The sequence below is a fragment of the Pseudopodoces humilis genome, chromosome 28, assembly GCF_049639895.1.
Source record: "Pseudopodoces humilis isolate 2021_Gansu_Grassland_sample_001 chromosome 28, ASM4963989v1, whole genome shotgun sequence".
Classification (NCBI taxonomy): domain Eukaryota; kingdom Metazoa; phylum Chordata; class Aves; order Passeriformes; family Paridae; genus Pseudopodoces; species Pseudopodoces humilis.
In genome coordinates this window covers 4,365,008-4,478,711 of record NC_142227.1, presented here as the reverse complement: position 1 = coordinate 4,478,711, position 113,704 = coordinate 4,365,008, and the positions used below count along the sequence as shown (strand labels likewise).

At 55.2% G+C, this 113,704-nt stretch overlaps 4 protein-coding genes across 6 annotated transcripts; all 4 read right to left on the bottom strand.

Annotated features, from left to right (window-relative positions):
* Positions 1–4,178: 4,178 nt before the first annotated feature.
* ATP8B3 (ATPase phospholipid transporting 8B3) lies at positions 4,179–25,183 on the bottom strand. Its single transcript, XM_088067649.1, has 28 exons — positions 25,120–25,183; positions 21,264–21,338; positions 20,673–20,764; positions 19,965–20,078; positions 18,931–19,029; positions 18,454–18,515; positions 17,846–17,918; positions 17,685–17,755; positions 17,021–17,103; positions 15,930–16,088; positions 15,167–15,255; positions 14,405–14,598; positions 13,525–13,733; positions 11,996–12,030; positions 11,519–11,666; positions 10,660–10,848; positions 10,120–10,232; positions 9,573–9,737; positions 9,173–9,284; positions 8,837–8,912; positions 8,332–8,470; positions 7,639–7,906; positions 6,944–7,167; positions 6,502–6,585; positions 5,993–6,232; positions 5,648–5,786; positions 5,280–5,410; positions 4,179–4,483 (listed from the first exon to the last, which is right to left on the bottom strand). The coding sequence occupies exons 2-28, from the start codon at positions 21,316–21,318 to the stop codon at positions 4,247–4,249; spliced, it is 3,600 nt and encodes a 1,199-aa protein (XP_087923775.1). The 5' UTR covers positions 21,319–21,338; positions 25,120–25,183; the 3' UTR covers positions 4,179–4,246.
* A 6,294-nt stretch (positions 25,184–31,477) lies between these two features.
* REXO1 (RNA exonuclease 1 homolog) lies at positions 31,478–76,540 on the bottom strand. Of its 3 annotated transcripts, none has more exons than XM_005531337.3 (16): positions 76,271–76,540; positions 58,950–60,703; positions 55,509–55,610; positions 53,021–53,222; positions 52,203–52,366; positions 49,967–50,104; positions 48,460–48,583; positions 47,273–47,386; positions 45,294–45,431; positions 43,165–43,278; positions 42,509–42,582; positions 38,998–39,108; positions 38,566–38,681; positions 38,242–38,380; positions 34,915–35,035; positions 31,478–33,923 (listed from the first exon to the last, which is right to left on the bottom strand). In XM_005531337.3, the coding sequence occupies exons 1-16, from the start codon at positions 76,458–76,460 to the stop codon at positions 33,835–33,837; spliced, it is 3,690 nt and encodes a 1,229-aa protein (XP_005531394.2). In that variant the 5' UTR covers positions 76,461–76,540; the 3' UTR covers positions 31,478–33,834. The 3 variants fall into 3 exon arrangements, with proteins under 3 accessions (XP_005531394.2, XP_014115571.2, XP_087923864.1); XM_014260096.2 differs by lacking the exon at positions 76,271–76,540 and adding an exon at positions 69,685–69,762; XM_088067738.1 differs by lacking the exon at positions 76,271–76,540 and adding an exon at positions 65,436–65,514.
* A 9,868-nt stretch (positions 76,541–86,408) lies between these two features.
* ABHD17A (abhydrolase domain containing 17A, depalmitoylase) lies at positions 86,409–93,090 on the bottom strand. The gene is made up of 5 exons (XM_014260058.2): positions 93,006–93,090; positions 90,613–91,096; positions 88,974–89,168; positions 88,180–88,359; positions 86,409–87,331 (listed from the first exon to the last, which is right to left on the bottom strand). Exons 2-5 carry the CDS (start codon positions 90,915–90,917, stop codon positions 87,106–87,108), a joined length of 906 nt encoding a protein of 301 aa, XP_014115533.1. The 5' UTR covers positions 90,918–91,096; positions 93,006–93,090; the 3' UTR covers positions 86,409–87,105.
* Positions 93,091–96,189: 3,099 nt separating this feature from the next.
* On the bottom strand, positions 96,190–105,793 carry LOC102109374 (AN1-type zinc finger protein 5-like). The gene is made up of 7 exons (XM_005531336.3): positions 105,678–105,793; positions 105,094–105,374; positions 103,858–104,032; positions 102,751–102,844; positions 101,848–101,966; positions 100,312–100,422; positions 96,190–98,596 (listed from the first exon to the last, which is right to left on the bottom strand). The coding sequence occupies exons 3-7, from the start codon at positions 104,006–104,008 to the stop codon at positions 98,448–98,450; spliced, it is 624 nt and encodes a 207-aa protein (XP_005531393.2). The 5' UTR covers positions 104,009–104,032; positions 105,094–105,374; positions 105,678–105,793; the 3' UTR covers positions 96,190–98,447.
* Between the last annotated feature and the right edge of the window lie 7,911 nt (positions 105,794–113,704).

Here is a 113,704-nt window from a genome sequence, read left to right as displayed (position 1 = left end):
AAAACTGCCCTCAGGGCTGAGACCTCTCCAGGTGATGTTCCCAAATCCCCATCCTTGGGATGACCTCACAGCCCTGCCTGGCGCAGAAAGAGGTGCTGAGGATGGTGCTGCATCAAGGCCCAGCTGGAACCAGGGATGGGCTGGAGTGACCCATTTCTGGGGTCCTCAAGAATGTGGTTTGGGTCAGAGGCACACTCAGCACTCTGTCCCTGTCAGACTTTCCTGTGCCACCAGCCTGGCTCTCACTCTGTGCCTGCCCTGGCTGAAGAAGAGACTCCAGGCAGTGGAAGAGCCCCTGGAGGATCCCAACCCACCAGATGGTCTCGGGCCACTTTGGAAGGGCTTTGGAGCTTTCTGCAAATGCCCAGAGTCCACCCCCTGAGTGGCTCTGTCCTTCCCCTGCTCCTTCCTCCCCCTGCTCCTCCCTCCCCCTGCTCCTCCTCCTCGAGGAGCACCTTTGGAGGCCAGGAAGGTGATGGGGACCTGGAGGAGGCAGTGGTGCCATTCCCAGAGCATTTCCCTGGAACTGCTGCTTCCTCAGCCCTTTCCAACCTCTTTACCACCTGAGGTGGACCCAAAGCTCAGCTCACCATGAGGAAAGAGATCTCAGCTCCTTTCAGGCCCCATCAAAGTGGCCCCCAAAAGCCAAGGAAGGTGTTTTTCAATCTGCAGCTTCTGTCTGCTGCCATGATCCTGCAGCCTTTGCCACCAGCACCGAGATGCTCAGCAGCAGGTGGTGGTGGAAGACCCACAGACCAAGGACCTGGCTTTTAGGAGGAGATGTTGTTGGTTCCAGCAACACCACTCATCTGCTGACCAACCCGTCTGTCTTCTGGGGAGCTCAGCATCCCCCTCATGCCTCATTTCCTCCTCAAGGACCTTTTCCACCATGAGAAGCTTGAAGGACAAGACTGGAATTACAACTGCAAGAAGGTCAACCATGTTTGGATACAACCCCAGTCACAAGTCCTTGGACCTTACAGAGACCAGCTGGACTCCGTCCTGGGGATTGATGGCTTGGGAGACCCTGGAGAAGCCAAGACCTGAGCCCTCCTCCCCATCCTTTGGCCCATCAGGACTCTCTGGCTCAGCTGAGCCCTGCCCACACTGGATCTGGCCGTGCCTGCTGCCCACACCAACCAAAATGCCTTCAGGAGCAACTTGCCACGATACCAAAGATTTTTTTTTCCCTGCAGGTAATGACAATCCGAGCTCTGTCCTAAAGACAATTCTCTTGACCAGGGTTGCACCCAAAGGGCATTTTTGTGCTGTGGGGAGCAGAAGCAGAAATGGGGCCCTGGGAACACCTCCAGGGGTGATGGAGGGCAGTGAGGAAGAGGAGAAGACCTGAGATCTCCCAGTAAAACCTACCAGTTCATCCTGGCCACTGTCTCCTGATTGAATTGTGGAAGTTTTCAGGGATTTGGGTCATTTCATGACCTGTGATGCCCCCACCCACTCCAGTTCTTCCTGGAGTGGAAGTTTTCCAACGATGGCTTTTATACTTTGAAACATCTCTGCCAGCAGTGGGCCAGCACCACCCCCATCCCACCAGGAAAGCAGAAGGCTCTTGGGGTCGGTTTTAAACATTTTTATCCCACTCTGGCACAACCAGGGCCAAGCTTTCCCTGCTCTAACATCAGCCGGGCCAGCAGGACATTGGCACAGAGTGAGAGAAATGGCTTTGCCAAAAATTCACCCTTTTCTCCTGAACATCCCAAGTCTGGGTGGGGAAGACGATCAGCTCCTCTTTACCTCTCTCCCCAACCGATGTTGGGCACTTTTAGTCAGTGCCCTGTCTGCCTGTCCCTGTCACCACCACATGTCCCCAGCATGGAGCTGGCTCCTTTCCCTTGTCTCAGAGGACACGCAGCCACGGGGCCTGCAGGAGCCGCCACAAGGAACATCTCTCACATCTTTGTTTGGCGTTTTTAAAGACAGGAACTTAAAAACGCAAAGAACAAAACTTGGGTTTGGTTTGGGTTTTTTTTTTTTATTTTTCCCCTTCGATTTCTGAAGAAAACAAAGGAGTCAGACAGAATCCAGCCTGGCCAGGGAGAACCCACAGCCTCGGCTCTGCCAGCCCAGCCTCCTCCAGAAAACACTGTTCATTTTTCTGTATAGCAATAGGTGACGCTCGTCCTCATCCCACGCACTCCGAGGGCCACATCTCTGAGTTTTTAAATTACTTTTTCCTTCTAATTAAATTAATTTAATTTTTTTTGCTGCTGCTTCATTGTTACTCTCATGGGATAAGTTTTATTCTACAGCGAAATGCAATTGTTACTCCTCTGTGTCTTGCAACTATATTTGTTTAAGCTATTTACAAACGTTAAAAAAGAAAAAAAAATAAAATAAAAAAGAGTCTTATGTGTCAGGCACTTTATCCAAAATGTGCTGTGTGCTCTGGAGTTTGTTCCTTGTTCTTTGCAATGACTCATGCAGGGGAAGTTATCAGGAAACTTAACTCCAGCCTGTCAACAGGTTTTAAAAGAGAGAAAAAAATTAATCTCTATTTGTTCATCCTCTACTGGTCATGACTGTGTTGTATTTCTGCAGCTTTCTGTTTCTTCAATAAATTATTTTCTAGTCATTCACCCCGGCGTGTGTGGTGTCCTGTGGTGGTGAGGGGGTCACGTTCCTCTCCATGCCCCTTTCACCACCTCACTCCTCCCACAAACCCAGCCTGGGAGATTCAGGGATCATGCCCAGGATGTTGTTTTCCACCCCCTGTTTTCCACCCCGTTTTCCACCCCGTTTCCCACTCCATTTTCCACCCCCTGTTCTCCACCCCCTGTTTTCCACCCCCTGTTTTCCACCTGGCAGTTGCAGCAGTGAGAGCTTTCCCAGAGGAAAGACTTTTATTTCTTGGCACCATCCAGGCCCTTCTGGCCAGAGCCCAAGGGAAACACTTTAATTCTCTCAAACCCGGTGCAGATGAGGCCAAAGCACTTGTAAAACAAACCCATCAACTCACATGTGCTGCAGGCAGGGCCAAGCCCCCGTGGATGATTTAATTGTGCATCTTTTACCCAAATTTCTTCTCCTGCTGTGCCTTTTGCCACGGCACAAGCACTGCTGGCACAGACCGAGACACCTTCCAGTGCCACTTTCACCCTTTGTGGCACAGCAGAGACTCCCAGGAGAGGAGATAAAAGCTAAACCATCATTTTAATTAAAACCAAAACCCTAATAAGGGTGATCCAGTTCACACACAACTTCTCCAGCGGCCAATGCTGGTGGCCCTGGCTCTGTGGGACATGTCCCCTGTGTCCACCAGGCAGAACTTATCCACATCCCCCCCAGAAGTGCTTTTTGGGACTTTGCAAAGCCTGTGGCTGTAAGCTGTCCCCAAAGGTGGGGACACCAGACCTGGGGGAGTGGTGTGGAGATGGGGCAAGGCACATAGAGAGCACTGCCCCTTGTGCAGGGACAGCAAAGGCAGGGGCTGAGAGTAGTGGGGAGTGACAAGGAGGGCTGCAGGAGCCAGGCTGGTCTGGCTGGAGAAGAAAAACCTGCAGGTGATCAATCAATCAATCAATCAATCAATCAAACCTGGCTGCTTCTCCCGAAATTAGGGGATATTTTAAAATTACACTGCTCGAGTCTGAGCCACCTGGGCTGGTGGAGGTGACCCTGCCCATGGCAGAGGGTGGAATGAGATGAGCTTTAAGGTCCCACCCAAACCTCTGCAGGATTCTGTGACCTGATTGATGACAGAAAAGCCACAGGATTGTCACCAGCCCTTGGTGGAGAACACAAAAGGTTCTTCGTGCAGCCACTGCAGCTCAGTCCCCTGAGGGTGGGAATGAGCAGGGCTGAGGGGCTGCACCCCCACCCAGCCCACACTGCTCTCCATTGGGACATTTAATTAATTCCGAGGTGCGTTAATGAGTCTGGGTCAGCAGCGCTGCTTTTGTGGGTCCAGCCTGGGGTGGGATGAGCCTCACACAAGAGGAAGCCCTGGTTCCAAGGACTCAGCAGAGGGAAGGGGCTGTGCTGCCAGCCAGGGGTTCCAGGGCGAGGGGCCGAGCCCAGTGGCAGCGGTCAGCGGCTTCCAGAGCTTTCCAGCACCGTGTGCAGCAGTGTGGGGCCATGGGGCCACTGCAGGGCCTGGCCCAGGGCTCAGCACCCGCAGCAGGAGCCCCCCAGGCTGGGCCAGCCCCTCTGCAACCGCAGGGGCTGCAAAACCCCCAAGTAAGATTAAAGGTGGAGGGAAGAGCCAGGTGTGTGCCCTGCTGCAGGGCTACACCGAGGGGCAGAGCAGGGAGGACACGGCCGGGGTGCCCTGGGGTGGCAGGGAACCCGGGGAGGTGCCGTGGGTGGCCCTGGCACGCAGACTGTCCCCGCGGGTGATGAGGCCGGCGTAGCCCTCCTGATGAGAGAAGGCGTAGCTGGAGCGGCGGTGGAAGGAGCCACGGGGAACGTGGGATCGCAGCTCCACCGAGGGCTCTGGATCCCGCTTGGCCTTCAGGTGGATCTTCTGCAAGGACAGAGGAGATCAGAGCTGGGGACATCTCCCAGGAGAGCCCTCATCCCAATGGGGACATGAAGGGAGAGCAGGGGCACCTCCACCAGGGCACGGTTTGGCTCCCAGCTCTATGATGACCTGATTTTCCATGGGGATGAGGATTCTGGGGATTCTCCTGGGGATCTGCAAAGCTGATGGAGCTCTGGAGCACAGTGTCAACCCCTGCTCCCACAGGGGCTGTGGACACCTCTCAGGCAAGCCCTCAGCCCAAGGTGGGACACGCGGTAGTCACAGTGTCTCCTCCAGGACAGGGTTTGGATCCCAGCTCCACCATGACCTCCTTTTCCATGATGGGATGTGGGGACTCTCCTGGGGGCTGCAAAGCTCACAAAACTCTAGAGCACAATCTCAACCCCTGCTTCCACCTGGGGCCCTTTTGAAGGTATAACCCACAGCCCCGGTGGGGGTGAGCTCCAAGGCTGGGGTGGCACCAGGACCTGCAGCAGACCCCAGACCCTCCTGGGGGGTCCTTGAGGACAATTCCTTACTGCAGCCAAAAGCAGACCCTCTGCAAGAGCTGGGTCAGGTCTCCTGGCCCAGCCCCCCTGTTGGGCCATGGAACAATTTTGGGAGAGAGCCCTGGAGTGAGAGTTGGTGCCAGTGTCATGAAGGACGAGTGGCACCACCAGGGATTCCCAGCACCACAGCCCAGGCTTCCCTGGGGAACCTGCCCCTGCCATCAGCAATCCCAGACCCCAACACTGGTGGGAAGCAGGACCTGTCCCTGCCTGTCCCCCCCAGCCCTCACCTGCTGGGGGGTGGCTCTGCCCAGGACGGCACGGAAGGCACGGACAGCGAGCGAGGGGATGGTGTTGGCCACCAGGGACAGCAGGACCACGAGCAGGACATAGGGGTCGGTCAGGGCATTCCAGCAGGCATCTGTCAACACAGATGTGATGTTTGGGTAGGGAAGGTGTAAACGGCAGAGGGAACAAGTGCTGGGGGACAGGCCAACACGTGCTGAGGGTTCTGAAGAGGAGATGGCACCTAAACTGGTAAAAGTCAAGACAGCAGTTGAAGAAGTGGCAATGAGGAGATGATCTACAGGCTGGGAAACAGCTCCTAGCACCAGGGCCAGGGAAGGGAAGGGCCATGGGGATCCCCAGGGTACCTCACCTGGGAAGCGGAAGATGGCAGGGGCGATCCTGAAGGCATCAATGCTTTGGGTCAGGAAGGAGAAGAGGCAGAAGAAAAGCAGGCTGGCTGTGACCATCAGGAAGGACAACACTGTCCAGTACTGAGTGTCCAGGACAATCTGTGGGAACAAGGGCAGAGCGGGAAGAGCACACGGTCTCATGAGGGCCATGGTGACCCTCTTCCATCCAGCTACTTCATCCAAATTCCTCCTCCATCCCAGGGAGATCGTCCCCCAGCCATAAAGCCACTGCAGACAGTGCCAGAGCCCAGAGACCCTAAAGAGCTGCTGTGGGGCAGGATGAGGAAGAGCAGATCAGTGCTCACCTCCACAAGGACCGACAGCAACGCTGACAGGGCCACTGTGACAGAGAAGGACTCATAGTCACCCACAGCCTTGGTGCCCACGTGGTCCTCAAAGGCCCAGAGCGCAATGTAGAAGCTGATGAGGGAGGTGCCCACCCCGTGCAGGAGGGTGACACCAAAAACGCGGTAATTGAAGAGCTCGTCCTGCTGCCCGACCACGTAGAGCTCAGGGAACTCCAGGCTCTTCTTGGCACTCACATCCTGCTGGGAGAGCATCCCAGAGGGGATGCAGAGACTGGGGGAGCTGGATGGGGCTGCCCCACCCCACACACCCTCTGGAAGAGCTGCAGTGGGTCCCTCTGCCCAGTGGCTCTGGGGGGAATGGGGACAGGCACCCCAGGACCGGGGGTGAGCTCCACATGCCCACCGAGCTGCCAATGCCATGTCCTGGCACAAAGGGCTGTGGAGATGGGTGCAGTGACTGCCAGGGTGATTCCCAGGGTGGCACAGCGAGCCCAGGAAAGCTGTACCTGCTCCAAAAGGCCCACGGAGAGCACGGGGTAGGCAGTGTAGAAAATGTTGTAGAGCGCAAGGAACCAGCCCTCGTACAGAGGCTAGAAGGGAACAGGGAGAAGCTGTGAGCTTGGAGGTGCTTTGGAAAGACTCACAAAGGATGTCCAGGCCCCAGGACACTCAGATCCAAACATGGAAATCCCCTTGGACAAGGAGATCCCAAGTTTCCCCAGGGTGCTTTCCCAATCCAGCCAGGTGAAAAGCAGATAACCAGTGGTGTCTCAGGCAACCACAAGAAATTGGGCATGGTGAGGGAGAACAGGGGACCAAGGTGGTGATGTGGACACGTGTCCTCCAGACAGCCCCAGGCACGATCCCTGCAGGGGATCCTGAGCAGGGGGAGTTGTAACTCTGGTATAGAGACTTCCACAGGATGGATGTGACCCCTGCATCCCTCACCTGGGCCGTGAATCCGCTGTGGAAAGCAAACCACACCTGGGCCAGGAGGCCAGCAAAGGTCTTGTAGAAGAAGTACCGGAGGAACTTGCAGATGCGCAGGTAATTCCAGCGGCCATGGATGAGCAGCAGGCGCTGCAGGAAGGAGAACTGGGCCAGGGCGTAGTCACTGCACTGCACGGCCTGCAGCCCCTCCAGCCCGCTGATGCCCACCCCGATGTCCGCGGCTGTGGGTGGCAAACGCACACGGGGAGGTTTGGGGGGAGCTGGGGGCTTGATTTCCCCATGGGCTGTCCCGAGGAATGTGAATCCAGGAGTGACAGAAAAGGGAAGAAGCCCCTGCTATCCCATGTCCTGGATATTCCAGGTGTGGTGTGCCAAGAGCACGGCCCCGTGTCAGGGCTGCTGGGAGGGGCAGGGATGGCTCTGCCAGCTGCCCACGTTGGGGTTTGAAGGTTCATCAAGGTTCATCCCAGATGCCAAAAGCACATGGGCCACCTTGCACTTGTCTCGGGCTGTCCCTGTCCTGTGCCTCTCGCTCCCCTCCCAGCACAGCAATGTGGGGAACAGGTTTGGGCTTCCCCTCCCAGTTCCTCACCCCAAAGAGGAGGGTGAGGCGGTGGAGATGACAAATGGGGCAGCACCATCACCAGTGGGACACACCAATGGAAGCCCGACCTCCCCTGCCCGAGCCTCACTTTTGATCATGTTGACATCGTTGGCGCCATCCCCGATGGCCAAGGTGACGGCCTTCTTGTGCTTCTTCACCAGCTGCACTATCAGGGCTTTCTGCTTGGGGGTCACCCTGCAGCAGATGACGGCCTGGCAGCTGGTGGCCAGGTCCACAAAGGCCTTCTCCACCAGACCTCCCTGGTCCTGCAAGGCCTTGGCCCCATCACAGCACAGCCACCGCCACGGCCACCCCTTCTTCTCCTTCAGCACCTCTCCCGTGTGGAGGATTTTGTCCTTGGGGAAGAGCACACGTGGCTGGGACCTCTCCTGTAGCCCTCAGAGCCCTCAGCTCCTAACCAATGTTCTTAAATGCCCCAAAAGAGTGACTCTGGTTTTCTCCAGGTTCATCACAGAGCAGGTGCTGTGACCATGAGCCCAGTATGTCCCAGTATGACCACGAGAGTTTGTGGTCACCACCCGGCCTGTCACCCCAGAACACTGAGCAGCTTTGGTCAAAGCCTCCCAGCACCAAATGCTCGGTGCAAGGTTGTTCTCCTCTCCACCCTTCACTCCCCAGCCCCAAACGGGCTTTTCCCACCTTTTGGGGAGGAGGAGCACCATGTCCTGCATGTTCTGGTGCCACCCAGGACTCTGATACCACCAGGGTAGGAACAACCATCAGGCAGGGAGCAGAGAACAGCATCCAGGTGCCACCTTACCAGGAAGTCCCCGCTGATGATGATGGCTCTCTTGTGGCACAGAGCCTCTGGGCGCTCCTGGGAGGGGCGGTGGCTGCACGGGGTGTCCCCACTGCCACTGAGGTTGTTGTTGCTCTCCCAGTAAGCCTGGAGGATCTCGCTGTGGGAGGGAGTTGGACATGAGCTGGGGACACTGGGAATGCTGGTGAGACCTACAGTGGGCCTTGGTCATCTCAAAGCTAGGGAGATGGGACTGTGGTGGGAACAAAGAGGAGATACCAGATCACTGATACCAGAAATCAGCCTGGTTTAGAGAAGCTTTAACCGTTTCTGGTCAAAGCCTGCAAGGAAGAACATGGGGTGGGAGAGGAAACAGGGGGGGAGGCCTGGACATCCAGGCTGGCACAGGGAAGGAGAAGCACCTCTGGCTGAGCTGAGCTCTGCCCACTCTGCCCCAGTTCCTCTGCCCTAGAGTGTCCTCAGCAGGGACAGCAACATCCTGAGCCAGGAGGTGACCATTCCTCACCTGACCTCCTTCTCCTCCAGGATCTCCATGTCGTCCGTCAGCAGCCTGCAGGCGTAGCCGATGTTCATTGCGGTCTCTGCAACAGCCAGCTGTCAATGGTCCATGGTGCTGCCCCCCAGCCCAGGGCAGCCCCCAGCCCTTGGCTCCAAGAGCCCTTGGTGGGCAGCAGCTCCTTTCCCTGCCTCAGTTTCCCCTGGCAGGTGGGATGTGCTGCTACTGGAGAGTAAAGGGAGCAGCAGGACCCGTTCCTGCCCACTCCCAGTGGCTCTTCTCTCTGGTCCTGGTTAGGGGAGAAGCTGAAATGTGTTGGGAGGGTCTGGGGGTGCCTCCACTGACCTTGTTTGTCTCCTGTCAGCACCCACACTTTGATGTTGCCCAGTTTCAGCAGCTGGATGGTCTCGGGGACTCCGTCTTGCAGCTTGTCCTCGATGGCCGTGGCCCCGAGCAGCTGGAGGGGGGTGACTGGGTGTCATGGCACAGGGCAGGGCAGGACACGGAGGTGGGAATCACCCCTGGACCCAACCAGCAGCCTTTGCTGGGGGTAGACACAACTTGACAGCTACAACTTGACGCTCTGGTGTCCACTGGTGTCACAAAGTCACCCCTCGGGGAAATCCTCCCACCCAGGGAATGGGTGTTGGGTTGGGCACTTCACCTCCTCATTCTGGAGAGCCAAACCCCACATGCCTGCCCTATGGGGCACAGACAGCTCCTCCTGACCCCGGCCCCATCCCACCTGCAGGTTCTGCTCCATCTCCTCGTAGAGCCTGTCCAGCTCCTGGGCACGGTCCTGCAGCAGCACCGCGGCCTCGCGGTGCCTCCGGCTCCAGGCGCGGAACTCGGCCTCGCTCACCTCCCTGCTGGCCACGCACAGCGTCCTCAGCGTCTCCTCTGCAAAGCGCTGCGGGGAGGAGACATCAGGACTCTCCTCCCTCCCCAGGATCACTCTCACAGGACCAGGGCATCACCCCAGGCCAGCCATGGCAGAGCCAGAGATGCTGCAGGATCTGGGAGTCTCTCTCAGGGCTCTGACTCCCTTCCCCCATCCTACAGCATCCCCACGAGCATCCTTGGATGCAGCTGGTCCATGCAGAACACCCAAGGTGGATTCCATGCCCTCTTACCCCCTGTCCCACATGCAGGTGAGGCTCCTAGAGCAGAAGGCAGAACCAAAATCCCTAAGGCAGAGGGAGGAAGAGCAGTAGGGCACTGACTGCAGGACACCCAGCCCAAAGCCAGCAGGAGGGAGAGCAGTCCTGTCACCCTGGCTGGGTGGGACTCACATCCAGCGCCGTCTCGGTCAGGGTCTCGCTGGGCCCTCGGCTCCGCAGCCTCTCCAGGATGACGGTGTCGGCACCCTTGGTGTAGAGCCGGATGGTGCCCTGGGGGTCTCGCACTGGCAGGGAGGGGAAGGACACCTTAGGTCCCCTCAGAGATGGCTCCCAGTCATCGCTGTCCCTGCAGGGCGGCTGCACTGGCCTGTGCTGGCCCCCAGAAAGCACCACAGGGCTCGCTGGTGCTTTTCCATGTGTGGCCATGGGAAGCACAGGAATATCCCCAGATTGGCACCACCACGGGGCAGAATCAGGCCTCAGGGACTGTCAGCTCCTCACACAACTCCTCTGTGCCCTGGATTTACTTCCTCCCTCCTGGCTGCTCAAACTCTTCTCAGCTGGTGAGCAAATCCACAGGGATGACCAGGATGACCCTTAGGAGCCCGCTGCCAGCTGTGGCCACCTGCAGCCATCCCAGTGCCATCCCTCGTGGGGCTGAGCACAGAAAGGAGCCTGGAGGAGCCCCCTGGGACAGCCCACCCCACTCACCCAGGACAGACATCCTCTTGCGGTCGCTGTTGAAGTCCAGCATGGCCAGCACCTCGTACGTCCTGGTCCTGCCCAGCTCCCTGATGGTGATGCTGTCCTCTGTCCGGGCCAGGAAGACGTAGCCCAAGCTCCTGGCTGCCAACACCAGCGCTTCCTCATCTGGGGAAGCTGCCTGGTAAACCAGCTGGTCTGCAGGAGAGGAGCAGGGATTGATCACCCACAGACCCCAGCCAAACCACACTGGGACAGCTGCAATGCTCTGTTCCTGCCCAGCAGCATCTGGGACACATCCAGCCTGAGCTACCAGGCTGGGCAAACTGAGTCCTGCTTGTCTCATCTGGAGAGGGACTGGGGACAAGGCCTGGAGGGACAGGACACAGGGAATGGCTCCCACTGCCAGAGGGCAGGGCTGGATGGGATTTTGGGCAGGAATTGTTGGCTGGGAGGGTGGGCAGGCCCTGGCACAGGGTGCCCAGAGCAGCTGTGGCTGCCCCTGGATCCCTGGCAGTGCCCAAGGCCAGGCTGGATGGAGCCTGGAGCAACCTGGGAGAGCTGGACACCTTAACCTAAAGGCATCCCTGCCATGGCAGGGATGGAGCTGGATGAGTTTTGAGGTCCCTCCCAACCCCAACCATTCTGGGATTCTGTGATCCTTTTTGCTCCAGCCAGGATTATCCCCCTTGTGTTTCTATTCCCACCCACGAGCTTTTAAACACCCCAAAACACAAATCCATGGCCCAGGGACAGTGTCACGAGCCACCCCTGGGCTCTCACACCCGCTGCTCCCCACAGCTGAGCTTTGCTGGGCGCTGCCAAACCCCAGCACGGCCCCAGAGCCCCGAGGGGCAGCTGAACCCACCGCCCCTGTCCTCCACCATGACGGTGTGGCAGAGCGCCAGCAGCCTCAGGAACTCCCTCAGCACCGGGTCACTGTCCCTCTGAGCGGCTTCCAGCAGCGTCACATCGCAAACATCCACCTTGTGCTCGCCCCCCGCCAGCCACGGGCCCTGCCAGAGGCACAGGAAGGATTCAGGAGCCCGGTGGCACTGGGCACAGGGCTCTGTGTCCCCAGGAGCACCGGGGATGTGACACCGTGGCACTCTGCTGGCTGAGCCTCAGCCCAGCTCTGCACTGCCCACACCAAGGGCTGAGTGTAAAACAGCTGGCAGTGAAAAACCCTAAAAACCAGAACTGCATCGTTTTATAACCCCAGTTCCTGTCCTGAGTGGCAGCTGAGGAGCTGCAAACTCTCCAGGCCCCTCTGAGAGCCTGGACCCTGCTGGTGTCACCGGTGTCACCAGGGGCACGTGGCACGTGGGAGGGGGGACTCACGCACCGGTGGCTGTTTGTTCTCCTGGCCTGTGCCTGCACCTGCCAAAATAAAAATAATCCAGTCAACAGAGGGCTGGCAGGGGGCTGGGAGCAGCTTCTCTGGAGGGACTCCTGCTGGCCAAAACCCCAGCTAAACCAGCAAAAAGGCACCAGGTCTGCATCTGCTCAGTGTCAGACTCCACCGGGATATCCAGGCCTCGCTTTTTTGGCTTTTTGTTCAGATTTTCACCATGATTTTAATGTTAAAAATTCAGGTCTACTTTCCTGGGAGATTCTGCATTTGGCCAAAGACTGCTGGGATTAGGGTGATGCTGCTCCACAGAAGTGGAATGTGCTACACCTGGCAGGGAAAATTTGGCTTATTCCTGCCTAAAAGCTTTGTTTTAGGTGTTTTTGGCCCTCCTTTTTGCTTTTATCACTGTCCATTTGTCTCAAGCACATGATATTTATCTCAGGAAAACAGGGCTTCATGCTAAAGCTTGAGCCTGACCTGCTCATTAAATTTCACTTATTAAGCATCATGACGGTTCCCAAAGTGAGCCAAGAGCTGGAGTAAGTGCAGCAATGAGAAGAGGAAGGACTTGGTGATTTCCAAGGTTTTATTGGGAAAACCAAGCAGAATCATTAAAAATAATAAAATTTTAAATGTAAAAAAAAAATGGTTATAAAACCCAAAAAAACCCAAAAAGACAATTTTTTTTTTAAAAAAGGAAAGAGCAATTGCATATGTTCACTCTAATTAAACAGCTTAAGGACAATGATCATTTCCTCGCCTCCTCCAAAGGTCCCCTGAAAGCCTCAAAGTGCCCAGATTTGGCAGCCAAGCTGGAGATTCCCCAGAAAATGATACAAAGAAGAAAAGCAACAGCTCCCTTTTCTCTACAAGACCTTGAAAGAAAACAAAAATGCCTGGGCTCTCCTGGCCCCTCTCCTATTTCTCCTCTGCCTGGCCCAGCATCAGCTCACGATTCCAGGTGGGATCCACCTCACCCACACCGTGCTCGGTGTAGCTGCCCCAGGGTCCTACCCCAGGCTCCCTTTTTTATCAGAGAGAACTTTGCTGGTCTGCACTGCCCACACCAAGGGCTGAGTGTAAAACAGCTGGCAGTGAAAAACCCTAAAAATCAGAACTGCATCATTTTATAACCCCAGTTCCTGTCCTGAGTGGCAGCTGAGGAGCTGCAAACTCTCCAGGCCCCTCTGAGAGCCTGGACCCTGCTGGTGTCACCGGTGTCACCAGGGGCACGTGGCACGTGGGAGGGGGGACTCACGCACCAGCTGAGTTTGGGCCATGAAACCTCTCCTGGTTGGAGGCCAGAACTGTGCCCTGACTCCGTGTGCTGGGAACACCAGACCAGTGGGACCTCAGGCTGTGGTGGCCCCAAAACCATGGGGGATGAGGACAAGGAGAATTCCTACAGCACCACCTGCACCACCACCACCAATCCCCCTGTCCCAAGCCCTCAGGAGGGGTGGGAAGGACCAGCTCCAGGTTCATCTGAGCCCCTACAAACTTATCCCAGCCCGGGTTACCGTAGATGGTCCCGTTGACGCAGCATTTCTTGAAGCTCATGATGTTCTGTGTCAGGGTGCCCGTCTTGTCCGAGAAGATGTACTCGATCTGCCCCAGCTGGTCATTGAGGCTGGTGCTCCTGGCTTCAGCTGGCATGTCCTTGGCACCATAATACATCTCCAGGTCCCAGTTAATAAAACAACTGTTCACCAGGTAGATGAATTCAAACCTAGGGAGTCCAGGAGGAGAAAACAGGGAGAAGGAGATGGTGTTCCTCACAACCCAGGGGCACTGACACAGGAAGGAGAGGCAGGGGGAGGTCCCCACCTTGATCCTACTGCTCTGGGCTTGGGGGACACCAGAGGGTTTTCATTGCTCGTGGCCAGGTTTCCAAAAATCTCCTCACCCACTGGGTCCCCTCTGGAATTCTGGTGAATCTGGTGGCCAAATTCACAGATCTGGAGGTCCAGTGAGGGGCCCAAAAGTTTGGAAACAGCTTTTTCCAACATAAATGGTGATTGTTGCCTGCACAGAGAAGCTGTGCCCTCCTCCCCCACCCTGCTGCTGTCCACAGGAAGCCCAGGAATATCTCAGATCCTGCTCCCAGGGAGCTGCACCTTCCTCAGAGCCGTCCTCAGCCTGGCCACGGTTCCCAAACAGCCCAGGGCTTGGATCCCTGTTCTGCTTTTCCCCTGGGAAGATCTCCAAGCAATCCTTGCTGTTTGTAGGATACAAACCCATCCACCCTTCCCCTGTCCCAGCTAAGGGAGCACCTGGGAATCACCTTGGCCACACCTTGACCTTCAGTGCGGCCTCATTTTGGGGCCATGACCCGAGTTCCAGGTGAGGGCAGGGGGTGGGTGCTGAGCCCTGATCCCTGCCAAGCTCCACGGTCCTTACGTGATGTACATGGACATGGGGATGATGACGCTCAGCAGGATGGTGAAGCCCCAGAAGTTGAGGAAGGCCTGCTGGACAGGGCTCGTGTGCTTGTAGAGGGCAGCCAGGTAGCTGTGCTTCTCCTGGAACGTCCTGGCCCAGAAACCAGAGGCGACGGCGAGGCCCAGGGACGTCACCAAAAGCAGCAGGAAGATCTGGGGTGGGAAGCCAACATGAGAAGGTCCCAAGATGAGAAAGTCCCAGGATCACAGAGCCCACCAGACTCTTCTCTAGAAGGCTCCAGGGAGAGCTCAGAGCCCCTTGCAGGGCCTAAAGGGGCTCCAGGAGAGCTGGAGAGGGACTGGGGACAAGGCCTGGAGGGACAGGACACAGGGAATGGCTCCCACTGCCAGAGGGCAGGGCTGGATGGGATATTGGGAAGGAATTGTTGGCTGGGAGGGTGGGCAGGCCCTGGCACAGGGTGCCCAGAGCAGCTGTGGCTGCCCCTGGATCCCTGGCAGTGCCCAAGGCCAGGCTGGAGGGGGCTTGGAGCAGCCTGGGATGGTGGGAGGTGTCCCTGCCATGGCAGGGGTGGGAATGAGCTTTAAGGTCCTTCCAACCCAAACCATTCTGGGATTCTCTGATTCTCTGAACACGTTAAACCCAAGATATTTCAGGCCAAATATTGCAAGATGAAGGAAAGCAGCACCACCCGAGCAAGAGGTCTCTCCTGAAGAGCCCTGTGAGCCACTCCAGGAGCAGAGCAGAGGTGTTTGCACCCACCACGATCACCAGCCGGTCCATCAGGTGGTCCAGCTTGGTTTTCTTCTGCTTGATCTTTCCAGAGTTCATCATAATTTTGGAATCAAACCCTGGATAAGAAACACATCTGAAGTAAAAATGCAAGTCCCCAGAAGGTTTCCCTGTCAGTGAGGCTGCTTCCCTCCATGGTGACACCTCCCCTCCCCTGAAGAGCCCAGAGGAGACCCTCCCTCCAGCAGTGTCCACCAAGCCGTGGCTGCACGATGCGATGCTCACAGCAGCTCTCACCCCTCCCTCTCCCCACAGCCCCGCATGGCCCAGCCCTGTGCTGGGTCCGGGGTGAGGAGAGCTTCAGCCCCACCTCACCTCCCACCACCCATCCCATCCCATCCCATCCCATCCCATCCCATGGATCCCATCCCATCCTATCCCATGGATCCCATCCCATCAATCCCATCCCATCCCATCCCATCAATCCCATCCCATCCCATCCCATCCCATCCCATCCCATCCCATCCCATCCCATCCCATCCCATCCCATCCCATCCCATCCCATCCCATCCCATCCCATCCCATCCCATCCCATCCCATCCCATCCCATCCCATCCCATCCCATCAATCCCATCCCATCCCATGGATCCCATCCCATCCCATCCCCACCAGGACACTCCGCTGCGCTCCTCCACCTTGTGCCAGCCGGGAGCGGCACCTGTGGCAGCGCTCGGGGAGCTGAAAAGCCGGCTGGTGTTCATTCCTGCCCCCCGGGCCGGGCAGGGACACTCACCCGCGTACAGCACCAGCCCGTGGCACAGCGCGGTGTTCCGGACGCGGCAGCCCCGCAGGAGGATCCGGCTGCTGTCCAGCCCGTGGATGCGGCCCCGCCAGCGCAGCGCGCCCGAGAAGGAGAGCATGCGGCTGCTGGGCTCCTCGCACATCACCCGCCCTGCCACACGGAATGTCAGGGGCCACAGGGAGCCTTCCTCCCCTCGTGTCCCTGTGCCTGGAGGTTTTTTTGGATTTTCCAGGTTCTGCGCTGCGTTAGTGACTCTGAACTTCACACGAAGCGTTAGTGGGTTCTCCTCACAGCTCAGGCACACACACAGATCCTTTTCCAGCCCCACAACCAAGGACACCGCTGCAGCTTTGGGCCCGAAAAGTGTAACCAGCAGGGAACTGAGGAGAGCAGTCTGGGAGGACGGGACTGCATCACCTGACACTGTAATTGGACAATTAACCCCAATATGGAAATGGACCAAAACTTATCAAAGTGTGAAACCTCGTGACTCAGAGTCCATCCTGAGTCCATCTTGGGTGGAGCCAAAGTTCCACAGCTTTTTAATAAATACCTCCTTTATTCCTTTACTCTGTCTAGCCTCTGTTCAGGGAGCCTCTCTAGGCATCATTCCCACCAAAGAGGGGTGCCTGGGGCCTCCTGGGGAGCTTCAGGGTTTGTCAGGGCATCTCTAGGCAGGATTTGGATGGCTCAGGTTAAGGCTAAGGGAGGTGCTGGGAGGTTGGTCAGTGCAGGAACCTCAGTGGGCTGTGAACTGGAGAAGGTACAAACACAACCCCCTTCATCCCCAAGGCCTTGGAGAGGTGAGTTCTGCACCCTGTGGAGGAGCAGCAGGGGCTGAGCTCAGATTTGGGAACCAAGAGCTTGGTTCCAGTGGGAAAATCAAGATCCAGGGCAGGGGAAAGGTGCACAGCCCTGATGGATCCACCACAGAAGTGATGGGAAGTGCCTCCCCACCAGGCCTTTGGCTGCCAGCCTCTTGTTGGACCGATGGAGATGAGATCAGAGAATTCCCAGGGCTGAATTCATCCCATCCCATCCCAGTGGGATTGGCCACATCCTCCCCCACCCAGCAGACTCACCATCGAAGGCAGCCATGCTCTCCTCGCTCCCCAGCTCCTGGTGGGTCACCAGAAGGGCCTGTCTGAACTTCAGGTTTGTTTCCCTGGGAGCAGGAGCCAGAGAAAGGAAAATAAAGCAACCCTGTGGAGTGACAGAGCTGTTCATCCTCCTGTCAGCCCGTGGGACAGAGACAGCCATTAATTAGCAGGTAATTACACAAGTGGTGGCAGTGAAATGCCAGAGAGGGACCTGTCATGGCACACCTGGAGCACTCGTGCAGGAAGAGCCCTGGCCCAGAGACCCCGCCATGAAATCATCCTGCACAGGGAGGGGGGAGAATGGGCTGGGAAGGAGCTGGGAGATGGAGACACTGGCCTGAGGTCACCAGGTGCTCTGTAGAACCCTCACCAGGGCTTTTGGACTCCCATTCTCAAAATCTGTGGGTCAAATCCACTTTTTTGGGGTGTCTGTAGGTTTGGGTTTTGGAGGATCTCCCACATCCTGCAGTTCCACTGAACCCTCCCAGCTTGGGGGGTCCCCAAGACCAGGGTCTTCAGACTCTGTCCATGTCCCTGTCCCCATCCCTGTCCCCATCCCTGTCCCCATCCCTGTCCCCATCCCTGTCCCTGTCCCTGTCCCCATCCCTGTCCCCATCCCTGTCCCCATCCCTGTCCCTGTCCTCACCCATCAATGTCAGCGGTCTCCACGTAGCACAGGCTGCTGGGCTCGGAGCTGCACAGCAGGAGCAGGTCAGCCTTGAGGAGCAGAAAAGGAAGCGAGAGCAGCTGGATGAGCCCGCGGGCAGCGATTCCCCCAGGGCACAGCCAGCTCCTGCCACCCCTCACCGGCACGACGCTGTCCTTGCGCAGCCGGACGATGTCCCCGACGCAGATGTCGCGCCACTTCTGCCAGCGGAAGCTGTGGGAGGATTCACGGGACAGATTTTTGTCCCTGCAGAGCGGTGGGACTGGGGGCTGGGGGTGTTTCAGCCCGTGCCTGTCCCCAGTTCCTGGAGGATTTGGGTCTCTGGGTTCTGGTGCCACCTCTGGGGGCTGAGCACCGAGGGTGGCACAGGACCCGTGTCACATCCGTGTCCCTGGGGGGTGACAGGGACTCTCAGCACCACAGGTGGGGACAGCTCATCTTTCCCTGGAGCAGTGCTGAGCGGGGACACGGCTGGGCTGGAAACGACGACTGGAGGAATTCTGTGGCCAAGGAAAGCCTCCCCCAGCACAACACAGCAAATTGGGGCTTTGTTAAACCTGCTGCCCTGACTGGAACACGATCCATCCCACAGGAGGACCTGTAGCACATCCTGGGGGTGATGGGAGCTTGCAGAGCCCGGGACAGTCCCACCAAAACCCTTCTCAGCTGCTGGAGGATCCTCAGCACTTCAGGTCCTTGGTTCCAGGGGGGTGTGGAAAACACAGGCAGAGCTCCCAGAGCCCCTCACCTCTTCCCATCCAGGATTTCACAGGGCCTGCTGTTGATTTTCCTGTCACTGCGGTGACGGCCCTGCACACAGGAGAGACAGAGAGCCCAGGGAAAGGTGTGGGCCATGCCAGCCTGTCCTGTCCCACAAAAACAACCCCCCCGATGCCACCACCTCCCTCCTCAGCCCCAGAGCTGCGTTCTGAGCCATGGGAAGATGTGTCCTGATGAATAAAGAGGCTGAATTCCCCCACCCCCCAGTCCATTTCTAGGGACCAAACTGTCACTACAAGGCAATAAAGATGACAGAAATGGGGGTTGGGACCCCAAGGAAAGCAGCCAGGACATCACATCTTTCCTGAGGGAAAATAAAAATGTGGATGTGGTGGAGTAGATGATTCCTCAGGACTGATGGGTGGCAGCAACCCCGAGCTCCTCAGTTCAGCTGATAGCAAAGGGCCCCTCCCTGGCAGCGTCCCCAGGGCCACCCCCCACTCACAATGTCATCAATGAGGTCCCGAAGCCCCCGGATGATGAGAAGGCAGCTCAGGGGGAACAGCAGAGTGTACCAGGGCAGCGTGGAGATCTCAGGGAAAGTCTGGAGAAGGAGAATTTTACACCATTGACTCAACTCCTGTCCCACCCTGGGACACTTGAGGTGACTGAGTGACTCCCTCGTTCCCAAGCCAGCGCCCGGGGGTGGCAGGAACCCAGCTCAGAACCATCAAATCAACACCTCTGTTACAGACACCTCTTCTGGTTGGTTTCCACCTCTTGCTGAAGTGTGAAATGCTCCTGGGTCTCTGACTTTGGAGGGATTAATTTCTGATTTGTGGTCAATGTGAACTTAGCCTACATGAAAACCAAACCCATTTTCTAGAATCAAGAAAAGATTTGGGTTGAAGGGATCTTAAACTCATCCCATCCCACCCCTGCCATGGCAGGGACACCTCCCACCATCCCAGGCTGCTCCAAGCCCCGTCCAGCCTGGCCTTGGGCACTGCCAGGGATCCAGGGGCAGCCACAGCTGCTCTGGGCACCCTGTGCCAGGGCCTGCCCACCCTCCCAGCCAACAATTCCTTCCCAATATCCCATCCAGCCCTGCCCTCTGGCACTGGAAGCCATTCCCTGTGTCCTGTCCCTCCAGGCCTTGTCCCCAGTCCCTCTCCAGCTCTCCTGGAGCCCCTTTAGGCCCTGCAAGGGGCTCTGAGCTCTCCCTGGAGCCTTCTCTTCTCCAGGTGAGCACCCCCAGCTCTCCCAGCCTGGCTCCAGAGCAGAGGGGCTCCAGCCCTTGGAGCAGCTCCGTGGCCTCCTCTGGACTGGCTCCAGCAGCTCCACGTCCTCCTGATGTTGGGAGGTTTCAATTTAAGGTAACCACACTTCACACACGTTAAACCCCAGAGTTCCCAAAAGGCACCGAACCCCACGGCAGAGCCACGTCCTGGGACACCTTTTATCCTGCTCTGAACCCCAGAGATCCCCCTTGGGCAGAGGCCTGGCTGGAACTCGCTGTTCCCGAGGTGCCCACCCCACCTGGAGGAGGATGACAAAGACGAAGTAGACGTTGGCCATGCGGTGGAACTGCTCGTAGAGGTTGAGGGGCAGGAAGGTGAGCAGGTTGTACTTGGCTGTCCTGATGGCATTGCCCTGGGGGAGAGAGGGGTCACAGCACTGCCAGGGTCAGCTGTGGGACACCAGGGACCTGCTCTGCAAATGCCAAAATGTTCTGGTGTTCTTAGGATTTGTCACAGCACAGGAGATGCCTTAAAAAATTATCAAAGCCAAAAAGGAAAACAGGGATTTACCAGATCCAAGGGCAGCATAAAATTGAGAACAAAATCATTTTCTTGTGGGTTTGTTCCCCATGTGGGCCATTCAACAAGAGTTGGACTCTTGGATTCCTGTGGTTCCCTTGCAGCTCAGAATATTCTGTTATTCTGACTGTGATCTAAAGCCCAGCTCACTGACCTCAATGTTATTTAGCTGAAAAAAAAATTAAAATCTGGTTTTGCTCGCTCCACATGTTTTGAAAAATCTTTCTCTTGATTAGACCTAAAAAGTTTCCTTCACCCAGCCCTGCTCCTCTGACAGCTCTGGGGGCACCAGGCAGGGAGGGAGCAGCACTTTTCCTCCCTGGGGATTGTGAGTGACTCTCCACCCCTCTGGAGCATCTCTGCCGTGTCCCCCAGCCAGCCACCGGCTCAGGGACGAGGGGCTGGGGAGGGGGAGCCCAGGGCTCACCGAGTATTTCCTCTTGCTCAGGCAGAAGACAGATTTCTTCTTGCACTGCCTGTGGTAGCCGCGGTCGTTGGCCCTGACCTCCCAGGTGAAAGCTGGAAAAGCAAGAGGAAATCCAGCAGTGCCCGTGGGAGCCAGGCCAGGCTCCGGCTGCAGCCTCCAGGGCACAAGGAGCAGCCATGGGCACTGCTGGGCTGGGGCTCAGGGTCAGGGACAGAGAGAGCAGGAGACCAGAACATTCCAGAGCTGCAGGAGTGCTGCCCACACCTCCCCCCGAGCCTCAGGGTCGCTCCTGGGCTGGGGGTTTGGTTCAGGGTGCTCAGGCTGTGTGCAGGATGAGCTCCCTGTGCTGTTCCAGTCACGGGCATTCCTCTCCCGGTTCCATTTCTGCCATCCCAGCGCAGACCCTGCCCAGCAGGGAACATCCCAGCCCTGTTCCCAACACCTGCCCCAGCTGACAGTCCCTCTTCACCCCCTCCCTCTTCACCCCAAATCTTCTTCTTCCCCATTTCACAGCCGTGCCCCACATTCAACTTCCTCACAAACCGCGTGAAAGCAGAGAAAATCCCCAAACCACCCCCACTGCACACTGACCTGGCTGCTGCTGCTTCCCACCTGGGCAGCCTGTGGCTGTGTCCTGCTCAGCCATGCTGCCACCTCTGCCAGCACCTGGGGACAAGGACAACCACAGAGGTTTGGAACACTGAGCAGTGACAGCGGGACCCCACGGGGATGCTCCAGCTTCCCAAGGCTCCAGGGCAGGACACCCTGCAGGAAGAACATTCTGCCAAGCAGCCTTTACCCATCCCAGCTGCCCGTGACAACTCAAAGACATTTTTGCCCTCTGGGGGGGGGAAGTTACTGGAAATCATTTGAAGTCATTGGTGAGGAACTGGGGCTGTCCCTGCCCTGCCATCCCCATCGTGCTGGGAGAGCAGCCACCTCCATCAATGACAATGTTTCCCTCATGCTCCATGGCTCTGTGACCTTCCTGCAGGGATGCTAGGGAAGATTAATTAATGTTTGTGAAGCGCTTTGTGATCCTCACATGAAAGGAGCCAGTGAGGGATAAAGCATTAATTACCTTATTATTAAATAATCCCACCAGAAGTCAGTCCCTGCCGTTATTTCTTATCTCATTCCTTTTATCACTTTTTCTGTTCTTTCACCCAAAGTATCAACTTCTCTCTTGCTCCTCATGGGTATTGGTTTCTCCCAACACACCTCACAGATGCCACTGCCTGGGCATCCATCCTCATTCCAGGTCATCTCATTCCAGGTCAAAGAGACCCAAACACCTCGGGCCCTGCAGCCAAGAGCTTGTCCAGAAAATCTTTGATCCACAAAATCCTTCTGTACCACCCAGAACTTGGTGCTGCCATGGATCCTAAATGACCCCTGAGCTCAGCACACACAGTCCCAGAATGGTTTGGGTTGGGAGGCAGTCCCACCCCTGCCATGGCAGGGACACCTTCCACCATCCCAGGCTGCTCCAAGCCCCGTCCAGCCTGGCCTTGGGCACTGCCAGGGATCCAGGGGCAGCCACAGCTGCTCTGGGAAATCTGGACCCCAAATGTTTCTTTTTGTTTTCACAGCACTGCTGAGGAGGAAGGAAGGGGTTCAGGGAGCTGCTGGGGGTGGTGGGACACTCCTGCTACATCCCAAAGCTCCTACTCCCATTTGTCCCACAGATAAGGGGGAGCAGGAGGAGCAGGTGGATACCTGGAGGGGTGAGATCTCTTCCACACAAAAAGCCCAGAGAAGCCCCTGGGTGCCCAGGCTGGCTGTCACCACTCAGTTTAGGCAAAATAGAATTTGACACAAATCTCCCACCTTGCTCCCTGCTGTGACCCCACTCGTGTCCCTGTCCCAGGGGTGCTGCCAGCTGGGGACACCTTCCCCTGCAGACCAACGGGGCTGGGTCTGATTGCAGAGGGACAAAGGAGGGGACAAGGGAGGGACACCAAAGCCCTCCATGTCCTGCTCGTGGCAAGCACACTGGCCTCTCTCCTACCAGAGGGATGGGCTCCCCTGGAATAGGGGAATGGGGGATCTCCCCAGAGACCACAAACAGCCCAAGGGATACGGGCCCACTGGAGGCAGCTGCTCTGGAGGAAAATCCAACAGGACACAAGAGGAACCTCAGGGTATCCAGGATGGAGGAAACTGACTCATCTGTTCACAACCCCTGATCCCATCCCTGGAAGTGTCCCAGACCAGGCTGGACAGGTCTTGGAGCAGCCTGGGACAGTGGAAGGTGTCCCTGGTCCTGGCAGGGGTGGAATGGGATGAGCTTTAAGGTCCAACCCAACCCATTCTAAGGTCCCAACCACGGGCAACCATGACAGGGGCAGGAGTGTCAGCTGGGATGGGCCCTGAGCCTCAGCCAAGCTCCTGATGGAGAGGCCCAGATTCAGGCTTGGAAGTCCAGAGTCAGGACTGCAAAGGGGACAAAGGCCAAGGTGACACAGCCCCAGCACTGAGACAGCTCCAAGGTCCAGGGCTCACAGCAAGGCCCAGGAGTGTGGCCAAGCTGGAGCCAGACCCCCCTTGGGGACTTGGTCTAGAACTGAGCCTGGGCTGAGCTTCCAGAGCCCAGGGCTATGGGGGGGCCCAGGGGGCTGCTCAGGGCCAGTAACCCTGGTTGTGCCCTCGGGGCTCCGATCAGGGGCTCAAAGCCCTCACTCCTCACTCCAGGCTTTATTTGAGGCTGACAGTGAGAAATGCCAAGGTGTTTTCCTGGGCTCTCTGCTCCAGACCAGCGAGGCCAGGGCTGGACCCTGCCGAGTCTCACCAGGACACTCTGGAATTCCTGGGTTTATTTGTGGTTATCCTGGTCCCCTCATGCTCAGGCTCAGGCCTGAAGCTGCTGATCCATCATGTCCCCACCGTGCCTGGCATCTCTGAGCCCCATTGTGCCCGGCCAGGATCACCATTACACCCAGCCAGGCTCTGCTCAGCACCCCCATTCCCAAACGGTGCCAAACAAAAGCACAGCTTGTTCAGCACCTGCAGCTGGCACGGGCAGGACACTCCATGGGGCTGAGAGCCCTGCACAGGCAGCCGGGAGTGCTCCCTCTTGCCAGGGCCTGGGGCAGGGGGAAAGGGGGAAAAAAAAAGTGATTCAAAGCACTGGAAAAATATTTTCGAGGAGGTATCAGAGAAACCTCAGTTCCAAGAGAGCTCTTGACAAACCTCACTCATCACCTGAGTAATCAGAGTAAAAACTGCACTCCGGGGAGGCGGGAGCAGGCTGGAGGTTGGTGCCAGGGCTCCGTGCCAGCCCCAGCCACACGGGTGGACACACTGGGCACAAACCCTGCTCCGGCCCCAGCCCGGAGCTCCCGGGGGGGGCAGGGAGGGTTAGCGACGGCCAGAGGCACGGGACATCCTGGGACCACTGCTCCACACCTCAGCCAGCCCAGCAGGGAGTTCTTAACCCACGGGCTGCTCCCCCAAATCGTCCCCCGGGATGAACCGGCCGGTCCCGCAGGGAATGTCCCATCCCGGAGGTCTCCGGCTCTAAAACATCCCCGCGGTGCTGCCGGGCGCTAAGAAGCCCCAAAGCGGAACTTTCTCACCCCAAAAATTCCCTTCTGGGCTACTGGAGGTTTGCAGGGCTGAACAGAAGTCAGGTTTAAGGAGGACCGGGCACGGCGCCACGAGGGTTTGGCCCAGGGTGGTGAAACACGCGGAGATTTATGTCCCTGGCTGATCCGAGCTCTGCCACGGGAATTCTGTGGAGGTTTTGTTCCTGAAACCACCGGCTCAGCGCCGAGCTCTCCCTCCCTCCGTGCCCGAATTGGTGTGAGAATCCCTGGGAGCGCCGGGCAGTGCCCACAGCCGGGGGTTCCTGCTCCCCTCTGTGCCCTTCCCACGCAGGAACCGGCGGGGACAGGAGCAGCCCGAGCCTTGTCCCGTTCCCGGGGCTGCCACACGCTCCCGTGACCCCTCCCGTGGGTGCTGCTGCTCTTTCCCTGATCCCAATGGCCCGGTGGGACTCCAGCCCCCACCGCCAACCCCGCATGGCCCCCGGGCCAGCCCGTGTCACGACAGGGGACAGTGACAGCGGCCGGGCTGAGCGGGTGGGCGCTGTCACCTCCCGTCCCCGGCACGCAGGAAACGCCCCCGCGCTCCGGCCGGGCGGGTCATTAAACCTCTCCAGGGTTATTTCCCCGGCTCCCAGGACGTGCCCGAGCCATGAGTTTCCCTCCTGTTTTCCAGCAGCCTGGATGTGGTTTCAGGTGAAAAGGCGGCCCCGCCATCCCCGAGCGCTGCTCCGTGCCCGGCATCCCCGGCAGCATCGGCCGAGGGGCGGCCCCGGCCCCCCGCTCCTGCCGGGGGCAGATGCAGCTCCCCGGAGCCCCCAAGGACCTGCCAGCCGTGTCCCCCCCCTGTCACCGTGCCACGCTCAGGGGCTGTCACCGTGCTCCCCTCGGGGTCCCCGTACCTGCACCGACAGCCCCGGGCAGCGCCGCGCTCCTGTCGCCTCCGCCGGACTGCTGCCACCCGGCTGTGCCACGCGGGCCCGTGGGGACAGCCCCTGCCACTCCCCCGGGGTGTGCCAGCTGCCGTCCCCTCCTGCCCGCACTCGCTGCCTCCGCTCACACCGAGCCGGCTGCCGCGGGATCCCGTGGGACCGGCCCGGGCTCCGGGACACGGCCAGGGTGGCCCTGTCACCGTCCCAGGGTGGCTCCAGACTGGACCCCACGGCAGGGGGGGCGCGGGGCAGATTTGGGCAGCTCCTGGGGAGCACCGGGGACCCCCAGAGCCCCTCGGGGTGTGGCGGCAGCTCGGGGGGTTTGAGCCGAGCTTTGGGGACCGAGGCAGGCGGGAGAAGGGGACAGCGAGGAAGAGGAGGCCGAAGGCACAAAGGAGTCCCCGCAGCTCCGGGCGGTGCCAGCCCCGGGACTGCGAGCCCAGCTGGGGACAGAGGCCACCTCGTTAGTGACGGCAGCTAATGAGGCCAGAGCCTGGTGTCCACCCCGCACTCATCCTGCACACCCGCAGTGGTCCCGCGATCGCCGTCATTACGTTAATTACTGCCTGCAATTAACCGCAGAGACCCGGAGGCGATCACCCAGCGCCAGCCCCACAGCCCATAAAGCATTTACTGCACAGCCGGGAGCGGTGCCTGCTCTGTCCCTGTGTCCCCATGTCCCCCACACGTGTCCCCGTGTCCCTCACACGTGTCTTTGTGCTCTCCTGAGTGTACCCAGGTCCCCGTACACGTCCCCGTGTCCCTTTATGTGTCCCCACACATCCCCCCGTTCCCCTGTTCCCGCACATGTCCCCATGTCCCATGTCCCCATGTCCCCACACATCCCCATGTCCCCACACGTGTCCCCGTGCCCCCGTACGTATCTCCACCTTCCCCTGTGTGTCCCTATATTCCCGCTGTGAAAAACGAGCTTCACTCTCTTAATAAATTATAAAAAGTTTAATATAAACCAAAAGACAATTAGAAGACAAAGGAAATAAAGCAAAGGGTTAAAACGGCCGGGTGCCCTGGCGCGTTGCCAGGAACACCCCCGACATCTTTGGGACACCCTTTTTATCCCATCCTGCTGTGAGGGTTTAATGCATATTCAAACTTTTCCAAGAAGCATTTTGCATGGTCACTCCTTGGTTCCACCTTTTTAGAACTTTTCTCTACAAGTGGTCAGTGCTGGTAACAGTCTGGCCTCAATCGTCCCTCTGACAACAGTTTGGGCCCCGTTGTCTTTGCCCTCTGGGGTTATCTTGCTTTTTACACAGGGACATCGCTCTAACGTTTGGAATTCTTCTACACCTAAAACTTGTTAGCAAAAGTACAGCCATAGCCAAAAAGCATTTAACATAAAATATTCATCCTAATACTTGCGAAAGCCAATGTCACAATATGGATTTACAACAGCACTCAGGGTGACACCGGCAGCATCTGACCGGCAGTGGGGACAGATTTGGGCACATCCCATCCTGAGGTCGCACCTCAGCTCCCGAAGAAGAGGGAGAAGCCTCCCCCAGGCTTTGTCCCAGGGGCTGGTGCTGAGCCGAGCTGCTGCTCCTTGCCCCGCAGGGCTGGTGCCGGTGGCTCGGGTTTGAAATGAAGCTCGGGGGCTGCTGAGGGGGGTCCAGCCCCAGGGGAGAGCTCCGGGCACTGCGGGCAGGGCAGGTTTGCATTTGAGGGTCTGGGCAGGGGCCACAGCGGGGCCGGGCTCGGCAGTGACGGAACCGGGACTGGTCGGGGTCGGAAGGGATTTAAAGCCCAATTCACCCCCGGCCTTGGGCACTAAACCAGGGTGTCCCAGCCCTGAGCCCATCCCCTGCCTGTCGCTTCTGCGGAGATCCCGCAGGGCTGGAGCGGCACCCACGGGGAATTTCGGTGTCTCTGCCTTCACCAGCCGCTGTCCCCTCCCCTCCTGTCCCCCCCGCAGCGAAGGTGGCCCGGGCACCGCAGGAAGGGCCACTGGCCATTCCCAAACCCCGGCGTGCCCCGGCTGTCGCTGCCTCTCGCCGTTTCGGGAGCTCCGGGGCTGGGTTGGAGGAAGGAAAGGGACTTCAACACCCGAGCCCTGTGTCCCCCCCGCAGGCCACACAGCGGGCGGCTCTGGGCGCCCGGAACGAGAACGGCCGAGGTCACCCTGGCAACAGAGGCCGGTGAAGATGACATTTTCCCAATCAATCGCCCTCTGCAATTAGCTGACACCCCCCCTCCGTTGCCGTGTAATTAAGTGAGCGCCGGGAGGCCGGGGCAGAGGGTGTCCCTGGGGCGCCGCCGTGGCTGTCCTGGCGTGTCCCCTCTCCGGGAGCTCCCCTTGCAGCCCCTGCGCTCACAGGGAAGAGTTAAAAACCTCTGAGCCAGGTTCTTCCCTCTCCTCGAGATCCCAGCGGCTCCAGGTGCCCCGTTCCGAGCGGCCGAGCAGCTACAAAGAGCCGTTTGTTGGGAGAAAATTAATAGTAATATTAACAATATTGATATTAATAGTAATAGTAATATTATTGGTAGTAGTGATAGTGATAGTGATAGTGATAGTGATAGTAGTAGTAATAATAATAATAATAATAATAATAATAATAATAATAATAAATATTAGCATTTCCCTGCGGGACAGGGGTTGTTTCCCAGCCTGGGAGCAGCCCCATGAGCATTCCCCTGACTCCAGCCGACACCTCTTGGGCTCCCACTGGTGTCCCACACTTTGGTCTGAAGGTGGTCCCCAGAGTGAGTGATGCCCTCAGCACCCAGAACCTGCCTCCAACACCCAAAATCCCCTCCCAAAATCCGCACCACCGGTGGCTGCTGCCCTTCCTGCTCCTTCCACCCTCCTCTTCCTCTGTCCCCAGCCACCACGGGCCAGGGGACAGCTCTGGGGAGGGGACAGGGCTGCTCACTGGTGCTGACCCTGTTTCTTGCCCACCACCAGCCCCTGCTCCCCAGTCTGGCCAGTTCTCCTCTCACTGGAGGCTGGAGGGTGCAGAAGGACCCGGTGCCTGCGGTGACACAGGTGTCACTTGCCCTGCAGCAACAGGGACTCAATGTGTGGGGAGCATCACAGCCCCCCTGCTCTTTGGGGCACAGGATCATCCCTGGTGGGAGCACAGGCTTCCCGTGCCGCCACCCAGGAGAATCCAAGGCACAGAGCAGTGACCGAGGCTCAGCCAAGGACCGTCCCTGGCTCCAGCCAAGCCAAAATCCGGAGTGAGGAGAGTGGAGGCAGCAGCGGCTGCTGTGAGGTCCTTGTCCCCACCGGCTGTGGCAGAGCAGCCTCTCCGATGTCACCACATGAGGAGCTCTCCTGCCCGCACACACGGGACGGACACAGCCCCTGTCCCGGCCCCAGCACTCCCCGTCCTGGAGGGGCTGCGCAAAAGGTGATAAAAAACTCTTTAACGAGAGGATGGATGCCCGCGGTCACCTGTGACCTGTGCCAGGCGGCTCAGGGGCAGGAGTGACACAGACACCCGTGGATGTCCCTCCCTTGCTGGGGGGAGATGCTGCAGGACAAGGCGGATCCTGTTGCAATCCTGGAGCTCCTGCAAACGCGGGCTGGGTGTGCCCGGTGTCCGTCGGGGACGTGCTCAGGTGTCAGCTCAGTGACCCTGAGCACCCGACGGGCTGCCCAAAACCTCCCTCCCCCTGTGAGGCGGCAGCTGTGGGGCCGAGGCTGCTTTGATCCAGGTTTGGAACATCCCTCCATCCTTGGGAAGGAAAGGGTGGGGTCAGGGGCAGGGAAAGCCAGGCAGGGCCTTCCTGCAGGGTTGGGACACTCTGCCAGCGCTGCCAGGGACCCTGGGGGACACTGGAGCCCTGACAGCTCCCAGGACCAGACCAGCAGCACCAGTTCACTGCTAGAGCTCAGACTGGGACAGGCTGGAGGTGGCTTCTATGGATATGGACATAGAGTGGAATCAGGGGCTGCACCCCAGTGAGGGGCAGCAAAGTGGGAGGATTCGTGACCCACCAGCCCCTCCGAGCTCCTCCCTCTCCTCTTGCTGGGGTGAAAATGGAGCCTTTTCCCCAGCAACTGCTTCCTTTCATCCTCCAGGTTCCAGCTCAGGGGTTTTTGGAATGGAGTTCTGGGATTCTCTCCGCTCCTTTGCTTCCCCCGATTCAGCTGCAGCATCTGACCAAGGTGGGGACGGGCAGTGCCAAGGCCTGGAGCCACGCTCAGAGCCAGAGGCAAAGCCACCCAAAAGGGACAAAGGTTTGAGAGAGCAAGAAAACCCCTCCTGGGGGGTTTGATGATGCCCCAGCTCTGGCAGTGCCCTGGGAGACAAGATCTTCCAGGGGAAAACAGGAAGGACAGACCTCTGAGGCAGATCCTGAACAGGCTTTGATGTCATTGAATCTTAGATTGGTTTGGGTTGGGAAGGACCTTAAAGCCCATCCAGTTCCACCCCTGCCATGGGCAGGGACCCCTTCCACTGTCCCAGGCTGCTCCAAGCCCTGTCCAAGCTGCCTCTGTGTCCTCCTGTCCCTCCACATGCCTGGGGCTGGGCTCTTACACTCCTGAAAATCCCACCTGCCTCCACCCTCGACCTGAAAGCGATTCAAAGGCACCGAAAGAGCAACAAAGCGAAATGTTTTTGTCACCACAGGGGTTCCCTGCTGTCACCTCGGGCCGCCGGGTGACCTGCAGGGTCCCACACGGTGGGAGAAGAGAAACCCTCGGGGATGGGTGGGACTGGAGGCCACCGGAGTTCCCAGTGCCACAAAGGCCGGGGAGGTGGCTGAGAACACGGGCCAGGCGTGACTTTTCCAGCCTCCGGAGCAGCCGCTGCCATCGCCGAGCGTTAAATAAAACACATTGCCAGTGAGGTCATCTAATGGCCCATTATTTTTTTATTTGAACTTTTTACCTTCACCTCTTCCTCCGTGCTGAATCAGCTCCTTGGCTCGGCGCTTTAATTCCTGCCCCATTTGGGAGATTGATACGGGCTCCGGGGGGAGCCTGGCCAGGGCTGGGGGGATGCCGAGGCTCCATCGCGGCTCCGGGCAGAGGCAGGAGGAGCCGGGATGTGCCCGGTGCTGGGGGGGTTTGCACAGAGCGAGGGTCCGGCCACGGCCCCCGCTCCTCCTTCAGCCCAGGGGTTGGATCGGGGCTCTCTCCAGAAGGAGCGGCACCGCTTTCATCCCTTTTCCTTTTCCTCGGGCTCATCCCGGCGGAGGGAGGGTCCTGGAGGGGCTGGGAGCGCTGCTGGGGGAGGCTGGGCTGGGCTGCAGCGTGAGGGGGGCCACAGGAGCTGAAGGGATCCAGGAATCCTGGGATGGTTTGGGTTGGGCAGCAGCCGCGTTCCGAGAGGGGCCGGGCTGGGACCCCTCGGGGCTGGGACCCCACTCACCCCCAGCCCGTGCCCGGGAGGTGCCGGTGTCACCCTGTGCCAGAGGGTGGGGACACACCTGAGGGGCCACCCCCAGCCCCAAGCAGCAGAACGGGGTCTTGTCCCCACTGCTGTCACAGAATCATGGAATGGTTTGGGTGGGAAGGGACCTTAAATTCATCCCATCCCACCCCTGCCATGGCAGGGACACCTTCCACCATCCCAGGCTGCTCCAAGCCCCCTCCAGCCTGGCCTTGGGCACTGCCAGGGATCCAGGGGCAGCCCCAGCTGCTCTGGGCACCCTGTGCCAGGGCCTGCCCACCCTCCCAGCCAACAATTCCTTCCCAATATCCCATCCAGCCCTGCCCTCTGGCAGTGGGAGCCATTCCCTGTGTCCTGTCCCTCCAGGCCTTGTCCCCAGTCCCTCTCCAGCTCTCCTGGAGCCCCTTTAGGCCCTGCAAGGGGCTCTGAGCTCTCCCTGGAGCCTTCTCTTCTCCAGGTGAGCACCCCCAGCTCTCCCAGCCTGGCTCCAGAGCAGAGGGGCTCCAGCCCTTGGAGCAGCTCCGTGGCCTCCTCTGGACTGGCTCCAGCAGCTCCACGTCCTCCTGATGTTGTTCCCCAGGGCTGGGGCAGCTCTGCAGGTGGGGTCTCACCTGAGCACAGGGGCAGAGGGGCAGAATCCCCCCTCCCCTGCTGCCCACGCTGGGGGCTCAGCCCAGCACAGGGGGGTTCCTGGGCTCAGTGCCCGTGGCCGGGGCAGGTTGAGCCTCTCACCCACCAACAGCCCAAGTCCTTCTCCCCAGGGCTGCTCTCCATGAGTTTATCTCCCAGTCTGTGCTCAGGGCTGGGATTGCCCAGGTGCAGGACCTTGGACATGTTGAACTCACTTCTCCAGCTTGGGAAGGATCTCCTGAGAAGCCTGCCCAGCTCCCCCAGCTCCAGGATGGCTCCAGCATCTCCCCTCCACAACTCTTCTGTAGGCAGAGCAGTCCCAGACTCAGAAATGCGCATCTAGTCAACACTCTTTTATTAAAAACAATTACAAAAAGTTACAGGTTACAATCGTTCTGTACAACCCAACCAAAGCTCTGGTGCCTGGGGAGGCGATGGCAGCCCCGGGCCAGGACTGGCTGTGACCACACCGATGGCGTGGCTGGATATGGTTCCACCTTCCCAGGGACATCCCTTGACACAGGCAACACATCCCCACCCCAAAAGCCTCAGCTTAGGCTGGAGCACGGGAAAAGGGGAAATGATGCCAGGGGATTCCTGCCTGGAGGAACCATCTGCCTGCCCCAGTCCCAGGAGATGGGATCGAGCCAAGCAGCTCCACAAGCAGGACACCAGCACATCGTGTCCATGTTGGAATGCCCTGGCTCTGACAGGGAAGGAGCTGCTGTGGGAAGCAGGGGCTGCCTGTCGAGGAACAGGCAGGAGGCAAGAGCCAGATCTAAGACCTGACGTGGCAGCTCCAGGGACATTCCATCGCTGCAGCCAGGGGTGAAGATAAATGGGGGATAAACATGGGAAAGAGGCAGAAGCAGAACAAACCTTCCCTCCCCAGCTGGGAAGCACTGAACTCTGTCTCTCCCACAGTCTGGGCAGGAACAGCACTGTTCCCTACAGGCCAAGGTGTCCCAAGGCTGCTTGGGGTGCAAGCCCCAAGGCAGGGAAGGAGCAGAGCTGGGTGTGGAGCATTGGGGGAGCGGCAGGGAGCTGCATCCCCAAAACCTGGGGTAAGGAACGGGCTGCCAGGAGAAACACAGATGGGCTCAGCAGTAACAGGAGTCTTTACAGCCCCATTTCTCCTGGTGGCTCCCACAGAGCCTGGCAGAGAAGCTGCCTCCCTGCCTCCGAGGGCAGCAGTGGCAAGGGGAGAGTTCACCAGGCCCAGCATGGGGCTGGAGCAGGACATCCCTGTCCTGGAACACAGCCCAGCCCACACTCCTGCCCACAGGCTGGGACAGCTCAGCAGGACATGCAGGGGACACACAGCTGTCCCCAAACCCTGAGCCCAGCAGGGGCTACAAGGGAGTGAGCAGGAAACAAACCCCAGCAGCTCCTGTGCCCCACTGCCCCCAGACTGACGCAGCCAGCCCAGGCCAGGGACACAGCAGCCACCAAGGGACACAATTCCAGTGCTGCCAGGGAGGGCGAGGTGTCACTGCTCTGGGAACGGGGTGAAGGTGCTCCCTGACCCCAGCTGAGAGATCCCAGCCATGGGGATTGTCCCCTCAGCTCTGCTGTCCCCAGGCAGCAGCAGGGTCTGGGCACAGGGGCCCATCAGGACCATCCAGTCTGCCTGGGCTCTGCCCCAGTCACCCCAGTGACAGTCACAGCCAGCAGCTGCTTTTGTCCAGGTGCCAGACACACAGCTGGCTCCTTCGCTCTCTACACAATTCCCAGCACGTAAACAAGCAGAAATGAAGGATTTTTTCCCATTGCTTTTGCCTGTACCAAGTCCCAGCACCAGGGGCAGGCTGGTGGGGAGTCCTGCCTTACCTGCACACCCCAAAAAACCTTGTTCCCTGAACACAAGCTCACTGGGGCCCTGCTGGAAGCTGAGGGTCAGGGAAGGACCCTTGTCCTACCCTGCAGTGATGGGATGCAGGTTCTCCCTGGCTCTGGGAGCTATTTGTCCCTGTCCTGCCACGTGGCTCCCTGAGGTCTGGGCAAGGTGTGACACTCGTGGTTTCCTCCTTAGCACTGACTGCAGAGCCAGGTGCCAGCCAGCCCTCAGCAAGGAGCTCACCTGGGGCACAGCAGGTGGCGATTCCCAGATCCCACCTCATTCCTCTCCCTCCAGCTGCTCAGAGCCAGCCTTCCTCTTTGCAGCTCTGCAGTGGGATGGCACCAGGATCTCTTGCCAAGTGCTTGATCCTCAGATCTTGCTTCCCACACCAGCTACACAATCCACTCACAGCTGCCTGCCCAACCTTCTTCCATCTCCCCCCTCTCCAAACGCTGCTTTGGAGTACAGAGGCAATTTAACTTACATTTGGGGAAAAAGAAAAAAGTAAACACTCTACCTTTAACTGAACCAGAAAGATCCTTCTGCACATCTCCAACCTACCTCTAACAAGCTTCTCCTAGGAACCAAGAAGTTCTGGTTGTGCTACTCAGAACCACCTTACCAGGCCCACAAGGCAGTGCTTGGACCACAGAGAATCCCTCAGGGGAGTCTGAGGATCTGAGAGCCACCAGCTGGACAGGGGGACTGCAGGTGTGAGTCCAGGAGTCCTGCTGGGATGGCTGGGGAGCAGGAACATGCTGCTGGCACGGGGGACAGAGTGGCTGTGGGCATTTATTGCACTGCTTTTTCACAGAGGTGCAGGAGAACAGCAGAGAGACAACGCGCAGGTCATCGCTTCACTTTCGCATCCTCTTTGATCTTCCACACCATCAGCTCCATGCAGGCTCGGGCATCCTCACTGGAGTCGTGTCCTTCCACTGGGGACACAAACACAGGCAGTGACCCCCTGCTGCCTGTTCAGCACAGCACAGGGAGCTCCCCAGGCAGAGCCAGCTGCTCCATCCCCTGCAGCCACAGCCACACCTGGGAGCACCCTGAGCCACAGCCAGGGATTTAAAGAATTCCACAGAATCATGGAATGGTTTGTGTTTTATGGTTTGTTCAAGATCATCCAGTGCCACCCCTGCCATGGCAGGGACACCTCCCACTACTCCAGGTTCCTCCCATCCAGCCTGGCCTTGGACACTGCCAGGGATCCACAGCTGCTCTGGGCACCCCGTGCCAGGGCCTCCCCACCCTCAACAATTCCTTCAGAACAGAAGGCACAGAACAATTCCTTCCCAATATCCCATCCAGCCCTGCCCTCTGGCACTGGGAGCCATTCCCTGTGTCCTGTCCCTCCAGGCCTTGTCCCCAGTCCCTCTCCAGCTCTCCTGGAGCCCCTTTAGGCCCTGCAAGACTTAAAGAGTCCCCAAAGCCTTCCCTTCTCTAGGCTGAACACTCCCAACTTTGAACACTTTTTTTTCCACTAAACCCACACTTTTTTCTGGGCTTCATCCTGACACCATCAGCTATGGAACAGTTGGGAGCTTCCCCAGCAGTGTTTACAATGTGCTCAGGGAAGACGGGAGGGACCAGGCTCCACTTCCAACAGGAGGACCCATCTCAGCTGGCCAGGGTGGGAAGGGAGGGCAGGACATGGCCTTGGCAGAGCCACCCTCAGCCTTCCCACACCATTTCCTTTGTCCCACTCAGCACAGGGAGGGAAGCAGAGAGCTCTGCCCTCAGAGCAGGGCTCACGCTGAAACCAGCTGTGGCTGAGGCTCCTTATGTCAGCACATTCCCAGCTACCACACACATGCAGGGGAGAAAACAGCAGGAGCAAGAGGATGGGCTTGGGGAGAGCAGAGGAAGGCAGGGCTGAGGAGAGCACACCCAGGAGGAAGTGGGGTCCCTCAGAGGTCTCACCATTGTCCTGGATGATGCGTTTGAGGTAGTCGGCCATCAGCGTGCGCAGGGCCCGCTTGTAGGGCAGCCCCAGGCGGTGGGGGAACACGATGGCTGTGTCCACTACAGTGCCGTGGATCAGCTGAGGGAGGGAGCAGAAGAACAGGGTTATTTCCCCCCTCCCACAGGGACAGGCACTCCTTGGGATCAACCACGCTGCAGCAACCAACCTTCCGGTCACCTCTGGGGCTCTGTGCAATGCTCTCGGCAGCTTCCGACCCAACCAGTCTGGCAGGAGGCTCTGGGATCCAGGATGAGTCCCCTGGCAGGGTGTGTGCACACAGGATTCCCATTGCTGTGCCAGCCTGCTCCCAGAGCCCTGAGACCTCACATGCAAGCCAGCAGAGATTCGGGGCTCATCCAGTTCGGGTAACTCAAGCAGGACAGGCCAATCCTTAATGCCCAAAGCCTGGAGGAGCTGGAACAGCTCCTGAGTCCTTCACAACTGAAAACTAAACTGAAGAACCAGCTGACTGCACAACAGCCTCTATGGGAGTTGTAGCAACCTTTCAACTGCTTCTCAAGATGAAGCAGCTCAGTCTGTGGCATCCCTGAGGACTGGAACTGGGTAATCTTCATGGTGCCTCCAACCAAACCATTCTGGGATTCTGAGATGGGGACAGAAGTGAGCAGGATGTGCACGCCAAAGCAGGATGTACATCACACTGCTGCTACAGAGCAGGCCTGGCCTTCGGGGTGCAAACCAACCCTAAACCCTCCCATCCACCAGCAGTGACTCAACAGGAAGTTTTTAACCAGCACCAGCTCAGCAAGGATGGAATGGGACAAGGAAATTCTATCACTGAATCATATCAGAGAATGTTTTGAGTTAGGACTTTTTAAAGGGCTTCTACTCCATCCCCTGCCATGGCAGGTTCATTTTCCACCATCCCAGCCTATTCCAAGCCCCATCCAGCCTGGCCTTGGACACTGCCAGGGATCCAGGGGCAGCCACAGCTGCTCTGGGCACCCTGTGCCAGGGCCTGCCCACCCTCCCAGCCAACAATTCCTTCCCAATATCCCATCCAGCCCTGCCCTCTGGCAGTGGGAGCCATTCCCTGTGTCCTGTCCCTCCAGGCCTTGTCCCCAGTCCCTCTCCAGCTCTCCTGGAGCCCCTTTAGGCCCTGCAAGGGGCTCTGAGCTCTCCCTGGAGCCTTCTCTTCTCCAGGTGAGCACCCCCAGCTCTCCCAGCCTGGCTCCAGAGCAGAGGGGCTCCAGCCCTCTAATCCAACACCTCAGCTATGAATTGTCACCACGCTGGAGGAACTGAGGATGCTGAACAGGTCAAAGTGCTCCCCACCCTGCACCAAGGGGCTTGGGGACAGTCAAAGGCCCCACCTGACAAAGTCCATAACCATAGAGCAGGCTGGCTTTTTTTAACACTGATTTCTTCCTCTCAGGCTAAGACAAGATTAATCCTTTGCTGCATCCAGTGGGGGCTAAAGGAATGTGGATGAAGGCAATCCCATATCCTGAGTACAGGAGTGAAGTGCAGGGCTTAAGAGATAAACCTGTGTCCTGTCCCAACACAGATGACTCCAACCTGGTAATCCCTCTCCACTCTGCCTCCAGGCACCAGCTCATGTTGCAGGACAAGCCATAACCCCATCAGTAACAGCTCCAGAACTGCCCCAGAACAGCTGCACTGTGACAGAAACAACCTGCTCCCCTCCCTGGAGTATAAAACTGCCAACGTTATGGATAATCTCCCCTGGACTGCACTCAGCTCTGGCACCCTCCCAGACACAGTGGTAATTACTTATGTAGATCAGGAAGACTGAGGAAACAGGATGATAAAGCTTTAAATAAAACTTGAAATGCCATCAGCACTTGGAACTTGCCACAGCCATTAGTGAGATATGGTTTTACTGCCACAGCCCTCGGCCATTCTGCTGTGACACCCCTGGCTCTGCTGGATTGCTCTGGGCTCCTCTTGGCAGAAGCTGTGGTGCTGAGAGAAAATCAAGCCTCTGTGAGGCCAGGGCAGTCATCTCGAGCTGATCTAACTGGAAATAATGTTTTTCTGATTATGATGAAGCCTCTCCAAGGCTGGGATAAAGGGTGCCACGGAGAGGTGAAGTGTTTTACAGGCATTAAAAGCTCCTGCTTCCAGCCCAGCACTGAGGGCTGGCAGCCACAGAGGCTTCAGCAGGAGAGCTGTGGGACAAAGAATGGCTGAGGGAAGTTGTGGCATGTGAACACAAAGACTTGGCTCCTGCCTGCCACACGCTCTCCTGGTGACCCAGGACAAACCCCTGTCAGGGCAGGACACACTCCCTGGCAGAGGTGGCTGAGGGATGGACACACCAGGCTGATGAGGGCCAGGCAGGAAACAGGACAGGTAAAAATGTCAAAATAACTTCATCAAAGTAACACCACAATTCCTAGAAAAGCTGGCACAGAACAGAGAACAGCTCTGGCAGGGGTGAGAGGCACATGATTTGGGATCAGTCATAAATCATGGAATGGTTTGGGTTGGAAGAGACCTTAGAGACCATCTTGTTCCACCTTCCATTAGATGAGGCTGCTCAGACCCCTGGCCAGGCCTGTCACCCTGGGCAGCAGCAGCCACTAAAAGTTCAGGTGACACCATGAATGACACACTTGACCCCACTCCCTTGCACTTCCACCACAACCAGCTTCACACAGGCTCAGAGACTGGACAAGGAATCCTGGAGTATCCTGAGTGGGAAGAGACCCTCAGGGATGATCAGTGCAGCCCCTGGCCCTGCCCAGACCCCCCAACAAGCCCACCCTGAGCATCCCTGAGAGCGCTGTCCAAAGGCTCCTGGAGCTCTGGCAGCCTTGGGGCTGGGCCCATTCCCTGGGGAGCCTGGGCAGTGCCAGCAGCCTCGGGGGGAAGAACCTTGCCCTGAGATCCACCCCAAGCCCTGGCACAGCTCCAGCCCTTCCTGGGCTCCTGTCCCTGGTCACAAGAGTGAAAGGATACCTGTCCCTCCTCTTCCTCCATGAGGATGTTGAAGACCACAATGAGTCTCCCCTCAGTCTCCTCAAGGCTGAACAAACCAAGTACCTCAGCTGCTCCTCATGAGGCCCCTCCAGACCCTTCCTCATCCTCACAGCTCCTCTGGACACTCTCCAATGGTTGCATGGCTTTTTTATACTGTGGTGTCCAAAACTGCACGCAGGACCTGAGGTGAGGCCACCCCACTACTGTGAACTCCTGGTCCTTGGAAATAAGCAGTTCCTAAATTTGAAGGAGACACCTCACACCCCCCAGGGTGGGAAAGGACCACAGGGAGATGTGAAGGCAAGAGCCCAAGTTACCTTTAGTGCAAATAAATCGCTTTCCAAGCTGTGCCCTATCAATATGGTGTCTGCACTGAACATGTTCAGTAGGACGGCTTGGACATCCCGCAGGGTGATGCTCGTGTTCTCCAGGTCCTCTTCTGTCACACCTGAGAATCTGCAACAGGACACAGGAGGGGGTCCTTCACTTGAACTAACACCTCAAGGCCCAAATCCCCTCAGCCCTTAGAGAGTGGTGGGCAGTGGAATTTCAACAAGTGCTCCCAGCCACGCCGAGCTCCTGGGAGAGCACAAAGCTCTGTCCCAAGGAGAACCATCCTCACCTGGTGTTACAGCCCTTACCTGGTGTTGTAATCCACCACCTTGGAGTCTGGCTTCACAAAGGTGTCATACACCACTTTCAGCTCCGAGTTGATCACAGTTACTCTTGTCAGCTCCAGTCCTTGTTTAGTGTAGCACTGCAAGGAGCAGGGCAGATTGATGAGAGGCACAGGCCAACCAGTGTGGAGCCCCTCACCCAAGGGCTGCAGCCTCCAAAATGCAGCACATCTGGTGCAGCAAGGCCAGGCAGCAGCACGGCCCAGCGTGGGCCAGTCAGAGCCTGCCAGGGCTGCACAGCCTTCAAGTCAAACACACCAGTCAATAAGAGCTCATTTACACCTCCAGCACCAATATTCAGAACAGAGAGAATGAGGTCAGGAAACAGCTTCCCTTCAGCCACTTGTGTCACACCTCAGCCAGTCCCAAAAAGCTTTGCTTTGGCTTTGGACCCACCATTTCACAGTCTAAGGCATAGATCCCAGGGTAGCCATCAGTCGTGGGCAGCTTCTCAAAAGTCTTCACAAAGCCATCCAGGCTCTCCTTGCGCCCATCATGCACGTGTTGCTGAAAGGAAAAGACAGGGACAGCTGGTGATGATAAGAACAAGAAGCCAAAAATCCCACTCCAACAAACCTTCACTTCAACAAAAGTGGGTTTTTAATAATTTCTTAATGAGGAATAAGTTTTGCCCTCAGTGAGCCTAAGGAGTTCACAGCCACAGCAAACACAGCCATGGGCAGCCCTAATTCCAGTGGCAGATCCAGGCTGGTGGCATCGTACTGACAGCACGTGGAGGAGCAGGACATCACATGTCTGGGGAGAAAGAGCTTTCAATCTGGAGTAAAATTAGGCAGAAAGGGTCACATTGAGGCCTGACACTTATGTAACTCCAGCTCCTGGTTCCTGTGGCCAAGACAAGCCCAGGACAGGATGCAAGTGCAGGATCCTAACCCCAGACATCCCTGTGTGAGCACCAGGGGCAGGTGGCAGCAGACACCCAGCTCCAGAGTGTGTCTCACAGCCACTGCATCCCACAGCCAGCCCACACCACCAGCAGCTCCAGCCCAGCAGCACTTGAGGCAATACAGGGAATTTCCAAGCACTCTGCATTGTTCCCAGCTAAAGCTCCAGGGTCAACAAGATCCAGCAGGAAAACTCAGGGAGTGATTTCACAAGTGGCTTAAGCCAGTGAATGACTGAGCTGCTGTTACAACACAGGTACTCCCACACTCCTCCACAGCACAGATCCTACTGGTTATCCTGAAACCTTCCTGGCACCAGGGGCTCTAAGCTGGATGAAGTTTAATGGGGAAGCAGGAACAGGTAACCAAGGGCAAGGCAGAGCTGTGCCCTTTTGCCTGCTGACATGGTTTTAGGTAAAACCAACCTGCACCACAGCCAGAGGTGATGCTCTCCCTCCCTCATTCCCCAGTGGGATTTTTTGTTGTGTTTAAGTTTTGTCTGTCCCTAAATCTCCATGTATTTGTGCACAATCACAGCAGCCTCCTTCACCATGCTCAAAACCATGGAATCACGGAATCCTTAAGGTTGGAAAGGACTCCCAAGATCATCAAGTCAACCCAGCAGTCCCACCATGGTCACCACTAAACCACATCCCCAAGTGCCACATCCATGTGTTTTTGGAACACTTCCAGGGGTGGTGACTCCAGCATTGCCCTGGAAATCCCCTTCCAATGCTTTTCACCTCTTTCTGCGAAGAAATTCCCCCAATATCCAACCTAAGCCTCCCCTGGCCCAGCCTGAGGCCGTTCCCTCTCCTCCTGTCCCTGTTCCCTGGGAGCACAGCCCGACCCCTCCGGCTGTCCCCTCCTGGCAGGGAGTTGTGCAGAGCCAGAAGGGCCCCCTGAGCCTCCTTTGCTCCAGGTTGAGCCCCTTTCCCAGCTCCTCCAGCTCTGTTCCCCTCTCTGGACACACTCTAGCCCTTCAAGGTCCTTCTTGTCATGAGGGGCCCAAAACTGACCCCTGGATTTGAGGTGGGGCCTCAGCAGTGCCCAGCATGGTACAGGGCTTCCCATAGGTCTCACCCTACAAGGAATGAAATTGTTCTGGGTTGTCTCAGGATTAAAGGCTGGAGAGATGAGGAACTGAGGCCCTTGTAAAGCTGACATGTGTGGGCAGAGAGGAAACCAAAGCAGGATTTGCATATTTTCTTGCACAGGTCACTACTGCAGGTCCAGCCAGAGCACAGGAACTGCATCATTTGAAGTTAATGAGGCAGCTGGGCCAATACAGAGGCCAATCTCTCCCTGTATCCACTGCCAGCACTGCTCCAAGGCCTCGTGGATCACTGCTGCCCAGGGGCAAGGGGACACATTTGTCCACTCTGCACCCACAGCATGGATCCCCTGCTGAGGGAATGGGGAGAGCAGCTCAGCAGCCAGGAGACAGCAAACTTCTCTCCCTCAGCCCTTCCTTCCCTGTGTAACACAACAGAACTGAGCAGTGAAGTGAAAACAAAAACAAACTCTATTTGGTATTTTTCTCTATCAGCTGCTGTTCTGAAACTGCCCAATTCTTCCTGGCTGGGAGGAGGGCAGGGAAGTTGCTCCTGTTTTTGAGAGCTGAGGAAGCAGTAGCCTCGGATATCACAAAGAGCAGCCACTCCAGGCTCCCTGCAGCAGCACAGCTCCCTCCTGCCATCTCCTGCCTCCCTGCCTAACTGCAGCAAACCCAGGCAGGGACACCCTGTGCTTGGACACACAAACGGGCTTTTCTAACCAGCTCTGCATCCAGACACTGAGAATGGTGTCTTATTACAGATATTTTCTGCGTTCAAAGCCCTTCTTTAAAAGTGAAGGATTCTGTGCTCCCCAATATCCCAACATCCCAAAATTTCACTGTGTGGAAACTGAGCAGGCTGTGGATCCAAGTCTCCCAAAGGGTGCTGTGAAAACTGGGGGCTTAAAAAAAGAGGGAGAGGGACTCTTTATACTGGTATGGAGTGACAGGACACAGGGAATGGCTTCCCACTTCCAGAGAGCAGGGTTAGATGGGATATTGGGAAGGAATTGTTGGCTGTGAGGGTGAGGAGGCCCTGGCACAGGTTACTCAGAGGAGCTGATTTTAAAAAATCCTGAATTCATGTGGAAAAGAAAGAGAACCTGATCCCATCCAATCCAACTGTACAGGGCAGGCTTTCATGGTGCCCAGAAAACTCTTCCAATTGTAACAAACCTTGAATTTTGCCCAGAATTCACCTTCTACCTCGAGTTTTTTGTTTTCTCTTGTGTGGCAGGTGCCAAATATAAAAATGTCACTAAAACAAGGAGCATGCCCAGAGAGCTGAGGGAAAAGCACAAGACAGTCTGGGGATGTCAGGCTGGGACACCAACTCTCCTGAGGGAAAGAAAAAGCAAAGGCACCCTAAACAGTGCTCTGCTCTATCAAAATCCACATCTGAGCAGGTTTTTCATTATTTTTTCTAGGGCTGGGCTCCCTCAAAAGAAGTTTTGTGATGTTTTGGAGGTACAACAAGCTCCTTGGGAAGGCTCGTTCCCTCATTACAACCAAGGACAGGAAACTTGTCAGAAAAGACTTGTCCACCAGGAGAAAGTTACCTCAGCATGGGAATCTGGAAAGGAAAAGATGGGAAAAAGGGTTTGGCACACTGGTGCCAAGGCTCTGGGACTGCTCCTTGAAAGGAAATCCCTTATTTCTCATTTCTTCTGCAATTCACTAAAGAACATCAGCTGTTCTATGTCCCTCAAGTACATGAGCTGGGCAGCTCAGGATAAATGAACCCAGCTCACTCCAGACTGCTGAGTGTCAAATACTGGATTTTCCTACCACTTCAGAGCAAAAAAAAATTAAGCTGCACTTGTTTTATCCCCTTAAGGGAAGCCACTGCTCTTCTAAAGGCTTAAGCAAGGATTTCCCAGCCACTGCCACTGTGAGCAGAGCACAAATGTCACTGAGAATAAAAAGGTGTTGTTCCATCACTTACTTTAGCAACCTGGCAGCCTGGTGACCCCACAGCTCCAGAGCAGCAGCTGTAGTGAGTTTCCCACCCACCTGGCACTGAAAGAGCAAGAGATGAAGGGTCAAGGAGAACAGTCTTGTTAACAAGAGACCTGAATTTCAGCTTTCACGTGCAGATCCCCTGGATCCCCACAATAATGTGTCAAACACAGGGGGGAAATTACTGTGGATTCACAGGCAGCAATCTGAAGAGTTTAAGCCTCTGGTACTCAGCCAGACAAACTCCAGAAGCCACTCAGATGCTCTGATGGAAAACCAGAGCAGAGCTCAAACTAGGTTAGTGCCTCACTGCAAATGAATTCAACCAAGATCAGTGAATCCTCCTGGGACTGACAGACCTTTAGTGCTCACAGTCAGCCTTTTAAAAGGCTGATTTTTTTTCAAAAGCACAGGAAGGCTTTTTCCTTTACTTTTCTGAATGAAGATGAAGCATCTCTGCTGCAGCCCCAGTGTCACATTTTGGGGATCAGCAAGTCCAGCACCTCTTTGTGAGGCCATTTCAGTGACAGGCACAGGAACCGTCACCACCTGGGAGCATGACAAGCCCCAAAATGAAGCTCTAAGCTGTGTTTGGAGCTGGAGCAGAGGCAGCACAGGCAAATCCCCCTGGCAGGGCTGTACCTCTCTGCTTGCGCAGCCGCCCCCAGTGATGGACACACTCCTCCTTCCGGATGCAGTTCCCCGAGGCTGAGACCATGTACTCGGTGCCACACCGACAGCAGATCCTGCACGAGGCTTGGGGACAGGAGAGAAACAACAGCCAGGTCACTGGAAACCCCTCACCTGCTTAACCTGGCCAAAGCAAAGGAAATCACAATCACACAAGCCCAAAATGCTGTTAAATGATGTTTTCTGTTAAAAAGGAATCCAAATTCCTATAAAGACACAGCAATCTCTCTGAAATCTGCCCCTCAAACACTTCCCAGAGGCAAACACAAAGACTCTCCGGTGGCTTTGCTCCACATCAGCTGCCCCCCAGTTCCATCAAGGTTTGCTGCATTGTTTCTCCATGCACAGCAAATTACATTGGAGTCTAACACAGTTATTTTAAGAAACAGGATAAATAAGTCATTCTTTGGACACCAGAGCTAATGAAGCCTGGTTTCCAGGGGATCTGTGCCTTGTCACTTCCAAATGACATTTTAGCTCTTCCAGGGCACAGCTTTTCTGTCAGGATTTTCCAGCAGCTAAACCCAGGAGCACTTAGGGCAGGGTCTGGCCCAGCAAAGGGGCAGTCTGCAACTGCTCCCTCCTACCACCTCTGCTTTTACTGCCCAAAATTTGGGGGGAAGGGAGATGCAAAAAGCCATTGTGAAAGAGCAATCATTCTTCTGATGTCCATGTAATTCCATGAGTTCTGGTGTGAGCATTAAAGCTGTTAGCACATCCCCAGCTCTGCCCAACACCAGCCCACTGGTCACAGTGACAGCAAACAGCTTTAGTTAAATAAGAAGAAATTCAAAGATCCTGCAACATCTGCAGGAAACTACAGGAAAAAAAAAACAGGAATGTGAGCTGAGGATCATACAAAGGAGCTGGCTGGTTCCTTGGAAAAAAGGGCTCTCACAAATACAGCACTTGACAGTGTTAATGCAAGAGAGCTTTTGCCCAGGTTGCTTCAGCAACCACAGGACAAATGTAGGCACAAGGTGTTAACATGGATGAGCACTTAACACACTTTAGAGAGGTCTCTCCACACAGATGCTCAGGGGAGCGTGGCAAAGCACCTCAAAAGAAATCCCCAGTCTGGGTTATATCCCTGCTGCAGCACAGCCTGCTTTAGTCAGGGGCTGAGGAGCAGAAATCTTGCCATGAGTTCAGAAAATTCAGAGGACCCCATCCTGTCCTGAGGAAACCTGTGGGATCAAGGCCAGGTTGGACATGGCTTGGAGCAACCCAGTCTGGTGGAAGGTGTTCCAGGGACACCTTCCCTGAGAGGGGCTTTAAAGTCTAATCCAAAATATTTTGTGATTTTATGATCAGCTGCAAAAAAGGCTCTGGGGAACTATTTGGCCCAGCAGTGCCATGAGATCAAAGAGAAAACTCTGCAATCCAGAGCAGCACGGCAGGACCCACTGCAAAGCCAGCCTGGCCCAGTGTCAGTCCTTACCCCCCGTAAGAGCAGCTCACAGAGCTCATAGAGACAGAAAAAATCCTTCCCCTGGGAAAGGGGAGGGTCACCAAGTGCAGAACAGGAGCCTCTTTCCAACCTGCTCAATTGCTGTTCTTTGGCAGCACAGAATCATGGAATTCCTAAGGCTGAAAAAGACCTTTAAGATCAAGTCCAACCATCAGCACCACCACCACGGTCACCACTAAACCATGTCCCCCAAGTGCCACATCCACTCATTTTTTCAATATTTATGGGGAATGATGACTCCAGCACTGCCCTGAGCAGCCTGTTCAATGCTTCACAACCTTTTTCATGAAGAAATTTTCCCTTACATCCAATCTAAACTTCCCCTGGTGTGACTTGAGGCTGTTTCCTTTTATCCTGTCACTTGTTAACTGGGAATTAGAAATTAGAAACCTCCCTCAGCCTCACAGTCCCACAGACTATAAACTCTGGGTGAAAAACAGCATTCTCAGGATGTGAAAGCTGAAGAAACTCCCCGTGCAGGAATCCTGCAGCCACATTCTCTGTCACAACAGGAGCAAAGGCTCCACACTGAGACCTTTACACAACCACAACAGGCAGCTCCAGCTGCATCCAGCAAATCCTGCTGAAGGAAAGAGCCAGCAAAGCTTACAGTCAATCACTTTCTTCTCCTCTGCAGTGAAGAGCACAGCACGTCCGGCCTTCTCGGGGTGAGGCATTGGGTACCCGTTCTCCTTGAGCTGCTCCTCGGTCATCAGGTACTCCTTGAGGCGCCGGTACAGGGCAGCTCCTGCACACAAACACAGGGCTGAGCTCTCAGCACTAAAGCACTGCCGGCTTCTCTGCCTTTACCAAGTCTCCTGCCACTATTCTCAACTTGCTTCCACTGCCTCAGCTCAGGATGGACAGGGGAAAAGGTGTTGGTGGTAATTTTTGAAATCTGGTCATTAGTGCACAAGTTGATTTTTAAACTCCTCGAACAAGGAGCATGAAGTCTGGAAAGCACAGCTGGAACAGAATTCCTCCAAAAGAACCATCTTCAGCCTTGCTGTTACTGATAGACCCAGCCCAATTTGGGACCTTGGAGATCATCCCATTCCTGCCATGGGCATGGACACCTTCCTCTGTCCCAGGTTCCTCCAAGCCCCGTCCAGCCTGGCCTTGGGCACTGCCAGGGATCCAGGGGCAGCCACAGCTGCTCTGGGCACCCTGTGCCAGGGCCTGCCCACCCTCCCAGCCAACAATTCCTTCCCAATATCCCATCCAGCCCTGCCCTCTGGCAGTGGGAGCCATTCCCTGTGTCCTGTCACTAAATGTGAGACTTCTCCCATTTTAATGTTTAAATTCAACAGCTGATAATTGGTAACCCAGCCCTCAAATACTCCTCAAAGGCCACCCACAGCTCACTAAAAACTTAGTTATCAGAAGTTTCTTCCTGATTTCAGGCTGCTCATTTAATTTCACAGAATAATTATAACTTCTTGCACTCTGCCCAATATTTCCTTTGGCTGCTGTGTGTTAAACCCTTCCGATATTCCTGGGTGCCCTTTGATGTTGCTTAGCTGAGCTATACTGGCCCTTTTAAGCTTTCTCAATGTCAATTCCTTCTGCTCCATGGCCTCCCTGGCTCTTCTCTGATCTCCTGCACAATTTGCCTACATCTCTTGGCAACCAAAATACCCATAACTGATTTGAGCTCACATGAAAAATGCTCGTGGCACAACCCTTTGGCTACGATACGACCTTACTGTGACATTGTTGAAAGTGAAACTGAGCCCTGCAGAGATGGAGATTTTTAAGTTTGCCTTTTAATCTGACAGGCACATTGTAAAGAATTGCTTCAGGGCAAGAAAGTTAAAGTTAAATAATGCCCAAAGCACAAGAGGCAGCTCTGAATAGTTATTGATGCTCCATCAAAGCCAGCCAGGCTGCAGCAGTGACCTCACAGCCCCAGTGAGGATGGAAGGAGGGCACTGGCCAGGGGTGTCACCATCCCCCAAGGGACTCTGCAGCTCCATGATACAGCCAAGTGATAATTCCTAATAAAGAAATCCCAGCAGGTCATAAAATCCTGGAATATCCTGAGCTGGAAGGGACCCTCAGGGATCATTGATCCAACCCCTGGCCCTGCCCAGACCCCCCAACAAGCCCACCCTGAGCATCCCTGAGAGCGCTGTCCAAATGCTCCTGGAGCTCTGGCAGCCTTGGGGCTGGGCCCATTCCCTGGGGAGCCTGGGCAGTGCCAGCAGCCTCGGGGGGAAGAACCTTGCCCTGAGATCCATCCCAAGCCCTGGCACAGCTCCAGCCCTTCCTGGGCTCCTGTCCCTGTCCCAGAGCAGAGCTCAGCCCCTGCCCCTCTGCCTCCCCTCGGGAGGAGCTGCAGCCCCCAAGGAGCCTCCCCTCAGTCTCCTCTGCTCCAGCTGAACGAGCCAAGTGCTGCTCCTCAGAGCCTTCCCCAGCTCCATGTCCCCCCTCTGGACACTCTCAAACAGCTTTGGATCCTTCTCACAGGGCCCAAAGTGCCCCCACAAGTCGAGGTGAATGCAGCAGCCTGATTCTGCCCCCCCCCCATCAGTGTCACACCTCAGCTCCACCCTTACAAGTGACAGCCCAGCAGGAGCAGGGTCTGACCTGTCAGATCCTCGGCTCTCAGGCTCCCTGAGCGGTTCAGAGTAAAGCTGGTCTTGGCAGCAAGCTTCCCTCCCAGCACAGCTTCATGGGACACCACCTTCTTGTTACTTGTCTCTGTAAGGAGAGGGGAACAGCACAGGGGGACAGAGATCAGGTACCCAGGGGGTGACTTCAGTCCTAGTTTGGGACACTACACATGGGCAAGAGGAGGGCTGTGTTTATCCTCTTGAGCTCTTGTTTTGCTCCAGAAATGGATTCTCTGTGCCACATGCTGGCCCAGCATTTCCATTCCAGCACCACAGTGAGTTTTCTGTTCACACTGTCAGCCTACAGCAATTTTAAGGGCAGCAGGAACACTTCTACAGTTCTGCTAGAAACTTGTAGCTCTCCCTGCTCACTCTGCACAGCAAGCCCTCCAACTGACCAAAAGCAAGAGAGGAGCCAGAACAGAAACAACTTGACCCCTTCATGTGCTGTGTGAGGGCATCACCCACCCCCAGGAAGCAGCTTTGATTCTGGGGCCCTGCAGACCAACCTCCCACGCAGGACCTTTCAACTTCTTTCAGAAAGGAGCTTCAGAGCTCTAGAATATGCTCAGCACATCAGATAATGGCAGAGAGGGGCTTTTTACTAATCATTAACTGGCAGCCCTCTCCTAAAGGCCAGCCTCCAAGTTCAGCTGCTCTGCCTAATGGCCAGGAACGTAATGAAGACAGAGGGGAGAAAAAGGAAGAGACCAGAGGAAAAAAAATTCACAAGAACAGCACAAATTGATTGTTTAATGTACCCTCTCGAGAGCCAATAATGAAATGTCTTAACCCTCTTCGTTTCTCTCTTGAAGCTTAATGTGTGTAACAGATTTCTGTGGTGATGGACGAGTCTATCACTTTGAAGGCATCATGTGAAACTTACTCCATTAGCAGGGCTTTTCATTTGAAAGAACTTGTGCTAAAAAAAAACACACCCGTGTGGCATTATCTCCATTTAGGCTCAGAAAGCCAACAAAGCATTGCAGGACCTGCCTCTTGAAGGCCCATTAAAGCTTGCCAGGCTATAAAAAGCTAAACTGGAGCTGTTTGCCTTTCAGCATAATGCTGCTGAGAAATGGGTTCTGGCTCTTCAAACAAGTTTCTCTCTGTGGTTTGTACTCCCAGCAGGGCTCCAGCTGTTAAACTGAAGGTACCTACTGTTGGTGCTGGCCGGGGAGTTGGGCACGAGGCTGCGGAGCTTCTTCAGGGTGTTCACAGCCACGTTCAGGTAGATGTTGCGACTGGTGCTGCGCTCATAGGCCACCTTCTCCTCTGCCAGGGCCTGTGAACAGCACAAGTCAGCACCACACACTCCCTTCCCACTGGTCCCAGAACCCCAGAATGGTTTGGGTTGGGAGGAACCTCAAAGATCACTTTTTTCCACCTTCCACTATCTTAGGTTGGTCCAAGCCCCATCCAACCTAGCCTTGAATACTTCCAAGCATGGGCAGCCACAGCTTCTATTGCTTTTGGAGAAAATAAATGTTTGGTTCTTAAAATACAGACTCCAAGTAGGACCCCCCCTAAAAACCCTGCCTGACAAGGAATTAAGTAATAAAGCAGAACATGGCACCAATATGTACTGTGTGTGGAGTCTTGCTCTGGTAAGTAAGAGAAAAAATAGTAATTTTATTTTAAACCAAGTGCTGGAAAAAGCACTTTAATGTGAAACTTTCCCAAAGAGATTAATAAAAATTTCCTAATTAGCAAAAAATTATTTTCTTCAAACTTTAGCATATTTTAAACTAGTATCATCCCTTCTCTCTTCCCCAATATAAAGTCTGCTGCCACCTTGGCTTAAGTATTCCAGAGCTGCTCTTGATCCCAGGAAGATTTAACCTTGCCATGTTTTCATCAAGTAATTCTTGATTCTTGTTCTTTCCTGGGAAAGGCTGCTTTCCCCACTTTGATGCAGTGCAAGATCTTAACTGGTAAGAAAGGGAGTTTGGCAAATGGTGACTCCTTGGATGCAACAGGAAGTTGGGAAGGTGGAATCCCACAAAAGAAATCCCCGTGGTGTCTGCTTTGATTCAGAACACACCCCACAATGTCACACATTTACCCAACTAATGGCCAAGGTTTTCTAATAAAATGTGTTACCTTCTCAACTCTGCTTTTGGAAACCCTACTATACTGTCCCTACTGCAAGAAGGTTCCTTAAAAGTCTCCTTAAAAGCTTTCAGAAGCAGCAAGGAACCAATTCTAAACCAATTACATCTATCCCAAACACTTCCCTGAGCTCAACACCTTCATTCCAGGGGGTGTTTCTGGCTGCACCAGAGCAAAAGGTCTTTGACCACAATGTATAATTCCTCTGCATTCCTCTCCTGGGGTTATTAAATGGATCAGGCAAGCTTTCCAAATGAAGGGAAAAATGGGATTTCCTACTGGAAGCCCCCACTGGAATGACACTTTCAGTCTGGTAATATTTAATGCTGGTTTCCTCAACTGAACTGTTTGTGGATAGGGGAGCTTTCATGGAATCAGGGAACTGTTTGGCTTGGAAGGGACCTTAAAGATCATCTAGTTCCCACCCCCAGTTTTTGCAAGCATAAATCCAATCCATTTTTCTGGATTTGCTACAATTTTAGAAGGTCTTGGCCAAGGCAGAAATGTCACTCTCTGCTGCAAACTTTAATCCTGAGAAGCAGGGATCTGTACAGACCTTGTCGAAGGCTTCCTGGGAGGAGGAGCAGAATTTCAGGCACTCATCAATGAAGAGATTGAGATACCTCTGACGAATATTGGTTGGGACTTTAGCACCAAATTCTGTGGGAATAACAGGCCTCTGTAAAGTGGTGCTCTGGAGGTGAGACAGAGAAAGAGGCTGGTCAGGCTCCAGGATGTTGCTCCGAGGCTTTTCCACTTCCTGTTATTAATCAAGGGGTGACTTCCTTTTTGAAAATCTGGCCAAACTTCACACGCAGCACTTTTGATACTAAAAATACCACTTGAGGCTTCACCACCTTCAGAGCCTTAACTGCTCTAGAAAACAGCTGTATTTGACTCTGAAATCAGCCAGGAGCCAAGGACTCCAGTGGCATTAGTCACACACAGGCATTCCAGAGCAGGGAATGCTGACATTTCCAGCGAGAGATCCGAGGTTAGGATGGCACCGAGCATCACAGACTGCTCTGGAGCCATGAACACACAACTCCAGTTATGGGCACCAGACAGGTTTGGTTCTCTGAAGAGTGAACAGGAGGCCCCTCCTGCCAGGCTGGCAGTCACTTAACCCATCCACTTCCTGGGGCATTCCTGCAGAGTGACTACATTGGGGGTTTTCTTTCCTTTTTAATGTCAATCATGATGTTCCTGAACGGATTTATCCCTCCAGTTTAATAGCATGTTCTTCAAAACCTGCATATTGGACTGAGCTATGACCCACCACTGCAGCTTTCCATTTCACACCAGTTTGTTCCCCACATCACAGCACAATTGCCTCTTTTTCAGAGAGAAAAATGTACATTCATCTCTAAAACACCCAATTGTTTTGTCAGTTGTTCTCCATCCCACCCAAGAGATATCCATAAACCAAACCATCTGCTGCAATCTGGAATAAAAACAGCTCTGTAGAGGATGTGAGTTTGTTCCAAGGGGACAAACTGGTCCTATCTCAATGGGAAAAGTGCTCATTTTCCCCAGGAGACTCTCACTTTGATGCCCTGTTCAAGGGGATTTGGTCCTGTTTGTTAAATATATAAATTCTCAATCTCTAATATGATACCCTTAAGCACCTCTGTAACTCTGCTAAATATTTTATCCTTTCAGTTATTTCTCTTATTTTTAATCAGCTTCAAGTTCTACGTTACTATGGTGGCAGATTGGGTGGGAAAGGAAAAAAATTACCTTTCACTCTTCTAGAAATAATCAGAGCAAGTTATGACAGATCTTGACACAAAATATCATCAATAAAGGGATCTTTAATCAAGTCCTGGCACTAACTGCGTTCTGCCATCCACTCCAGCAAACAGCTCCTTCTGCCATCCCCAGGCTGCTCCATGAGGAATTCTGTTATTGTCTGAGCAAGTAACAGCTTCCCAGTGCTCACGGAAAGGAGGGACTTAACAGAATCATGGAATGGTTTGGGTGGGAAGGGGCTTTAAAAATCATCTCATTCCCACCCCTGCCATGGGCAGGGACACCTTCCACCATCCCAGGCTGCTCCAAGCCCCGTCCAGCCTGGCCTTGGGCACTGCCAGGGATCCAGGGGCAGCCACAGCTGCTCTGGGCACCCTGTGCCAGGGCCTGCCCACCCTCCCAGCCAACAATTCCTTCCCAATATCCCTCTATCCCTGCTCTCTGGCACTAGGAAGCCATTCCCTGTGTCCTGTCACTTTGCTAAGGAACTCCTAGCAAAGGTACCCAAAGGCTGGGCAGAGATCCCAGGGGGTAAAGAGAAACAAACAAAAAAAAAACAAACAACCAACAAAGACAAAATAGTCTTTTCTTTAAACACTAGCAGCAGCATGAAGTTCAGTGATCACATTTTACTGTTTAGGTCACAGAGGGACATTATTCATAACCACCTGCCTCAGTGTGGCCCACAGAGCCTGGGAAGGCCAAGAATCCATCCCTGGCTTTTCAGCACGGGAGGTTCCAAGCCCCTGACCCAAACACAGCCAGGCCAGTCAGCACAAGAGAAGGCTTAAACTGGAGACAAGTGATCAATATTCACAGAGATCAGAGCAGCACTTAAGTATTTTTACCTTTTTCAATTCCTACCCCTCGAGTGTTTAATTTTTTATACAATGCTATCTAGGAAAACCACAGGAAGAAACAAACCCACTTAATCAACATAATCAAAACACCACTTTCAGGGAGTGCTAAATTTGGAACAGCAGGATAAAATATTCCACCCTCCCCAGGGAATGACAGGAAAGAGTTCAAATTCCCCTTACCTGTAAGGAGGGAACATGTGCTACCCTTTTGGGCACGATGGTGCTGGTGGTCTTGGAAGCCATCCCAGCCAAGGTGCAAGGCTTCAGAGAAAGGGTGGGGGCTTCAGAGTCATTGGAAGGTGTGACACTCCTGCCACCAAGAGTCGTCTTACTGCTCCCGAGGCCTGCAGGGAACACAAAACACCAGGGTGCAAATCCTGCCACTGGGCTTCAGGCTGCCAGAATGAACTCACTATCAAAGGCCAGTGCTGCAAGCTGTGATTTTCTCAAATCCAGGTCTCCAAAGGGATACAAATTGGGTAATTTTACCACCTTGCAGGCAAGGATGAAGAAATCTTCTGCCAGGAAACGTGACTCATTTGTGTTTGTTTTGGGGTGACTGAGTCAGCAGAGTTTAAAGAGGTAACTCTGTCAGCTCTGTCACTGACACCCCACACGTCAGCTCTGAACCCTTCCACTACAAAGGGACAGCAATGAGCATTAATTAGCACTTCCCTCCTGCTCCTGCCACCTCTGAAGGCTTAAATGGAAGAGAGAATGAAGAACAAACACAATCCAAGGAAGAAACAGAAAAAGGAAAGGCTGAAGTAAGGGAGGCCAAGTGAGACAGATGAGGCTGTACGCATCTGACCTGTTACTTTTCAGAACAGGATGGAATTTCCCAGGTAAAGACCTTCCACTGGACACTATCAGCAAAGATTCAAGTCATGGCCAGCCCTACACATCCCCTGACAGTTCCACATGTGCTCAGGAGAAATACAAACACACAGTAGTGCCTTTGACCAGGACAGCGATCCCAAATCCCGCCGCTGGCTTACTTTGCTTGGCTGCTGCGGTGAGGGCTGCATTTGGCACATGAGCAATCCTCCTCTTTTCTCCTGGCAAACTGAGAGAGGTCTTCTGAACAGCCCCAACCAGCTGTGCTGCCTGCTGCTGAGCCAGCTGGATCCTCTGGTAACACACCTCCTGGGCCGTGGGGGGACGGTACGGCCGCACCACCGGCTTGCTCGGGGCCTCTGCCTGCACAGACAAACAGCATTTATGGCCAGCAGCTCCCCTGCTCCATCCACACCCCCTGCCTTCCACTCACCCCAGAAAGGTCTCTTCTTCTCAACCCCTCCGTTAGCACGTACAGGGTTTTGAGAGGACAAGATCCCAACTGTCTTCCAGAACAAAATAATTAAGAGTCATCCTTAACAAACATGGCATTAATGATTCACGCTCTGGGAAGGCCTCCCAGCTCACTGGCACGTTCCTCAATTGGCAGGTGGTATTAATGAACTGCTTTAAGTGGCGTGATGTTCCCCATGGCTGTGCCCAGCCCAGTCCTGGGTTCTATCAACACTCTCAGCCTTGCCCTAGCACACAAACCTAGCCCTGTGCTGCCTACTTTGCTTTTTATTGCAATAAAAAGGTGACAATTCTCCACTCCCCTTTGCCACATGACACTGAGCTCCACTGCTCCGTCCCCGAGGACCCCCTGCATCCGCCTCTGCACCACAGCAGCTCCCACCTCTCTGCAGCCCTGGAACTGCTTAAAAGCCTCACAGATACATATTTATGAGATCAGGGCATTACATAAACTGAGCTCTGAATTTCAAACAGGCTCTGGCCCTGCCCACTTCTGGAGGCACCTCACTGCCTCGGCTGTTACAGCACAAACAGGTTCCACACGCGTTCGTTTCCTTTGAGGGCCAAATTAAGGTTTGCAGCAAAAGTGCCAGAAATTATGTCAGCAAAGAGAGAAGTTTCCCAGCAGTAGAAGTGCAAGAGAAGCAGCAGTAGTACAAACTTCTCCACTCTACTCAACAGCCTTTGAAATGTGAGGAACAGGCCTTCCCTGCAGTCTCCTTGGAGGAGGGTGGCCCGGTGTAACACCTAGGGGCAAACTAGCACCTCCTGCATTCCTGGCCTCTGATGCTGACAGCAGCTTCTGGATACCAAACTGAACTCAGGCAGACATTAAATTATAATTACAGACTTCCAAGCAGGACAGGCCACTAATTTTCTGCCTCACCTGCAATTCCTTTGGCCCCCCATTTCCCCTGGCAACCAACTCTGAAGTCAGCTCCCTCCCCTTCTCCTGCTCAGTCCTTGAGCCATAAATCATGAGCAAGACTGAGCAAATATTCCACTTGGAGTGACACAGCAAAGCACAGGCCTCAATTCTGAGGTGAAAAGTGGCAGCTCAGGTGTTACAGCACCTCCTGGACAGAGCTGGGAGCTGCTCTGAGCTGAGATACTCCAGGGAATGCAGGTCCTGGCAGCTGAGCACACCAGATCGGCTCTGTTTGCCCAGGCAAAGGCTGTTCTGGGGCTCCAGTCTTTGGAAAGCATTTTGGGTTCAGCTGTCACATTAAGAAAATATATTTAAAAATTTGTACATGTCTAAAAGGTGCCTCTTTACAATAAATATTTGAGTTAATGAATTTCCAAGCCATTTGGTTCAGTCTCTTATCTCTTCACTTTGGAAGAAAGAGCCCTTATCAAACCACATGAACTGGCTGGAGATATGTAGTTAAATAAAACCCTTTGTATTGACCCCAGGGCTTCAAATTATTAAAGGCAAAAAAACCTTTCCTAGGCAGAGAGGAAAGACAGAACAATTAATTTGGACTACCCAACTCAAATTAGTGCACAAGCCTCCACTCTTATCCTGCTGCAACATAAAACTAATCTGTGCTCAGCACCTGGAGGGAAACACATTAAACCCTCAGAGAAAACATGGATCAAAATCCCAGGAAGAAAGGAATAAAAAATCAGAACATCTTCCTTGCTGTTTTTGGTTTTAATTGTTCTCCTCTGTATTTGCACAACTGGGAAAGAAGAGTATCCAAACAAATGCTGCTGAGATCTTGGCTGATTCAGAACAGATGTAAGGTAATGGTTTTAAACATCTGACCAAATTCCTGCAGTATCTTTTAGATCCACAAGGCTCAGAAAAATACCAGCAGAGTCAACTTGTGTTAATTTTTATTGAAATTGCTGAATAAAGCTATACTGGAGAAAAATAAACACCTCAACCTATCCCAAAGGGTTACACCAAGAGCACAATCCATTCACTCTTCTCAGCCTACCCTTGGTTTTAGGAAGGTTTATTAAGAGTTTTGCTGTCACTTTTAACAGATCTTAAACATGGGAGTTTTTTAGAAATTAGAAAGAGGAAACAAAACTGCCATAGACTGATTCCAGCACAAACAACTCCCACACTGCTGCCTGGCCCTGGGAGTGCAGCCTTTTCCAGGGTCAGGACAGAAAATCCTCACTTGGAACAAACTAAACATCTGCTTCTAAATTTGCACTTACATTTCCTTGTTTGACAAGATGAGAGATCCTTCTTTTTTGGCCAGGAAACAAGGTAGTTAAATTATCTTCTGTCTTTTCTTCATTTGCTTCCTCTTTGGATGGCTGGAAAATAAAAGAACAGGAGAACAGACTTGAAGATCCCTTGCAAGAGGGAGAGGTGGAAAGTCTCCTTTTGGGTTAACCTTGCAGGGGGGGCAGATGAGAACACGTGGTCAGCTGCTGGGCCACTGACAAGAACCTTGTTGTGACCCCAGGAGCCACCAAGAAAGCCAAGGAACAGCAGCAGGTCATTCCCACCCCAGCAGCAGCTCCTGGAGCTGGAATGGGGCAGGATCAGCCTTACCTGCCACAGGAGCCTTGAACAGCCCTCCCCTGCCAGCAACTCACACACCTCACCTCCCATGGCATTTTTAGAGTCCAGGGGGTTTGGGGTGGTTTGGGATTTTTAAGAAGTTGGGAACTGACTCATTTCTGCCCCAGGCAGGTACTGACACCTGCTCAACACCAAATCATGGTGCCCCCACCCCACATCTAGGGAAATGTTTTCTGCAGGTTCAGCCACAGCTGTCACTGCAGGAAGACTGTGGTGACACAATCCAGGTCACATCCAGAAACTCAGCAGGAGGCAGAGACACCTCTCCAGCTGAAACTACTCCAAGCTGACACCTCAGACCTGCTCTTGGACAACGAGAACCACTTGGAAATCTGCTTGAAATTCAACTCAGTTGTTAAGTGATACAAAACAAAAGTTTATGTTTCAAAATTCCAGCTGCTCTCCAGACAATATTGTTTTCAGTTTTTCAAAACAACTCCTGGCAAAACTCTGAGATGAGCCTGACAATCTCTGAAATTCAGCAACAGAGCCCAAGGCTGGATTTAGGGATGAGCTCAGGAACCACTTGGGATAAGCCTGTGTTCATCACCACAAGGGCACTCTGGATGAGCACTTCACCCTGAATCACTTGGCTCCCTAGGAACTCTAAAGTCTGTTAATTCACTCACATCCCCAATAAACTCTCTCACAATTCAATTTTCCCAGACGGAAAAGCACAGCACTGCCCACATGCAGCTTCCTGGAATCCTAGAATCCTGGAATGTCCTGAGTAGGAAGGGACCCCCAGGGATGATCAGTGCAGCCCCTGGCCCTGCCCAGACCCCCCAACAAGCCCACCCTGAGCATCCCTGAGAGCGCTGTCCAAACGCTCCTGGAGCTCTGGCAGCCTTGGGGCCGGGCCCATTCCCTGGGGAGCCTGGGCAGTGCCAGCAGCCTCGGGGGGAAGAACCTTGCCCTGAGATCCATCCCAAGCCCTGGCACATTACTGAGACCAAACAACACCAGGTTGTGGTGGTTTTGCACGGCCTGGTGTTCGCTAGAGGTGGCCCCTGTGAGAAGCTTCCGGAAGCTTCCACCATGTCCAGCAGAGCCAATCCCCAATGGCTCTGAAGATGAACAAGCTGCTGGTCGAGGCTGGGTCAATTAGAGGAGATGGCAATGCCTCTGTGATAAGATTTAAGAATAAAATCAAAATAAAGTGGGGCATGCAGTTTTAATTCCATTTAGAGGAGGAGGTGGGAACATGTGAGGGAAATGACATGGAGACACCGAGGTCAGTGAAGGAGGAGTGGCAGGAGGTGCTCCAGGCACTGGAGCTAAGATTCCTCTGCAGCCGTGGTGATGACCATGGTGAAGCAGCTGTGCTCCTGCAGCCCATGGGGATCCATGGGGGATGCAGAGATCCACCCACAGCCCATGGGGATCCATGGGGGATGCAGAGATCCACCCACAGCCCATGGGGATCCATGGGGGATGCAGAGATCCACCCACAGCCCATGGGGATCCATGGGGGACGCAGAGATCCACCCACAGCCCGTAGGGGAGGTGCCCACACCAGAGCAGGTGGATGCCTGGAGGAGGCTGTGAGCCCATGGGAGACCTGCTGGAGAGAGGGGGCCCTGCTTCCAGGCTGGAGTAGCCTGTCCTTGGAGGACTGCACCCTGTGTAAGAGTGACCCACAGCAGTTTTGGGAGGGCTGTGTGCCCGAGGAGGGACTCACGGTGCAGTACAGCTGCTCCTCGTGAGAGTGGAGCCACACTGGAGCAGCTCACAGAGAACTGTCTCCTGTGGGAGGGACCCCATGGTCTCACAGAGGAAGGATTTCTCTCCAGAGCAGTGGAAGAAAATGTCAGTGATGAACTGACCAAAAGCCCCATGCCCTGTCTCCCTGTGCTGTCAGTGGGAAGAAGGGAGGGGCTGGGGAGTAAAAAGGTGTTTTAAGGGCTTATTTTACTTCTCATTATCCTCCTCTGATTTTGTTAGCAAGAATCTCACTTTGTACCTCTAAGTTGAGCCTTTTGTGTCCTTGGAGTATTCTCTCCTGGTCTTTATCTCAACTCATGAACCCTTTGTTTGAATTTTTTGTCTCCTCTGCCCAGCTGTAGCAGGGATGGGCAAATGAGTGACTTTTGTGGGTGCCTGGTGTTTGGCCAGTGTCAAACCACGACGGGTCCAGCTAGGAAATCATTCCATGAACAAAACCAATGCCCCATGACCAATCCCATCCAGCAGGTGCCTACCCACAGACACCCATCTCCCAAAGAAGGATCTCTGTGCTGCAGTGAGCCTCCTTCCCAAAAGAGCAGGAAACCAAACCTCAGTGCAGGGATACAAAGGAGCCACACGTGGCTGCTGACAGCTGAGCTTTGTCACCCCAGGCCACAATTAACTGTTTGCTGTGGCTGGCAGCCCCTGGTTCAGCACTTTCTGAATTTGGTGATCAGTAATTCCTGCTAGGGCACAGATTATGTACCCTTCAACTATTTTCTTTTTATGTAAATACTGTCTTTTTACCTCCTTAATCTGAAGCCCCTGGTACCACTGGAAGAAATTTTATCCTCCATTTCTTTCTTGCACCATCCACAAGGTATCCAGAGATCCTGAGGAACTACCTGTAGTATGCATTTAGAATAGGAAAGATGAATTTGGGGAGTCTCCAAATTGTCTGACAAATACTGGACTTGCACCAACACCCTGTCCAGGTTCTACCTGCCCCAATATTCCTTAAACTCTGCTGCAACAAGAAGGCAGTGCCCAGACTGGCAATCTTAGATTGGCTTTGAAACCCCCAAAACTCACTCCCTGTAGCCTTTTCTCCAGCCATCCACACCCCCAAGGTTCTCAGGCCAGATGGAGACAGTAAGTAAATGATAACCCTGAAAGCTGAAAGCCTTCCACACAAAAGGGAACTGAACCCTCACATTTCAGAGCAGCTTTCAATCCAGCAGGTAAATTCAGGTGCAAACACTTCCAAACACTCAGTCATGACAAGGAAGAGATTCTTCCAACACATGGAGTCTCCCTCTTCAGGTACTTGAGATAATCAAGTACAATCAGTCCTTCCACCTTTGGAGGGAAGAGAACCAACAACCCCAACCCAGCATTACCTGTTTCCCCAGCCTTCCCTTGTCTTCAGTTTTCACATCTTTAGATTCATTAAAGATCCTGAGACACTCCTCCATGGGATCTGACTCGAAGTCCACATCTTTCTCAAGGATGGAATAATCAATGTCATCAGATGTTGAGGAAGATGATGATGACTTGGACAACTTTGAGCGCTTCACTTTCTTTGTCCTGTCCTTGTCACTCTCAGAGGCCGAGCCAGAGTCAGCCCCATCCGAGTCTGAGCTCACATCAAGTAATGAGGAGGACAAAGGCCGGCCTTTGTCATCGTCATCTCCACTCTCATCTCCAAACAGGTCCACGTGACTCAAACTCCGCTGCTTCCGACTCTTCTTCGGGTCTCCTTGTCCTGCAGAACTGACCTTGTCTTTCTTTCGCTCCAGGGAGGTCTTGCTCCCTTTTTCCTTGTTTTTACGACCAGAGCTTTCCTTTCCATTTTTCACATCAGCTGTTTTGCTCTGCAAGTCCTTCTTGCTGCTCTCCACTTTCTCTGTGCCCTTGGTGACACCCTCGCTCTTGCTTTTCCCTGAACTGCTGGTGGTGGACTTGGATTTTTCTTTCTTACACCCATCCACTTTTTCTGACTTCTGTTTTTCAGGTTTCTTCAAGTTCCCATCTGTTTTCACTTTAACGCTTTTGTCTTTACAGTTTCTCTCTTCATTCTTCGTTTTTAATTTTTCTTCTTTCTTGACCACTTTATCTTTGTCTGTACTTTTATTTTTCTCCTTCTTCCCAGCCTCACTGAGGCCTGGTGTTTTATTAACATCTGTTTTCTTCCTTTTTTTGTCTTTCGAGTCTTTGTTTTTATTTTCAATTTCCTTGCTGTTCTTAACAGAACACAACTTCGCTGCTTTTGAATTCTTGTCTGATGAGCTCTTGGCAAGGTTTTTCTGTGAATTTGGAAGGTCCTCCCTGTGCTGTGCTGCTTCTTTGCTCTCCTGGGAAGCAGAGCCATCTACTTTTGTGCTCTGCTCTTTGCTGGAGAACTCGTTTGACTCACTCTCAGAACCAGCTTTTGAGGGTGAACTAACAGAAGCTGTTTTATATTCCACCTCAGCCTCATCCTCAGAGGAGGAGAACCTGGCCAACACCTCATCATCATCGGGATCTTCGCAGAGCTTCTTCTGCAATGGCGAGTAAGAGTCCTCATAATCAGAGGCCCTTTCCCTTTTGGACCCCTTGGTTGTGGCTTTGCCCAACAGCCTGGCAGAGTAATTGGAAAGGGGGTCATATTCCAAGTCTGTGGAAGGCTTGGAGTCATCAATCACGTATTTATTGTTAGTGACAGTGCTGCTGTATTTTTTATTCTGGACTACAGCCTTGGGGACATATTCCAGTGAGCTCCCTTTGGAGCGGGAGGAATCCAAAGTGTATTTACTGGACCGGGCAGCAGCAGCCAGAGGAGTGGGGTTGTAATCTGAGTTATTATTGAAGTTGTAGCTCCCTGGATTATACTCCAAGGAGGCAAAGGAATCATTCTGAGGCCCAGCTGCTGACACAGGTGTGTTTGAAATGAGTGAGGAGCCCTCTGAAGCACCAAACTCCTTCGTGGTTTCCAGCAGCTCCTCGTATTTCTTCTGCTCCCTCTCCACTTCATTCTTCACTGCCTCAATGGCCTTGTTGACCAGCTCCAGCTCCAGAATTCCGGGTGTGACATCTGTAATGTCAGCCAGAGTGCCATCCTCCGCCTCCAGCGACGGCCTGGGAAGCTCGGGGTTGTAGGGATCATAGCCTCGCTCTGGAAAGAGAAAAAATAATCATTTACTGCCACCAATTCAAGTAAAATATAAAGACACTTTTTAAGGTCTGCTCTGATCAAACCCCAGCACTGAATGACACAACCAAAAGCCACACTCTTGCACCACAGAATAAATAAATATTGGATATCAAAAGCCACCAGTGATGTTCTCTGGCCTACACTAAACCAGATTGTACAAACGACTCCCAGGACTAAAGATCTGTTAAACAAAGTGCTTTTAACACTCATGGAAAAGCCCTATAAATTAAATATTCTACAGGGTACCAAAGAATAATCACTGTATTAGGCCCAAGGGGGGCTGACTGTGCACACAACTATCTGCTTAATTCAATAAAGGCGCCAAAGAGGAAAGAGGATTCCAGTGAGAAACTGTGGATTAGGTTCTCACTTCCCAATGCCAACACCTAAAGCCCACCAAAAGCCTCCAACACTCCTCAAGGCTCAGTGTTTCTCATGGCAGCTGCAGGAAACCACTCTGATCTGGACTGACAAACTGAGAGCTGCTGGTAGGAAGGAGAAACGGGCAACACAACTCAATCACTCAGAGAAAACACCAAGACAAGAACACTGAACACAAAAAACATTTCCCTCTTCCACACTCCCCTTCCCAGAAAAGTCCCTTCACTGCCCTCTCTTTCACGTCCAGCCTGGAGAAGAGAAGGCTCCAGGGAGAGCTCAGAGCCCCTTGCAGGGCCTAAAGGGGCTCCAGGAGAGCTGGAGAGGGACTGGGGACAAGGCCTGGAGGGACAGGACACAGGGAATGGCTCCCACTGCCAGAGGGCAGGGCTGGATGGGATATTGGGAAGGAATTGTTGGCTGGGAGGGTGGGCAGGCCCTGGCACAGGGTGCCCAGAGCAGCTGGGGCTGCCCCTGGATCCCTGGCAGTGCCCAAGGCCAGGTTGGACAGGGCTTGCAGTGAACTGGGATTGAGGAAGGTGTCCCTGCCCATGGTGGGTGTGGGACTGGATGATTTTTAAATTCTCTCCCAACCCAAACATTCCAGGACTCCAATAATGACAGCTGCATTTAGCAAACCTGAGAGAAGCTACAGGAACATTAACAGCTGCTTTTTGACTCTGAACTGTTTTCAATCCTTGTTTTATCACAGCATCTCTGGATGCTGACATTCCAGAGGAGCTTTTTGTTCTTTGCTACAAGCACTAAAACTGGCTCTCCAACGTGGATATGCAGAAGATCCAAACAATAAGCAAAGAGACAGAAAACAGAGAAACCTCTCAGGTCTAAGAGGGATGAGACAATTTCTTGTAACATTAGAAACAGAGCTGTTTCTACCATTCTCATAAGACTGATGGGTTTGGGTTTTTTTGGGGGGGGCAGGGGTAGGTTTGGGGTTTTTTAGAGAGGATGCATGAATGCACAGCTTCCTTTGGCAACAGGAAAAGGATCTGCCTAGCAGTTGGCAGAAATGGCCCCCAAGGAAGCAGAATGAAAGAGGCTGGGTTAAAATAAAAACAGCAGTTTTAGAAAATACTTTTTATTCCTCTGGGTTTGCGAAGTTTTCTTCCAAACCAATTAGCTCCTGATTGAACAGGGACTCTGGGCAACAGCAGCATGATGTCACCACCTTCCACAGGCCAGTCTGAGCCTTATTCAGAGCCAGAAACATGGGGAAGAGGAACACGGTGCTATTTCTATAACCAGCTCCCCTCCAGCTATTGCAGAGAGCTGTAATGATGACACAAAGAGCATTTCCAAACCCAGGCTGTGCTCCTCCCCTGGCCACCCAGCACAGCCAGGGACAGAGGGAGGGAGCAGGTGACCAATTCCAGGTTAGAAATCTTGAAGAAAAGCAGGCAACAAGGAAAAAACATGAACAAACCCATAAGCAAAGGAGCAGCATCAAGGCAAGGATATGAACAGATTATCAGAATCATCAATGTCAGCTAAGAAGTGATAAGGAGCAGACAGCTCTCCATCCCCACCAGCTCAGCTCTGACCATGGTGTGAAACATCAGCTCCACACTGGCAGAAAGGAGCAGGGCACTGAAACCTGGAGGAGTCAGCTGCTACTCTCTAAATCAGGATTGAGACCTAAAATTCAGCACAAATATTTTAAGGCAACAGCTGAAAGCCTGATAATTCATGCAGGGCTAAATATCAGATGGTCTGCAGAGAACACTGAGTCTGGGTCTAGAGAATCACCAAAAAAACCCAACAAACCCTAACCAGATAAAAGCCATCTTGTCCATGCAGAAAACCAAACTATGGTAAATGTATCAGGAGCAGGGAAAGCAGAGGGCAACCCCAGCACAGAGGTGGTGTCTGCTGCTCATCTCTAGCACAAAACTCCTGCAACAGTTTCTGTGGCTGGAACAACCACATGAAAATACACAGACATTATAACACACACACACATTGTAACACACACACATTACAACACACACACATTGTAACACACACATTATAACACACACACACACACACACATTATAACACACACAGACATTGTAACACACACACATTGTAACACACACACACATTGTAACACACACAGACATTGTAACACACACACACATTGTAACACACACACACATTGTAACACACACACATTGTAACACACACACATTACAACACACACACATTGTAACACACACATTATAACACACACACACAGACATTATAACACACACACATTGTAACACACACACATTACAACACACACATTGTAACACACACAGACATTGTAACACACACAGACATTGTAACACACACAGACATTGTAACACACACAGACATTGTAACACACAGACATTGTAACACACAGACATTGTAACACACACAGACATTGTAACACACATTACAACACACACAGACATTGTAACACACACACACATTGTAACACACATTGTAACACACACAGACATTGTAACACACACACATTACAACACACACACATTACAACACACACACATTACAACACACACAGACATTGTAACACACAGACTTTGTAACACACACAGACATTGTAACACACACATTACAACACACACAGACATTGTAACACACACATTGTAACACACACACACACCACACACACATTGTAACACACACACAACACACACACATTGTAACACACACACATTACAACACACACACATTACAACACACACAACACACACATTATAACACACACATTATAACACACACATTATAACACACACACACACATTGTAACACATTATAACACACACACACATTATAACACACACACATTACAACACACACACACACATTGTAACACACATTATAACACACACACATTATAACACACACACATAACACACACACATTACAACACACACACATTACAACACACACACACACACATTGTAACACACATTATAACACACACACATTGTAACACACACATTGTAACACACACATTGTAACACATACACATTGTAACACACACACATTATAACACACATTATAACACACACACATAACATACACACATTATAACACATACACACATTATAACACACACATACACATTGTAACACATACACACACACTGTAACACAAACACACACACATTGTAAAACAAACACACACATTGTAACACACACACATTGTAACACACACACATTGTAACACACACACATTGTAACACACACACATTGTAACACACACATTGTAACACACACATTGTAACACACACATTGTAACACATACACATTGTAACACATACACATTGTAACACATACACATTGTAACACACACACATTGTAACACACACACATTGTAACACACACACATTGTAACACACACACATTGTAACCTCAGGACATGCCACAGGCTTTGAGACAGGGCAGGGAAAGAGCTCTGGTGGAAGTGTGGGGAAGCCTGATGGATTCTCCAGCACTGCTGATCAAAGGCTGCCTGGCCATGAAAGATTTGTGTAAGTGGCTCCACGATGCCCATCAGCACTGTCCCCTCTGGCCACGAGGCATCTGCAGATAATGCAGCAGAAACATGGCAGGAGGGGGTTTTATTTATAGGAAAATGCAAACACAAATCTATATATATTTATATGTATATATATGATGAGGCATAAACACACAAGTCTCCAAACCAGAGATGTTCAACCTGCCATTTGAAATCAGAGCAGCTTTTCAGCTGCCAAACTACACACCCAGGAACCTGGAAAAGGAAGGATCTTCCTGTCACTGGGATCTGACACTCAAAGGAGTCTGCTTGATGTTTTCCTTTATTCCTCTTCCTCTCACTAACCTGCACACTCAGGGTGTAGCTCAGGATGAGCTACACTGGGGTTGCTGTTCTGATGCAGCAGATGGCTGCAGCTCCTGAGGAAGCAAAAGGACAGAGATACTCATAGTGAAATAACTCTTTTTGGAGGGATGGAAAGCAGAGTCTGCTCTGACCCTCGGGAATCATGAGATAATGAGACTTGAGATGCCAACTCCTTGCAGGATTGTGAACTGAATACTTTTTAAAGTACAAACTATTTTAATAAATTAATGTACCTCAGACATATGAAATAACCCTCCTGAGAAACAAAAAGTGAGGTTACCATCAGTATTATAAAAAATAAATTATTAATATTTTATACAGAACCGCAGTGGATGTTTTATTTAACCCAGAATTGCTTTAGAACACACCCAACTGAGCTGTGCTGAAATCAGCCATTGCAGCACAGAAAATACGGAACCATAAAACAAGATTCTACCTAAAAAAACTGGGCTGATGGGTTTTTTTTCCTGGTTACTGTCATGTTCATTGCAGGACATGAGGCCTCAGTTCCAAGGTGGAGCTGGATTATTACAAAGCTTCCCCGAGCCAGACTCCTCACTGGTCCTTCTAGTTCAGGCAACAGGCAAGGGCAGTAAACAAAGCTGATATTAAAGAAGAGTGGGAGGACAAGGTCACCTGTGTGAAGGTAAAACTTATTTCACAGTGAATCATTCCAGAGAAAAGTCTTTCTTCTTTTTTTTTTTTTTTTGTCCAGCCCTGCCACAGCACATACCTAAGATGTTTTAAACTCAGAAAAGCCCAAATGTGTGACAGGTGCTGGTCAATGCAAACCTGCAGGTTTTGGAAAAGGAATCCAGCTCTTGAATGCATGTGGGGGACAGAATCCTGGGATGGTTTGGGTTGGAAGGGATCTTAAAGCTCATCCAGTCCCATCCCTGCAATGGGCAGGGATATCTTCCACAACCCCAGGTTGTTCCAAGCCCCATCCAACCTTGGACACTCCAGGGATGCAGCAGCCGCAGCTGCACAGGACAACCGGATGACAACTGCTTCTTCCAGATCCAACAGAGCTACTCAGCTCCTGCTGCCAGACAAAAAGCCTGCAAAAATTAGAAACTTTCAAATTTACAGCAATTAGGAATTCAAAACAAAAGGTTTTGCTGGCCAAGCTGCAGAGGGACCAGCATGGGTCAAAAGACATTGAACATTTCTTGTAGTGAACCCACAAGAAGGACACTGAGGGGCTGGAGCATGTCCAGAGACACGAACAGAGCTGGGGAACGGTCTGGAGCCCCAGGAGGGGCTGAGGGAGCTGGAAAGGGGCTCAGCCTGGAGAAAAGGAGGCTCAGGGGGCCCTTCTGGCTCTGCACAAGTCCCTGACAGGAGGGGACAGCCGGGGGGGTCGGGCTCTGCTCCCAGGGAACAGGGACAGGAGGAGAGGGAACGGCCTCAGGCTGGGCCAGGGGAGGCTTAGGTTGGATATTGGGGAAATCTCTTCACAGAAAGGGTTGTCAGGCATTGGCACAGGCTGCCAGGGCACTGATGGAGTCACTGTCCCTGCAAGTGTTCAAGAATCATGTGCATGTGGCACCTGGGGACACAGCTTAGTGGTGACCATGGTGGCTGTCGGACACAATGATCTTACAGCTCTTTTTGATTTTCAAGCCCTGCTCCTGCAGAAGTCACCCATCCCCCTGGGCCACCTGCAGCTGGAAACAGAAGGTGCATTCATGGGGAGGTGGGGAAGGTGAAATCTGTTTGGAGGCTCTTTGGAAAAGAACAAAATAGAGGCATTTTTATTTCACGTCATCGGAACAGCTTTGTTGGCTTAAGAGCTCGCTGTGTTTACAGTGCCAGCACTCAGCAAAGAGAAAACCTCTGTGATTGCAGAAAAATTATCACCACTGGAAAATCATTCTGAGCTTTTCACTTAACACTTCACAGAAGGGACAGTGGTTTCTCAAAACAAAATGTTTCAGAGAGGCTTTACCAGCACCTTGAGTTCTGCTACTATTCAGAATTAAAGAGCACACAAGAAATGGCAGGTTTTGGCACAGAGCTCATTTGCCAGGACCCAAAGCAAATTTCCAACAATTAATTTAACAGTAATATGCAACCACTTGGAAATAATTAACACTGAGATTTAAAATAGTACATTTCAAATAATCATCCAGAGGAAATGGGTTAGGAGTGCAGGGAAGGGGAGCTAAGAGAAATGTTTCTTCAACTTTAAATTCAATCCTAATCCAAGGATTTGTTTTGCTCCCTTTTTGTGTTTTTGAAAAGTAATTCTAATTATAAAATTGTTAAAAGCAGAGATAACCTTGTGCTAGTTAAGGAATACCAGGAATCAAGGTTTGAGAGGTATTAGAGGCAGAAGAATCCCTGTGCACCCCAATCCTTGGGGATTTGTTCCTCCAGGGGAGGTATTTAATGCCACAGCCTCAAAGTACATCATGAACCTCTACAGTCATTTCTTTATTGGAAAAAAAGATGCAAATATGAGAAAAGAAAGCCTGATATTAGCAAGGCTGAAAAAAAATCTGAACAGTCATCTCTCACTCCGAGGTATTTTTAGCCCTGCTGGGACCCAGCCGGGGCACCGCTGGTTTCTCCAGGTGTTGTGGCCAATGGGGCCACCTGTCCCCATGGGCTGAACCCCGGGGTGACACAGCATAAGGAGGGGGACACATCAAGGGACAAGAGCAGTCAGACACCACCTCTGTACTGTACTCTGAGGTGTTTCCTCAACTCAGCCATCCCAGACTGAGGGCAGGCAGTGCCCAGGGAAATTATGGAATGGTTTGGGTTGAAAGGGACCTTAAAGCCCATCTCGCTTCTGGACACCTTCCACCATCCCAGGCTGCTCCAAGCCCCGTCCAGCCTGGCCTTGGGCACTGCCAGGGATCCAGGGGCAGCCCCAGCTGCTCTGGGCACCCTGTGCCAGGGCCTGCCCACCCTCCCAGCCAACAATTCCTGCCCAATATCCCATCCAGCCCTGCCCTCTGGCAGTGGAAGCCATTCCCTGTGTCCTGTCTTTCCATCCCTTGTCCCAAGTCCTGACCTCTTGAGACAGGGACCTGCTCAAGTGGGTTCATTCCATCAGGAGCAGCTCCAGAGTGTCCTTCCAGAGCTCGAGGCACTACCAGGGAACAACTCACTCAGAAGGAAACTCATCAGGGCACATCCCACAGAAACAGCATGGGATGCAGCACCCACCTCCTCAATTTATTCAAGACAACACAACTTTTGGCAGTTTTGTCTCTAGTGCACAAAACAAGAATCTGAAAGGTCCTCAAGTCACTGAACGTGGCAACTTCACCCTCTTGGTGGCCCCACAGGGAGTCCCCAAGGACACCTGGGGCTGTCACTGACTCATGCAGCAACATCACTTAAATCCAGGGATGCAAAAGCCAGGACACAATGACCTGGCCCACACAAACCCATCACTCCCATCCCACCATGGAACCACTGACAGTCCCAACCCACTCTGGTGTAAAACAGCAAAGAGCATCAAGGTCTGTGATACATTTTCCTAAGAGGAAATCACACCACTGGCACATCTCTCCCATAACTTAGGAAAGAATATGACAATTCCAACTGGTTGGATTGCCCAGGACAGGCAGAGGACAAAGACTGGCACCAAAAATACAGCCTGACCCCACAGCCTGTCATGCACAAGCTGGAAGGACTCTCACCACTTGAAAATCTGGATATTCAGTGTTTGGGTCCTTTGGAAATCTTTCCATTCCCTCTCTCATTTTAGCTATAAAGTTACTCCTCAATATACAAGAAAAGTTGAAATTCTGTTTGGGGAAAAAAATAAACAAAACAAACTTAACACAGAGTTGTTTTTTTCTCTGAGAAAAAGCCCAGGAACCATTTTCACGTCTCCTGCGTAAAGTGCTGAATGAAACTAAGGATCTACTCAAAAATGCAATTAGCAGAGCAAGTCTTCTTTTCAAAGAAGAAAAAAATAAAGTATTTAAATATTTCAAGCATTCTGGTGACTTCTCTCTATTCAACTTCACCTTCAAAACTTACTCCAACCAGCACAGTCACCAGCAGCAATACCCATCAGTCCTTTATTTTTCCAGCCTTTTTCTGGTGGGCTCCAGATAAGTTATCTTCTCAACACGAGTCTTATTCTTTAACTAGTGTGGGTGAAAAATTCCTGCTTAAAACAAGGAAAAAAAACAACAAAAAACAACCAAAACCCAACTATTTCAACTCAGTCATGACTGGACACTTGGAAAACGAAGTTAAAAGCTAAAGAAAAGCACCTTTCAAGCTGTATTACGTTAAAACACTTCAGCTGTGATCTATGAAAGGCTAAAAGCAAAACTTACTGTGTTTTAAAACCTGTCTGGCTTTAAACAATTCAAAAGCTGGAATTAAAACTCTGCAGTTCCTTTAGGTTTCAGACACCTGCAGCTCCACAGCCACTTTTAACCACAGAACCCAACACCCCCAGCACAATCCTCTCTTCAATAAAAATCCAAAATCCACAGGGAAATGAAAACCTTCGTCAACCAAACTCTCCAAAGCCAATCTGAGCCTTTTGCACAGTCCACATATTCCAGAGGCAGATGTCCCAGGACTCAGGTCTCCTGTTCAATGAATGGTGACCACGTGAAAGCCTCCCTGGAGAAGTCGCTTCTCTCCAGCCGCACCCCCCAAACCTCGACCTCACCCCGCAGGAAGACAGAAACTTCAAGAGTTACCTGAGGTGCCCGGGGTCAATAAACACTGCAGATATTTGTTCATGCCGGAGCCACGGCGGCCGGGGCTGGAGGCAGCACGCGGTGCCCGGCTGCTGACACAGCGCTTTGCGGGGCCGGGGCAGGACCTGCCCGAGTCCCGCCTTCACCCCCGTGTGCTCCCAGCTCCGTGGGGCTCAGAGTGTTCTCAAGGGCTTCCCGATCCCGCTCCTCTCTCCTAGCGCTGCTGCCCTCACCTTGGGGGAGTTTCTGATCTCCTCCTCTTCCTCTCCCCACCTGTAGCTGCTTTTGGCTCGGTCTGAGCTCCGCACATTGGTGTGTGCGGTGGTTCCCCAAAAATTCATCCCCCGGCCGTGCTGTGCCCTGAGGCCGACCCAAACCCCCGTCCCCGGCTCTCCAGCCCCGCTGTGGCAGCAGGGGAGGAGGTGGCAGGGCTGGGACACAGCCGGGCCCTGCCTGTCGCTGCCTGCCCAAGCCCACGGGAGCCGCCCGGCGCCTCCGCCTCGCCCAGCGCAGGGAACACGCTCCGGGAAACCCTGGATTAGTGAATTGTGCTTCCCACTGGCGCGGCGGGGCTTGGCTGGAGATTAAAAACATAATATAGAGTAAGTGTTCAAATGTCAGGGAAGATATCCCACAGCGGAGAGGGAGGTCCCGGGAGAGCAGACAAAGGGCTCGGGCAGAGAGGAGCCGGGGACTCACCAGCACTGGCACAACTCCAGCTGTGCCAAGCCCAAAATCCTGCTGGCTTGAGGGAGATCTACTCCCACCTCCTGCTTTCCACACATCTGGAACTACCCCACGTGGGGAGGCTCGGATTCGGGGTGGAATCTCCCCACAGCCACCAAAAGAAAGACCAAAAATGGGAAGTGTCCTGTAAAATCCCGGCACAAAGGGCACCTGCACCTGCCCACCCCCAGGAAACTGCCCCAACCGACAGTGCAGGAAAATCACCACAAACCCCAAACTGCTGAAAAGATACATCCCGACCTCACCACCAATTGATTTTTCACTCTTCATTTCAAAACTCGATTAAAAATAAAATCCACTGGTGGCATTTTGGTAATTATTCTCCTAAACATAAATATGGGGGAAAGCAGAATTGATGCCCCCTCCCAGTTCACAGACCGGAGCACCCAACACTGAACACCTGCTTTGATCTGTCAGTGAAATTATACTGAAAACACATCATGGGTTTCCTCTTCTGCTGTAGCAAATACAGTAATAAAAGCTCTTTGCTGAGATGATCTTGCACAACAGCAATTCCAGGAAAGGAAACACACTGGTAAAGAACTTTTTTCATCCCTTCTACACAGAGTTGTGAACATGGCCCAAAATCCCAGCCTTTGCCAAGGCTGCTCCCACCAAACAGGCACAGCCCCTCAGCAAAGTTCCGTGTGAGGAACCTGACCAATGGCTCTGACCCTGTGTTGACATGTGAGCTGATTAAAGCTGGGTTTTAACTTTTAAAGAGCCTTTTAAGGTTTTACCAAGTGTCACAGAACCATAGAATGTCCTGAGTGGGAAGGGACCCTCAGGGATGATCAGTGCAGCCCCTGGCCCTGCCCAGACCCCCCAACAAGCCCACCCTGAGCATCCCTGAGAGCGCTGTCCAAACGCTCCTGGAGCTCTGGCAGCCTTGGGGCCGGGCCCATTCCCTGGGGAGCCTGGGCAGTGCCAGCAGCCTCGGGGGGATCATCCTGCTCACAGCCATCCTATGTGGCTGCTTTCGGGCAGAAGAAGGGAGAGGTGAAATGCCTCCCTGCACCAGTGACAGGATCCAGGACTCAAGCTGGGGAGGTAAGCCCAAGGATTTCTCCACACTTGATCTGAGCCCAACAATTTGATCTGAGCCCAACAATTTGATCTGAGCCCAAGTTGCAGCAGCTCACTGTGTGTCAATCACACAGAGGAGCAGAACTCTGTCCCTGACACCTTCCACAGATTTGATCCAGGTCTAACCTGCAAAGCTTTGTACACCCAGAGAGAAAATCCACACAGCAAGAAAACTGCTCCACAAGCTTTGGACCACATCAGAAAACTGCTGAGCAGCTCAGCAGTCTCCACTACAGAACAGAGTACTTGAGGCAGGGTGCTGAAAGCCTGGCTGGCTCTTCCCATCCCACAAGAACATAAGGATCAGGACCTAAGGGAGTGGCTGGAGCTGTGCCAGGGCTTGGGATGGATCTCAGGGCAAGGTTCTTCCCTCCAAGGGTGCTGGCACTGCCCAGGCTCCCCAGGGAATGGGCCCGGCCCCAAGGCTGCCAGAGCTCCAGGAGCGTTTGGACAGCGCTCTCAGGGATGCTCAGGGTGGGCTTGTTGGGGGGTCTGGGCAGGGCAGGGGCTGCACTGATGATCCCTGGGGGTCCCTTCCTACTCAGGACATTCCAGGATTCTGTGATCAGTGCAGACAAAAGAGCTCAGAGCTCCAGACCTGGAAGCAGCTTTCTGCTCTGGGCTCAAAAACATCCACCTCCGAAACAGCCCCTGACAGCATCAAACCAGCAAACCAGGGCTGCCTTACCTTAAGATATTTATGAAGAGCTGTATTATGCCTCTTTTATGTCTTTCAGCATACTCAGGACCTCGACTTTAAAGAGAGACCTATTTTTCCCCTCTACAGCTCTTAAAAAGACGCTTTTAGGATTGAAGGCAGCTCTTCCCTCCTCCTTACAGCGCACGCTTTCAAAGCACTTCACACACATTCAATAATCTTTTCATCCTGCTCTGAAGCAGGTGGGTTTTAGGCATCTCAGAGATGGAAAAAGCACTTCAGCCAAGTCAGGATGAGAATTTTCAATCTCCAGATTCCCAGTCCTGGACAGAAAACCCCATCAGCCTCAGTGCTCATCCAGCACAGAATTTTCACAAACCTCCAATGCAGCCACATTCTGTTACCCCACAGGCAACAGATCCCTGCCACAAAACACAGGAATAGATCTCCCACAGCAAGCATTCCATGTTTCAGACTCCAGTTCAAACATGTCCCTCACTCAACATGTTTGTTTTCATGGACCTTCTTCCAGACAGGAAGGAAAGGGAATGCCTGACACATCCAGAGAGCAGCAGTTAGGGAAAACTCAGTCCTCCTGCTCCTGCAGATCTCCAAGGGGCATGGAGGGCTCTGCATCACTGTCCCCCAGTGCCTGGGAGCACAGGAGTGCTGCGTATGAAAAACAGGGATCATGTTATGAACACCTGAACCTTGGGAAGTCTGGAGCGGTGAGGGTGGGCAAAAAAAGGGGGAGAACAGTGCTACATCCCACTAATTCCTCTTTTCATGTCCTCTCTGCTCCATCTGGCACGTGTCCACAGTCCCCCCCCATCCCCAACCTGCCAGGGCCAGCTCCACTTGCAGTTTTCAAAAGCTCCTTTCAAAGCTAAGAAATTGCACCAAGAGTTTTGGGGTTCCTGCCAATCCTCTGGTGATCCTCAAACATCAAAGCCAGCCCCAGCCTCAAATCAATATGCTTAGCAGGCTGCTCCTTTAGATGTTATCCTTTTTTTTCTAGGCACCATCCCAGAAAACACCAATCTGTGCTGTAGCTCTTGGTGTAGAAACCCACCTGCCTTGGCAAATAAATGACGCTTTTAAAGCTGCTCTATCGAGTGATGTGATTAAATAGGTCAGATCTGCCCACGTGCATGGTTAGGAGGCTACTTCAAAACAAGACAGGCAGTTTCCCTGGCAGGGAGCAAGCCCTGGGGGATGGAGAACCTGCTCCCAGAAGATGGTTGCCTGGTTCTGGCTGAGCTACTACACCCTCTAGTGTAAATCCTACAGATCCTTCCAGGCGACAGGAGCCTCAGGCAGGCAGGGAACTGACAGGAGCACTTCAACCAGAATCCTTCCCAGGAAGCTGAGCCAAGCCCTGCAAAGTAACTGCAAAAGTGTCTCATTCGTCTACAGGAATCAGGAACATTTTGTGACCCGCTGCAGTCTGTTCTAAAAGCCTGAGATTGCAGCAGGTCCATCGCTTATCTCCCATTTCTCAATTGCAATCACAGAATCCCAGAACGGTTTGGGTTGGGAGGGACCTTGAAGCTCATCCAGTGCCAGCCCTGCCATGGTAAGGACACCTTCCACCATCCCAGGCTGCTCCAAGCCCCGTCCAGCCTGGCCTTGGGCACTGCCAGGGATCCAGGGGCAGCCACAGCTGCTCTGGGCACCCTGTGCCAGGGCCTGCCCACCCTCCCAGCCAACAATTCCTGCCCAATATCCCATCCAGCCCTGCCCTCTGGCAGTGGGAGCCATTCCCTGTGTCCTGTCCCTCCAGGCCTTGTCCCCAGTCCCTCTCCAGCTCTCCTGGAGCCCCTTTAGGCCCTGCAAGGGGCTCTGAGCTCTCCCTGGAGCCTTCTCTTCTCCAGGTGAGCACCCCCAGCTCTCCCAGCCTGGCTCCAGAGCAGAGGGGCTCCAGCCCCTGGAGGATCTCTGCAACCCCCTCTGGACTGGCTCTGACAGCTCCCCATCCTTCTCATGTTCAAGGCCCAGACCTGGAGGCAGCTCTTCAGGTAGAGTCAACACAGAATCAACATTAAAAAATGCCTGGAGGTGAACCCTGAGCTGAAACAGGACTCACAGATCCCTGTAATGCCAGCTGTGCTGTGTGCTGGATGCCAAGAGTTTGGGAAAGAGGCAGGAACAGGCTCTGAGTCGGCTGCAGGGAGCAGGAGGCAGTGCCTGGAGTTCAGCCTCGTGATCCTGCTTCTTTCACAAGTGGCAGAAACTTCTTGGGAAACCAGGCCCATACTGTGGGTTTTATTTGCCAAAAAATCTTTTCTCTAAGTGCTGTAGATTACGTTGGAAATTAAGAAAAATTCCTTCATAGGAAAAGTTGTCAAGCAGTAGAAGGGACTGCCTGGGGCAGTGGTGGAGTCCCCATCCCTGGAAGTGTCCAAACAACGTGTGGATGTGGCTCTTGAGAACATGGGTTAGTGGTGACCACAATGGTTGAAGGCTGAATTTGATGAACTTGGAGGGCTTTTCCAACCTTAACAATTCCATAATTGTGAGTAAACTCTAACTCCCCAAAACTCAGGCTGCTTCTCCTGTGTCTCTGACACACCCAGGCCAAGCCTAGCAAGGCACTGGGGTATTTTTCTTGTCCTTCACACTCAGCTTACACCAACACTTCCAGTCAGCTCTTGGAGCCTCACACACTTTCCAGGGGCACGCAGAGTTTTTCCCTTCCCCACTTCAAACTCCAAACCCAGCTCCAGCTGTTATCAAGCACAGTAGCACCTGGTACAGGCCAAAATAAGCAATTCCAGTTCCAAAACTGTCACTCCACAGATATTTAAAGACATGCAGGAACAGTACACTGAAAGATAATTATAACATCATCTAAAGAACTATCCTAAAGCATTCTACAGAGCTTTTAAAATTCAAAAGAACACTGAAATTGGCAAAAATTTTTGTCTTTCTAACAATTATCTGCCAATGACAGCCCTGAGAATGCTTCTTTTATTTTAAAATAAACTAGTGGTGGTAAACTGGCCTGGTAACCAGGAGACACCAATAATTAATCCTCTTCCAAACTTGAGAGCAACCCAAAGTTAAGTAAGGACACAAAAAACACAAGCTGGGCTTTGTTTTGGCAATTTCTGCTTCAGATTATTAGAGACTGTCCAGACCAGCATTATTATCCCATTATACCTGAAAGAAATAACAAAGCTTTGACAAAAAGAAAGCAAACAGGGCTCTTCTGGGATGAAGAATGAAGGCTTTTTTCTCCCAACAAATCAGCAGAACAGCAAATAATGTGTATAAATGAAATGACAAGAGTTGCTGGAAGAACGGACAACAATAGCTCACTATTGATCCTTGTGGGTCCCTTTCAACTCAGGGTATTCCACCACTGCCTCATTCACTGGGTTTTTTTGTGCCAGGCTGCCTTTGAGAAGCAAAAAGGCCCAGAAACCCCTCACGGGGGGGTCTGGCTGACCACAGCCCCCCACTGGCCCCAGTACGGGCCGTTCCCCCCCGATCCAGGCAGCTCCTGAAGGGATCTAAGGGCAGGTTTGGAACTCGGCGCTGACACCTCAGCGCCACGTGAGCCGAGTGCCTGGAGCGACAAAGAATGGGATCAGGGCAGCGCTGCCCTCCCGCAGCTGTCCCCGGCCGCTCCGGGAAGCTGCTCCGCAACACCCCGTGTGCCACGGCCGAACCAGCGACCCCCATCGCTCTCACCCGCTGGGGCTGCAAAGCTCCTTCAAACCCTCCCTTGGGCCAGGCCGAGGTGACAGCCCGTGGTCCGGGCAGGGCTGGGCACACGCGGCCCCAGAGCCGAGGGACGGGCGGGCTCCGCCGGCTGATACAGACAGAGGTCACCGCGCTGCGAGGGGCTGAGGGGGCGATCCCGCGGGGCTGGGGTGGCTCAAGGGGGCAGCCGGAGACAGATCCGGGCCCTGAACGGTGGGCAGGCGGGGGAGGAGGCGGCCAGGCACGGGCCTGCCCTCACCGGGGGGAAAACACACGGGGCGGGGAGAGAGCACGACCGGGCTGGGGGCGGCAGGGACGGGAACCGCCGCAGCCCGGAGAGGGGGGAGGGGGAAGGTGAGGGAGTACCGCGGCCGGGACGGGCCGTACCTGCGCCGTGTCCGAGAGAGAGCCCCACGCTGGGGTCGCCCAAGGCTCCGGAGGCTCCGCACGGCGCCGGGGCCACCGGGGGGTGCCGGAAGTGGCAGTAGGGCCTGCGGCACCCCCGGCCCGGCCCCGACCCCCCGGCGTTGAGGAACGGGCAGTCGATGCCGCGGAAGTAGCCGGTGGATCTGAGCATCCCGCCGGCTGCGGGGCGGGAGCGGGGCCGGGCGGACGGAGGAGCCGCGGGCGGCCGGGCCGCGCCCCCGCCTCACAGGACCGGGCCCGGCCCCGCCGCCATCTTGGGAGCGCCGGGCGCGGCGGCGAGGACCCCAGGACGCCGCTGCCCGCACAGGGCTGCCCGCGGCGCGCCTGAGAGCGGGGCGGGGCTGAGGGAGCGCCGGGAGCTGTGACAGGAACGTGGAGCGTCCTGAGCTGGATCCCGCAGGGATCATTGATCCAACCCCTGCCCTGGCCAGACCCCCCAGCAACCCCACCCTGAGCATCCCTGAGAGCGCTGTCCAAACGCTCCTGGAGCTCTGGCAGCCTTGGGGCCGGGCCCATTCCCTGGGGAGCCTGGGCAGTGCCAGCAGCCTCGGGGGGAAGAACCTTGCCCTGAGATCCATCCCAAGCCCTGGCACAGCTCCAGCCCTTCCTGGGCTCCTGTCCCTGTCCCAGAGCAGAGCTCAGCCCCTGCCCCTCCGCCTCCCCTCGGGAGGAGCTGCAGCCCCCGAGGAGCCTCCCCTCAGTCTCTGCTCCAGCTGATCTTCTCCGTTCCCGTCCCCTCGGGGCACGGCCGGGCTGCAGGAGCCGCCATCCAGGCCCAAGGCTCTCAGGGATGCACAGGGTGGATTGGGATTGTTGGGGTGTCTGCAGGGCCGGGAGTTGGACTCGGTGACCCTTATGGTTCCCTCACAGCTCAGGATATTCCAGGATTCTGTAATCCAAGCTCGGCTGGGTTTGGTACATCCCCATAGCGAGGGGAGACACAGGGGCTGTGGGTACCAGCCCCGGGGCTGTTGCCACCTCATCCTGCTGCCGAGCACCCCCAGAGTCCCCCCACACCCCCAGAGTTCCCCGGCTGTGGGCACAGTGATGGTCACAGGTTCCTTGCTCTGTGCCCCATCAGCCCAGCATCCTCAGTACAGACCACGGTGGAGCACCATGGACCACACCAGCAGAGCCTGCGGATTCCAGCGTGGAATCCACTGGCCCAGCACATTCCAGCATTCCCAGCATGGACCACCACAGGCCAATGGCCCCAGCATGGACCACTGCCCCAGCCCCCAGCCTGCTGCCTCCAGCATGGACCACCTCCCCAGCACGGACCACTGCCCCAGTCTCAGTACTGCCTCAGCATGTCCCAGCGTGGACTACCATGGACCACCAGCCCCAGCACAGGCCCCAACCCCAGTACAGCCCACCCACCCCAGCATGGACCAGCTCAAACCAGTTCCCTGAGCCTCAGCGCAGCTTTGGCCTCCTGGAGAGCAGCAGCAGGACACTGGATGGGTTTGAGCAGTGGCCCTGGGGCTGAGGCCAGGCCAAGAGCTGGTTCCTTATCCCATGAGGGCCCAGGCCCCTCCTTGCCCCAGGTAGTCACCACACCTGCATTGACCAGTGGGAAAACAGGCACGCAGTGACAGCACTTTGAGCTGAGCCTGTGCCAGAGCAGGGACTTGGAGCTGGCCCTGGGGAGATCAATGAGCATCCACAGCTCCTGGGAATCACCTGGCACTGCCCTTGCCTTGGGTGTTCAGAGCAGGGGGAGCAGCAGGTGAGGCCCTTCTGGGGCCAGCGAAGGGACCAAGCCCTCTGAGGAGAAATCTCATGGAGTAGATCTGGACACCCCAGCCTGGAGAGACGAGGTGATCCAGGAGAGCCTCAGCACTTGTGAAAGGAGAGATGGGAAGCTCAAGGGCAATGCCAGGAACAATTGAGTGATGCAGAGAAAGCAGGAGTCAGCCTTGGCCAAAGGGAGGGACAAGGGGAAAATTGCAAAAGTTGTGTTTTGTAATAGTCTTAAGTGAAAAAACCCCACTTTGTTTTCCAAATTGGGCACATGCTGCTGCCTCCTTCCTGCCCATTGCTCCCACGGCATCCCAGCAGAGTCCAGAAGAGGATGCCAGGAGAGGAGCACAGCAGCTGCTGACCCTGGGAAACCTGAATAATCCATAAAAAGATCCTAAAAAGCAGGAAACCCCAGGAGATAAGTTGCCTTTCCTCCAGCAGAAACCTGGCCCTGGCACAAGGTGCTTTACAGGCTCTGGGGGTGCTGAAATCCCTACCCACACCTCCCCAGCCAGTTTCCCCCCCTCCCACCAGGCCTGGGAGAGCAAGCTCATCTTTCCCCCACAAAAACAGAGTGGTTTTATTTTTATGGTATGGTTAAATCTATTTTATAGAACTTCAGCTGTAACAGAGAAGCTTCGAGAAAGACATGTAAACAAAAGTACAGACACACAGGGTATTTCCCTGCCTTGTAATTCTCATCCTGTGCTTCCTCAACTCACAAACCAGCAAAATGAAATAAAATGAAATGAAATGAAATAAAATAAAATAAAATAAAATAAAATAAAATAAAATAAAATAAAATAAAATAAAATAAAATAAAATAAAATAAAATAAAATACTTGTTTCTGCCCAGACCTGGAGGACCCCACATGGAAAACCTTCACAGAATCGAGGCTGGTCTTGGCTATGCTTTTCCTCCTCACCTAAGCTCAGTTAATTGGGATTCCCACTCAGCTCCCACTCAACAGCACTGGGAAAGGTCCCAAGGGTCCCTCTGCACACTGAGGCTGATCCCCTGAAAGCAGCAACCTCCAAATTCCCCCACCCTGCTCAGCAGGATTCCCTCCACAGGAATCCCTCCAACCCTGCTCAGGACCTAAACCCCCCCCAGCCTCCTTGACTGACCAAGGGACCCCCAAATCTGACCTCGACACCTCAGAGCTCCTGAACCTCTGCAGAGAAGTGAGGGGTCCCCAACCCCACTGCCCCCCATGTCCCACAGCCACAGCCCCTGATGCCAGGTGAGGAGGGGGACAAGCTGGGGCAGGGGTGGGCACAGGGTGGGGCTGCCACTGACCTCAGTCCCTGCAGGGACAAGGGGGACAGGAGTTTGGCCCTCACCTCCCCAGGACAACCAGGCAGGGGGATGTCACTGTACAGGGGCCATAGTCACCCCTGCCACACCCTTTCTGCCCTGGAACAGCTGGAACTGCTTCCTGGGACACAGGGACCTGTCCCCAGTTGCAGGGAGACTCCAGTGTGCTGGGTGACAGTGACAGGAACCTGCCCCCTGTGACAGAGACACCACACTGTGCTGTGGTGGGTGACACAGGGACCTGCCCTGGTGCCAGGGTGACCTCACGCCTTGCTGGGTGTCCCCCACACATCCAGGACCACGAGGGTGTGAGCCAGGAATGTGGCTCCTGGATTCTCTAGGTTCACTCCCCAGAGCAGAGGTCAGATCCAGCCCTGGGGCTCCCTGGAATCTCATCCCCACCCTCCAGCCCTGTGCCCCCAGCTGGGTGAATGTGAGTTTTGGGAGAAGAGACCAAAGAAATGGAAACCAGCTGGAGATGCTGGTGTGACCAGAGCCTTCCCCCACAGACCCGCACTCCCTGCTCCTTGTTCTGTATCACCCCATCTGAGCACCCCAGGACGAGTTTCTGCTCCCCATGGAAACTTTTCCACTGTCCCGGCACAGCCTCAGCGCGAGGTGCGGGTGGGGTTTGTGAAGCTGGAGAAGAGAACAGAGCTGGGAGAACAGGGGCTTCCCTGGAGCTACCAGAACATCCTCACACGGGGTCACATCTTCGCAGGGATGGGCTGATCAGGATGGACATCGCTCCCAGTACTCCCAGTACCCCATCCTGGTACCACCATACATAAAACACCCCATGGTCCATGTCCCCCATGGGAGTTCCTCCCCGGACAGGGGTTCTCTGTGATACTCCATAATCCCATCCACATCCTGGGGCAATGGCCTGGCTGCTGCACCCCACCCTGCCCAGCCCACAGGGTATCAACCACCCTGGGGGATGTTTCAGCTCCCCATGGTTCTCCTGGGACCCCAAAGGGATTCTTTGCCTTCCCAAGGGGATGCTCCGGGCCCCTACAGGTGCTCCTGGTACATGAAGGGGATGCATCCCAGCCCCTCCTCCAGGACGTTCTGGTCCCTCTGTGGGATTTTCATGCCCCTAGGATGTTCCTGGTGTCCTAAGGGGATGCTCTGGCTTTTCCCACGAAGTGGCTGTTCCCAGCTCCCCACAGGGATGCTCTGGCCCCCCAAGGGGACATTCCAGTCCTGCAGGGTGTCCCAGCCCCGGAGCGTGGTCCTGCATGTGCTGTCCAGGCGCTGTCACCGCAGGGCTGTGGCAGCCCGTGGGCCTCCCTTGGCCGTCCCAGCCTCCAGGCATCGCTCAGGCATAGGATGACAAAGGGAAGCTCACAGGGGGCAGCGGACCCGGCCCCGCACTCCTCCGAGAGCTCCTGCGGACAGAGGAGAGACTTGAGGGGAGAGCAGAGAGCCTGGGGAGGGTCCGAGATGTCTGGGGGATTCTGGGGAGTTGGGAAATCCCGAGGAATTGAGAGATCCCGGGGATTTGGGGTAATCCCAGGAAGCTGGGGGATCCTATAGCAGCTGGGGCATCCTGGGGGATCCCGTGGAGCCAGGGGAGCTGGGGGATCAGAGGGAACTGGAGATTCACATCTCCAGGAGGTGAAAAGCAGCCCACGGGTCTCCCTGGTGCGAGCCACAGCCCTGGCAATGCTGCGGTCCCCGGGGGTGGTTTGGGAAGTGCCGCTGGGTGCAGGGGCTGAGTGTGGAAGTGAGGGTGAGCAGAGGGGCAGAGGGAGTGTGGGGCTGCCCAGGGGTGTGTGCACATCTGTGTGTGTGAGAATGTCTGTGTGTGTGTTTGTGTGTGTGTGTTTGTGTCTGTGCACATCTGTGTGTGTCTGTGCACATCTGTGTGTGTCTGTGCACATCTGTGTGTGTGTCTGTGCACACCTGTGTGTGTGTCTGTGCACACCTGTGTGTGTCTGTGCACATCTGTGTGTGTGTCTGTGCACATCTGTTTGTGTCTGTGCACATCTGTGTGTGTCTGTGCACACCTGTGTGTGTCTGTGCACACCTGTGTGTGTGTCTGTGCACATCTGTTTGTGTCTGTGCACATCTGTGTGTGTCTGTGCACACCTGTGTGTGTCTGTGCACACCTGTGTGTGTGTCTGTGCACATCTGTGTGTGTGTCTGTGCACATCTGTGTGTGTCTGTGCACATCTGTGTGTGTCTGTGCACACCTGTGTGTGTGTCTGTGCACATCTGTGTGTGTCTGTGCACATCTGTTTGTGTCTGTGCACATCTGTGTGTGTCTGTGCACATCTGTGTGTGTCTGTGCACATCTGTGTGTGTGTCTGTGCACACCTGTGTGTGTCTGTGCACATGTGTGTGTGTCTGTGCACATTTGTGTGTGTCTGTGCACATCTGTGTGTGTCTGTGCACACTTGTGTGTGTGTCTGTGCACACTTGTGTGTGTCTGTGCACATCTGTGTGTGTCTGTGCACATCTGTGTGTGTGTCTGTGCACATCTGTGTGTGTGTCTGTGCACACCTGTGTGTGTCTGTGCACATCTGTGTGTGTCTGTGCACACTTGTGTGTGTCTGTGCACATCTGTGTGTTTGTGTCTGTGCACACCTGTGTGTGTCTGTGCACACCTGTGTGTGTCTGTGCACATCTGTGTGTGTGTCTGTGCACACCTGTGTGTGTGTCTGTGCACACCTGTGTGTGTCTGTGCACATCTGTGTGTGTCTGTGCACATCTGTGTGTGTCTGTGCACATCTGTGTGTGTGTCTGTGCACATCTGTGTGTTTGTGTCTGTGCACATCTGTGTGTGTCTGTGCACATCTGTGTGTGTCTGTGCACATCTGTGTGTGTGTCTGTGTACACCTGTGTGTGTCTGTGCACATCTGTGTGTGTCTGTGCACATCTGTGCGTGTCTGTGCACATCTGTGTGTGTCTGTGCACACTTGTGTGTGTCTGTGCACATCTGTGTGTGTCTGTGCACATCTGTGTGTGTCTGTGCACACCTGTGTGTGTGTCTGTGCACATCTGTGTGTGTGTCTGTGCACATCTGTGTGTGTCTGTGCACATCTGTGTGTGTCTGTGCACATCTGTGTGTGTGTCTGTGCACATCTGTGTGTGTCTGTGCACATCTGTGTGTGTGTCTGTGCACATCTGTGTGTGTGTCTGTGCACATCTGTGTGTGTGTCTGTGCACATCTGTGTGTGTCTGTGCACACCTGTGTGTGTCTGTGCACATCTGTGTGTGTCTGTGCACACCTGTGTGTGTGTCTGTGCACACCTGTGTGTGTCTGTGCACATCTGTGTGTGTCTGTGCACATCTGTGTGTGTGTCTGTGCACATCTGTGTGTGTCTGTGCACACCTGTGTGTGTGTCTGTGCACATCTGTGTGTGTGTCTGTGCACATCTGTGTGTGTGTCTGTGCACATCTGTGTGTGTGTCTGTGCACATCTGTGTGTGTCTGTGCACACCTGTGTGTGTCTGTGCACACCTGTGTGTGTGTGTCTGTGCACATCTGTGTGTGTCTGTGCACATCTGTGTGTGTCTGTGCACACCTGTGTGTGTGTCTGTGCACATCTGTGTGTCTGTGCACACCTGTGTGTGTCTGTGCACATCTGTGTGTGTGTCTGTGCACATCTGTGCGTGTCTGTGCACACCTGTGTGTGTGTCTGTGCACATCTGTGTGTGTCTGTGCACATCTGTGTGTGTGTCTGTGCACATCTGTGTGTGTCTGTGCACATCTGTGTGTGTCTGTGCACATCTGTGTGTGTGTCTGTGCACACCTGTGTGTGTCTGTGCACATGTGTGTGTGTCTGTGCACATCTGTGTGTGTCTGTGCACATCTGTGTGTGTCTGTGCACACTTGTGTGTGTGTCTGTGCACACTTGTGTGTGTCTGTGCACATCTGTGTGTGTCTGTGCACATCTGTGTGTGTGTCTGTGCACATCTGTGCGTGTCTGTGCACACCTGTGTGTGTGTCTGTGCACATCTGTGTGTGTCTGTGCACACCTGTGTGTGTCTGTGCACACCTGTGTGTGTGTCTGTGCACATCTGTGTGTGTCTGTGCACATCTGTGTGTGTGTCTGTGCACACCTGTGTGTGTGTGCAGGTCTTTGCACACCTGTGTGTGTGTGTGAACACGTGTGCAGAGGTCCCTGTGCAGGGTGCGTGTGCTCACCACAGGTGTGTGTGTTCACCTGTGCTGTGAGCACGTGGATGTGCACAGGCAGGGCAGGGTGGGGCCATCCCACAGCTCCCCACCCAGGCCCAGGGTCCCAACCCAGCTCAGGGACCCTCAGGGACCGCCACCTGCCACCCCTGTCCCCAACGCCAGCCAGCAGTGCAGGGCCAGGTGTCCCCTCGGGTTCTGGGAGTCCCCAGGGTGGTGGGTGTCCCCTCAGGATGTTCCCAGGGTGGTGGGTGTCCCCTCATCAGGGTGGTGGGTGTCCCCAGGGTGGAGGGTGTCCCTGCCCCCCGTGCCCCCTGCCCCCCTCACCGTGTCTCACCAGGGAGGTGCCGCCGGTGTCGCGGTGCAGCCGCGGGCGCGTCGGGCTCTCACAGCTCTGCTCTGCTTGGGGAGTGGGGACACAGGCTCTGCTCCCCCAGATCTGTCCCCATTCCTGTCCCCACTGTCCCTGCTGTCTCCAAGGTCTCACTCACCGGACAGGGCAGAGCCAAACGCATCCTCCCCTCGCCCCGTCCTTTCCTGTCTCCCTCCCTCCACCTCAGCCAGCACCATGCTGTGCCCCTCTCCCTGGCACCCCTTTTCCAACACCGACCCCTCTCCCAGCCTGACCACCAACGGGATCCTTCCCCTCTGCCCTTTTATACCGTCTTTGTTCATATGACAAGCACGTGGAAAACCAAAGCAGAGCTCGGAAAAAAGCTCCTTAAGATGCTTTAATTCAGTTTCCTGGATCCCATGACTGAGCTCGGCCTCTGAACGAGGTCTCATGACTGTGGCACGCAGGCCCTGGCCATCAAAAGCCTCATTTATGCCCCAAATGAGACTTAAACCCCTCTTGGCCCGATATCCCCCATGCCCAGTCTGGGCCCCTGGGCCCCCCTGGCTGGGGGCTTCAAACCAGCCAGAGGAACACCTGCCCTGCCCCTGCTCTGCTCTAGCTGCAGGAGGGACTTTGGGGACACACTCAAGGCCTTGGCTTTGCCTGTCCCCTCCAGGGAAAGGACACTGCAGATTCCCCTCCAGGTACCAAAACCATCCAGCCCTGTCCCCGACCCTGTCCCTTCCTTCGCCCCAAACTGCAGCACCAGTGGAGGGGACAGAAGTGCCATCCCAAGGGGGACAGAAGTGCTGTCCCAGTGGCACATGGCCCAGTCTGGCCCCAGATGGGAGTTCCTGTGCCCAGGACCCCCAGCCCACACCCTCTGAGGCCCCTGCAGCTCTTGCATGGGTGAGTGCTCCTCTGTCCCTCCTCGCTCCAGCTGCTGTGTGAGGATGGAGCCTCCATCCTGGGCCAGGAGCAGTGACAGATCCAGACCCAAAGCCCTGATCCCGATCCCTGAGCCCAGTCAGGGCTCCCCACCATGGAGGTAGCACCCAGCAATGTCCATCTCCATGGATTCCCACATTCCTGACCTGGCTCTAGACTTTGGGGATCAGGCTGAACTTTACTGACCCTTTGCCTTTGTTTTAAACTGAGACAAAGGAAATACAACCTTGAGCCACCTCAACATCCCCCCAAACCCAGCGAGCTCTGAGCCATCCTGCTGGCGAGGCAGAGCTGACCCAAAGCATCTGCAGCTCAACAGGAAACAGGCAGCAGTAAGAGGATAAAAATACCCTGGGTGCACACAGAATGTCTCTGTGCCAGGATTAGGGAGCCCTGGGACAGCGGGGCCAGAGGGAGCCGGGCTGGGCAGCTTTGGCTTCCCACACACGTGTGAGCCCAAGGCTCCCAAACCGCCTGGCCACTGCAGGCAGAGGGATGGGGAAGGAAGGACTGGGGGAATGTGCAGGGAGAAGCCAGCTCCTGCACCCCAAAATCCCCCTGGATACGAATGAGGGCCCCCCCAAAGCCATCCACATCCTCTTCCAGCTCCTGCACAGCCCCAGCACCAAGGAAGGGTCATCCCTCCTCCTCTGGAACACCCTGCTCTGGTCCTGGGGGAAATGAGGGATGTGTGGGGAGCAGGGGGTCCCATGCCCCCCACCTCACCCCCTCCCAGCTCCCAGCTCCAAACAATAGGAGCATTGGAGTGTTCAGAGTGTGGGGGTGCAGCGAGGCCCCCCCGCCTGGCCCCTGAGCCCCTAAGGAGATTAAATCCCTCCTCACATGAGCCCGGCGGGCCCCAGGGCCTCGTGTTGGGGAGGGGACACAGGGAGGACAGGGACAGGGAGGGGAGGGGCAGAGCAGTGCTTTGCTGTTCGGGTTGGGGCCAGGGATGTCCCAGGGGCAGGAAAACACACAAACAACTCTTCCCGGGGTGTAAGAGCAGGGGCTGAACCAAAAATCACCAACCTGACCCTCTCCCTTTCCCTCGGGCAAATTTTCCGTGTGCTGGTGGGAGGACTCCGTGGGACAGCCCTGCAGCTGCCCCCACGGCCAGCGGTGCTGAATTACACAGCTCCAGTCAGAACTGGCCATGGAGCAGGTCAAAAATAAGGCTTGAGACCATCCTATGGACCCCAGGACCACTCTCTGTCCCTTGCTGTGCTGGCCCTGGGACAGAGCAGGCCATGGGGATGTCCCCCTTCCCCTGTGGCACACCTGTCCCCTCCCCCAACTCCTGGAAGGCTGAGACCTTCCTGCACCTCTGCATCCGTGATCCCATGGGATCCCCTAATGACACGGACAGGGCAAGAGGTTCCTGTTGTCCCAAGTCCCAGTGGGCACACAGAGCTTTGCAGCCTGGGCCCAGGGCACCTTCCCTGCTCCCGCTGGCACCCTGGGGCTGCCCAGTCCCCAGAGGAGGGTGACAAACACTGGGGATCTGGCCTAGGGCAATCCAGGGAAGGTGCTGAACAGGGGGAAGGGCTGGACACCCTGGGGCTGGGTCAGGAGCCCCCAGGGGTACACAGGGAAAGGGCACACACGGGTGAAACGTTAAACCTCTGCTCTTTATTCGCTGCCTGGTTCCCTCGCCCCGTTCCCCAGGCGAGTGGCCCGGAGGTTTTCCAGGGGTGACCCGAACACCAGGAGTGCTCTGGGAAGGCTGAGCAGTGCCAGACTGGAGGAGGTGTGGGGCAGAGGGCACCTCCTCCGTGCATCCCCATAGTCCCCGTGGGGACACGGCTCTGCCCCAGCCGCGGGGTGAACTCCGGGCACCACCAGCGCTGGTCCCGGGAAAGCTCCATGGAGAGCAGGAACTGCCACCTCCTCTGTCCCACCCACGGGGACACCGGGGAGGGGGCGGGGCCCCAGCCCCTCTCCAACTCGCCTTATTGCTATGGTCAGAGCAGCAGAGCGGCCGGGAGGGACTCGGGACTTGGCCGGTTTGCGAGAGGAGACGAGAACATGTCTGAAGCCAGGGGTCCACCATCGGAGGGTGGGCTCATGTCTCTGGGAAGGGGGAAGGAGGGAGCTGCCGTCTCTGGCCAGCCAGGCCGGTGGTGCCAGCAGGGAGGAGAGCTGTGCTCATGTCCAAGAGCAAACACTGTCCATTCCAGGGCCTCCCACCCTCTCCTGAGCCTGGAGCTGAGGCTGAGCAAACCTGTTACAGCTCCAGCAGCAGGGACTAGGGAGATACTGGGAGAACAGGAGGAGCAAGCAGAACCCCCCTGCCTGTCCCCCTGGCTAGTTGCGTTGACTGGCCAGCTCCTGGGAGATGAATTTCCGAAGGCGCTCGAGGTACTGGCTGTAGAGTTCAATGTCATTGTGCCCGGCCCCGTCCACCCACAGCGGCTCCACAGCCTTGGGGCAGCGCTCGAAGAGCGCCAGGCCGTGGGAGAAGTCGATGACTTCGTCCTCCGTACCGTGGATGATGAGGACAGGAGAGGTGATTTTGGAGATCTTCTCAATGCTGCCAGGAGGATGGATGGGGAAGAAAGGAGAGAGGGGATAAGCACAGGGAATGAGACATTTCCACTTCTGCCCCCAAAACATCCCCTGGGAGTGGGACCAGGAAGCACACTTTGATCATGGCAGAGCACACAACAGGGAGGGACACAGAGTTTCTGCCAAGGAAAAGATCTGCCCCAGTGTGACAGACAAGGAGCAGACAGCAGTGACAACATCCCCATGGGACGACCTCAGCAGGGCTGATGGGAACTGCTGCAGGACAGCCCTTCCTTGTTGGGATCAGCCCTGCTGGGCTCCAAGGAAGGGAAGCACGGCTGGTCCCAGCCCGGTCCTGAAGGCCACGCGAGGCCATCGGGATGCAGAGTGTGGGCTGGTGGCTCCCAGCCACAGCTTCCGGCTCAGGGACTGTCCCCTGGGCCCCACTGGTCCAGCTGCAAGGGAGACACAAAGGAAGAACTCATCCTCTCAGCCATCTCCTGCCATCTGAAGAGCAGGAAAATCCCTAAGGAATTACTCCAGGGGGACAGAGGGGTACCAGGGACATCCAGGGCTGGTGACACCATCTAAGGGGCCAGTGGCACAGCCCCAAAGCTGGTGGGCAAAGTCACTGGGAGGGTGGCTAGGAGGTGATGCCACTGAGGGTACGCATGTGGCACAGCCCTCAGGAGAGGGCACGGTGACCCCAAGGAGGGCTACAACTCCCAGAGGGCACCAAACACAGAGCAAGAAGATGCCGAAGGCGACATTTAAACCTATCACAAAAAATGTCACGTGTCCCCTGGCTGTGACCAGAGCTGGTCTGGGCACTGCCCCTCCAAACCCCCCATGCCCCGTGCCCCAGGCACTCACTTGGGGAAGGCATCGAACCAATAGGTCTTCTTGGTGTCGGGGAAGGCGACGCGCATGCCGGAGGTGAGCGGGGAGTGCAGCACGATGGCCGCGCACTCGTAGCGGGAGGCCAGGTCAACCGTGGGCACTGTGCCGATGCTCTGTCCATACAAAATGATGTTCTCCGGGCTGATCCCGTACCTGGCGCAGGACAGGGCAGGTCAGTGTCCAGGCACATCGCCAGGAGATACAGCTCAGGGGTTACTCTGCTCTGGTCACTGCACCCACAAGGCTCTGGGGTCTGTCCTCCTGACCTTCCCCCAGCTCCTCATGGCTGGGCCCAGGGCAGTTCCCTGCACTCCCAAAGGACCAGGGAGCAGCCGGCACTGAGCTGCCAGGTGAGTTCTGGTGGGGGGGTCAAGGCTTTTCCTCACCAGGCAGGGTTATAGGGTGTTCACAGACCCTGGACTCCAGCTGTGTGGGGCAGCCCCAGCTCTGGGTCACACTGTGAGCAAGGCCCAAGGAAGAGGAGGCAAAGCCTGGCATGGGGCTGCACCCCAAACCTGGCAGGGGAACCAGAGCCGAGCCTGGCACAGTGAGACAGGAAGCACAGCTTGTGACAAGGTCATGCCCTGCAGCATCCCTGCCCCTTGGATTCTCCTGCTCCTCCCTCTACAGTTCTCTGACCACCCCTTCCTGTCTCAAGTGGCCCAGGGTTTCCCTTCTGGGAGATTTCCTGTTTTCCAGGCTGCTGGAGCACTGGGTTTTCCTGGAGGCAGCAGGGCCATGCTCCCTGCCCCAGCTGCCCCGCTCACCGTGTGCGCAGCGCCTGCCACGCGGCGTCGATGTCAGAGTAGAGGTTCCGCTCCGAGGGCTTGCCCGTGCTCACGCCGTAGCCCGAGTAGTCGTAGGAGAAGATGTTGCAGTTGATGCGGGTGCCCAGCCCAATGTAGAAGCTGCTCATCTGCCCCAGGTCCACGGCATTGCCATGGGAGAAGAGCACCGTGTACCTGGGGCACGGGTACGGAACGTTAATCCCGGGCTCACCGCCGTGCCAGAGCTCAGGCATCAGCTATCAGGATATCCCCAGACATCTGCCTCAGAGACCAACAACCAAACCCCGGGACACGAAGGGCCAACACCCCTCTGGCCACCAAGGAAGGTCCTCATGACACCCCCAGGGACACCCAGACCCTTCTGCTGCCAGAGCCAGCGGCTCTCTCCCAGCAGGAACAGGCAGCTTGAAGGCAGGATGATGATTCTGTTCAAGTTTTTAAGTCTATTTTTGGTAAAAAGCTCAGGATTTGGGGCCGTTTGCCCAATGGGGATTTCAAGTTAGAATTCTGACAGCGGGTTTTTTCTCTCCTGAGCCTGGCAAGACACCAGATGCTAAGGAAGAAGTGAATTGTGGGAGTGACAAGGCACAAGAAATTTCCACCATAAGGGGAAAAACAATGTTAATCATAAAAATTAACACTAATAGCAAATTGATGGGAGCTTGGCTCCCTTCTGCCAAAGGGAAGGAGCAGGACCCACTCCCTGCTGAGCCCCTGCTGGGGACTCAGCAAGTCCAAGGGGTCTGTGGCCAGGCTGAGCCTCCAGTCCTGGCCTGGATGCCCAGGGAGCCCCAGCTGGAAGTCAGTGACAGGATGAGCTGCGGGACAGCCAGCAGCACTTGATATCCCATGATTTGGGAGGTTTGGTTCCCCCCAGCCCTGGTTCTCCCCTCCAGCCTGTGATGCTGAGGACCTCTTGTTTCTGGGAGGATATAGGAAAGGGGTCAGCTGGGGTGAGCTGGCCTTCCGCTCCACCTGAACCCCCAAACTGTGCCACTGCTCAGGGAGCAGCTGCAAGTCCCCTCTTGTCTCCTCCTGCCCAGGCACTGGCAGCAGGAGGTCATCTCCATCTCACACTCCAGGGTGCCTCTCTCCAGTTTCCCAGTTCAGACACACGGGAGTGACCAAACCCTTCCTGGCTTTCACTCCCATCACTCTTTTCCTTGAGGAATCAAATGTCCCTGTGAATCTGACTAAACCAGGCTCTCCTGGCTGGCACAGGCAGTTGTCCATCCCCACGGTCACTGCAGGGCTGGGGATGGGGAGAAGCAGCTGATGCAGCCACCCCAGCTCTCCCTGAGAACCAAGCTCTGTGCAAACAACCCGAGCGTTGCATCACTGTCGTGACACTGGGGGATTGTGAGACAGCCTGGGGAATCCCCACACCCCTGCAGCCTCTGGCTTTGCCTCTGCTCCTGCTTTAACCCCACTCCCAGTGTGGCCACAAGCCAGACTGGTCCTGGGAACCCAGCTGGCCCGTCCCACAGGATGCCTGCAAAGCCCCGCGGCAGGGGCAGCTCCTCCGGCGATGCTGAGCCGAGGGAGCAGAGGGGACAGAAGCCCCGAGCGCGGCCCCAGCCCAGCAGAGCCCCAGCTGGCACACCCACGGCTGACTCACCTGGCGCCGGGCACGCAGCGGACGTACATGCAGCCGACGCGGTTCCCCCGGCTGCTCTTGGTGACGAACACCTCGATGTTGTCCAGCTCCCGCTGGGAGTATTGGAAATCCGCCCGGTCCTTCAAGTGCAGCTTCCAGCGGCCCGCAGCGCCTCGCAGGGAGCCCGTGCTGCCCACGGGCTCGGGTTCGGGCACCATGGCGTAGGTGGGCTCCGGGGGCAGGAAGGCGAGCTTGGCCGCGATGCGGCTGGGGCAGGGCGGGCAGCAGAAGAGGCAGCAGAGCTGGCTGATCGACAGCCCGTTCATGACGGCGGCGAGGCGGGAGGCGGCCGCGCCCGGAGCGAGGGAGGATCCGAATCGGACAGAGGCCGGAGACGCCCCGCCCCCAGCGGGCCCGGGGCCCGGCTGGCGCCGGCCGTGCAGCGCGGGCCGGGGCGTGCGGCGGGGCTGCCGTGTCCATCTGTCCGTCCGGCGGCTGCGGGGGCCTGCGGGCAGGGTGGGGACTCTGAGGGCTCTGTCCCCTCTGCGACCCACAGCTGGGGACAAGCGTGCTCCCCGCAGTGTCCCTCCCCTCGAGCACCTCTGCGGCTCGCAGCCCCCACCGAGCCCACGCAGCCCCCCCAAAATCAAACCTCCTGCCACATTCGGCAGCCCCCGCGGGCGGCCCACGCGGAGGGGGCGAGCACAAGCGCAGGATCACACACACACCACCCCCACAGCAGCCACACGGCTGGTGGGACAAAGGACACGGCTCCACCGGGGCCACCTAAGTGCCGGCACAGCCGTGCGGGAGTGCCAAGCTCCCGAGGAAAAAGGGGAGAGAAAGGGGGAAAGAGGAAAAAAAAAAAGAGGGAAAAAAAAAAAAAGAAAGAAAGAAAGAAAAAAAAAGAAACTATTTTCTGCAAGTTTGGGCACAGGCTTGAGCTGAGGAATGTCAAACCAGCCCACACCCCGAGGAATTCGCTCCATCTGCTTCCAGAGGGCTGGGAAAGGAGAGGAAAGGGTGGAAGAGGGATATGGCAGTGAAGCTGGGATAAGGCACTGAAATATGCCAAAATACTGGAAGTGAAGGGATGCCCCGTGCCCCGGTAGGAGCCAGGCCCCCTCGGACCAGTGACCATCCACAGCACGGCCAGGGCCAGGGTCACACCCGGCACGTGGCAGCCCTGTTCCCCCCAGGTTTGGCACCCCGTGTGCCTCTGGGAGCAGCCAGCAGATCCACCGTGCGCCTCTGGGATCAGCACTCCCGGGGCACATCGGGGAGTCTGGTGGCCACACACCTGCATGGGCACACGCAGGGAGGTGGCACTACCGGCCACACTTACACCGTGTGTCACACTCGGGTCGTGTGTCCTGGGACAAAGCCAGGCACCAGCTGGGGACACCCTGCCGCGGGTGGGCAGCCCCACCCTCTGTGGGGGCCTGACCCACCGCACCCACACTGACCCCATAGCCACAGAGAGGGGAATCCATGCTCTACCACAGAGCCACTGGCCTCTGTGGGGCCCCCCACCACTGATAGCCATGGGACCCCCACCCCTCACACACCGACTGGGATGGGGCTGTGGGACCCCCACCCCTCACACACCGACTGGGATGGGGCTGTGGGACCCCCACCCCTCACACACCGACTGGGATGGGGCTGTGGGACCCCCACCCCTCACACACTGACTGCACACACACTTTCCCCCACTGCCTGCTGCTGGCCTCCCTCCCACCACCGACCCCTCTCCGCCAACCCGCCCGTGCGGCACCCCCAGCATCGACCAGTGAGTTTTTCCTCCTCACTGTCCTTTGTGGCGCTCCCACCCCGCATGGAAATCCCCCACCCCACTCACACTGACCCGTGAGGGCCCCCCCGACTGCTGTGGGCCTCAATCCCCTGACTGATCGCTGGGGGACCTCCCAAACACACACCGAATAGTGGGACCCCTCCCCGATCACTGTGTGTGTGTCCCCCACAGCCCCACTAGACCCGTGTAAGCCCCCAGACCCCCCCACTGATCTCTCCGAGACCTTCCCCCGGTTACTGAGGGATCCCCGTGAGCACACACTGACCCGCGCGGGTCTCCCCCTGCCCCCCCTGCCTGCCGTGGGACACCCCGACCCCCGTGAGCTTCTCCCGCCTGCCGGGGGGATGTTACACACATCGAGGCCTCCCCCCTCCACTGACCAGCGTGACCTTTCACCTCCCACTGCCTCTGGGAGGGCCCCACACCCTCACTGACCCCCCCACTGTGTCCCCACCACACTGCCCAGCGTGGCCTCCCCGGAGCGCCGGGGCCTGCCCGCCCTGTGACCGCGCTGTGGGACCCTCCATCATGGCACACTGAGCGCTCCCCCCGGCGCTGGGGATCCCCGCAGCCCCCCGGCCGTGCGGCCCGTGCCCGGTACCTGCACATTCTCCCGGCCCCCGGCCCCGCTCGGCGCTCCCCGAGGCCCCGCGGCCGTTGCGGCCTCCCAGGCGGGGGCGGCGCTGGCCCCGCCCCGGCCGGAAGTGACGCAATCGCCCTGCGCCCGTTGCCATGGGAACAGCGCGGCCGCCTCATGGCGGGGTCGCGGCGCGGCCTCTCCTCAGTCCCTGGATCCCAAATGGCGCTGGAAGGGGCGGCTGGAGATCAGCACCAGCCACCTGGAGCAGGTGGGCTTGGAATGTCTCCGGAGAGAGAAACTCCACCGCCTCCCTGGGCAGCTGTCCAGTGCTCTGTCACCCTCAGTGAAAAGTTCTTCCTCATGTTGAGGTGGGACTTTTTGTGGTTTATTTTATGGCCGTTGCACCACTGAAAGGAGTCTGGCACTCCCGTTGGAGGTATTTGTGTGGGCTGGTGAGATCCCCTCTTGCTGGTGTAATATATGTTGGTATAATTCGTGTCTACTGTAGACATATAAAATCAAGTATAAAAGCGTGTTTAATGTAAAAAACACAAGCTACTTGAGTTTGCAAAAATAGCTGCTGGAAAACCAAGAATTTCCAAGAGAAAGACCAAACAATTAACACCGAGAAGAGGTGAGTCCACCCAATCAAGATAAGCGCTCTAATGACCCGGTGATTATCCAACCTGATCTGATTCTCCAGGAACACGCATCTCAATGTCGGTTTCCCGAAAAAAACTACTCAAACTTCATCTCTTTCTGAGGAAAAACTCACCACGATTCTACATCTCAAAGCCTGCTTCTCGAAAAAAAACCACTCAAACTTCATCTCCTTCTCAGAAAACTCATCAGCAGTCCAGCAGCAGAAATATGAATATGTAACAACACAAGAAAAAGAAATAAACTAAAGCTGCATAGCCTCAAGCTGAAAAACCTGTATAAAACTCAGCTCTCAGAAAGACAGTTTGTGAACCTGGGGGAATCAGTGCGGCAGAGGCTGATTCAGAGTTCACCCAGCGCCGATCCTGGCTCGATGCTGACAGTGATTGTAGTTGTTTACAAAATTCGATTTTGCAAATCTTTCAATAAAATTGTAATTTATAAATTTGGCTGAATTTCATTTATAACACTGGAAAATATACCAAGTTTAAAATTTTTATTTTCTAACTTTAGTCACGTTTGTTCGCCTTTGCCCCGGGGAAAGGGAACTGAAGTTTCTTTCCAAAGCATTCTTGCTTTGGTTGCTGATGAGTTCAGCATCTCCGCAGGCTGAGAGCAGCACGAAGATACACGAGAGATAACGACCAGGAAGGACCATTGGAGAACCATCAGCAGACATCCACACACATTGCTCCAGAGACACCGGGAAAAGGCTGATAAGGAAATGCAGGAGTGAAGTCCTAATTAACAATCCGTATCCAATAGGAAACCAAATACTAAGACCCGCACAACTCGGGACCAATGACAATTAAACCGATGGAATTCTATGGGATTTGGACTGTATAAAGTTTGGGAAAAATCTTGTAGTTTGAGAACAGTCATGGACTGTGGTCCCCTGCGGCTGAAGGGCAGCAGAGGCGCCCTGGGGGCCAGCAAGTGGAAGAAGAAGGGGAAAGACAAAGCCCAGATCCTGGAGCAGATCACAAGAAGGGGAAAGACAAAGCCCAGATCCTGGAGCAGATCACAAGAAGGAGGAGGGGAAGCGCAGGCTGGACAAGCGGACCCCGGCGCAGGCGGCCTTCAAGAAGATGCAGGAGAGGCAGCAAATGAAGCAGGTCCTGAATAAAGCGTCGAAAACCCACAAGCAGCAAGTGGAGGAGTTCAACAGGCACTTGGATGCTCTGACTGAGCACTGCGACATTCCCAAAGTCAGCTGGACTAAATGATCGGGCTGCTTGTCACAGCTCTGATTTGTATCAAGGGCTGCCATGTAAATCTGTCCATTCTCCATATTGTCAAATATAACTTCTGAGCTTTCATTACTTTGTACTATTTCATTTTATAGTCTTGTTTTTTAAAACCAAACATCCAACACTCAGTCTTCTCTGGACTACCCAAGCCCAGCTCCCACGGTCTCTCCTCATCACAGAGATGCTCCAGACCCCAAATCATCTGCTAGACCCTCTCCAGTAGCTCCTTGTCCTTCTTGTCCCAGAACTGGACACAGCAGCCCGGGTGTGCCTCACTAGGGCTGAGTAGAGGGGCAGGGTCACTCCCTGCCCTGCTGGCCACGCTCCTCCCGAGGCCCCCAGGGTCCCATTGTCCCCCTGGCCCCAGGACACTCTGCTGCCTCGGGGACAGTTTGTCATCCACCGGGACCCCCAGGTCCTTCTCTGCAGAGCTGCTCTCCAGTGGGTCACCCCCAGCCTGTGCTGGCACTTGGGGTTGTTCCTGCCTGGGTGCAGGACCCTACACTTGCCCTTGTTGAACCTCCTTAGGTTTATGCCCACCCAGCTCTCACCCAGCCCAAGGTCCCTCTGAATGGCAGCACAGCCTTCAGGTGAATCAGTCACTCCCCCAGCCTGAATCATCGTGAAACCTGACCAGGATCCATTCTATCCCTCCAGCAGGTCGTTGCTACACACACTGAACCAGGCTGGAATGCTGATCTCTGGGGACAGTGCTGAACCAGGTGGGCTCTGCTGTGCTTATCAAGCCTCTCTGAGCTCTGCATTCAGCCAGGCCCTCCCCACCAGTTCATTTATCCACATTTCCCGTGTCTGCCTATGAAGATGTCACAGGTGACTGTGTCCAAAGCCTTGCTGAAGTCAGTCCTGGTGCCAAACACTGCACCAATGCCCCCACATGGATATGGGAAGGGGGGGAGGCTTTGGGGGCCCTTCCCAAACTCCCTTTCCTGCCCCATGGGAGTCCCACTGCACCCCAGAGATGACAGCAGACAAGAGGGAACCCGGGAGAAACTCAGAGCCCCTCAAACCCCGTCCAGGGCTTTCTACTCAGCCAGAAGGCAAAATCCCAGACTTGGCAGGGTTGAAGCGATCTCTGGAGATCATCCAGCCCAACCCCCTGGTGGATCCGAGATCTGGAGGGTGCAGGTCCAGGGTACTGATCCCCAGCCAGCACCAGGTACTATGAATGATCATCCACAGGGAAACTGAGGCAGAACCCACAACCACCCTAAAAGAGCCCAGAGCCAAATGATGTCCCCACAGACATCCCTGCCTGAAACAGAACACCCACAGCATCCAAGCAAACTAGACTGTGTTGTATTTACACTCATGGACAGGGAGGAAGGAACAGGGAAAAGGGCAGTGCTGGAGAAGCAGGTGGCTGTAGGCTTTCCCAACGGATCCATGGGAGCTGCTGCACTTCCTCAGGCTGATGGCTGCAATTCCTGCTTCCCCTGAGAGTGAGGGATCATCCTCAGCCAAAAGCTCAGTGGCAAACCCAGCCACCAGCTCCGTGCTGACGGCCCAGGTGTGTCCAGGGGTAACACGTGCAGCCACTTGCGTGCTCCAGACACATCAATGTTATCCAGAAGGAAAAACCTGAGGAAAAGGCTGGCGAGAGGCAGCCTCACTCCTCTCTGTGCTGGAGGGGGGCTTTGCATCAGGTTGGGAGGCTCAGATGCTACCGGTGCCACCTCAGGATGGCAGCTGGCAGAGCACACGCTGCTTTGGCTGGAGCAGATTGGAAAAACCAAACACTCGGAAGGATCCCCCACCAGCACCTGGGCAGAGCTGCTACAAGCAGGGCAGGAAAACAGCTCTTGGAAGAAAGGAGCTGCTGTGATCCCCAGCTGGGCCCCGCAGCTCCGCTCTCCGACACCCAGGGAAAAGCTTCCGAAGCGTGGGATGGCCAGCAGTGGGACAGAGGCTGCTGCTTGTCCCCTGGGACATGTCCAGGATTCTCTGCTTGTGAGAGCCAGAGCCCCATGGCCACAGCCCTGCTCCTGGTGTTCCCAGGAATCCCCTGGGCATGGAAGCAGCTGTGGCTGTGCCTCAGGAGCCCATCTTATGCTGCATCCCTGAGCCCCAGGTTCTCCCAACAGAGCCCTCCGGGTGCTCTTTCTGGAGTGGTTCTGAGATGGCATTGGGCTTTTCCTGCACCTCCCTTCATTGTGTGTGTGAGTGTGTGTACCCCCAGAGCCTTCCAAGTGCCTTTTGGGATGCTTGAGGCCTCTGAGCATGTTCACTGTACCCCAAAGTTCTCCTTCTGCCTTCTCTTGCACCCTGGAGCCCTCCCTGGGCCTTCCAGCACCTCAGGGAATTCTGTGTCTCTCAGTGAGCCCAGAGCCCTCCAAGCACCCCTCCCTGCCCCCTGGGTCTTTCCATGGGTGTTTCTGAGCCCCCACCCAGACTTCTGGGCACTCTGGGCCCCTTCTTGTGACTTTCCCTGTGCCCCAGTTCCTTCTGGCTGGCTTACAGAGCATCTCCTGGGGACCTGGCCCCACCTCTCATCCCACAGGGAGGGCGGAGGCAGGAGAGGGCAGCTGGGTGGGCTCCCCGAGCTCTCCCCAGCATCAGCATGGCCCACATGGGAGGAGGGGACCCCACTGTCACCTGGATGCAGGGACAGGTCCAGAAGCAGAGGTGTGGGGACCTGAGCTTTGTGCACAACCCTGATGAGAGCGACTTGTGTAAGGCAGAAGGCAGGGAGAGAGAAGGGAGAGGAGAAAGGGGAAAGACGGGAGAAGAGCAGGCACAGGCAGCGCTGAGGGACACACACCTTGCTGGGAAAGCAGCTGGGGTTATCCAGGGGTGCTGAAGCAGGAGGCTGGAGCAGGGGTGTCCCTGGCTCCCTCACTGCACAGAGAGGCACAAGGCAGCAAGCAGAACCTCCTGGAAGGTCCTGCCCTGCCCACTCCACGCCACAAAGTGACTTCCCTGTGCCAGCATCACTGCTCAGCCCCTTTGGAGCTTCTCCAACAGCGTCAACAAAGGGTGGGGAGAGGGGTCTGGGGTGTTGGAACTACAGAATCAACTTCTCTGCATGTGAGAGCAAACACCTCCCGGGGAGCAGACGGCAGCCTGGCTGCCAGGATCCCCCAGCTCCCGGGGTTACAGGCAGAGGGAAGAGAGTCCAGCAGCTGCTCAGGGACTGCAGCCACAAGTCCTGGCTGGTTTGCAGGAGTCGGAGCTGCCAGGAAGGGAAAGGCTGCCTGGCAGGGCCCGGCCGCTCACACCGTGCAAACCGCCCGGCAAGGGGCAAGTCCGAAGGTCTCAGCGCTGGAGCAGCGGGGCAGGACGGTCCCTTTTCCTTTGAGAAGCTGGTTGAGAACACATCAGCTGAGCTGTGGCTGTCAGACAGGCAGGAAGGGAGAGGAGGAACACCAACTGACTGCCAGAGGTGCGAGGAGTCCCCATGTCCAGGTGCCAGTTTGTGTGCGCTGCCGGAGTCACCCTCGCACCGCCGCAGGGGCTGGGAGGAGGAGGAGGAAGGCTGGGAGGAAGGGGAGGAGCACCAGGCAGCCTGGCTGCAGTTCCAGCTGCTCAGACCCCTTCACAATTTCTGGATCTTCTCGGCGATAACGATGGGGTTTTCCTTGCGGATCTTCTCGGCAGCTTCTGCCTTGTAGTCGTAGGGGCAGGCGTGCATGTCAGAGTACCGGTGAATGGCACAGAACAGGTTCCCGCAGCGGCAGTCAAAGCCTGGGGGGAGGAAGAGCAGGGAAAAAGCCACATCAGGCCCCATCCAGCCAGGCAGGAAGGTGGCAGGGCCTGGCTCCTTCCTGCCATGCCAGGAAATGCCACCAATGCAGAAGGAGGGGCAAGGGAGGGGGGGGCCTGCTGTCCCCCATAGGCCAGAGGGATTCCTCATTTGGGGAAGATCATGGGTGGCTCTTTCCTTTTCATGGCTTTCCTCTGGCTCGGGAGCTCCACATGCTTTGGGCAGCCCCAGCTGTCACATGGTGGGAAAGGCTCCCAGAGCAGCTGCTGTCCATGTTCCCTGCGGACAAGGGACATGCCAGGCACTGCAGAGTGCCAGATTGCTAATCCAGACCAGGCTCCCCACGCAGCTGGAGCTGAGCCCTCCAAGCCAGTCCAGCTCCCCAGGGTCACACAGCAGCAGCTGGACTGACCAGGAGCAAGCAGCAGAGCTGTCACCACAGCACCACAGGATCACGTCTGAGCTGCTTAGGCTTCAAAATTCCCAATTTAGTCACTTCACTCAGGGACAATGCTCAGAGTGCTACCATTAACACAGCCCACTGGGGAAGCAAGGCAGGGAGTAAGCAGGGGATGTGCTGCAGGACAGCAAGGAATCTTGCTGGCAAGGAATCATGCTCTGTCCCTTCACATTTATCCAATACAGTCTGTAAAGCCCACAAACACCTTGCTCCAAAGTGCCAGTTTACTCCCAGCTGAGAAAACTCATTTTATCCTAAATTCCATGAATTCACAGCTCTCTGTAAGCTGAATCCTAAAGAAGAGAACTTCTCATAGTTTAAAGCTCTTAAAGAAACACATATCCAGGAAAACAATCCATGCTGCAACCTGAAGTCTGGGCACAGAGTACCCAGCCCAGCTCCAGGTTTATAAACTCACCCCTATTCTAGGACAGTGCCCTGACCATGTATTTCCAGGTAAGCTCAGATTCAAACTTCCATCCATGAAAAACAGCCAGTCCCTGGCTGCTGGATGCACCAAGCAGGCTACAGAAGCAAGTGCTCTGCCAGAACAGCATGACCTGCACAGCTCCAGAGTTAACTTTTTTCCAGAGAAGCACTAAATGCCAGAGATAATTTAGGGGAATGATGTTTTTATTAACAAACCACAGCCAAATTAATTGCTTCACTTTCCAGGAGCCATTTTCCCATTGACAGCAGTGCCCTGACACCATCCCAGCACTTCTCTCTCCAGCTTTACAGGCTGCATGCTGAGAGCCATCCTGCTCTCAGGAAGCTAGCAGTGGAAATCAGACAGCATTAACAAATGGGATGAGTCTTGGAGAGAGATTTTCCATTTGGGTCTAGCTCAGTTCATGTCACTGTTACGAAAGCTTTACTGCAGACCTGACCGGGAGCGGGTTCCGATCCACAGCGAGCTCTGCCTTCCTCTACAGCAGCTTCTGCCAAGAAGCAGAAACAACCAAGAGGTGCTGCTGCATCCAATTCTGCTCCCAAGGGCTGCCAGGACCCTGGCAGTGAGTGGGATGCTCCCCAGGCTGCTACCTCAGCCAGTGCTGTTGCAGGTTGGAGCTCTCCTCCCTCCTCTCCTGCAGCACCACAGCTCCAGGATGGATTTGTGAGGAACCTCCAGCCTCTGACCCTCCAAACCCAGCAGCACCACAGCACTGTGCTCACAGGGCTCTCACTCTGGACTGTTTAGGGCACAAGGAAGTTTTCCCAGAGCCAGGCACTTACCAGTCAGCCCAATCTTCTTCCGGCAGGTGAAGCAGCGATTCTTCTTCGGTTTTGGTTTTTCCGAAGCCGTCTTGCCCTCAGCCGTGTTCTGGGATATCTCAAGCAGGGTACCTGAAACAGAGGCAAGAGTTTTGCTGCCCATCTTAATAAACCAAACATTCATTTTATTACAGAAGCTGCTTGAGGCTCTAATGACTTTCTGTGTGCACACTGCCCTGGCTGACATACCCCAAACTGTGAGATTTGCCTTGTTCCATGGACATCTCCACCTCACAGCCTTCTCTCTGTTTCAAATGCCTTAAATCCAAAGCTGGAGTGGCCACTGGACAGTGACTGGATAGTCACTACAGCTCAGCTGCTGTACAGCAGCACAGCTGTCAGCTGAGCCCACACTTAATCTTCGCAGGGAGAAAAAAAAGTTAACCCCTTGTAAGTACTACTAATTATTTTTGCTGACTCTTATGTAAGTGTTCCCCATATGTAGGTCTTAGAATGCTTTACACTGATATCCATCACTGCCTCTAATCTACCAAAGGGAAAACTGAGCTCTCAAAGCCAGATTGTTAAAGGTCATTGATGCTTAGCAGGATTTCCTCCAGTACCTAAGCAGGTTAGAGAAGTCAACAGGAGGGAGGAGCTCCAACTGCTCGTTGGAGCACCTGCAGTGCAGGCTGCTCTGAGGAGACAGAACAGAGACAGCTTTGTGGAGCTGACCCTAAGCAGCCTCCTAAAAACTACACAGGCAGATGAAAGGGGCAGGCTCTCCCAAGACTCTTTTTAACAGTCTCTCACCTGCCTGTTGTGAATTGTCTCCTGGGCTAGCAGGCAAAGGATTACCAAACCCAAAGTGCCCAGCCATGTGTGGTGACTAGAGCCTGGCTTTTCAGCAACCAACAACTCCTGGGTTTTTTTAGCTTTCAATGGAAGCTGTCAGCTGAGCAAAGGAGGGTGTCTGCATGCAGATCACCTGCTTATGGCATCAGCTGGAGGATGTGCCACACTGGGCAATGACTCTGCTGCTGCTCAATCATGTCAGGGCACCCACTGTGTAACACCCCCCGAGGGACAGGTGCCCCCATCACACGGGGTGACAACAACAGGCCTCCACTAGCCCCAGGCATTGTCACAAACAAATCTCCCCTCTCCAAGGCTCCCATGGATCCATCTCCCTTCCTCCCCCTCGGGAGCTGGCAGGGGAGTGCCGCCAGCAGCAGCCGCGTCAGGCTGTGGGACGCTCTGGGCTCGCTGCCATTCGCTGGGAGAGGCGTCATGGAAGATTATCCTCCTGCCAGCCACTCGAGGGCTGGCAGCCACTCAGCCCTCAGCCCACAGAGCAATCTCTACAGGCCTGCCCTCAAGCACAGCATTTGCTCTCCTCCCTGTAACCAAAACAAGAGTTTCCTCCTCAGCTTTCAGGTGTGCCTTTACTGCCAGGAGGAGACACACCCCAGGGTCAGCAGCTGTCCCTGCTGCTCCAATGGACTCCTGAGCTCAGAGTCACTCAGATCTGTGCAAAGGACAAACCAACCACTCTACCTGATGAGGAAGAAGCTGATGAGGCTTCATCTGTCTTGCTGAATTCCTCTGCCTCATTGCTGGTTTCCTCTCTGGATATGCTCATGGCTGTCATCTGATGGGTCACAGGAGTCTGAGCACTGGGAGCATGTGCAGCAGACAAACAAAAAGAAAACACAAGTATTTTGATGGACAGTTACGTAGGAGAAACCTTTAGCCCACAAAGTTTATTTCCTTATGTTCAAAAGTAGGTCAGGAGCACAGCAGGTCAATTCCCCTTGAGATGTGGGATCAAAGTTCTATATAGATATAAATGGAATGAATCTGTGATGATCTCAGTTTCCTTTTCCACCCAATTATATCTCAAAGCCAAGGCAAGAGCCCATCCAAACAAGTCCAGGGGCAGAGAAACAGAATTATGATTCAGAGCTGTAATGTGATGGTAGAGCTCAGTGCAGCTCTGTCCTCCTTCCCATCAAACAGGCCCAAGGTCTCTAATCCTGCTGTCACAGCTTCAAGACTGGATCATCAGCAGGTGCTTTCACTTAGAATCACAGGACATTCTGAGTTGATGATCATCATGATATTTCCAAGTCCAACACTTCGCCCTGCACAAGAAAACCCCAAAAATCCCACTGCTTGGGACTGAACAGAGCAAGGGACAAACAAGGTGCACTGGCTCCAGGAGAACCAAGATGCCACTTAATTTACTACCAACCCTCTGGTACCTCACCCTACACATCAGAAAGCAGCAGCAGCAGCAGGGACATCTCAATCTTCCAAACAAACCAGAGCCACAATGCAGAGTTTGACCCAGCCTGTTTACAGACTGACCACGTAAAGGATGATGGACTGTCCCTTGTGTCCCAGAGCTGGATTTTAGCAGGGTTTAGATCCCCTCACACCTCCAGACTCTGCCCCTACCTGGCTTTCGCATCCTCAGGTGTGGAGTCTCCCTCCACGTGCTGTCCTGCGATCGCCTCAGATGCCATGGGGCTGCTGCTGGGACCACTGGGTGCTGTGAGACAAGAGCAGGCTTGGTCAAGTCTCTGAGAAGTATCAGCAAGTTCCCTTGGGTGCTTGAAAGCCAAGGAGAAAACAAAACAAGCACTTCCAGCAAGCTTTACGCTCCTGTTCCCTACTGGAGCTGAGAGGGCACACCCCTATTGGGATCACTCCCATATCCCTAATCCTACACTCTCCTCTCCAAATTTGTTCATGGGACTCTGTGGGACACCAGGGCTCTCTAGATCTTGAACCCAATGGCACTTTGTAACTTCTCCAAGGTGTAAGAAGCAGATCCTCACCTGCAGAAAGGAGCCAGTGTCAACAGCCACGTGGGTTTGTGTCTGAGGATCTAAGCTGGGGTCTTAGGAAAACCCTTTGTCAGGAAAAGTCATGTTCCTGAGCACATTTGTGTGGGTGACTCAAGGGAAGCCACGATTACCCTCAGGAATAAACCGTGGAAGAACTCTCAGAGGCATTTCTCACTGTGTACATGGGGGATCTGCACAAACCCCCAGCAAAATAAATCCCTGCTCGAGTTACAGAGAGCATTCTTCCCCTGCTCCCATCCCAACTGCAGGAAACAAACCTTGAAAGTCGTGGCTTTTAGATATCACACTGTTAAGATAAGAATATTATACAAATAGGCCAAATAAAATTGCATTGTGGGGCTTTGTCATGATTCCCAGCAGTCAGCACCTAATCAGGGAGCAGGAAATAGCTGAAAGCTGGAATCACCATCAGCACATGTGAAATTTTACAGCTTACTGGAAGATGCTGGCTGGGATGGGGCTTCACAAACTGGTGAGACTGGGAAGAAAGCAAGAGCTCCTGACAGGGACTAGAAGTGCTCAAGGGCTTGGGTCCTTGATTTAGAGCCTTGGGTATCCATGGAAAGAGAAAGACTATTTTTCTAGGAGGGAGTAAATGGTGGCCAGCTACCAGCGCCATGCTCTATCGCAGTTGCTGAACAGTTTGTATCCAGACACCCATTTAAGACAAGATTTCCAGAAAAAAATCCTCTACCTGGAGGGCTTATCCGGTCACTGCTCTGCTGCCTCTGCAGGAACTCCTTATAGCACACGGAGCACATCCCGTTGGTCCGGGGGCTGCCATAGAACCCACAGCCCGTGGTACACAGCAGAGGCACCTGCGTCTGGTTCGTCTCCTGAGCCATCCTCACCCCCTCCGAGGCACCGAGCTACAACAGGAATCAAAAACAAACCCGGGACAGCTGTGAGGGCCAGAGAGCTCGGGCATTGTGTGCTGCAGCTGATCAGGAAGGAGCACAAAGGATCCCAAGAGAGCCTGGTTCCTGCACGTGCACAACAAGACCCCTTGAGCACTCAGGGCTCCTAAAATCAGTGTCCTGGGGCCCTAAGCCACCCAGAGCTTGGCAGCCAGGAGCTGCCCAGAGCCAGACTGGAAAGCCAACAGGAACTGGCTCCCGGTTCTCCCTCCTGCACCACGAGGCTCCCTAAACTCCCGGTGACACACAGGCACGTCAGACCCCAACAATCCGCTCTCCAGCGGTACAAAATGTGCCTCCACAGCACTACTGATGCCCCCTGTGAACACCCACACCGCAAACGCCCAGTGCAGGCCCAGTCAGTCACATTTTGGTTTTCATTTCGAGCCTGGTTTAGTTTTTTAATTCTCAGGAAGATGACGCAAGCGATGCAAAAAGAACCCACAGACGCTCTGTTCTGACATACGTGGGTAAGGGGAACGTTAGCATGGTTAGGCTGGAAATAAGGATAAGGTTTCCTTTCCAGCATTAAGATGCGATTCCAGAACACCTTCCCCGGGAAAACAGCTGACACGGTGAAACCTCATTTTAAATTTATCTTAATAATTTCTCTTTGGATCACATGCAATTACCTCCAACCCCAGGAACCGGCCCCTTCCAGCCACACACGGTGTAGCATTTACAGGGCCAAACCCACCGCAGTGCTCCAAATGAGAACCATGAGGCACAAACAAAAACCACACACAATTCCAGTGTGTGTGTGGACAACGTGGCTGCAGCCAGTCCAGCTCTGACACAGAACAAGGGGAGAGGATGTGCGCAGGACCATGGTGGGTGCGGGTGGCTCCAGCTCGGGCACAAAGCCACGGCGCTGGTACCAGGAGCAGCAGTGCCTTTGTGGGATCCACGAAGTACCCACCACCTCCCTCCCAGGCAGCTCTGCCGCTTCCCTTCCTGCTCCTACAGAACTTGCTTCACCGAGGGAATAAACAAACCGAACACGAAATCATTACCCTGCTAGAAGCGCTCCCGTGGGACAGAACCGGATCACCTCTGGTTTATCCCTGCTCGTTCTCAGCTGGGGGATGCGGGTTTCGGCTCCGCACCCGGGGGTCCCTCGCAGGGCTCAGACCAGCGCTCCCATCGCCACACCGGGATCCTCCCGGCCCGAACCGGCCTCTCCTCGGGCACTCGCAGCCAGGGAGCCCCGGTAGCGGTGGATGCTTCGGGGGTCCCGCCTGGCGCCCGCTGCCACACGGACAAACCTTCGGGAGCTGCTGTCGATCGAGCGTCCCTGCAGAGAGAAGGGGCCGCGGGCTCAGCCCTCCCCGAGCGCCGCACGGCCCAGCCGGCCGGACGGGCCGAGCCGCGGCCCCCGCCGTGCCCGGGCGGCCCGGGGCGGTGGGGACCCCCCTCCCGGCCGGGGAGAGGCCCCCGCCCGCCCCCTCCCGCGGCTGGCCCCGGCCCGCCGCCCCCGCCCCCCGTCGCCGGGCCCCGCGCCCCGCTCCCGGCCCGCGGCGCTAATCGAGGCCGAGGCTCCGCGGCCTGCGCGGAGCGGGAGCCCCGGGCCGGGCCCCGCTCGCCGGGCCCCACTCACCGGCGGCGGAGGAGGGCGGGCGGGCCCGGGCCGGGCCGGGCCGGCCCCGGGAGGCTCAGGCGGGCGGCGGGCAGGGAGCGCGGCCGGGAAACATGGCGGGCGCGGGCCCCGAGCGCCTCCCCCGGGGAGGGCCCGGGACGGGGGGGACGGGACGGGGGGAACGCGAGGCCTGGGCCGGGGCCGGGGGTGTAGGTGTGGGCCGGGGATAGGGCAGGGGGCTGTGGCACCCCCCGGGTACAGGGGCGGGGGTGCAGGGGAGGGGGCTGGGGTGTGGGTGTGCTCCAGCAATAGGGGAGGGGGCTGTGACCCCCCTGGCTGAGAGAACAAGAGCATAGGTGTGCTCCGGGAATAGCGGGGACAGCTGTGACACCTCCCTCCCCGGCCATAGGGACTGGGGCATACGGGAGGGGGCTGGGGTATGGCTGTGCTTTAGCGATAGAGGCCAGGGCTGTGGGCCCCTGGTTATAGGGACTGGGGTATAGGTGTGCCCTGGCTGTAGGGGAGGAAGCTCTGACCCTCTTGGCTATAGGGGCGGCATTATAGATGTGCCCCATCTATAGCTGAGGGGGCTGAGACCCTCATGTGAGTATATGGGGTGGGACACAGCCAGAGTAGAGAGAGGGTCTGGGAGCCCCTCTGCGTGGGCTGGGTTACAATCAGACCCAGGCTGTAGGGAGGGGGGTGAGACCCTTATCCCTCAAGTTACAGGGGCTGGGACACAGATATTGCATGACTGTAGACGCTGGGACACTGCAGGGCAGAGGACTGGGGACACGGCTGTAACTGCTGGGGGAGAGGGTGGACAGCACTCTGCTCCCACCCCATCCATAGGGACAGGATGCAGCCAGCTCTACCCCAGCAGGAGGAGAGGGGCTGGGACCCCCAGCTCTGGTGTCTGGGGCCGTACACCATCCATAGTGTGCATGGGTGGGATGCTCCAGGGGTTTCCAGTTGGAAGGGGTTCCCGGCTGTAAACTGTTCCTGCTCTTCACCAAGCACCGGATGATGTGAGGGTTTATTCAATCAAACTTTGCTCAGGTGGCCCGGCTGGTCATGGGGCCGATTCCCTTCTGAGCTCGTGCCCAGCTCTCGCATGCAGGACTCTCTTCCGAGCCCGTGTGTCTGTGTTGGGGTCCAGGACTCTCCTCCAAGCCCATGTCGGGGGTCCAGTCCTCCCCACTGCCATCACCATGGGGTTCCCCCGCTGTAGACCCCGCAGGAGAAAACGCCCACTCGCAGCTCTGCTGGGGCTGGGGGGCACCGAGCAGCAAAACCCCCGGGAAGCCACGGCCAAGCTCTGCTCAGGAGCCTCCCCAAAGCCTCCCTGCCCAGGGGGAGTGCAAAGAGCTGAGCCCTGAGCTCCGGCGGGCTGAGGCGCGGGGTTGGGCTCGGGTTTGGTTTGAGAAGAGGCGCGGGCCGCACTCGGCTCTCGGGGTGCCCTTGGGGCGGCGCAAAGGTCCCTGCGGGGACAGGTGGGGACATTTCCCGTGGCACCCACCCCGGGCACGGCCACCAGGTGGCACCAGGAACCCACGGACGAGAGCGCGGGTACCCAGGGATGGTGGGGACACAGGTACCCAGGGATGGTGGGGACACAGGTACCCAGGGACGGTGGGGACACAGGTACCCGGGGATGGTGGGGACACAGGTACCCAGGGATGGTGAGCACACAGGTACCCAGGGACGGTGGGGACACAGGTACCCGGGGATGGTGGGGACACAGGTACCCAGGGACGGTGGGGACACAGGTACCCAGGGATGGTGGGGACACAGGTACCCGGGGTGGTGGGGACACAGGTACCCAGGGATGGTGGGGACACAGGTACCCAGGGACGGTGGGGACACAGGTACCCAGGGATGGTGGGGACACAGGTACCCAGGGATGGTGGGGACACAGGTACCCAGGGATGGTGGGGACACAGGTACCCAGAGACGGTGGGTGCACAAGTTCCCATAGAGGTGGGCACACATGTACATGGGGATGGTGTGTGCATGAGTGACCAGGGAAGATGTGTGCACTGGTAACCGGGGGGGGGCATAGAGGTGCCTGTGGAAGGTGAGGGCACAGGTAACTCACACACCTGAAGCCTCCCACGCATCCCTCACTCACTGCCAGCCCCATGCTCCAGCCAGCCCTGCAGAGGGGGTCTCTGGACCCTACTTTGTTAGTGACGGTCGCTCAGCTAACAAGACTCCCTTGGCTAATGAGAGTCCCTTGGCTATTGCAGACCAGGGGCCCTGGAGCTGCCACCTCCAACCCAATGTGCCTCTGGCTCCTGGGGCTCTACCATGCACCCTCTGGTGCTGCTGTCCTGCTCCCCAGGCCCTTCCCCTTTGGGGATAAGGGCACTTTTTGGGGGGACAAAACCCTAGCAGCCCCAGCTGGGCAGGTGGAGCAAAGAGGCTGCTCTGCGGGCATATGCAAGGGGACCAGGAGTTTCCTGACCTCGGGGGCTCAGAGAATCCACCTGTGGCTGGGGCAGCGTGGCAGGAGCTGGGGACACCGTGCTGGGGAGGCAGGGGGCACACAGAGCAGGGCAGGCTGGGCAGTGCGATATTAATACACATCTTCCCGTGATGCTCTGGCACAATTTTCAGAGCCAAAGCCGGAGGGAATTCCTGCCTGACACAGCCTGGGTTTGTCCCTTCCCCACTCCACTCTCCCCTCACCCCCAAATCCACCAGGCCCCCACTCCTGTGACTCCCACAGCACCAGGACATGTTGCTGGAGCGTCGCCTCCATCTTTCCTTGAGCCGTGGGAGAGGAGAGGGGAGCTGCCTCCATCCCTGCCGGCATCAGCCCCTCTCCACAGCATCTTCTCCGCCTGGGTTATCTAATGGCTGTGGCAGAGCCTTTAAATGTCACCCATAAAGAGAGCACGACGGCGTCCGGGAAGGGAGGGGAGGCTGGGTGAGACAGGATGAGAGAAACAGGAGCAAAACAGTATCGATTTCCAGCCAATTATCACTGTTATCAAAGCAGAGCAATTAAAGGATGAGGCCACATCGCCAATACCCGGCTGCCCCTCCGAGGCGAAGAGCGGGCTCACCAGCTCTGTTAAACACACAAATACACGAACACAGCCGAGCGCCTCGTTCCCTCTGTCTGTGTGTGCTCTGAGCACAAGTGTGTGCTCACACACACACACACACACACACACTCGGGTCCTGAGCTCCGCGGGGTCTGCTGAGCTTGTTTTTCCCGTGGAGTTAATCTCCCCAGCCCGCCCCGCTGCCTCGTTCTCCGTGCAGCCAAGATGTGTCTCCATCTGGCTCTCGCTGAGCCCAGGGAGGGCGGAGGGCGCTGGGGACGGCTGGCAAAACCCCCACGAGGGGCTGGAGCTGTGGGACCTTAGCGCATTTCTCCTCCTTAGGTCGTCTAAAATGTTTTCTCTGCTTGTGCCCATCCCTCCTTCTCCCTCCTCCTTCCCCCTGCCCCAAGGCGCGGGGTCTGGCTCCGACCCTGCTGCGCCCCAGGGCTCTCCCAGGCTGCCAGCTGTGCACTCCCCTACTCGCGTTTTTGGCTGCTTACACTCTTGCAGGATGGATGTCGAAGTCACACAGCTCCGAGTTACACCATCGCTGTCACTCGGTTTGTTCAGCTGGAGCAGAGGAGACTGAGGGGAGGCTCCTCGGGGGCTGCAGCTCCTCCCGAGGGGAGGCGGAGGGGCAGGGGCTGAGCTCTGCTCTGGGACAGGGACAGGAGCCCAGGAAGGGCTGGAGCTGTGCCAGGGCTTGGGATGGATCTCAGGGCAAGGTTCTTCCCCCCGAGGCTGCTGGCACTGCCCAGGCTCCCCAGGGAATGGGCCCGGCCCCAAGGCTGCCAGAGCTCCAGGAGCGTTTGGGCAGCGCTCTCAGGGATGCTCAGGGTGGGCTTGTTGGGGGGGTCTGGCCAGGGCCAGGGGCTGCACTGGGTGATCCCTGTGAGTCTCTTCCCTCTCAGGATATTTCCAGGATTTTCTGATTCTATGATTCCATCACTGGTGGGTGGTGTGTGGGAGCACCAAAGATGGCAGCAGGCACCAGACCTCTGGCTCAAAACACAGCCCAGAGCAGTAACTGGGGTTACAGATGGGACGTACGCTGTGTCACAACACAGGGATCCAGTGGCACTGGCACAAGTTCCACAGAGCAGCTGTGGCTGTCCCTGGATCCCTGGCAGTGTCCAAGGCCAGGCTGGATGGGGCTTGGAGGAACCTGGGGTAGTGGAAGGTGTCCCTGCCCATGGCAGGGGGTGGAGCTGGATGAAATTTAAGGTCCCTCCCAACCCAAGCCAGTCTGGGGTTATACAAACACCCGCAATGTACAGCTTGAGACACGGCAGCGTGGTTCCAGTACTGGGAGGGTCAAACCAATCCCTGGTTGGGCAGACCCCAAAGCCTCCCCTTGCCAAGGCTACCCACATCCAGCAGCACAGCTCAAGAGCAGCATCTCCAGCAGCCACCCCGGGAGGTGCTTCCTGAGCATCTGGGGAGGAAGGAAAACTGAGCTCTACTCTTATTATCTGGGAGGGAGTTTATATAGAAAACCACGGAGGCTGACAAGGGCAGGAGCTCTGTGCTCCTTGTCTGGCCTGGACTTCTCTGCAGCTCAGGAGCCCCATGCTGGCTCTCAGCACTGAGAATTGCTGCTTCCCTGTGGAATGAGCAGGACCTGAGCCCCGACACCCTGCCTGGTCACTGATCATCCACACTTCCCTGGATCCCAGCCGTGCACAGCTAACACATTAACCTAGTGCTGCGCCAGCCCCCGGCCCTGTGCTCCCTGCCTGTGTGACACACATCTGTTTGAGCAGAGAGGTGTAGGGGGGCATCAAATCCTTTTAAAAGGCTCAGTGGGTTAGAAACCCCCTTGCAATTACCACCTTCTCCTTGTCTGGCGCACACAAAGGACCCTCCGGAGCGCTGGGCATGTTCCTGACAAACCCAACACAGCCACGGGAGCCAGGAGGAAGGGACAGACACAGGAGCCTTTTCAGACTCTGCTATTTGGTTGCAAACTGCTTAATTTCCTGAACAAAATGATATTTTTGTTGTTGTTGTTGTTTTGATGGAAAGGACAGCACTTTTTTGGCATGGTACAATCCCAGGGCTATTCATCCGTCACCACAGCAACGGGCTCCATCAATGGCCATCCGAGATTGCGGATGATTAGAGACAACATGTAAAAGGTGGAAGACGCTGGGCACCTCGAAAACCTCATCTTCCCAAATGACTTGAATTATCCTCATTATTTCTCCCCGGCCAATTCTCTCCCCGGTCCGCAGGAGACATCGCTGTTATATAAACACGGGAAGAGCCAAGTTATGAGAGCAGGCGGATGAGAAGGGAATGGTCCCTTCTGGTGGGGACTGACCTGGAAAGATCATGGCATGGAGGCTGAAACCCTCAGAGATGCTCAGGGAGTTCTTCCTTGCCTGGATGGGCCATGCAGGAGTGGGGCCACGCTGCTGTCGGGGCAGTGGGGACCATGGCTGAGCCTTGGGGTGGGGTGACCATGAGCTCTGCTTTTCCCCAGTCCTGCAGGACCTCCTGCAACTCTTTCCTGAACTGTGCCAGTCCATTCCAGGGACACAGTGAGGAGCTTCGTGTGGGTTTGCTCTTGTAGCACTTCAAGGGCTGCCCAGGGCTCTCGCACCACGAGGGGCTGGAGCTGTGGGAACTGTGGAAGCTGTGCCCATCACCACCACCAATCTGGTTTTTGGGGTAACCAGTGAGAAGGAGGTCACTGGAGCCTGGAGAAGGTGTGACATGTCCCAGCAGAGGGATTTCCTGTGGTGACAGTGTCCTGAAACATGGCAGCCCTGAAACTTTAATGCCCACCTGCAATATTCATGGTGCTTTCGATGGCAGCAAGGTGGGAATTGTGCAAAGCAGCCTGAATATTTCATGGGGGGCTCTGCACTGGGATTTTGGGGATGGTTTCCTCCACTGCCACTGCAGCCCCACCCTGCCATGGAGTCTGAGCTGTCCACTGTGAAGGCAGAGTGATGGCCCTGAATTGCAGCCAAAGAGTCAAAAATAATCAATGCATGTTTTGGCCCAGGGTGGGAGGAGAGATCATGTCCTTTTGGGCATCTCTCTACTCTGGGGGGATCAGGAGACCCTGGGTGCCAGGCTGGGGGTCTCCAGGGTGACCTCCCAAACTGCCTTCGGTGGTTGTCCCCCGCTCTGAGTCCCAAAGCACCACAGAGGGGCCTCAAGTGCCCACCCTGGGCTGGGCTCTCCTGGTGTCACTACGAGGGACAGGGACAGTGGCTGTCCCCAGTCCTGTCCTCTCTGGCTGTTGCAGGGTTGTTTCCTCGCTAGAGGCCCTTGTCCCAGGGCCATGCAGTGGCACAGGAGGTGACGGTCACATGGGTGGCTGGGATCCAGGTCAGCTCTCCATTGGGACATCCCCACTGTGAGCCAGGTGCTCACAGCCAGTGTTACACAGGATCCTGGCCTGAATCCACCCAGCCCAGGATGGCAAAAGGTCCCCAGGCCAGTGACACGGCAGGGGTGGGGGAGGTGATGGTGAGAACATCAGCGATCTCTGCACACAGTGAGAACATCAGGGGAGAGCAGCCCCTCCCCAGCCCCTCTCTTGCCCCCTCATCTGGAGCCCTTCCTGAGCACTCCCTGCCTGCTCTGCTTTGGGGGGCTGCTGGGGGGTGGCTGCCTCTGAAGCCCCCTGAGCTGGAGCCCACCATGGCAGGGACAGGGCTCGAGCACCCTCGTGGTTCCAGAGGTGCCTCAGTTTCCCCTCTGTATCCCGGGAAATATCCATGTCTAGGGTATTTTCCAGGACCTCAAGCAAGAGAATGGGATATCGGTGCACTCCTGACTCCATCCAGGGACTGACCCCGGCCCTGAGCACACTGATGGGAAGGGTGGCCAGGGGACACGGGTGCCCATCCTTCTCTTCATCCAATGGAGCAGCACAAGGAGGCAGTGTGTGGATGTTTCCCCCGGGCTCAGCATCAGGCAGGATCAGCTTTGCTTCCCTTCTGGAAGGATGTTGGGGCTTGTCCTTGGGGCAGGGGACTGGGGACTGCCCTGAATGGCTCCTGGGGTACAGGGACATGAAGGACAGCTCTGCCCCGGTGTGGGAATGTTGCTGTCCTTGGGGCAGTGGTTGATCCTGGAGAGCAAACCCTGCATTGTTTTGACCTCCTTTTCTGCCAGAGCCACCCTTGCTGTCCCCAGGTGTCACATGTGAGCTGCTGGCACCTCTGCTCTGGGACATTTGTGCCATTCAGGGGCCCATGTGCTGGCTCCTGGCTTGGGCTCCTCCCCTCCTTCAGTTCCCCCCAAGTCCCGGGTCACCCTGCTTAGGGAGCACAGGACATGCACCCCAAATCCCATCCAGCTCCCCAAGTTCCCCTTTGGATCCCATCTGCTCGCCAGCAACCCCAGCACCTCAGGGCAGGGGAGGAAAGGCCAAAATCACAACAGGGTTTTTGCAGGGAGCCGTGGCTCTGATCAGGCTCGATTGGAGACGATAATTAACAACAGGGAAGATCGATAAGGGAAGCGGCTGTGCTGCAGCCAGGGACAGGGACAGGGCTGCGGCCGGGGCGTCCATGGAGCCCCTCTCTGGAGCCTTCTGCCTCCTCAGCGCCGGGTCTCTGCTCCCATCCCTCATTCTCACAGGAGGAGGATGGGAGATGCACATGTCAGGAACCCCGTGGAACCAGCCCACCACCAGGCTGGGGGTGACAACGGGGGGACCCCCCCATCCCACAGAGCCCAGGCCACACAGGCAACAGAGCCGGAGCCCACGCTCCAGGTCAGGGAGCTGCGGGGTGGGAGAAGGAGTTAACTCCTACACCGAAAAGCTCTTTGCCGGCATCTCGTCTCTAATGGAAGAGTCATGTCGGATTAGCGGGCGGGCGCGCGAGGCGCCGAGCGAGGGCCCTGCCTGGCGGGCCCAGCCCCGGGGACAGCCGGGGAAGCCATGCGGAATGGCAGATCTGGGCCACTGGGCCAGCGCCGGCGGGGGCCGCGCCAAGGACGGGCACGGGGAGCGGCCCCGTGGAGATCCCA

Coding starts and splice junctions, on each gene's coding strand:
- ATP8B3 (XM_088067649.1), bottom strand. CDS start 21,318: ATGGCTGAGCAGGACACAGCCACAGGCTGCCCAGGTGGGAAGCAGCAG. Junction 17,756..17,845: donor GCAAGGACAGCGTCGTGCCG/GTGAGGGGTGGC, acceptor CTGCTCCTCAAG/GCTGACCTGCTCCTGCTGTG. Junction 9,285..9,572: donor AGATGGAGCAGAACCTGCAG/GTGGGATGGGGC, acceptor ACCCCCCTCCAG/CTGCTCGGGGCCACGGCCAT.
- ABHD17A (XM_014260058.2), bottom strand. CDS start 90,917: ATGAACGGGCTGTCGATCAGCCAGCTCTGCTGCCTCTTCTGCTGCCCG. Junction 88,360..88,973: donor TGGCAGGCGCTGCGCACACG/GTGAGCGGGGCA, acceptor GTCCTGCGCCAG/GTACGGGATCAGCCCGGAGA. Junction 87,332..88,179: donor TGGTTCGATGCCTTCCCCAA/GTGAGTGCCTGG, acceptor TCCTCCTGGCAG/CATTGAGAAGATCTCCAAAA.
- REXO1 (XM_005531337.3), bottom strand. CDS start 76,460: ATGCTCAGATCCACCGGCTACTTCCGCGGCATCGACTGCCCGTTCCTC. Junction 43,279..45,293: donor GGAGAAGAAAGTGATTGACT/GTAAGCTTTGCT, acceptor CCTGTCCCCAAG/CCTCGTGCAGGATCTGCTGT. Junction 38,381..38,565: donor GTGGTGGATTACAACACCAG/GTAAGGGCTGTA, acceptor GTCCTGTTGCAG/ATTCTCAGGTGTGACAGAAG.
- LOC102109374 (XM_005531336.3), bottom strand. CDS start 104,008: ATGGCTCAGGAGACGAACCAGACGCAGGTGCCTCTGCTGTGTACCACG. Junction 102,845..103,857: donor TGACCGGATAAGCCCTCCAG/GTAGAGGATTTT, acceptor CTTGTCTCACAG/CACCCAGTGGTCCCAGCAGC. Junction 100,423..101,847: donor ATCAGCTTCTTCCTCATCAG/GTAGAGTGGTTG, acceptor CCTCTGTTTCAG/GTACCCTGCTTGAGATATCC.